Below are 128,383 nucleotides of genomic sequence, written 5' to 3' on the forward strand. Positions count from 1 at the left end.
TTTTTGATTAAAAAAGTCTTGAGGATTTTAAAAGACTTTGCAAGATTTTGATGACTTTGATGATTTTAAAAGACTATTAAAGATTTCAATGGATTTAATTCATAAGATTTTAAAGGATTTGAAATGATTTTATGGATTTCAAGAGATTTCAACAGATTTTATGAATTTTAAGAAATAATTGAAAAAAATATCATAACACACTCTCTTTCACAAAATCTCAATAAAGACTTTTTATTTATTTTTTTTTTTTTACGGGAGAGTTAGAGCTACAAAATCTCAATAAAGACTCTTTTATTTATTTTATTTTATTTTTTACGGGAGAGCTAGAGCTAGAGCTAGAGAGAGAGAGTGAATGAATCAGAGAGAGAGAGAGAGGGAGAGAGAGGTTTTTTACGGGAGAGCTAGAGAGAGAGAGAGAGAGAGAGAGAGGGGAGAGGAAAAGAGAGAAGGGAGGAGAGAGAGATAGTAAAATCTTAAAAGAAAAAAACAATCCTAAGAAATCTCATGTTTTCATGAAAGACTTTTTCATGCTAAAATTTCACTAGAAAATCCTACAAAATCCATCAAAATCTGATTTATTAAACAATCCTTCGAAATTTGAATGATTTTGAATACCACTAGACTTTTTTTAAGCGATTAAGAGTCTTGATTGAATACCACAAGACTTTTTTTAAATGACAAAGAATCTTGATTGAATAACACGAGACTTTTTTTAAATTGGAAAGAGTCTTGATTGAATACCACAAGACTCTTTCATGATAAAAAAAATATTTTAAAATCCCTTAGAATCATGATCCAATACACCCCCTTAATATTTTATTTTTTTTAAGGAAGGTTTAATATTATATCTATATCTATAGTATATATAAAGAAAATGGGTCATTTTGGGCTGTCTTCTCTCTTTCCAAAAGCAAATTTGATTATACTATTTTGTTGATGACTTGATGTCATTCAAAAAGATAATAATTTGTTTTATTTTTTAAAAGATATATTTTTGTTATATTTTTGGTATCATTGAAAAAGATAACTATAATTTTTTACAATATGAAAGTACAAAGTATTTACTCCCTCTGTTCCTTTTTAAGTCAGTATGAGATCAGAATGGGGTTCAAAGAGAGTAGATTCTAACCTTGGGGACTGCAATGAGTCCCCTTTATATGTAGGTGGATGTTTGCAGAAGCCGTTGTAAGACACACATGTGTTCGACGGGTACGAATTCGTAGGAAGTGTAACCATTTAGGAGAGATTCACGGGAGTCATGATCATGATTGTTATTGTTTATTTGAATTGGTCTATGTTGCTTCGAGCACCCCCTTGTAGGGAGCGGATGAGTTGCGAGTAATGCTGCCAAATGTGGAATTTAGGTTGTGTTTATATTGGGTCTAAATGTCTTTAGCCGGTCCAGAACAACATATTTTAATTAAAATAACTATAAAAAAAACATTTCATGTTTACCTCTTCCTCTCAACATACCACCGCGACCAACTTTGTCATGTTGTTGTGAGTTCGTCCGATCTTTTATGGCCATGAAACCACTACCAATATTTTCATCTATTCAGAATCTATTGTTGGAACAAGTGTAGAAATTGAGTTAAAAGACTAAATACAAATTCCTACATTGGGTAAAACTAGTGTAGTGTGAATCGAAAAAAGTGGAAATCCCACATTTGTAATGTTTATATAGTGGGGGTGTACCTCTAAGGGAAACATAATTATGTGATCGGAGTTACCACTATTGAAAATGTTAAGTTAAATAATTAATTTAATCGTTATTAAGTATCATAAAGTGTTTTCTTAGTTCTCAAGTTTTGCCAAAATATTTTGGAACGAAATCTGAAATATTTTGGTATGCAATCGAATATATTTAAGTATTTAATCTAAAATATATTTTGATCTCAGTAATATATTTTTGTACTCAATATAATATATCTTTTGTACTCAATTTGAGGTACTTTGGTATGCAACCGAATATATTTTGGTACTTGATCTAAAATATATTTTGATTCTCAATAATATATTTGTTTATTCAATAATATATCTTTTGTACTCAATTTGATATATTTTCTCTATAGATAGAGAACTCGTGCATTGCACATGCTAAAAAAAAATTATGAAACTTCGAATCATTTTTTCTCTCCCTCCACTTTGACTTGTGTTTTAGTGCTTGTTAGATAATATTATTAAAAAAAAAATGTTGACGAGTGCTACCGGGGCACTCTTTAAGAGTCTAGAATAGTAACTTTTTATGAAAATTTGTGTATTTAATACATTAAAAATTAAACTGGGCTTAAAAAAAGGGTCATATTAACAAGTGCCCCGCGGACACTAGGTGGCTAGTTATTACAAAAGAGGTTACAATTTAATTGGATCTTTAAAGTTGGTGGCTGATCAATGCATGAAAAGGTTACATATTCATTTGCACATTGATTTGTGAAGGATTATTATGGCTAGACGTTACAATTCCATAAACACCACCTTTAATTCTTCAGCTAACATACTTTAACCACGTCTTCTACTTACAGCTCATTTTGCACCATTAAATATTAAGAATTTGCTCTTGAATCAAACAGATGAAATGTAGAGAATTTTGTAAGCTTTCCAACGAGTTAAAGATCACCTCAAACGGACATCCAGAGCTCCAGATATAGCCAAAATAAGACAGACATATCATGACCTACGAAAATAAAATTTTGAACCCAAAATTAATTTGGTTCTTTTATTCCACAATGACTTTATTATTCTTGTCAAGAGAGAGAATTTTAGGATCACATCATACTCTCCCTCTTCAAGAGAATTCGACCTCGAATTTATAGCTTGAATACCTCCTGGGTCAAAAACAAATCTATGGAATCCATCACATGTAAGTTTAACTTTAGAGGGCTCTTCACTTTTATTGGAAGAATTTGTTTTCTCTTCATCCACTTTTGATTTATGGACATGATCATCGTTCTAAATTTCATAATTTCCTTCCACCTGTTGAGAAAAAGTTTCTTCGTTCTCTTTGTTTCCTTCATAACATAAAGAAATGTTAAGCAATTGAATAATATTAGAAGAAGAATCCCAAAATTTGAAAACACAAACCAATTTAGAAGAAGCTACTAATGTCATAGTAGGCCAAAACTTCTCAACATTTTTCTCTTCCTTTTCCATCTCATTCTCCTTTTTCCTCTACTTCTTTTTCGTCACTTTCTTTTGTCTCTTCTCTTTCCTTTTCACATTCTTCTTCGTGAGTTTCCTTTACAATGAGACTCTCTTTTTCTTCAACATTTATTTTAGGCTCTATATGATCATTTTGGATTTCAAGGAGATTTTCCTCTAATATTTTAGAGATATCAGCCATTCCTCTATCAATTATTGCCATCATTTTCTTCTTTCTTTTTTGTCTTTCTCTTTCTATTTGCAATATTTTTTCACCTTCTATCTTTTCCACCATCTTTCTTTGAATTTCTCTAAGATGATAAGAAGGTGCATAACGCCTCCTCATTATTGTTTTCATTTCTTCCCAAGTTTCAATCGGTGGATCTCCATACCTCCTTCTTTCCTTGATAGTTTGATCCCACCACAACAATGCATATTCTTTAAATTCAAGAGCTGCAACATGCACTTTTTGAACATTAGAGTAAGTTTTACATTGAAAAACATTGTTCAATCTTTGTTTCCCACTCTAAATATGCATCCAGGTCTCTTTGCCCTCGAAAAAACGGAACTTTGATTTTTTTGTCACTGTATCTTTCCATTTTTTTTTCTAGAATCATAGAGAGATTAAAATGAAGAAAAAAAAATGGTAACAATGAAAAGGAATTTCCAAATGAAAACAAGTTTTTTCCCAAACGAAACCGTGCTCTGAATACCACTTGATGAAGGACAGAAATCGTATTGGGATAAAAAGTAAAATAAAAAGATGGAAATAGGTAGAAATGATAACCAAACAAATTCCCAATCCAAGGAAGATGTTTAATTTGGTAGAGGATCGCCACAAGAAACGTGGTTTCTTAATAAGATCAATGCATGGTTCAATCCAGAACCAAAAAGAAGCAAAGCTTCACAACACACAAAGTGTATTTTTTTTATCAAAATTCTACTTGTCCCCTTCATTATTTTCGCCCCCTTTATATAGGAAATAGGCTTGGATGCTGAAAAAGTTTACAATCATAGCATAATTAGTGTTATAACTCCTAGGTGGCTAGTTATTACAAAAGAGGTTACAGTTTAATTGGATCTTTAAAGTTGGTGGCTGATCAATGCATGAAAAGGTTACATATTCATTTGCACATTGATTTGTGAAGGATTATTATGGCTAGACGTTACAATTCCATAAACACCACCTTTAATTCTTCAGCTAACATACTTTAACCACGTCTTCTACTTACAACTCATTTTGCACCATTAAATATTAAGAATTTGCTCTTGAATCAAACAGATGAAATGTAGAGAATTTCGCAAGCTTTCCAACGAGTTAGAGATCACCTCAAACGGACATCCAGAGCTCCAGATATAGCCAAAACAAGACCGACATATCATGACCTACGAAAAATAAAATTTTGAACCCAAAATTAATTTGGTTCTTTTATTCCACAATGACTTTATTATTCTTGTCAAGAGAGAGAATTTTAGGATCACATCATTATATGCAGAGATCGAGATTCGAATCCCGAACATCCCACTTATTCACCTTAAAAAATGTGAATTCTAACCACCAGACTACTTGACAACAAAAATATTGATTGAAATTAGTCTTATAAGTAAACTTCATGTCGAGTAAATTTCAAGGAGATGACCATAAATTATGTTAGAATAACGTTATGGACTCCAAGCTTGCAAGACAATCCTCCCACAAAATTATTATCATCATCCTAAAATGACAATAGTTGGCTTATCGACCTCCCACCTAAAAATCAAACATCTTTATTTGGTTAAGTCTAACATTTATTTGGTCCCCATATTCATTCTTTAATACGGAAAGAAGATATGATTGGTGTCTATATTTTCAAATTGGGGTATAACCTTTCCATGAAGATAGTTACCGATGCATGCAAATTTTATGTACCTGGAGTAGTGGGGCGCGCATTCAAGCTCCCACCTAAGGTCCAAAATGTGATTTGGATGATATGCAGGGATTCTTTGCCAATGCGTCAGCGGTTAAACGATCCTCGCGTCCCATATCCGAAAAATTGTTTGTTGTCCATGGATGCAGTTGAGGACGATGCCCATATCTCTCTTCATTGTAATATCAATATGCAGTGTTAGAAGGTTGCAAGTTTGAGGTTGATTGTCCAAACTTGTGTGCAATGTTTACTTCAATGGAGTTTGTGTTGCTTGACACATCCTCTAGATAGGGATATCACCATCATACGCCGCAAAATGGTGGTCTAAGGCATATGATTAACGTTATACAAATTTGGAACAAGGTTCAGGTGATGTGGGAAAATTGGTCTACAACTCAAGGGATGTCTGAACAATGCAATCTGTCATATAAGTTTTTGATGTTGCTCCTTCTTGCATCCAAAATTATTTACTTAATCAAACAAGTCGATTTTAATCTGATAAAAAAAAATAAAAAATTCTATCATTTAGAATAATTTTGTCGGTTTTTAAATTAAAATGTTTTTATTAAGAAAATCAAACATTGTATATATTCTAATAAAAAATTAAGCAAAATTATCCTAAGAATCCCTTAGCTTAATTTAAAATTTTCAAACGTGACATTTGTCTTTTTTTTTCCCCGTCTCAAATTACTCATTTATCTTTACAAATGTTTTACACCATCATAAAGCACTTTTCATTTATAGCCAACTTCCTTTACAAATATGCGTACACAATATTGTTAGAAAAAAAAAATATCGGACTAATTTTGATTGAGGATCGTACTCCTTGCATTTTTTTTGTTGGTTTAGTTTCTTAGGTTTTGTTTGGGAGTTTGGTGGGGAAGGGAAGGGAGGATTTTGGGGGTTGGAAATATATAGAATAATAGACAAAAAATTCACATTTTTTGAAAGAACAGTTTTTTAGATAATGATAAACTAATACTTATGATTAATATATTTTTAATTTTAAGAATATTATAACAACATAGATTGAATTTGAAAAATTCATATAAACCCTCCATAACCCCCTAAAACCCTCCCCCAATATAATTTTTGAGTTCCCCCAAATGAGGGGAATTTTTTATTATGAGTAAAAAATTAACCTCCAGAACCCTCTCCTTCCGATGTCTCTATTTCTTCCACTTGCTCCTTCATTTTTTCCAAAACCCTCCCCCTCTCCCCTCCAGACTCCAAACAAAGCATTACTAAATTTCATTATTTTGTAAACAAAAAATAACGATTTGACATGATTTAAATGTTGTCTTGATGAATTGAAGATATAATTTTTCAAATGATCAAGTAAGACTTTTGGTATAGTAGATGAGAAACTAAGTTTGATCCATTTGTTAACTTGACAAGAAATGCCCCTAAAAAAATGTTGACAAGAAATGTGATTGACTTTGCACATAAAAAATGAATTAATCTACATATTAATTTTTGTTTATAATAATAACCAAATGATGTATCATTCAAATAATTAATGTCATGCTAACTAATGCCGCTAACACTAATTAAGAAAGTTGTAAAAAACAGAAACTGTTTATTGAAAACAGCAAACATTTCTTTGACTTTTAAAAATAGGTTATGCTAATAAATTATCTTAGGGCAGTTGTAAAGAAGTTAAAAATAAAAATAAATGATACTCTCTCCGTCTTTAATTATAAGACCAATTTGCTAAAATTACAGGAATTAAGAAAGTGGATATTTGTATTAAAGTTGTTTGTAATCACTATTGTTTTTACAATTTTATCCTTAAGAGAGAGAGATAGTTTATGTTTTCCATATGCTACTTATTGCTGATTGAAGAAAAAGATGTATAATAAATAGGGGCATGTATGTAAAGAAATAATTAATGTAGTTGGAAATAACAAATGGATCTTATAAAAAGGGACAAAAAAAATTCTCAAAAGGGTCTTATAATTAAGGACGGAGGGAGTAAATTCTAAGGTGGAAAAAGTCAATTTATAGAGTTTAGAGGTATTAAATGCATCATTTTTAAGATAAAGTTTCTTTTTCAGACTTCTTATCAAACGGCCTTAGAACATCCACAATGGAGACTCTCATATTTGAAGTCTTAAATAGGTCCTACCTTGACACATCACTTTTTAATAATTTTTTAACAATAGTAATTAATAGGTACCCAACCACTCCAATGGAGACCCTCTAACAAAAGATCTAATTGAGTCCCACCAATATTATTTATTTAATACACTATCTATTTTAATACATTTTTCAATTATTATTTTAGTAAAAAGGTGATGTGGACCCATTTAAAAATGAGGTCTTAATTTAAACATTGTATTTTTAAGACCCTCAATTTCTTTTCCACAATAGAGTACCTATTAGAGACCAGATCTTAAATATTTAAAACTCTCCTATTATAAATGCTCTTAAAACACTTATTACCATTTCTCATTAAAAATTTATACATTAGTTTCTTTAACTAATACTATTGGATACTATTTAACATTTTTCATTTATTAATTTACCAGAACAAAAACCCGCTTTAAACAATCTTTTACGAAATCAAAACAATTAAATTAGCAACCATTTTTTTAGAGAAGTAAACTAGCAACCATTTTACACAAGACATTTGAAAGATGACAACTAACCTCTTTCAACTTGACTAGATACTGCCATTAATCATAGTTATGTATTTACAATTGTGTGTTGATGATATTAATTCACCCCAAACTAGCAACTATCATTTGTGAAGGTGTCTATTCTTTTAGATGCAGTTACAAAGAATAATCCTACAAATAAGATAGAGCTGCAATGAATAACAAAATTATAATCAATAAATTTATGAGAGCTGTATTTCCATAATTGGATTCAAAGAACAGAAATTAGCAACCATTTATTTTATTTTTTTGTTAACAATTAACAATTGTTTATACAAGCTATTTTTTTAGGGGATACAAGCCAATATATATTATTCTTAAAAGAAAAAAAAAACTAATTTATATTATAGGAAAAAATGTTAGTGATATAAAATAATTTCCATATAGTAAAGGCTTCTTCATTTCACCTCCAATTCCAAGCCTCCACAAAGCTAACCTTCACCTACACAACTCCAAACCCAATCAATAATCAATCTCAATTCATTTTCATACACACGCGTTCAAATCACGACCCAATTCAAGCGCGTGAACAAACCCACCACCATCCCGGTGATATCCACCCACCTTCTCAAACGCGATTATCCAAAAAAGCCAATCGGAAAATTTAATCATAATCTGCGATGAGCGACCAACTACGGTTACACAACGTGCGTTCCACTGCACAACTTCTCAAACAAGCAACCTCATCATTCACCTCAAATCTCTTCACATTCCTCTTCCTCTCTCTCTTAATCTTCTCTTTTCGCACCGTCGTTGAAAACGGTACCTCACGTTTCATCTCCTTTGTCGACGGCGATCCCTCCGTTAAATCTCTACTTTCCCGTCTTGACCTTGCCGGTAACGCCGTTAACGCTGCTAATTATCAACACCGTCAACGTTCTTCTCAGTTTCATCCTTCTCCAGCTGCTCTTCGCCGTCGTCGTCCTTTTCTTCATCTCACTCGTGTCGGAACCCTAGATGATGATTTCTTCTCCGGTGATGATGATGATGGAAGGACTCTTTTTGGATCGAATTCTAAAGCTCCGGTTAATGGTAGCGTTGTTGATTTTGGTCCATTTTCTCTGGATTCGGGTTTCTCCGATCTTGTTGCTGATAATGGAATTAGGGTTTTTCAAATTGTTCGTTCTGGTATCACGTTGAAGACGGAAGATTCTGAAATTGAGGTAGAAAAAAACGAGAATGATGATAAAGATATTGATGATGAGAAAGATAAAACGAAAGAGAAAGAAGTAGAAGATGAAGAGGGAAAGAAGAAGGAGAAGAGTGATATGGGGAATGGGAAAGAAGAGAAAGTAAAAAGTGTTGATTTTCAAATATTTGTGAATGGAATTGAGATAAGTCGTCGCGATACGACTTTGTTCTTTGTTCTTCTCGGTTCATTATCTGTGGCTTATGGATGGGTAATTATGGTTTTTCTTGTTACGTATTCGTGTGTATTAGGTGTTGTTGTTGTTTCAGTTGTTAATGATCTTGTAGGAAGGTTTAGTTCAACTACTGGTGTGGTTTGGGATGGTTTTCAATTAGGTTTGAAGAGGATTTCTGCGGTTGTTTTGATAAGGTGGGCTGTTAGGGATGCAGTGACACAGCTTGTGGGAATATGGTATTTTTCTGAAATTGAGGATCAATTTTCGTTCTTTAAGCTATTTGTTCGGTTGAAATTGATGCCATTTTCAGTTATGTCGCCTTGGGTTACTGGTTTTGAGAAGGAAATTTCTGGGTTTTTGGTTACATGGTTTCTCATGGATACATTTGTGACGTTTATATTCTCTGTGGATTTCTGGGTTGCTTTGGAGGATTTTAGGAGAGGTAGTAAGGAGATTGTGAAAGAAGGGTGTTATTTGTTGTCTTCCATGTTTTATCATGCTTTTCTGATCAAATGCTTGGAAGCTGTGCTTTGTGGATCGTTAATGAGGTGGTTTTTGGCTCGAATTTGCGGGAAAGTTTTTGCCAAGATGTTTCAGTCTACCATGGAGGTTTACTTCATGGTTGCTTGGCTTGTGTTTTATTTTGTGGCTAAGAGTAGGGATGCCAATCAACAGGGTAGGAGGTTTGGGCAAAGGGAAATTGAGGGCTTAATTGATGGGCACAGATGATAATTTGCTGTGGTTGGATTGACGGTTTTATTGTGCAGGTTTTTGATTGGGAATGCACAATCAGCTGCAATGTTTTACAGGTTTATGTCACCTACTTTTGCAGTCACTGTTGGTCATCGCCACCATTCTGTAGTTTTGTCATGCCATTAGATGTGTTGAATGTAGTTCGCCTCAAGGCCAAGATAGTTCTTGTGTATATTCTAAATGAGGATGCTTCATATGTAAATTATTCGTTGCATCATTTAAATAGCGCACACAATGTGTTGGTGAATGGTGATGATAGTCTGTAGTCCCAAATTACAAGGTTTGAGAAATGAAGAAGAACGTTGATGATTTTTCTCCATGCAATATGGAGTTATATGTTGTGATGATAAAAGTAACCCTATAGCAATTTTGTTTGTCGGTGCTGTATTATATTTTGTATGTACAACTAGTGGCATAAATGGACATCATCTACAAGAACAAGGAAATGCACTTGAATCTGCAAGAACTTGCAAAATTGTTGTGAGTTATGCATTTATATTTCTATTTTTAGAAAGTGTTCATTCAGGCTAAAATAGCATACGTCTGTTTTGTATGATTACTAAAATCTTTTGCCGAAAGGCCTCTTTGTTTGCTGTACGTATAGAATCATGCAGGAATTTCAGAAAATAAGTTTTGCATCATGTAGTTACTTTGACAGTTTGAATGATAGGTAAAAGTTCAAGTTGATAACAAAATTAGGGATATATATATATATTCTAAGTGAGTAGTGCATTCCAAGTGTTGAAGTTCATTGTTGAAAAATTTGTGTTAGTTTAGTGTTAAATGGCAGCCAAGGTGGAAATGCTGTGGTGGATTTTTTACAATCGCCACAGGAAAATGGTGGAGGGATGCCTGCCATGGTGGTGCCATAGGCCACAATGGCATGTTTATATGGCGTACTTCTGGCCTTCCATCATCCGCCATCGACAACACTGGTTTAGTTCTATTCTATAAGACCAATGTTTAATAATCAGAGTCAAAACTTGGATGCTCTCTGTTTGGTGGTGGACATGCTTATATTTTGTAATAACATCTATGGGTTTTTTGTTTTCAACATTTTTCCTTTAACTCATAGCTTTGGGGATTGTCGGTTTTTATGTATAGATGTTTGCTTACATGAAAAGGGTTCAACTGAAGAAGATCAGGGATATAAACAGTGTGCAGATGAATCTTGATTTCAGTTTAATGAATACAGTCTTCCTACTGGTTGTATGTGAAATGATTCTTCTGGAAGAGATAAATGAAGTATACTATTATTAAACAGTTATTGCTTTAAAATTAAAGAAATGGAAGATATAATATTTAGTTTAGATGATTTAAAACTGTCTTTTGAGGGGGTGGTTTCCCCAAGGCAGCATGTAGAGGGATATCCTGTAAAACTAAAATTCTTTGAAGGGTTCCCATTTTATCTTAATGCTCATAACAATGCCACTGATACCGATTTGGATTATATTTGATACGATTCTACACTAAAAATAAATGCAAACTGCATTTATTTGTGAACCAGGTAGCTTCAGGAATGAACGACAAAAAAACATTGTGAGGAAGAGCAATTGACCATATATTAATCCAAAATGGATATTAGGTGGCAAAAGAAACATACATAGTAGTCAAACAATTCTGGTTTCCTTCGAAATAGCACTACTGAATTGTATGAAGTTGACTGTTAACAACCTGAATAAAGATCAATGCCAAATGTATTCATTTATTTATGCTCGGTGGTAGTTTCCCAAAAGCACTTGTCCATGCTTGACCAATATTGTTCCTTTTTTGCCTCCGTCCCATAATACTTGACACAGTTGACCTTATTACGTATGTCAATGTATAATTTTGAGTTTAAATATCTTGAATAATATATTATAAAAAATTATGAAAATTTGATATTTTGATAATATTCATCGAGCAAATCTAACGACATCTTATATGATATTATTTATTGCTGTATATTAGTAGAAAAATATGGTCAAAGTAAGTTAGGTCAAAATTACATATTTTTAAATGAGTCATCTATTGTGAGATGGAGGGAGTATGAATCATACATTTTTTGATATGTGAGTAAACACTATTTTCAATCCTGAAAAGTGTAATGTGTTGTCACATTAGTCTTTGAAAGCCACACAATTAAAAAAAACTTCCTAATTATATCTTGGTTAATTCCTTTAATCTTTGTCATACCGATTTGGCACATTAAATGTATGTTTGGATTGAGGGTTTGAGAGGGGAAGGGAGGGGAGAATTTGTTTTTCTTTTTTAAATTACGGACTATATAACATGTTTTTTTTAAAATAAATTAAGTGTGATTGAAGTTATATGATTGTTTATCATGTTAATATGTTAACTTTTGAAGACAAAAAAATCATAGTATCCGTAATTTAAAAATGAAATGTAAACTCTTCCTTCCCCTCCTAAACCCTGCATCCAAACACACCCTAAATGTCATTGATTCACCTGTTGGTGCCATATCACTAACATAATCTCTTGGTCTTTTCTCCATTTGCCCCTCCTCCTTCCACTATCCTCCACCGTTTATATGCTCCACAAATTCTGCATAATCGGTTGCATATCATCATTAATTCATTGAGTGAGAAAGTTTCCTAATATCTGCTAAACGAGTAAACTTTATCAGACACCATAAATAGGCTGACACACCTCCTAATGGATGATAGCTTTAACATGTCCTGGAAGGTTGCTTATAAAAAAAATGCGCTGGAAGGTAGTGAACCAATTGAATAGGTTTCTAATTTTCTAGCAAGAACCGATCCATATCATTCATAGACCAAAATCCGAGTAAATCATTAAAGTGGTCACCGTAAGTCATTCTCAAACTAGTCTGTGATTCTATTAATATTTTAAAATAGTTTCCGTCTTTATCAAAAAAATTTCGATTAAGTCCCTTGTCAGGACAAAAATATAGAAAGAGGACCTAATTGAGAAACTTTTAACAAAGATAGAGACTATTTTAAAATATTAATAGAGTCAGAGATTAATTTGAAAATGACTTACAAAAACAGTGACCAAGTTGGTGGTTTACTCACCAAAATTCTTGGTGGAGAAGTACAACTATATAAATAAGATCTTAATATTCATGGGATTACTTGGAGAAAGGGATTACTCAAATTTCAAACAATATGCTTAATAAATAAAGAAAAAACTTTCATAAGACTAAAGGAAATGGTACAAAACATAGTTTAGGTGTCCAGCAAGTGTTTGAAGGGAGAAATAATTGCTGAATGAGTTTTTAATTTTGTTATGTTCTACTTGTGTTAGAAAGAGAGAGATAAATTAATTTGGTATATGTCAATAAAATCAACCTATGTTGGTATCTGAGTTTTGCACTTGGTAAATGTTATCATTGTAACAACATCTTCTGCTGCTGGAAACATGTTTGATGCATTTGTCTTCTGTTCTTCACAAGAGTAAATGCTCTTTTATAAGAAGGTGCAAAGACCAAAGCCAATGATTCAAAGGAACTCAAATAATCACTGTTTGTTAGGCCCTGGACTCCATTACGTTTCACTACACATATTTTTGGGATTGCTAATCAAGATTTCAAATGGTCTTTTATTATTCTCCTTTAAGCCAACTAGTTTGATTAAAATCAAACCATTTTCATATAGAAGTGATAATTGCTCATTTGATTACTTTGGCGACAAAAGTGAAAAAGCCATCTACAAAATTTAGTTGATTTTTTTGAAAAAATTTAGTTGACTTGAACGCATCAAAAGTACAGAAGTACAAAAACACAATCAACCAAAATAATAAATAAGGTACATTAGTTTGGTTCCATTTTTGAAGAGTCAAAATTGATTCTATATAATTACTCCTTCTGTCCTTATATCTAAGCATCCTTTTATTAGAGGTATTTACATATAGGAACGGAGGGAGTAATTTTTACATGTTTTGTTTTTTAGTATAATTGATTTTACCTCGAGAATTGAATCCACTTTAACATTAAAATTCCATTAGAAAAAATCGTGAAACAAGAAAGTGTAGTTTTTTATTTTAGAATTTATTTTTACTCGAACATTTATTTGTTCAAATTATTTTACATGAATGTATCCAAACATAAATTACTTTACCTTCAATTCAATTTTTGTTAGAGACAATTTTATAGAATCAGTTTGCTCAAAATCAAATTTTCACATTGCAGAACCAAGAATATATATCAGATTACACATTAATTTGATAAAAATTTAGCATATTAGGATTCAAATGTGTAATTAATTTTGCAGCACCAAGCATATACGTAAGATTACACATTAACTCATTAACCATTCAATCAAACACAATTAACCACATTTTTCAAGTGTCTCAATATACATATTTGAATCACATTAACCATTTAAATTGTGATTAATTGTGTTGAGGAATTACAAGAACATAATTAACCATATAATCGAGCGTGTTAACTATTTTTTTTTGAAGTAGTCTAGTAGTTAAAAATTCACCTTTATATGACGAATAAATATAGCGTTCGAAATTCGAACTCTGATCCTTACATATATAAAGCAATGTCCCTGTCAACTAAACTATAGTCACTTACATAGACAACGTGTTAACTATTTAAATTGTTGTCGAACTTTGACGTCATTTGTGTGTCAAAATCTCATTTTCCTACATTAAAATGCCAATAAAAAACAAAACTCTTTCCTTATTTAGAACAAAGAAAACAGAACAGGAGCCTCATGTTCCTGAATTAATTGATTCAAATTGGCACTCTACATACATGACACTTAATCAACACATGAATCAACTATATATATCAGCATAGCTGTTAGAACTTAAAAGCTAGTATAATATATGAACTAATGTCTCAAGTAAAATTAAAGGATGATAAATTTCTCATGTCAGACACAAACAAACACCTTTTCATTATGTGTGGAGCTAGCAAAACTAAGAACACTAAGGAAAAGATGTTCATTACATGGAATACAAAGTTTAGAATCTGCAATGAAATCATATTCTTCTCGAGCTTGTTCCAACAAGGCCTTGAAAAGTGGATGATGGAGTAATCCAATCTTGATGACAAATCTCTTATAGTTCTCACCTACATACACAACCAAGTGACCCTTTGGAACATCATTTGGAATAGAATCCATTTCAAACACACTAGACAACAATCCAAACCAATAATCACAAGGTCTTGTCATTTTCTTCAACTTGTTAACACACCCTCTTAGAAACTTGCACTTCATAGTTTTTTCTTGGCTTGGCTATGTTTTGTACTTTGAGAGAGAAGAAAGCAAGTACATGGAGTACTTTGAAAAATGTAAAAGGTTTATATAATTGAGGTACGGGTTTGTACCAATTTTGGAACATTCAATGTTGACATGGTTCTTTTGCTTTTGGGAATAAAAAATTAATATTGCAAGATATATCAATATCCAATGTATATTATTATTTTAAGTGTCTATTTACTCTTTTCAGAGCATTGAACCTTGATACATAACTCTACGAATAATGCATGTCTTTTTCTATGTTTACATAAAGTGAAAGTATTGTTGTCTTGCTATCATTGAGAATTTTAGTTTTAATATCATAATTTTAACATTTTATATCAAATTAAAAGAGTTTAATGGCACACATACAGTAATTTTATACATATAATGTCAACATTCTATTATTTTTAAGATGTAGTTATAACATATCTTAAAAATGGAATGTTGATATTAGATGTGTTAAATCACTTTTATATATGTCATTAAAATCTTTTTTAAAATGTAGTTATAAGCATATAGTGGTTTATTAAAAATAAAAAAAAAACATATAGTAGTGACAATTTTTTTATTTTTTTTACGTAAATACACACACACACAGATATATATATATATATATATATATATATATATATATATATATATATATAACTTATACCTTTTTTTTTTTTCCTTAACTCTCTAATTTGTAAGGGAAGATCTAAAAATTTAGATGAAAAAATTAAAACTAATTTAATTGAAAATTTATATCAATTGGATAAAAATTACTTTTTAATTTTTTTTTTTGAAGGGGGATAAAAATTACTTTTTAATGAACTCTTTACTTATAGAATATGCATCTTAATTATGCTATTTTATTAAAAAAAATATAATCAAATAGTATATAATATTAGAAATATGAAAAAGTTATTGGACAAAGAAGACAAAAACCATAATCATCTTATCCAATTACCATGCCTAATTATGAAAAAGATTTTATTGGACAGAGACGTCAAAATTATCCGCCGTAAAAGCGTATTTCTTCCATATATATATCCAAAGTAGATTATGACGGTTATTTACTAAAAATAATCACATAACTGTAGTTGATTGAATGTAGTAATTGTAAATTAACATCCTTCTGTGAGATGTAAAGGGTTTTGTCTTTGTGATTAATGAAGCACCACCACCCTTCAATAATCACAAAAATAAAGAATAGGACATATTTCATGGGTGAAGTACAACTTGAAGGTCAACCCAGTTTTTTATTTATATAGATTTTCATGTTAAATTTATATTCTAATTTTAATTTTTTTGTTCTTTCTACTAAAAATAAAGAATTGTTCTTTAAAATTAATTAATTTTTTTTTACTCTGGTAGCCTATCAATTAGAATTCACCTTTTTTTAAGGTGAATAAGTGGGATGTTCGGGGTTCGAGCTCCGGCCCCTACATATAACAATGCATGTCCCTACCAATTGAGCTATGCTCACAGAGACAATTTTATATTTAATTTGTCGACCAATTAAAATAGCACTCTTTAAGAATTTTTTTTAAAGTGTTTTTTCCTTGTTACGGAAGATAAAAATACAAAAGTAAGTTCTATGGATTTTAATGGTGAACAAGCACCAGTAAAAAAAATGCTGAACAAACAACATGTTTGCCTGTAAATATAAGTCTAATTTAAATAAAAAGAATTGTTCCTAAATATATATCAATCTTCTTCCTATACATTAAATCTTCTAAACTACTAGATGTATTAACTATATATTTTTTTGAAGGAGTATTAATTAATTATATTTTTAAAGTATTTATAAATAATTTACCATTATTTTATATGATTTTTGATAAATATAACTTAGATATAATGGTTTTAAAAAACTAACCATGATTTTGGAAAATCTATCTACTGATCTACTAACAAATACGACCTGTATTTTTATAAATTAAATGTTATACGTACGTGTAATCATGTCAATGATTCTTCTTTGTAGTTTATTTGACAATAAATACATTTATTCAAATAAAGAAAACCTACTGACTAAAAAGCATTACGTACGTTTTGAGAAAATGCACACTTTACACATAAAGAGAGCTACATTCATTCAAAATTAAATTAAAAAAAACAAAACAAAACTTCCAACTCAATTTTTTGCCTGATTGCTATTAATCTATCTATATTATACACAAATACTACGTATTATATATATATATATATATATATATATATATATACAAAAAAATCTTACACTAGATTGATATTATAAAAATTAAATTAAATCTTACGTACACTGCAGTGATATGATGCAAAATGATCATTCTGTGGTTCATTTGACGATAAAACATATAAAATATAGGGTTAAATATGTTTTTGGTTCATATAAATATATATACTAATTTTTCGTTTTAGTCCCTCTAAAATTTTTCATCAACTTTTAGTCCCTATAAAATTTGCAATCACTACTTTTGGTCCCTATTTTTAAGTAATTTTTTGTATTTTTTAATGAAATTGTGCAGAAATGCATGGAATATTGTAAAAATCACTTCCAAAAAAAATTAGAATTTTTTAACAAAACATGAATTAAATATAAATTTTTTACCACCAAAAATATAAAAATTCATATTTAATTCATGTTTTTGTAAAAAATTATATTTTTTTTGGGAGAGATCCTTATAACATTATACATTTTTCTGAAAAAATGTATTTAAAAATATGAATTTTACATATGAGTTTACTTTAAACGATGGACCAAATTAAAAGTGAAGATTGAAAATTTTATAGGGACTAAAAGTTGAAGGAAAATTTTAGAGGGACTAAAACGAAAAGTTAATATATTTATAAGGACCAAAAACATATTTAACCCTAAAATATATTTCATAAAAGTTCAGCTAGTTGATATCCTTTATCTCAAGCTAGTTGATATATCCATCAAATATAAACTGCATGGGAATTAAATTGAATATTATACACTATATGAGCTAGAGCTAATTTCAACATAAACAAATTTTAGGGAATAAAATAAAACAAAAATGACCAAAAACAAAAAAATTGGATTTTTTTTTTTTTTTTTTTTAGGATTGAAAACAAACAAGTTTTTTTCACATGGATTAAAACCAAAATGGTACATTTGCACGATAAAAAAAACATAATGAAGTGTTTTTCTACAATATTTCTCTCGGTTGATGATGAGGAAAACCATAAAAAAAAAAATAAAAAAAAATTGATTGAATTCTAATGGTGAGTGAAAAAACATAAAAAATCCAAATCCATTTCCTTTTTTTTTAAGGGATCCAAATCCATTTCTGATAAATGTAAAAGTTACAAATATACAATCTCCGTGAGCTTAACTCAATTGATAGGGATATTTAATATTATATACAGATATCGGAGTTCGAACCCGAACACCCCACTTCTAGGCTCTAGCCACTAGACTACTTGACAATTTTTTTTTTTTACAAATATACATTACAGTTAATTAAAAGTTACAAATACTACTCACTCTAGTTAATGGTGCATGCACTCAAAATAAGCCTAACATTTTGTATGGCAATATGGCATCCTATGCAATCCGTACACAAAATATTACTATTCTAGTTGCTAGCTGTGTATATCCTGTAAATGGTTTTTTGATCATGAATTTCTGTTTACAGTCTCTGGTTTGCTCTCATGCATGCATTCAGGAAATGGGCTATACTATACCTACGTTCTTTGCATAAGGTATGAAAGGAAAAAATATACATCTATGGTTGCACCGTCGCAGAAAGGAGAATGGAAGTCACAGTTCTTTTCCCTGAAACTTTGACCTTTTGTGTATGTGAAACCATTTTTTGACTGCAGCAAATCTAGCTAGGATATGTCTAGAATCAAGACACTCATATGTACTTGCGGTTTCCCATGATGTATTTTTTTTTGGGTCAAATAGTCCAATGGTATAATTCCACCATTTAAAGTTGAATAAACGGGGAATTTAGAGCATCTCAAATGGAGAGGTCTTAAACATTTAAGAATCAGTACCTATATTAGGTATCACATTTGAGAGAAATTTTTTTGGGGTCCTGTAAGACTCTGAGTCTCATTTAAGACCCACATTTTTAAGTAACATACATTGTTTTAATATTAAAAAAATTGATATATACAATGATATAAAGATATTGATAGTTGATTAATGAGTCTCATTTGAAAATTTTGTGTGAAATGCTGGATTTGATGGATTAAGTACTTATTAGATATTATTATTAAAAAATTATAAATGAGTGAGAAATACACGTGAGTAGGGATGGGAATAGGCCAGGTCGGTCTACTGGGGCTTACGGCCTAGCCTACCACAAGCCAGGTTAGGCCAGACTTTTTTCTTAAATAGAGAGGCCTAGGCTTTCTAAAAAGCCTATTTAGCTTAATAGACCAGACCACAAGCCATTCAAAATGCCTCTTAGGCCTATTAGGCCGACCTATTTATGTAAATATGAATAATATTATTTATTATTATATTATATTTTATACTTTGAATTAAAATAAAAATGTGTTAACTTTTTTAGTAATTTAAACTTATTAGTATACATTAATTTTTTTTTCATATTTAAATGTATTATTGTAAACTATAATTGAAATACGATACAATATATAGTCAAATTTTCCAAAAACTCATGTTGAATATCAAAAGAGTGATTAATTTAATTGATATATTAGTTCGTTAGTCTATTTAAACTTAGATCACATTGCTGACTAAAGATGTTCATATAAAATATGCTTTTAAACATGCTAGTAGGCCATATCAGACTTTCATAAGGCCAGACTCAGGCCTAAAAAGTAAGCCTATGACAGGCCGCAGGCCAGGCTTAGGCCTTCAAAAAAGTTGGCAGGTCAGGCTCAGGCCTTCCAAAGCTTAGCTCGGCTTAGCCTATTCTCATCCCTACACGTGAGAAGTATCCAGAAATGGGTGTCTCCGTTTTGGATGACCTTAGAGTTTGTTCAAATAGTTTAATGAGTAGAATTTCACTCTTTCAAGGCGAGTGAACGGGAAATTCAGAGTTCAAACCCCAATCCTTACATATATAATTCAATGTTTCTGTCAATTGAGTTATGCTTATGGAACGCAATATCCCATGGTTTATATAATATAAGTATTTCACTGCGCACAATTTCATAAATTAATCAATAACATAGAATTAAAATAGACCTAAGAGTTTTATGTTTGACTCAAACTTCTTTATGTCCAACTCAAACTTGAATCTAAGACCGTATAATTAATTTAAAAGAAGTTCATGTCATCTCATTTAAATATTATAGTATAAACCTAGAGTCCATTTATTCTTAACAAACCCTATAATCCATTTATGGATTCTCTATTGAAATTATTTGATTTGATTTGACTTGCTTTGTTTCCCATTCACGTGGTTTTCAGCGTTCACATGAGCTAGTGTTTGAGGCCCCATAATCATTTCCTGAGTGACCCACACACATCCCTCTATTAATTCTTCTCCATGCTTCCTTTCAGGTAGCAATGCCTTTGAATTCTTCTGAGGGAATTTGGATTGGTCAGAACTCAATAGTGTTTTTGAGATTCAAAATTTAGTTAACTGTCGGTTGTCTGTGGAAACCTTGGTTTTAGACAGCTTGCTGACTGAAACGAGATGCTTGGGATGAATAAATTCTACACTAATCCAAAACCATATACTGGTAATATCTTAGAAGATTGATTGATATGTGTACTTGACTCAAAATAAAGAAGATTAGGGGTAATTAAAGATAAAAGACCAACATACCAATCATCCTTAACTATTTTTTTTTCATGTAATATTGGATATAGTTTGTTCGTTCTCAAGCTCTTAATGTTTTTTGTTGAGTAGTGCACTGGTAATTAAGCAGTTTGACTCAGGATCTAAAAATACTAGTAATGTCTAAGAAGATTCATTAATATGTATACCTCATAACTTTACTAGTCTTTATATTCATTTGAGAAATGATATTGGTATTATCATTTTATGACAATTTTCTTTCATTTGTATTGTGTTTTTACTCTCTCTTTATCATTCTATTGTTTTTGTCTCAAAAAGAAAAAAAGTTATTTAAAAAATGATTATACAAATATAATTTTTCTATTTGATTAGAGCCGACGCAATAACTTTTCATATTAAGTGAAACAGATATAAAACAAATTTTAGCATACGAGGTCTTTTTTGCCTGTATGTGATATTTTTTTAATAATAAAGGATATTAATAATAATAATAATAATAATAATAAATCTTTTTGTTGGTGGATTTAAACCGAGTTTTAATAGCATTACCAATAGGTTGATCCTGAGTTTGGTTCATCACCATATGTTGTCTCAATCTCCCACTCTCTATCTCTCTGCTAAGTTATTTGTCTCTCTCTCTCTCTTAATTTTGTCTCTCTCTCTCTCTCTCTCCCTATGGAGAGGATCCATTTTCCACGTAAATCCCTCTCAAATAAAAAGATAGAGTGAAATGAGAGAGAAGATGTGGGAAAATGATAGGTGATTAGGAGAGGGAAAATGATAAAGAGAGATAGAAATGAAATGCTGCAGTGAGATGTAGAGAAATTTTGTGAGGATCCAAATTTATAATTGTGTCACACATATATTAAGAAAAGTTAAGAGTACAATCAAAATGTATAATTTTAATAAAATTATCACTAATACAAGTACATTCAATATTGACTTTTAATAAGAGATATATTTAAAAAAAAAAGTAATAAATATATCTTAAAATTTATAATTGAACCTATATTTAGAGTTAGGGACAGTGAGAAAATGATTAGGAAGTTGGATCGTCCACTTTAACTTTAGATTAAAGAAAACAAGAGTGAAAAGAGAGAGACAATGATAAAATAAAGAAAAAACCAAACAGTGGTCAAAATCTCAAAAGACAAATTTATTACAGAGGATCAAGGTCTAACCATTAAATGGAGAGGCAAACATGCATAAACAAAATTGCAGAGGTAAGCATGCATTACCAATTAGCAACTTAATTAGTCATAAAATTTTCCTTGGTGGTCATTTTCCATCCTTACTGTGGAGCACGGGTAGCACTTGGATGACATAGAGTTGGGTGACATTGGCCAATCACAATGTCCCAATGCTTGTGAAAGAGAGAGAAACATAAGCATTGTGGCATTGTGATTGGTCAATGTCACCAATGTCACCCAACTCTATGTCACCCAAGTATTTTCCGTGGAGCACATCCATATAAATTAGTATAATGGTTCCTCACCGTACAAGCACCTAAAATGTGAATGAATATGTGTTGTGCTTCCAATCTTTTACCGATCCTTCATAATATACATGCATTTTTTTAAATAAAAAGGTGATCGTAAGTTGCGTTTAATTATGTTTAATGTTATAGTTTTGTCCAATCTTTTCTTTATATAAAATGAAAGGGATGACTCAACTCTTCTGTTAGAAAAATTATAATACAAATCAAACGCCCACTACGGTTGTATTAGAAAAATAAAGTTTAGAGAAATGATATTTGAACAACTATTTTTGGACAACTTTTGTGACAACTTTCTATCTCATACTCACATTATATTTTTACTTTCTCTCTCTATTACTTTGGTTTTTGTGTTAATACCTCTTTTTCTTTGTAAATTTATGATTGTCATAAAAGTTGTCACCTAAATAGTTATTCAAATAACACAACTCTAAAGTTTAACTTATAAATTTTTTTGGTTACAGTTTAAATTATATATTTGATTCTTAACTTTATTTTATAATTTGTTTGATTTGTCTTTTAATTTTGTTTTGAAATGATTTTTGTTTTTGTAAAACCAATATGATAAAATTGTGATACAAATATGACCATTTTAATATAACTTTTACAAAACAAGGGTCTATTTAAAAAAAAAGAAAAAAAAAAGACCTTTTGATATATGACGATCTTTATAGAGTAAGAGACTATTTTAGAATAAAATAATTAAAGTAAAACTATAAATATCGGAATAATTTTGTAAAAGAGAGGACCATTTTAAAATAAAAAAGAATCAAATCAAGACCTAAAGTAAAATGAAGACAAGGATGTTAAATGAACTTTGTAGCTTATAAGACAATAGTACCTAAACACATCTATACATATAATGATATAATCGTCTACGAACATTGACAATGTGAGAATCCAATACAACTTCAATACTCACATTCATGTCTAACGTATGTCGAATTCAATTTCACATTAACTTCATCAACCGACTCTAATGCCTTGTTAAATGAGGCTTGATTTCACTAAAAAAAAAAAAAGAACTTAAAAGATGAAAGAACGCAAACTCATATATTCATTCAATAACCTGTAAACCTTGATAATACGTCACTCTAAAGTTTAAAATTCATCTTCACATCTAGTATGAATTTCGAGTCCAATTTTCACATCACCCAGGTGTCAAAAGATTTCCACGATCTAATTTAACTTAAGGAGGGAAAATTGAATTTATACGAAAAATCCCACTTGCTAAAGGTAGCAGTATTATACCATTATCTTATTCGATGCTTATCGTTAAACAAGATTTGTCTTTATTGTCATTGCGTGAATTTTGATAAATAAAATCATAGTGAAATTGTATGAAAATCCACCTTCCCTTGACAACCCCACAATCATTAAATTTAATTGACATCCATGCATTAGCTCAGATTATAATTTAGTAGAAAACAAAAGTATGCCAAAAAATAAAAATATAGTGTAAGTCGACCTTTCTAAATTAGAAAACGTAGAAGCTATAGTGGTGACCTCTTGTTTGGAGAAGTCAAGGGCTTAAGATTTTGTGGAATATATCTCTTTGGATTGACTTATTTTAATTCACATCTGTTGAAAGAGTTTGTAAAAATAGATTATGACAAGTTCATAAGTTCTTGTCATTGTAAGATGGTTTAACTTATTTCATCTTTTGTTACATAAATGATTTTTAAAAGATTAATTTGGGATCCAAATATGTTATTTTAGTTTGAAACTTAAAGAATTAACTTAGAAATTCTGTCAAACTAAAAGGATCTAATTAAAACTTTCAAAACTTAAAAACTAACTTGGAAATTATGTCAAACTAAAAGGATCAAAAATGGTATTTGACCCTCTAAATAATAGGTCTCTTTAGTCGTTTTAGCAAGTTACTAAGCTTAATAATATTTCTTATTCTTATCATAATTCCGACGACCTAGGTTATGTTTTGTATAATCAAATTGAAAAGATGTACGAATTGATGGCATAAAACATAGCTGTTCATTTCGATGGATTTTAAGGTTGTGAATTACTTATTGTGTATGAAGTACGATACAGACAAGGACACTTATAAACACTGACACGTCGACACAACTAATAATTTACAAAAATCACATAATTTAGTGTAATTATATGCGTCGGTGTTGAACACGACACATATCTAACACCGGGACACGTCTAATCCAAAGAATGTCCGTGTATTACAACTTAGTGTAGAGTGTCATCAATTGTAAGTAATAGTTTGCTTGGCACAAAGAAAGGAGATGCTTCCTAATTGAGTACCATCCATCTTTCAAATATTCGCATTGATCAAAATCAACTATTATTTTCTTAAAAACAGTTACCAGCTTGTTCCTAAATCCATATTTCCATGATAAATAGTGTATTCGTGAAAGAGATAATATGTGAGTGACAATCATGTATTCTTAGTGAGTTTAGACCAAAACCGTCCTTTGACCAAAAATGAAAGACCAAACCTATCCTCTACAGTTCCATTGCCACTGGAAACGTTAATATTTTCAAACTAACTGGTATGTTTAAAAAATTGAGATTATTTCTATGAAGGTGATGTACAGAACAGCTTACAATAGACTGGTATACAGAAACAGCTAACTGCAATCCATGTTCTGTTGAAGAAATAGTTGAGAAACTCTTGGTTAGACACAACACTAAATATTACATGTTAGGCACACACCCATGAAATTAAGAAAAATTAGAAAAAAAGGAATAAAATGATATTGATTGATGTGACTATTTTATTTATCTTTAAATTTTTTTGATTAATGTGTGTGTGCCTAAATATTTGTGTCTATATAAGACTATCTCATGACTTAGTTGGATAGAATATGATAACCGAACATCACTAGCAAAATATAATTGTAACAAATCCAAAGAACCCTAGGAGACCCAATAAAACCTTATATCAATCAAATAATTTGATTTGGAAAATGTTATCAAATGTGAATCTTATCAGTTATCATACTCGTAGTTGGATTTAATCTTGGATAAAATATTAGTTTGGTTAGCAATCAAATAATTACCTCCCTTTTAGACTTAAACCATTTTTTTTTTGGCAAAAACTCTTCGCAGTTATTTTTTTAATTCACAATTCTATTTTATAATAACAATGAAATGGCAACTTTATTAAGATCATTTTATCCCAAAAAAAAAACTTACTAGCATGTATTGAATTAAAAAAAAACCGCAAGCATTAATAAACTTCAATGTACTATATTTTACATCTAAAGAAAAGGAAATACAGAGTTCTAAGTTCTCACAAAGGCTTTGAAAAAGGATATTGACAGAATAGTATAAGATAGTGATAAGCATTTCCTTCCTTTCATCAACAATTAGAAATAACTGTAGATATATGGGCTTATACATAAGCTTATATCTGAGCCAACAAAAAGCCAAGTCTATCTAGTCTGACATACTCTAAGATTGCCCTTTGATTCCTTGATCTGCAACTGACTCACCATTGGGTGTCAAACCCCTAATCTTAACATCGTAGTAAACTTCTTCTACTTTTCTTAGGTCATACTTCATGCCTGCCAACAGTGAAAAGATGTTATCCAAATAGTGGAAAGATGCCAACCAAACAGATAGATAACAGTGCATACAACGAAGATTTACTAGATTACTAGGTAGACACGAGGAATGCTCAGTTGCTGCATATGTTTTTCTAGAAAGCAAGTATATGATGTTATTGTCACAGTTAATAGACCAATCTCTCTTAAGAAATGGTATATATCTTTCACAATGATAGTAACAGAGGGACAACAAGGAGAAAAAATGTTGGACAAGGTACTAGTAACATACCATCAAACTTCCTCCGCAGCAAATCATTTCGTAGATTGAGCATTCGGAATGCGGCATGAAGTTCTGTTAAAAACTTTAAGACATTCCTTGGACAATCATAGTCCCCAGCTGTTACTTGATTAACCACATACCTTGGCTGCAAATTACAAAATAGGTGTAACTCTTATGATGTCTTTTCCTTAAAGATAACATGGTTTTATAATTTGTTGTGTCCACGCATGCCTGTCTCTCTAGTCAATATTTCTCTTGCCAAAATAGTTATAAACATTGCGTTAAATATCTCCTACCTTTTTTTTTTACAGGTTGATGTTTAAAAGTTAAGAGAAAAAGAGTTCTTACCAATTCATTGGACATAAAACAAACACCTGCATAACAATCAATATCAGAATATGTTGCAAACCTGTAATTTGAATTGACTATGCAATCATCCTTGATTAAAAAAAGCTAGAGCTAGACGCTTAAATCAAATGGTGATGTCAATGATAAAAAGTTAAAAATCAAGAATTCTGAACATGACATACTCTCTAAATAAATATGTCAACCATATCATTTGATTATCTTGGTCCTTTACCCTGAAAGACATTCAGACTCTATCTGTTACACTCATTTCTAGATGATAATCATATTCAACTCAAACTCATAGCGGGAAATCTTAAGATGTCAATCAGTAAAAAGAGATTAACAATCAAGATTTCAGCTATTGTTCTAAATCAAATGGTGAAGATGTCAATCGTAATTTACTCTATCTTAATTGACTCAGTCAGACAAAAATTACAGCTATTGTTCTAAATCAAATGGTGAAGATGTCAATCAGTAAAAAGAGATTAACAATCAAGATTTCTGAACAACAAACACTCTAAATATGCCAGCCATATCATTTGATTGTCCTGCTCATTTACCCTGAAAGACCTGCGGGCTCTAACTGCTACACCCATTTTTTTGATGATAATCATATTTAAATTGGTCCTTATTCACTAATTCACTCAAAAAAGCTAGCCTAAAAAAATAAAGTGCAAAAAGAGGATTGTATTCATCTCAATTTCTCAAGTAATGTTTATTACTCAGCAGCAAATAACTAATGCATTCCATTCAAACAAAAAAACAACTAATGCAAATACACATTTAGAACACTCACCAACAAGGTAGTCTTCAACATCTAGATTGAACTCTGGACCATTCACTGCAAAATAGTTAACAATATACATAAAGAACTTACAAATCTCATAATGCTAGGAACAGGCATGAAGTAAAAGTTAACATTATCGTCAACAAAAAGAAAAGAAAAAAACAGAGTTCAAATTTAGATGCAACTTATTCATAATCAACGGACATGAATGGGTTTTGACTTTTGAGGATATAGAAGATAAACAAATAAACCAACATTAACTATTAACTTCAAAGTTTATTGTCCCCAATCCCCCTTCTTTTTAGAATGGATAGAAATGTCCAAAAAGGTTGGAAGATTTAATTGTCCAAGAGAAGTTCTAAAACACAGTTCTCCCAGTTAGATGTTTAAAAACCAATACTTCATGCTAATGAAGTTCTAAAACTTAGTTCTCCCTGTTAGATGTTTAAGCACCGGCATTTCATGCTAATACAATTTTAAATGTGGTCAAACTCTTAAATGTAAACAATGAATTCATAATTATATCAGTTGACATAATCTCAAATCAATTATTGCATTTGAATCTTCTCACATGCAATAAGCATTCTTCACAATAAATTATTTAGTTGATAACCACTAATGCAAAAAATTAATAGTTAATATTTTTAAGCTTACAAGAACCTAATTAATTGACATTAGAAGCTACTCCCTTGATCCTACTACTCCAGACTGAAATAAAGGGCAACCCGCACATCACATTGGGAAAATCTAAATCCCCAAATGTTAAACCAGTTGCAATTTGAAATTATTAGAAGATTCTGCAAGACATTCTTGATGCTTAAAGAAAAATGTTGATTAATGTACAAGTTATAAACTAAAACCCATCCATGCATACAGTGTTCTTCGTAACAACCATGTGATATCTGTACAGTACAGCTAATATTTTCTTCCTGCATGAGGTTCTTTTGTTTTCTATTTTCCCTTGTAGGAAGGTTTTATATTACAATTTGTACATTTTAGGTGCTTCAACACGTTGTCTAAACGATGAACCTTTGTCATAATGAAATGCATAAACTTATTTTAGCAGATTATAAGATTGAGTCCACAGTCCCCTACGGCTTAGAATCATAGGACTTCATAATGTATTCAATTAATATTAGTAATCAGTAACAACATTAACATATGCACGCATAAAAGGTACCCACCCAAATAATATAAATTTATAAAACAACATTCAACATGTGAATAACACAGGAGAGTATTGACTATTAAGAGTTATCAAGACGTACACCCAAGCATTTCCTCGGCTTCTTTGTGTTCAAGAAGTTTTCCCGTTTCAAGCCAGTGCACAAAAGTTAGCATAGAAACAACAGTTTGTGTCTCACTCTTCCAATCACCGTGATACCTACATTATGTAGAACCAGAGGTATGTTACAGACCACAGAAAGAAAAGACAGAATACACAGAAGTTCATCATAAACTTTAATCACCTATAGTATTGACCAGGATATCCTCCAAGAATATCAGCAAGTTGCTTGTACTTCTCTTTTAGCACATCAATCTGAGACTTGGCCTTCTCTAAAAGCTCTATCCAAATGTCAAAAATCACATTAACATCAAAAAACAAACATGAAAACATATACTTATGGCCCGTTTGTTATAGATTAAAAAAGATGTGATTTTCACTTTATATTTCTAAAAATGATTTTTACGAAAACTTGTTAAAAAACACTTGAAGCTATTTCAAACTACTTCTTTATAAATTAAAAGAGTAATTTTGATTCATTGTTGGAAATTTAACCTAACAAGATCACTTTTTTTTGCAAAAAGATATTTCTAGAAAATGACTTAGCTTCTCATTTTAAGCATTTTTCCCCTTGAATCAATAAGCAATGCATTGAACATGAACGAAATTGATTATCTACACTGAGCAGAAAAATGTAATTGCTTAAATTAGGGTTTAAGGAAGAAGAATGAGAGGGAGTTGGTTACCTGGAGTAGGACGAGAGTGATGAACAAGAAGAATGCTAGCATACATAAGCCTAGTGGTGGATTCAATTTCGGAAACAACGGTTCGAATTCGGTCGCGTAAGGTTCCAGATTGTTCGAGGTGAGTTCTGAATTCGCCGAATTGCTTCTCGAGAGAAGGATCAGGAGCTGAAGAGAACGCCATTGAGGAAGAGAAGCAGGAAATGGGTGATTGAGAGCGAAACGTTTGGAGTGTGTGAAATGGTGAAGTGAGGAAGAAGATGAAGGGGTTAGGGTTTAAGGTGTTTGATAAAGAGCTAGAAATTAATGTGTAGCGCCCGTTACGAAGTGCTGGTTTCATATATTGCATTTTTCTTTATTTTCTTCTCTTCTACCTCGGTGTAGCATAGCAGCATTTCATTAATGTGTTACTTACATGTACAAGTTTTTTTTGAAATAAGAGAAATGATATTTGAACATCTATTTAGTGATAATTTTTGCAATAATTTTCTCTTTCATAGTCACATTATTTTTTACTCCCTCCGTCCCTATATATAAGACCCTTTTGCCAAAATCACGGGAATTAAGATAGTGGATATTTGTATTAAAGTTGTTTGTAATCACTATTGTTTTTACAATTTTATCCTTTAAGAAAGAATGTTAGTTTATGTTTTCAACATGTTATTTATTGTTGATTGAAGAAAAAGATGTATAATAAATAGGGGCATGTATGTAAAGAAATAATTAATGTAGTTGAAAATAACAAATGGGTCTTATAAAAAGGGACAAAAAAAATTCTCAAAAGGGTCTTATAATTAGGGACGGAGGGAGTACTTTGTCTCTCTATTGCTATGGTTTCCGTACCAATACCACTTTTTTCTTTGTCAAATAAATTGTCACCAAATTAGTTGTTCAAATAACACTCCTCTTAAAAGAATGTACACGTTTTGTTATTAGATATAATGTGCCACTGTATCAAATATTTCTCTATAAATAATTAGAAAACTTTATGATTAGAATTGTTTTTTTTAATGAGATATATTAACGAAAACCTTTTCTTTCTAGCATGATACAGAAAATAAAGACTGAACTGAACAAAATGATCTAGCATAGTGAACATATCAACCGATGAAAAACCAATCCAATTTCGCACCAGATACCAAATGAGATTAAAGAAATTGCAAGTTCAAAATATGTGATTTGATGATTCTATTTCGCCACAACCTCCCACACGAAGTTGTGAGTCTTGATGAATAATGCCCCTTATAAAGAGGTTATCTTTCGTAGGAAGCCTATTGCAAAAATGATGTCAGGCTAGCAAAGAAACCTTTGTTGGAACCTCCTTTTGTCAAAGCAACTCTAAAGCATGATTAGTAACATGTTGATCTGACGAACACAAAGATTGATACGCACCACGAACATAATAACTTGTATCTTAGTCTAAATGTCACACTCACTTATCACCAACATTTATCTGCAAAGTAACATCGTGAAGTAAACCCTTAACATTCCTCTAACAACTTTTGCCGCCACTTCCAAGCCTCACCTCCCACTCCTCAACCCAAAGAGTGTTGAGGCAAAATCCCTGATTAATTTTAAAGATAACAAACCTTGATGATTAAGGAATTAATGGACTTTGATTAATTTGTTGGTATTTAACTTGTGCTCTTGAGTGGTTCACTGAGACAGGAAAAAGTTTCACTTCATACCAAGACACAAAGAATCAAAGGACATAAAGACTTAAGAACTCAATTAGAGTTCAGAAAGTTAAAAAGAGTTCAGAAGGTTGGACAAAGTTCAGAAGGTTGTTCATGATGAACATCAAGAACCAAGCCCAGAAATTCATGAACCAAATGAAGAGCATGCAAGGTTCACGTGATTTAAATAAAAGCCCAGTAAAGTACATTGACTAAGATCAATCAAGGAATAAAGACATTTATTTGATTAAAGTCAAAAGGGGCATCTTCAATGTTCATTCAAAACTATGAACATTTGAAGTACAAAACATTAGGAATATTCCATTAAGAATATCATCCTAGATGTTTTCCATGCTGCACTTCATAAATATTTCACTATTAGGATTTGATTACATCAAATAAGAGTCTTACAAATCATCCTAAGTGAAACAAATGGAACATTCTGAAGTCCTCTGAGTTCAGAAAGTTCAATCCTGCTCTATGTTTTTTCTGACATGAACAGTACAGTGGTTGGAAAGTAAAAAGCAAATCCAAAAGCAAGATCAAGTCTGATTCAACAAGATTTCGATACATAAGGGAGTTTGAAATGTACAAAGCAAACCAAATCCCCTAAAGCATGGAAGGGAAGTGACATCACCACTTTATGAGATCCTGCACGCGCTCCTAGACAGGTTTCAAAGAAGATCTAATCTAACAACATTCTAAAGTCGTTCAAAGCAAATCTTCAAGTACAACCCAGAAATTCATGTGACATTCATATGTAAAAGCCCAGATGCATATTTGACCGTTCATCCACATTAACCCAGATGAAGATCGTGATGAATACAACAACATTCTGAAGTATTCTCAAGAACACGACAACATTCTGAAGTATTCTTAAGAATACAACAACATTCTGAAGTATTTCAGTTTGCCCAGAATTTCAAGTGAAAGTTGGTGGGTCCAGGACACGTGGCATAAGACCAGTAGTCACTCTCAAACGGCTACAAAGGCTCAAGAACTCTATAAATAGAGATCAAGACCTCAGCATAACACACACCTTTGCAAAGCATACAAGAAAACAACATAAGAGTGTTTGAAGCTTTAGCAAAAACATTGATCATCACAAAGATTCCAAGAAGTCTTCAAAAGTGTAAATCAATATTTCTCTTATCTTTGCAAAGATGAATCTCTCATTCCATTATTCTCCTGTCTGATCTATATCATTCAAACTCCATACAAATTGTAAACAAAGTCTCATATAGCTATAGGGGGTACTAAAGTGTTAGTTTGAAAAGAAATGTGTAAAGTCTAAGTGGGTAACTTAGCAAGAAAGGTGTAAGCCTGCTGAGGCTAAGAGAATACTGTTGTTGTAATTGTTCAGGTGAACAAGGTTGTAAGGTGCAGGATTTGAGAAGTTATCTCAAGCATCATAGTGGAAAATCTCACAAGATTGTGAGGAGTGGACTAACCCACATTGGGTGAACCACTATAAATTTCTGTGTGTTCTTCTTCTCTTCTCTTTAATATTTACTTACATTAAACACAACACACACAAACACATTTAATTATTTAAATTGTTTTTATACTAACACTTCAGAACGTTCTGAAGTCTGTCTGTTAACTTGATCATTTCAAGTTTTCAACTTGAGAATAACTTTTAAGTGATATGTTTAATTTTTAAAGGGTCACAATTCAAACCCCTTCCTTGGGACTACTTTATCTACTTCAAAGAGAACATACCAACAACCGCCTCACACTGATTCTTCGATAACTCAAATAACTTTGAAAACCTAACACTCAAAGGAGTCTCCCCCAACCACGGGCCCGTCCAGAAAAAAGAATCTACCCCTTTTCCAACCGTTCACCTTAAATTACCATTGAACCAACTCCCCACACCTAAGTCCACCCTTTATGAATCCTAACCATCTTCCTCCACCAAGTTGACTCACCCATCCACCTTCCTTCACTTGACCACCCTCCATCCACACCATAACTCGCCTTCAACATCGGAAATCATAACTCCTCATTATCAACCAACATTCTCCAACTACTGTGAATGATTTGACCCACGATCAACTACCGTTTCAATGGAGATGGTGGTCATGGATTCTACCTAATGTTGTTTTACTTTGTATATATTTCACCATTATCTACAATATCTGAACAATGTTTATTTCTATTTTATTTGATTTGATTAATTTTAAAATGATTAATAATTATGATGTGTTTTGTTAAAGTTAAATTAAAAGTTATAAATTTATGACTTTATATTAAAGATGCTCTACAGGTCCCGTGAGCTTAGCTCAGTTGGTAAGGACAATGTATAATATATGCAAGGTCCGGGGTTCGAATCCCGACCACCATAAAAAAAAAAAAGATGCTGTACAAGGAAACGGAAATACAACATTGGTGCATGGTGCATGTTCTTCGCGAACAAAATATGTGTGTAGATTTTATGGCTAAGGAAGGGTCACATACAAGGTGCTCTGCTCATTGGAACTGTCCTCCACCTGACATGGAATCTCTCATCGTGAAAAATAAGCTTGAGACTTAATTTTTTTATTTTTTTTTTGGCTCGTTACATTGTAACACTTAAAAAAAAACTATAAATTTAGAATTTTTTCTTTATAAAGTTTAAAATTTTCCAAGGCAGTCCCTAAAATTTTCAAATTAACCTCTATAAATTGTTCAAATTTTTTCAAATCGTTACTAGAGAATGTTGAGAGCTCCGTTTCCGGTTCGTTGGTTCTCTAGCCGCCGCTTTCCTCCTCCGTTCTTGTAGAAATTCCCCAACAGATCGTTAAGTCATCAAAATCATTGATGAACGCTGCTGCTTTCTTCACCCACCTCCCTACTATACTCCGAAGAACAATTACAACTCCTCCTCACACCTTCAAATCACATCATTCTTCTTTTAGCTCTCAATTCTTGTTTACTCCACTAGGAAAAAAACTACGAAAAACGAAAGCTGAAACAAGGATGGATCAGCAAGAAAATGAAAGGGATGGTTTTTATGTTGTGAGGAAAGGGGATGTTGTTGGAATTTATAATACTCTCACTCATTCTCAGGCTCAAGCTGGATCTTCTGTATGTGATCCTCCTGTTAGTGTTTACAAGGGATATTCCATGTCCAGCGAAACCGAAGAGTACCTTCTTTCGCATGGACTAAAGAATGCTTTATACACAATTAGAGCCTCTGATCTTAAAGAGGATATGTTTGGCACACTTGTTCCTTGTCCTTTCCAGGTAAATACCACACCATTTTCCTTTCTTTTTCATGAATTATCTTATCAAAGGGAAAAGGTTATGAGAAATGATATTTGCACATCCATTACAACTTTTGTACAACCTTCTCTCTCACACTCACATTATCTTCTTATTCTCTCTCTTCCTTTTTCTCCCTCTATTGTTTTTGACAAATAAGAAGAAAGAAAAGGTAGGTTGTCACCAAAAGGTTGTTCAAATATCATTACTCAAAGGTTATCCGTGAGTGAGTTGAAGAGTGAAGCTGTTCAATTTTCTCAAAACTTAGGGTAGCACCTATAATGGAAAATAGACTTAGGTGGTTTGGACATGTAAAGAGAAGACCTAATTTACAATATCAATAGCTTGTTTCAGTTCCTTCTTAATTACAAATTTACAATTGTGTAACACCTATTTTGTGGTTACACCATACAAAAGGCAAGTAGTAGGATATTGTTGTGTTAAAAGAATAAAACTTTTAAAGATTGCATTTTATATTATAGCTGTCACATTTCTGTTCCATTCACGTATGGTTTCTCCCTAGACACCTTTAATGTGCTTTTAGGTTTGTTTATGAAGAAATCAGAAAATTTATTATGTGTCTCAGGATCCTTCTACCAAAGGGACCACATCAAATGCAGATACATCTAAAAAGAGAGCTCTACGAGTGCTTGAACAAGATGATGTGGTAAGTTTCATACCATTTGAATTTATAACATGCTTATCAGGAAAGCAGAGTCCATGATTATGCATCTGCAATTATCAATTTGTCATCATTTTCATATTGAGAAAAAGTATACACACACATTTTCAGCAAGAAACCTCCATTGAGTCTAATATTAGTCGAGACATGAGAAAATGTTGTTGATTTAAGTTATCAAGGACTTATTTGGTTTGAGAGAATCTTTCTTGATTTTACTAACAGTTACAAGTTATCACCTAATTATCACTTCACTGTTTCCAGAAACAGCAAAAGAGAAAGAAAAAAAATGGTTCACAGTGTTTCAAATACAAATACCAATATTTCAAAATAAAAAATAAAGTGAAAATTAGGCGCTACTTTTCTAATTATTATTGTAAACAGGAAATGAAACCATTTTCTCTAATCAAACATGCCGAAGGTCCTTGACACGATGGTTGGTGGTATTGCCTTGTGATTAGGCTCACAGTTGGGTCTTTTTTCTTAATGCGTTGATTCTTCATAACTGTGTGCACTATCCAGACTTTTTTTGTGAGAAAATGTTTTAGCATATACATTTTTTTAATTGCTTAGCTGAAAGCAACTGGTTTGACATCTATCTCTGAAGATCCCTTGAGAAAGCAAGTCAAGTTTGATCGTGCTGCTGTGGGCGAAGCATCTTCACTTGCAAATGTAAGCAGAAAACTATACTAATGCTCATATATGCAAAATGATGTTTACTCAGGGTTCCCCTATTTCTACGACAATAGTTGGTGCATCTTCTCCACATGCAGGTGCTATTATGTAACCATGGATATTTTAATCTGTAAACTATTGTGTCATAGTCAGGGCCAATTGCAGTATGTTTCTTTCCTTTTTGACTGAAAAGTCACATTTTATGAGATCTTCCAATATATTGGTTACTTGGGGTACTGTCTTAGTCTCGCTGTACCTTGAAAAGTATTGACTGAAATGCATTTAAGTGTCCAACTCCCTTCACTGGAATGTAACATTCTTTACTTAAAATTAGAATTTGTTCACTTAAACTCAACCAAGACAATTTGTGATGGAGCGTACAAAAATATTTTACTGTGTAGCAATGCTCTTTGAGAAAATTGAAAACCACCATGGGGTTGAAAACATAGCAACCGGTCTCCTGAACTTGTCAAGTTTTGGACCACAGGATTTTTTGTGCAACTAAGCTGTGGTTAAAGGTTGAAGGGTTCCCTGTATTTTATCCTAAGTACTCGATGCAATCAGGGCTAGTTACATTATTTCCTACCCGTTATTTATTGCAGACTCAATAATTATTGGGTGTTCACTGGAGGCTCTCTAGTTACTATTGTTGATTTGTATTCCATAGAGTTTTGAATGAAATCTTTTGATTAATTCTTTATGATTTATATACTTATTCATAGTCATATATCCTTGCACAGAAGACTTGTATTGTTGAGTTCGATGGTGCGTCAAAAGGAAATCCTGGAAAAGCTGGTGCTGGGGCTATTCTGCGATCCAAAGATGGGAATTTGGTACACATCTGATGTTCCCGTGAATATGCTTAATTTCCATACAATTATTGATCTGATCACTTTAACTATTATTACTTTAAAGATTTATAGGGTTCGTGAAGGTGTGGGTAATGCAACAAACAATGTTGCTGAATATCGTGCAATGATATTGGGAATGAGATATGCTCTTAAAAAAGGATTCACCAATATCTGTATACAAGGGGACTCTAAACTTGTGTGCATGCAGGTTGGCCATTTATGTTCTTCTCTATTTTAAATTTAAGCTAACATGACTAAATGTTTATACATTTTATTACAGTACATTTTCATTGTTTCTTTAGTTTTTTCATCTTATAGTGCTGTAATCTTTTCCTTATTTTTGGATTGAACATTTATCAGAAACTGTGTATAAAATATAATGTCATAAACAGTACTGTGATAAACTTGATTAATTTTGAGAGAATACTCAAAGTTTATGTTCATAGATGTTACCTCTTTGCCAATGGCCTTTTGGATCTGGCATCCTTTGGAAGCACTAAATATTAGGTTTCATTTCCATTGGTAGCATTTGGTAGATGAGTTAGATCAGACAAAATGTGTTATTAGTACATTTTATAATTTTAAATAAAATAGATTTAGAAATGCCGTTGAAAAAGAAGTAAACGTTGGATTTATTAAGAGTGGAATTGAGGAAAACATAATAGAATACTTTGCTCCATTAAATTCTGTGTACAAAACTCGCATTGAGTCTTCATACTCACTTTGAGGCACGAGCCAATCTTTCTTCATCCCCTCAGCTTGTTTTACAACTTCCTTTGTAACCAAAATGTGGAAAAACTTCGCTCCCCGAAGCAATTAACATAGCCTAGCCTTTACCGTCAACCCATCAGTCTTTCAGCCTTTAAAAATTAAGTATGTTGTAAACATGGTATACTCACTCACTGGTTTTGATAACCCCAAGTTAAAATCATAAGTGTATTAAGAAAAACAGTAGGTTGGTTGTGACACTCTTTACTTTAACGATGTAGTTATCTTGTGGAATCAACTGGACTAAGAATATCAAATTTGTCTTCTGCTGTATTAAGTTATCATAAAAACTTAAAACAGTCGCTTAACATGTATTGTTTTATCATCTTGGAATGAATAGACTAAATCAAAGCTTTCCAATTTGATGATTTACCTGAAATTACTATGTTCTAGTTGTATATAGATCGATACTACCATCCTATACTTGATACCGTTAACACACACTTACCTGAAGTTTTCTTTGTCCATCTGTTATGCACCAGCTAGCTGCATGTGAGTGGCATAGTGGCTCTGTCACATGAATACACTTTGGAACACATTCTTTTTCTCTCTAGTTTGTGCCATAGGGCCTAGGGGACACAATAATTGAACAAACCACAGATTCATAGTCAGATATTTTATACGTCATATCAGGGGAAAGTAATTTAGTGTAAATCAAGTTACCCTTGAAAAGGTCAACTAAGTACGGGAAAAACCTCTGATTTCATCTAGGTACTTTTTGGTCTCTAACCTTATTTCTGATGTAGAATAATTCAATTTTGTTTGTCGTTGTAGGATACTTCTCCCTGGAAAACCTGTAGTACTTATCTAGGGCATAGTCCTCTGATCCAAAAATCTACTATATATCATAAAATAACGAAAGAATCTCAAAGGTTTACATAACTACGTTGAAGGCTTATAAACAGATCTAATAAATCCAAACACCCTAATAAGTTGTTCCTACTTTAAGTTGGAAAAGGACAATCCAAAATAGAATAAAATCACTATAATCAGTTATAACAAATGATAGAACGGAGTCAAATTATTCCAATCCACTTCATCTCATTTCTAGTATATGGTCACTATTATTTACCATTTGTCTGACTTCAATTTTCCAATGCTGCTGCATGAAACAGATTGATGGTTCATGGAAGGTCAAGAATGAGAACTTGTTTACATTGTATAAGGTGGCCAAAGAACTCAAGGATAAATTTGCGTCATTCCAGATCAGTCATGTTCTAAGGGTAGGCACAGTTTTCTGTTTTTGTGTATATGGAATTTCATTTGGCTTTATATTAGCTATTTGTCGGGTACCTCAATCTTGCAAATTATCTAAAATAGGAGAGATTAGTGTTCTTAGTAAAGCTAAAAAAAATGTGGACACGTGATGCATTCTGAAACTACTTAACATTATAATTTTCACCTTTTCTTAAAAGATTTGTTTTCATGACAGACGAATTGTTGGTACCGGTTCAACTTAAGGGTATCATCTATTAAAATATTTTAACACTAAAAATCAACGAGATGAAGGTAGTATTTAGTGCACAAATAGAATATAACGATGAAGAATAGAATGGAGTATTATTTGATTCTTAATTCCAATCTTTTTAGTGGAACCAAAATATATTTCATTTTAAGCTCATGTCCTATTATAATCAAGTTCAAATCCACCAAACACAGAATGGAATCTTTAGGTTTTGTTCCGTCCTTAGATACACGCCTACTTGATGCTCTGCATTGCCTCCATAGTGCTACATATATGTTTTCATCGAATCCTATTAATACACCACACCATCCCCTTTGTGGTTGAGTTTGCTTTCTATGTGGCAATTTGTTGATATCATGATGGGAATAATTTCCTAGATGCTAATTCTACTTTTCAAATAGGCCGCCTACTAAAGTCAACTCCTTCATTGCGTATTAATTGTTTTCCTTTTAGGAATCATTTGTTTAATGAATCACTTCTTTTCTTTGAGATTTAATGTGTTGGGAAAAGAACTTCTCCTTACTTAAATCTTATATATGCACATTATCAAGATTTCAGATGCTTTTATTTGTGCTTTAAAAATAACTTTCTGTTTCCTTTGTCAAGAACTTTAACTCTGAGGCTGATGCTCAAGCAAATTTAGCCATCCATCTTGCTGGTGAGGCTTTCAAAATCTTAAATATTTGTTCATCTTTAATGTACATGTACCTCCTTATTTGTATGTACTAGTTAAACCTTGCTATGCTTTCTCTAATTCTACAGATGGCCAAGTTCAGGAAGAGTTTGTAGGTTGATTCATTTGTACACAGGTAATGGTTATGTTCTGGGTTTGTGGCAGAACACCTTCAATATACGAACTCCTGTCACTGTTCTTTCATTTATTGGTATCGATCATATAGCAATCAAAACCTCAAGAACAAACGATTTTGAACTAGTCCTCTATCACTGTTCATTACCATTTGATAATGTTTTCTAGTCCAATCTAGTTTTACTGATACAAGCTGGGTATTGGCCCTCAGCAGCAGCCAGCAGTGCCAATGATAGTAATCTTAAACATCATAACTTTTCAATTTCCGTCAAAGGCTGCGGAGTGAAAGATTCCCATTAGCCACCTGAAGTTGGATTTTATGATTTTCATTCTTGGGGCATATGGTAGAGATGAAACTCTTTATTGTCTATTGCAGACATGATTTTTATTAAATTATTAGACTAATTATGCTTCTTGGCTGAAAGTGATGTTTCATTTCTTGTAATAATATCAATACTGGCTCAATGCCACTCATCAAATAGTACATCTTTGTACTTTAGCAAGTTTGTTGCACAGCAAGATCAAGTGAGAAGTGCATTTTCCGTAAGCAACTGGTCCAACGCTAGGATAGAACGACAGAAGTGTTGAGATATTGATAACAAGTCTGCTCACTGAATACAGATTCTTGCATATCACATGGCATATATTTAGAAGCCATTGTCTTCAAAAACCAATCCACGATTTATCTTCCTTTGTGCATTTGAAGCCTTCTATAAATCAATTAAAAAAATGTAAAGAAAAGAAAGGGAGTGCATAGTCAGGTTAGCAAAACCTTGCTCGTGTGTATTAAATCTGAAAAACCTTTTAGCATACATACAGTACCACATTTCAATCGCGTATGAAGCAAGGTAAATAAAATCAGTTCCAAACTTCTTCAATTTAGTCATTGAGTTTAATCAGTTAACTCTAAGATTCTTTTTTGATTGTGTCAATTTAACGTTGTTTAGAGATTGCCTATTTGCCTTCCTCCACCATATTGGTTGAGCATTGATATACTTCTTTTAAAGGTCGATCACTGAAATCAACTGAGAAGAGTATGAAAATTTAAATTACTTAATTGCGTCAATTTGATTCCTCGTATTTGTGGGATGAATTGGCTGAATGACGTGGATAGTTGATAAGGTTTGGTCCCTTACAAAGTTGTTGCTAACTAAAAGGTTGTAGCTTGTGTCAACTTGATACGTTAGAACTCCTAATTATATCAAGTAATAGACATGAAGAGACTAACCTGATTGATTAACGTTTATAATTTTAGGTAACAAATTGAAATTATGATAATGTAGGGGACTAGGTTGATAATGTTAAACACTAAATTGAAGTATTTCTGTAAAAAAAAAAGTAAAATAAAAATTAAATTGAGTAATTAATTAAGAAAAATGGTAACGAATGTCACCACGACACTCTTTGAAGACCTTAAAGAATAATTTAAAAAAAAAAAACTTATTTATTCAATACATTTGAAATTGAAATATGTAATGTTTTTAAATAATATTTTTTTTAACTATAATCCTTAAAATATGTATCGGAGCACTCGTTAGCAAGCACATTTCACCCATGCTCAAGACATAAGTGTCCTTAGGATATATGCTATAATGGTATAGTTATTGTTTCCCCTTGATAAACATATATATATGGAATTTGTTAGAAGACACCTTTTATGAAGGTGTCTTTTAGTAAATTATTCTATGAGCATTTGGTAAAAGACACAAACTAAGTTTTATGAAGGTGTCTTTTAGCAAAGTTATAACTAAAAAGTGGAAATCACACCTTGAGATGTGGGTTGTTAAAAGACACCTTCATGGATGACTTCTAGCAAAACTATATATATATGGATTTGCTAGAACACATCCACTAGTTTTTATGTGGGAATGTTTTAGCAAGCTACACCTTAAGGTGCATTTAACTACTTTTTAGTTATAACTTGCTAAAACACACATTCTTAAATATAACTGGGTGTATTTTAGCAAATGCCTATAGGAGTTGCTAACTTACACTCACTTATTTTTTTAGAATGTGTGTTTTAGCAACATTCACCTTAAGGTGTATATAACAAATTTTTCGTTATATCTAAAACACTCCCACATAAAAACTAGCGGGTGTTTCCTAGCAAACCATATATATATATATATATATATATATATATATATATATATATATATATATATATAAGAATGATATACTTATTTCCCCGTCTCATACTCTCATGGTGTTAGATGCAAACTTTATTACTCATTCTGCCGTCTCATATTAAGGGCCCGTTTGAATTAAGCTTATGCAAATAAATAAGCTTTTATGTATTATTCAAAGCTTGTCAAGGTAATTTATGATAAAATAAAACAACTCATGAATTTCAAAAGGTTATTTATTTGTATAAGCTATTTTTCATAAGCTCAAAATTAAGTTAATCTAAATGGGCCCTAATTGATGTGGGAATTAACGTTGTTCGCGTAGCTATAATTTACAAAAAAATTGACCGAAGAAATAAAATAAAATAAATTATAATATATGCGAAGCATAGATCAATAGCTGGAATAGCTCAGTTGGTTAGAGCGTGTGGCTGTTAACCACAAGGTCGGAGGTTCAACCCCTCCTTCTAGCGATTTTGCATTAATTTTTTGTCTTTGGCATGTTTCTGAAATTAACAAACGCGCGCACAAAAGTTGTAACATTAAATATTGTGATTTCCCTTTACAACCTTGTTTATACAAAAAGTATGGTAATAATTGACACTACTATAGAGCACCAAAACCAGAGTTTTGCAAAACTAAAGAACAACAACAGAATCAGATCAACAAGATAGAGAGACAATAACAACAACTGAGATCGAATGAAGCAAAATTCGCATCACAATCTTCATAACACACAAATTAAATTTTTAAGCTATGAAGCAAAATCGCTTGTCCAACACCCTAATTGCAAATATTTATATTTTAGTAAAGAATAATGCTGGTTTCTACGAACATGTGTTAAATGCTTCAAGCTCTATATCCTCCGAACAAGCAAATAATTAACTCTTCTATAAGTACTTTTAGAGATCATAAATATTAAAACTTCTCATTTAGCTCAAACAAAAGATGCTTTATTGGTAGCTATCGCCACCTGTCCATTCATTCCAGTCCTTGTCAACATGAGCTTGAGCTCAATTGATAGCAGTACATGCAGCTTGCGGTCCTCCAGGCAATCCTCGTCCATTTACAATATCAGCAAAGTCAATGAAAGGATCAACCAAGAGTATAACAGGACCTCCATACTCGCTGAAAATCTGTTCAATTCAATCATGGTCACAGAATATATTCAAACAATGCAAATTATATATTCTGAATTAACCTTACAAATTACTAAAACATGAAAGTATTGATATCGTACACAGAAGGAAATGAGAAAGGTTGTTTGCATTTGGTAGTGGCATAGCGAAGTAAATGAGTAACGTTGTTTATATGTAAAAGTATTTTTACTATGACATGTTTCGTGTGTCATGACATCAACTTTGACAAGTCACAATGTCAAATGTGACACATCAACACCTCCAGTTACTTGATATATGAAACATTTTGACTTACGTTAGACAATTTGAGCAGTTTGATATTTCGTAAATTTGTATCACCAAATTGTTAGACACTTGCAATTTTAGGATCTAAAATAGTGATTTACTCGAGGTTTTTACTCACAATTTGACAAATCTTAGTTAACAGAATGATCATGCTAGTCCATGATCTAAAGATATTGTTAAATGAGTAATAAATATACAATTTTCTATGTAAAAGTTACCTTTTATGTTTGTGATTATTTTTGAAATGCCACTGCATAGTTAGATTATAATTTAAAAATATATTTTGTTGAGAAAGCACTTCATTTTATTGGATAAAACAACTATACTAATAGCAAGAAATACAAATCCAAGTTTAAAACTAAAGTTTTATTTATTTATTTATTTTGTGAATGTTTAAAACTCAAGCTGAAACCATGATAATTTGTCTTTGATTCCACTGGCAGTTTTTGTTCGTTTGTTTTGTTTTGGACTTTGCAAAAGTGTAGAACAAGGAAAGTTGTCCTAATAGGAAGAAAGTGTTTAATATGTTTAGAGAGCTCTGCACTGTATCTTTACTAAGTAAAATTTACTTACAAGTTACACCAAAGTAAGCAAAAGTTGAATTTACATGAAAACCTAAAATGGAAAGCACATCTATAGGCCTAATCCTACTTAGTTGACTGAATCTAGCATCACATTCACATTTTATAAACAATGGTTTATACACTATCGAACCTATATCGTCTCAGATGTCTCCGTCTTCTACTGCCAAAGATCAACCGATCTTTGGCTTTAGAGGCTAGAAACAATTAGAGGATCTGAACTGTGAGATATCATACATCCCAAATCACCTCTTTTGTGACAATACCAAACAAATGAAGGCTACAATTCGGGCAATTATTCCATTCAAAATGAGTACAAGTAGACAAATGAGCCATTCATTGAGATCATAACCACTGTTCATCAGTGAACTACAACGAGTTATCAACCATACTCCAGTGTACCTAAGAAAAAAGAACCAGATTAAAAAAATTATATGGAAAACATTAAAACTTCAAATCAATTTTCAAACATGAGAAATGCATACCGAATAGTGTAAATTATTTCTATAATAAAAGATAAAATAATGAAAAACAATTTCCATATAAGCTAAGCTATTTTCATTTACTATCATGGAGAGTTTATGGAAATAAACTCATAACAGCTCATGGATATGTCATAAGCTGTTTCCATAAGCTCTTCTAAAGAGCCTCACAAATACTTATATCAGTAGATAAACTCAAATAAATCAATTCAAACAGACCTATAGCACAAACAAATTATTAGATTTCAAAAATTGTAAAAGATAACAGGTGAGGAAATCAATGTAGATTTACATAAATTGATGTGTGCGTGTGAGCGCGTTCATGTATATGATTTCAGATTTACATGCATGAATACATTCTCTCAGTACTCCAGAAGAAGGAAAACTAAACATACCTTTCAGCATTTGCAATGATAAAGGCCTCCAAAGCCCATTTAGGATAGCACAATTGTACTAAGATCTTCATAAATATAGTATCTCTATTCTGTTTAGCAATGAGAGTCATAACAACAGGAAGAAGCACTGACCACTACAAGAGACAGAAAAAAAAACCAAATGCAGTTATTATAAGTAACAGCTTGTAAGAAAATGTGTACGTAGACGGAGTGAGTTTATTGATATGATAATTACCAGCTGAGCAGGACTAGGCTGAAAGAAGATGGCTAATGCATAAGCCATACCAGTGACACAGTACACCAAACAAACCAAAACTATATAATTGCTTCCAAAGGTTGACCTTGGATTACTTAAAAAATAGAACATGGAGAGATAAACTACAGGTTTGATGATTGTACTGAAAAGATCGATTGTATCTTTCGCTAGAAAATGGGCTAGACTGCTTATCCCAGCTGCACTTTCCCTCCAGTATTGTAACTTATCCGTAGTAAACGATCTAAGTGCTGCAATCTTGCAAAGTAGAGCTGCACATATGCAATGTATTTTAGAGGATAGGCTAATTAAAATCTTTTATTATCCAATGATGCATAAAATAAGTCTCAAATTTGAGTGTGATTTGTTAAATGATGTAACGTTTTTTCATCATGTGTCAGCTCAGAGGTAAGAGTTTGATCTTGTAATCTTAAAGGATGAGGTTTAAATAGACAAATTTTCCTTTTTTATTTGCGGGTAGACTTGTAACAAAAGTTTGGTATAATGATATCAGCACACTGATACTCAAATAGAATTTCAAACTTACAAACAGAAATAACTGTGTATGTATAGCCAAGGGACCCAAATGTTTCATCATTTACTTTGGTAAGAGTTCCTAAGATAGCACCGGCCACCAATAAAAGGAGATAGTCGATTGCTTGTAATTGTGCTTCTCGAAGCAGCTGCTTACTAACCCTGAAAAGAATTAACTAATCAATCTAACAGGCTTGTTAACTCTCTGTGTGTGTGTGTTCTAATAATGGATTTTGTACCGGCCAACGAAGTATCTGTATTGTTGGGCTACATTAGGAGTCTTTCGGTTAGATAAGTCCTTTGTTCTTGAGAATATTGCTTCTACATGATCTCCTTGGATCCTAATATTATTCTTCAAATCCTCCCAAAACTCTATAAAAAAGGATTGATCAGAAGTTTCCTCAGTACCCTTTGACGTAAGAGTTGCATTTGTGGTTGAGGGTGAAGGAGTGGCGATTTTATCAGCCAAATGAAGCATATCTGGTGGTACTGGGTATCCATTATGAAGCATCCATCTAACAGGAAGTGTTTCAATAGTTAGACCTGAAGTTGGTTTCTCTAAACCTTCCAGAATATCAATAAAATGGTCCGGAGGATTAACGCGATCCGGTACAGGGATTCCAATGCCAGAAAAGTATTCTTCTACTTTTTTCACTGGACCATGATATGCTGTAAGACCACCTTTTGCTAGAAATACTATATCATCAAACATTCTAAACAAGGTATAACTGCAATGCAACAGAACAAAATCAAAATATAATAAATGACAGTATATAATATATAGCTTAGAATGCTTTTTCAAAAAAATACAGCTTAGAATGTTTCATCAATACAATGAAGGTGGAGGAAAAAGCATATTACCTTGGTTGGTGAAGTACCATGCATATGTTTACACCTTCAAGAGCTTCACGACGAAGCGCTTTAAGAAGTAAACTAGAAGATGCGCTGTCCAAACCAGTTGTAGGCTCATCTAAGATTAATAATGAAGGTTCCATCACCATCTCTAGTCCTACATTTACACGTTTTCTTTGCCCTCCGGATATGCCTCTCTTCTCTATTGTCCCAACTAGAGAATCCCTTACTGGCTGTAGTCCTAAGGACTCAATCACCCTTTCAACAATCAGAACCTTATCTGGTTTCGACATGTCTGCAGGGAGCCTACAGTGTTAAGAAACAGAAGTTTAAATGTGGTAAATAATTAGATGAGGGTAGAAATTAAAAACAACATACATGATTGCTAATTATATATATGATTGCTAACATACTAAGCTGCAAATCGATATTTGCAATGAATTATATGTAGATCATGGTTATCAGTATCTTACGATACATGCGAGTCGTATCTTGATTCGATAGAAAATTGAACTCAATTGATACAAGTCACTAGGGTGTGAATCTATTATGCTGATGAATTTCATCTTGAATTCCAAATTCTTATGATGAATCCTGATTCACTGTGACAAATATCAATTCATTCTAATGAATCACTATATAAAATTAGTATAGACAGCTACATTTTTTGTTAACTTTGTTATAGATGTAATAACACATACATATAACATATTAAATAGAATTCAGATTCAAAGAGTAGCTTCTGCAAGGAAAACCAGATACCTGCATCTTGCGCTAAAACGGAGATTTTCCTCTACTGTCAAGTTTCCATGTACAATATCATCCTGTGGCACAAAACCAGTAATTTTCTTATAAGAGTGAATGGATTCATTTTTTCCATTAACTAGAATTGAGCCTGACATAGTGCATCCTCTTGCTTTTCCAGCCAAAGCTGAAAGAAATGTGGTTTTTCCAGCTCCTGAGGGTCCCATAACAGCAGAAACTCGACCAGGCATGATTTTACCACTCACACACCTCAGTATATGTTTGTTTTTACCCTTCAATGTCAGGGTTAGATTATTGAAAGCTACCTCAATAGGAGGTCTTGTGTTTACTTCCTCACCTTCACCAGCCATCGAAATTAATCCTGAGAATGTCAAGTTCTTGTTTTGTTCTTGCTGAGCTTTCTCCTTCTCAATTTGACCATAAGCATACCTTAAAATTTGGCTATGAGTGTTTAATTTTTTTCCCTTTGGCATTTGCTTTTTAATGTTCTTGTCACCAATCTGAAAATCAAATCCTTCATGTTCATCATCCTCAATGGAATTCATAATTTTAGTAAGATTGCTAGGCTCCTTATATTTGCTTGGTGGATCTGGAGGCGTTGATGGAAATAGGGGTCCTTGTTTCACAGATTTCTTGCGCGAAAAGGTTCGAGACAGCTGCTTTTGCAGTCCCTCTGAACCTTTTTTAGCCAAATCTCTTGCTTGTTTCCATTTTTCGCGAGCCTGTACCGTTTCTCTTACGTGTTTTGCTGCAGCTTCTCTTGATTTTGCCTTTCTTCTTTCTCTAGTAGCTAGCACTTGATCAGAACAGTTATAAATGAAGATCAGAAGAGTACTCATAGCAACCTACAGGAGAGAAATAATACCAAATTTGATGAAAGAATGGTACGAAACTTTTTTACTAATAAAAACCTTGATAGAGCATAAAACCTTTTGAATATTTTTCAATGTTGTTTGACAAATGAAGCAAAAATGAATGCTAGATTGGGATCTACTTACAATAATCAATGCGCCGTAAGCATGCATGTTTTGGGTTGCTGTGTTTGGATTACAGCTACTCAAACTGAAGCATGCTTCAAAAATGAAAAAAAAATACAAAGTAAGGTTTTGATGTGATATTGTTTTAATCAAATAACTAAGTAGAGCATGTAACTGCATGCGATAGTTGAACCATATTGCTAATTTCTAATAGATGATTTGATGAATCTTGCTAAATTCATCCTGCCAGTTATGCTCTCATGTCTACACTCATATTGACGAAATTAAAATACCATGTAAAAATTTATCATGACAGTGCATCAAAATTAATCTCAAATTTATTTAGAAAAAAAAAAAATTAAAACTTACGATTTTGATGAGTTGAACCCATCCTGCAGTAATATCTGAAATGGGAGAACATGATACTAGTTAGTATGATCACAATGGAGTTCTTTTAGGGACATTATCTTTTGCAAGTTAATAATACCCTTAATACCCTTTATCGCAAGAAACTTTGCTCGTTGGAGAAGGACAATATGATCCTGGAGAACAGAAGATATTACTATTGTTGACAACACCAGACCAAATATCAGCACTACCACAAGTATGATTTGTTTCTCCTGCAGGAATTTGGTAACTATAACTGCAAATTCAAATTTTTTATACATCAAATTAGTTATTGTTGCATGACTAAGCATTAACAAAACAACTCAGAAAAATACAAAGGAACATTAGAACTTACGGATCGCATACTCCAGTTATTGGATTCAATTTTGCAAGTGGACAATAAGAACCAAGTGGACATGCTTCATTAAGATAAGAAAATAACAAAAGTTAAAAACATTTTACTAAGATAAAACAATAAGATGCATAAGATACATACTTACTTATCATGCAAGTTAATCCTTGAGGACAGAAAAACCCTTCACAACAAGGTTGACAATCATCAATTCTTGAAGGAATATCTTTTATATCATTTTTGAGATCAATTCTCTCAGCAGCACTACAACTCCAACCAGGTTCACAACCAGAACCCCATGAAGTCAAGTTGCAATTTATGTTAGGTTTTACATAACTTGCAGATGTGCCTTGTTGTAGGAAAAAACTCTGAAAGTAGTACCTTATTTCAGCAGTGGTACACATTCTGTCTCTAAAATCACCTGTCAAATTAAATCAAAATGTATTTAGGAATTCATATCGTTATCTCAGGGTCGGGCTCAACATATATTTGGGCCTAAAGCAAACTTTGAGGCGAAGTCTTTCTGTTATGCAAGCTGGACTGTAGTATATAACCTCAAGTTGTATTTTTGTAAACCCTAAACTTGAATAATAGAAAGGTACTGCAGTCGGAGATGTAGGCGCAATCGGCCAAATCGTGATCAAATGCCGTGTGTTCTTTGTTTTTGTTTTTGTTTTTCACATGTTATATTTTGAATTGATATTGCTATTCTAACACATTCTGAAGTAAGGCCTCATGAAGAATAATAGTATATAAATGAAACGAAAACAAATGGCTCATGTATATACCTTTTTGCTTAACACAAGCATCTACAAAGTCCAACTTTCCTTTAAAATCAAAGGCTTCCTCCCAATCTTTATTCCTGAAAGATGGTCAATTAATTAATTAATAACTAAGAGTCTAAGACAAATGCGAAAAATTAATTAATTAAATTATGAATACATAACACATACACATCCTTTATGCAGAAACCTAAATCTTCCTTGATGTTTCTTGTTAAAGTGATAGTAAGACCTTCAAGCTCTTTGTAGATTTCTTCTGTGTAAAGCGAAGGTGCTAAAGGTTTATCTTTATCTGCACATTGAATCTGTGGTAGTAGTAGCAAACTTGTGAAGGTAAAAATGGACAAGAATAAAATGTGAGAGACCAATGAGGCCTTCATCATCATTCCATTCATTTCCATTGTAACATCTTGTGAAGGTATTGCTTGATCATGAAGCAAGGCATAATGTGCCATGAATTGTTAACATGGTGATCAGAAAGAAAAGAAACAAGGAATTACAGGATTAATGCAGGGAAAGATTTTGATTTTGTTGATTGGTGTTTTTTGGTCAAATTGAAAATGGTGTGAAGAAATGGAGGAGAGAAATGAGAGGCTTGATTGAAGGATGTGCATGAATTGGAGACTTATTGCTTCAGCTGATCTCAAAATCAATTTCATTTTATTATGAGGAAAAAATGTTCTGTAGTTTAGGCCACTATATGGAATATATATACTGCTATATATAATTAATTAATTAGAACAATTTTAATTTTTTATGTTATATTGATTCATAACTACATGAATAGGTTTTAAGTTTAAGACGTGTCAACTAAATGGTAAGAGCTTGAATTTATAACGTCAAAGTATATGGTTTAAATTCCACCTATGTTGTAAAATGTTCATTAATGGCATCGCTTTTAATAATAATTTCAAGATAAACATTTGATTTTAAAAAAAAAAATACTAACTGATTTATTTTATACCATTGTCACTCAGTTACATTTTAGAGTGAAGATGAATTTTAATCATTTAAAAAAACCGTAATAAAAAATTGGGACAACTCAAGAAAAGAATAATTATGTCTGTAACAATAATCAAAAAGAGATAATTTCATTTACAATAAAAAAAATGTTAATTAAAAAATTACAAATTATTCATGAATAAATCATCCATTTTTATTATTTTTCTTTTGTATTCAATCAAATAATTGCAAAGCAAGATTATTCATATAAATATCAATTATACATGTCATACGAGAATTATTTATTTTTTCTTCTTTTTTCTTCTATTCACGTTAGACACGCATTAAACACATCTATAAAACATATAGATGTGTATGTAAGGTTAAAGATATTAATAACTTTATTTACATCAGTTTTAACTTTTCGAAAGCAAATAGACGAATGCATTCTTTTCCTCAATTTAGATATTTTATTAATAAACATTTATATTTTAACAAGGGAATTTCTACGGTACACTTACAAAGTGAGGTGTACCGATACTATTGCTTTATAATTTTATAAATTAACGATAATTTTTTATGATATAAATAGTTATTTGTTAATATTTATATTTTATAGAACATCATTTCATAAGAAAAAAACATCATTTCAAATTGTTTATAAGAATCATAATAATTTTTTTTACATATTATCATAAAAAATAATCAATGTTTTCAATTATGAGTGATAAAAATTCAAAAAAAAATTATTTTATTTCATTGACACTTTTGATGAATAAGATTTAGTTATTATAATTATAAATGATAAAAAATAATATTTTTCTTCAAAAAAACAACTAATTTAACTATTAATTTAAAGAGTAAGTGTACCAATAAACTTAAATATATTATTTGTACCATAGAATTTGTCTTTTTAATAAATGAATAAATAAGTAAAGGGTTGTGTTAACCGGTACCCCTGGAACAGTGGTTAAGGTATCTAACAAAGGAAAAATTTAATAAAAAAAGAGATTTTTTTGACTTTTGTAACTTGGAACATCGGTTAACATTTTCCATAAGTAAAGAGGCCCTTCCTTCCATAAAAACAAGGGAAATGGAGGGAGAGGACCAATTTTTTCTTTCATTCCACGAATACACGGTTTTCTTTACTTTTCTTTACACGGTTTGGTGAAACACTTGAACTGAAACTACTAACGTGCAAGAAGCTGAGTACAACGTCAAGGGTGCTTCCCTATTTATTAGTTTGGTGTACTTTTGTTGTTTTCTTTACTTTTTCAGCCAACTACCAACAAGAAAAAAAACTATACTACGGTAAAAAAAATTAAGCTAATTCACACGTCACACCCTTTGACTTGGAAATTAGATAGATTGAGAGAATTGTTGTTGACACATTGCATAAGACTGCGGCACATAAATAAAATACATTTTTGCTTCTCGGTAGTTAACTGCAGAAGAATTTAATAATCGGGTGTAGTTAACTGCCGAGGAAAACTTCGGTAGTTAACTGCCGAGGATCTTCTGCTACAAATCTGGAGGAAGCTCTCTCATCCATTATTCATCTCATCTTCCAATTTTTTTTTTCTTCAAATCTTTCTAAAAAACCCAACCAAATCCAACCAAATTTATTCAACAAAATCACAAGTAAGTAATTATAATGCTATTAAATTACATTTTAGTTGTTATAAATGTTTTTATTTTTTAGTTTTTGAGTAGATTTATTTTATTTTTGTTTTTGAGTAGATTTACATAGTATAATTCATTTTTAGAGTAAATATTAGTTGCTTAATTTAGTTAAAATGTTTGTATGATGTTTATGTTATAGTTTAAAATTTTAGGGTTATATTTTAATTTGGTGTTTTATATTTATTTTTTTATTTTAGTTTTTAATTAGATTTACATATTATAAATCATTTTTAGATTAGATGTTAGTTGATTAATTTAGTTAAAATGTTTGCATGATGATTATGTTATAGTTTAAAATTTTAGGGTTATTTTTTAATTTGGTGTTTTATATTTATTTTTTTATTTTAGTAAGAGTATATGATTTATTTTAAGAGTAAATATAAGTTTAATAATTTTGTTATATTTTATGTTATAACAAAAAAAAATGTTAAACATAAGTTGAATGATTTATGTTATAGTATATGATTAATTTTTTTATTTTAGTAAGAGTATATGATTTATATAATTTTAGGGTTATTTTTATGAGTTTTAGAGTCTATGTATAATGTGCACATCAAGTGTTTGATGAAATGTTTGAATGAGTTTTTCGTTGATTTTTTTTAATTTCTTATTGTGTAGATTTGAAACAATGGCCGGGTGGATCGACGTTCATGCACAATTTAACGGTGGAGAACCTCAGAGGTTGAAGGTTCGGTGCCTTGGTGTAACATTAAGAGGTCTCAAGTGACTGAATTCAACCAAGGAGTCAACCCTAGAGACAGAAGGAGGATGGAACACGTTCGGTATAAACGTCCAACGCTCGACGAGGTGAGAGTATCATTCACTTGGGTGGAATTAACGAACGACGAAAACGCGACGAGCATGTTTTGGGAGCACAACATGTTCCAGTGGATCGATATGCGGGTGACGTTGCTGAGATCAACTGAAGATATCATCAAAAGTTTGATTCCGCCAGAAGATCGTCATTAGGTACGAAATGAATGCACCTTCCAGCTACAACAATTGTCTTCCTTTGAATGGGGTAATTCAAACTTGCAAAACGGCAAGTCTCTAATATTCGACCGACATTCCCATTGTTCCTGTCAAAAGATTAAATTCTTGTTAGGTCGGTTTAAATGAAGGTATTGAAGTGTCAAGGAATGGACCGCATTCTTTTGAAGTTTAAATGAAGGTTTAACTACCGAGGTTTTCCTCGGCAGTTAACTGCAGCCGATTATTGAATTCTTCGACAGTTAACTACCGAAGAACAAAAGCGTATTTTACTTATGTGCATCAGCCTTATGCAATGTGTCAACAACAATTCTCTAGGTAGAATACCCTTTTCACGTTCACAATAAGTTTATTTTATTTTATTTTCTTATCTAAAATAAAAAAATAAAACAATTACTACTCCGCAACATGTATTTATGATTTGTGTTGAAATGAACCTTAACACACGTCATGTCTTCCGTATATCACGGGTGCAATGCTTAAATCCAAAACCAAAACAAAACACCCTTTCCTCTTTGAGGTTTCACACAGCAAGCAACAATTCTTCCTTCAGTTTTTTCTTTTGGTCCTAAAATTCTAGAGGAATTTTCACTATACTACTTTTCTTTTTTTGTTGTAAATTAAGGTCACCAACCAGGTCTTGTTCAGCTTCTATTCATTCTCAAAAGAAGGAGGATCCTCACTACATCAATAGGTCAGTTTCAACTTCATCAATTTCTATCAAGCTGTGCAAATAATTAGTTGCATATGATATGATATGACCCAAAATATACACAAATTTTTCCTTCAGTACGGATGCCAAATTTGGAAAACTTTCTATTCTTACGCTTATTTGCATATTTCACCAATTTTGTAACTTTTTTCCTTTTTATATAAATTCCTTGGAGCTTTTATATATGTTTTTGGTTATGGTTGTCTGAATTTCGAACTGTTGACAGCTACTTTTGATTCTGAATCTGAAGCTGTTTGATGCAAGTAGGTGTGTTCAATTTAATTTCACAAGTTTTCATTCTTGATTTTCGATGTCTACTTCATGTCGTCTGTTTCTCAAGTTTCTTGTTTCCCTTATGAAAATGCAGTCTGGTCTGGTATTATGAAGTGTTTTCCATTCCACTCTAGTGATAAGAAAGATGAACCTAAAGGCTTGCAATCCGCATCTGGTCGTTCTGACAGTTCCACATATGTTGACGTTGAAGGTAGAAGATGTGGTTCTGAATTGAATTCTCAGGATATCTCGGATAGTGGCAGCGTTGAATCCCTGAGGAGGAATGCACCTCCTAATTTGTCCCAAAGACCTAGTAATCTTAGAGTGTTTACTGTCTCTGAATTGAAATCGGCCACGAAGAATTTCAGCCGATCGGTTATGCTTGGAGAGGGTGGTTTCGGGTGTGTTTATCAGGGAGTAATTAGAAGTGTAGATGATCCATCTAGAAGAATTGAGGTTGCGGTTAAACAACTTAGTAAAAGAGGAGTGCAGGTAAGGGTTTTCCTTATGTTATTCTGGTTTTGATTCATAGCTATTCTAATCAGTTGCTCTTTCAATATTAAGATAAGTGTTGCTATCTCATAGTGTATAGTAAGTTATTCTACTCTGCTGTGCGTATTATCTGTTTTATGATCATATAAATAATTGAATACACAATATGAATTGTCACACTCACATAGGTTGCTTCAGGTAGACATAGTCACGTGTTTCAATAATATTTCCTTTTAGAGTATGACTCATATTTGTTGATAAGTAGAAAGACACTCTCGCTACGCGTCTATCATTTGGGCTTGGCCCACTCTCGACTAGGGTCGAGGAGTACTGGGGGTGCGGGTGGCTAAGCCCTCCGTATTGCTTAGGGACTTGTAAAGTGAATTGTGGTATTTAAACAAAGTTTTGTACTCTGTATAATTCTAACTTTCATTGCATGATAGAAAAGTACGATGACCACTCTGGTCTCAGAGACGTGGGCATAATTGGCCGAACTTTGTGATCAACCATTGTGTTCAAGTGACTTTATCTGCTTACTTTAGAACTGGATTTCCCATTCTTCAAGATTTTATGGATTAATAATTAAAAGTTTCATGTTGTTTACACCTTGTTGTCCTTACTTGAGGCATGAACGTTTTTGTTGTCAAGTGAGCTATGCAAGATAGGAATCAGGTGTTAATCTTGTTGCTTAACTTTTGGTTTTCAGGGGCATAGGGAATGGGTGACAGAAGTGAATGTTCTGGGAATTGTTGAGCATCCCAATCTTGTGAAACTAGTGGGATACTGTGCCGATGATGATGAACGAGGAATCCAACGGCTTCTGATTTATGAATACATGCCAAACAGAAGTGTGGAACATCATTTATCTCACCGAGCAGAGACTCCTCTCCCATGGAATAGGAGATTAAAAATAGCACACGACGCAGCTCGTGGATTAACATACCTGCATGAGGAAATGGATTTTCAGGTATAGGTTTATAGCATAACTTTCCTAAATTCCTATTCAATTTAATTAAGTGTGTTTGGATAGCGAAAATTGTTTTTGATTGGATCCTTCCCAAGCAGCCAAACTTGAATACTTTGAACATATTTTATTTACTATTCAGATCGGTGAAGTTGATTAATGCCGTGCTAACTGTCTGCACATTATTGTTTAGATAATTTTCAGAGATTTCAAATCTTCAAATATCCTTTTGGATGATCAGTGGAATGCAAAGCTATCAGACTTTGGGTTAGCGAGACTGGGACCATCGGATGGACTAACTCATGTTTCAACAGCGGTATATATTTTTATTAATCTATAATTTTGTCGATAGAGATGTTGAGATATTGTTAACGTATGGGTAGAATGGGGAGATGTAATTGCTTTGTATATTTTCTAGTGACTATTTACATCTGAAATGGTCACTAAAGCATTTGGGTCCCACCTAAATTTGGTAGGTTTAAGCAAAAAAATGAAACTTGTTAAAAATACGTGTGTAAGAGAGAGTGTGTTACTAGCATTTTTATTGCTTACATACCACTTACCAACCATTATAAGTGGAATCCAGTGACTCGAATACACCACTTATGTTCAAATTGCTGTTTATGTTCATCAGGTTGTTGGAACAATGGGGTATGCAGCTCCTGAATATCTCCAAACCGGACGCCTTACATCAAAGAATGATGTATGGAGCTACGGTGTTTTCCTTTATGAACTCATTACTGGCAGGCGCCCTTTAGATCGAAATCGCCCCAAGGGTGAACAAAAGTTATTGGAATGGATAAAGCCATACCTATCAGATACAAAGAAATTTCAACTGATATTGGATCCAAGACTTGATAAGAAACAAGTTATCAGATCAGCACAGAGACTTGCTACGATAGCTAACCGATGTTTAGTTAAAAACCCGAAGAATCGGCCAAAGATGAGCGAGGTTTTGGAAATGGTGAATGGAATAGTAGAATCATCATCCGACACTAATTCACAACTACCCTTGAAGAATGTTTCGAGAATAGAAGTTTCTCATGAAACTGAAATGAGGAACACAAAGAAGCGGACCATGGATCAGAAGCCTAGAGAAAGTAATTGGTTCGTTAGGTTGTGGAGACCAAAGCTTATAAGAACATGAAATACACAGTGATTATTGAGCCTGAAGTGAAATGGTTGTCAGTTCAGATATAGTTTTAAATTGTTACAATTTACTTGTATCTTGTAATTTTACCGGTTACATTTAAAAGTCCTTAGAAGTTTTGCAGAGTTTAACATCAAACACACAAAATGCATGGATGGTTCTTGCATGGAAATTCAGTTTTAAATCCAGGGAAGAAAATCCTGTCCAGAATTTGCATAATCCTTGTGCTGTTGTATTTTATTTAATTTTGATCCCTTGTATGTAAATAAGCTATTTTTTTATCCATAATTTTGTCAATACAGATATTGAGATACATGCAGAGATGTAATTGCTTTTTATCTTTTCTAGTGACTATTTATAACATTTGGGTGATAGCAATTACCAACACACTATTCCTAACACACTATCTCTCATTAGTTGAAATTCAGATCATGATTTGCTACAGTTGACAAAACCACACAGTTTTGTTTCGGTGATTGTTTGATTAAGATCAAATGGTCTTGATTTCAACTCGATATTTTAAGAGTTAAACAATTAAAATTAAATCTATTTTTTTGAACCGTCTGATCAAGATCAGACGACTAACAATATCCTGACCGCATGAATGTAGAAAAAAGTCAACTACAGTGAATCGTATTTCTTGAAATTCAAATAGATTCCATGTAGTTGACTTTTACATCAGTCCGCGGATGGGAGTGTCAAGGAGCTCATAAGAATAAGGAGTTCGATTAGCGTTCTTTCTTTCCGGTTCTCATCCCAACTCGTTCGATTAATGGTGTTGCTGTCAGCCCTGTTCTTGGAGATCTGGGATGGAGGGACGCAAGATAGAGCAAGAGGTTTTCGCCCTTTTGATTTGATTAGGCAACTTTTACACACGGGAACTTACGAATAATGATTCCCTTTGACAGGAACTTGCTTATAAGAGACTCTCTTCGATGCAACTCAAAGGAAGTCGCTCCTAGAGTCCAGAGAGCAAGCAGCCAACGGTCGGAAGATGTTCAAGACTAGCGTGACCAGAACCTCTGAGGATAGAAAGCCCGCTGCTTACCAGATTATGCTAGCAACTTCACACCGACAGAGAGCAAAGATAAGGCGGAATGGAGACCATAGGTCTCCGCGCCGACTCAAAAAGAAAGGTTCTTACTTCGAGAAGACTTACAAAAAGATCATGTGAAAGCTCACAAATTTACAACTTGGTAACAAATATGGTTAATGAATAACACTCACCATAAAAATAAGGCTAAAATATGGTTTTGGTCCCTGCAAATATGCCTCATTTTGATTTTAGTCCCTGTAAAAAAAATTTGTTGTTTTTGGTCCCTGCAAAATATTTTGTTTTTGAAAATAGTCCCTGCAGGGACCTTTCTCAAAATCAAAAGATTTTGCAGGGACTATTTCTCTAATAAATGGGTTCAGTCATCATGTGCCACATGTGCAAATCATCACAAAAGTGGAGCCAGGGACCAAAACCAAAATGAGGCATATTTGCAGGGACCAAAAACAACAAAAAAAAATTACAGGGACTAAAACCAAAATGAGGCATATTTGCAGGGACCAAAACCATATTTTAGCCTAAAAATAAAAATAAAAATTGCCCTCAATCAGTTGCACAATCCGATTCAAGTTGTTCCATTATTTTAAATTTAATTTGTTAGATTAGCTTTCATAGGAATCCTAATTTCTGGGATATTATTCTCATAAAAGTGTTTGGTAAATTCTTGATGTTCCTAGGAAAGTGGGGGGTTTTGTTTGTTTTCAAAATAAAAAATTCTGATTCATTAAACAAATTCTGATTCATTAAACAGGAGAATAAAAAGTTTATAAGTTAAAAAGTTGTTTGTAAATTTCACAGGTATAATTTATTTATTTTTGTCAAAACAAAAACAGCGAAAGACTCGAGTCAAATTAAAAATCTCTGGAAAACAAAATAGGCAAAATTACATATTTTGTCCCTTAGCTTAATTTTAAGTAATAGTTTGGTCCTTTATCTTTTTTCATTACAATTTGATCATTTTGGTCCATTTTTATATTGATTTTCAAGCTTCAAATTTATGGTTTTATTTTCTTATGGCCTTTCAATCTTTAAATTTGTGGTTTTTTATCAATGTTTGCATAAGAATATTAGATTTAAAGCTCGAAAATTCATATAAAAATGGACCAAAAGGATAAAATTAAAATGAAAAAAAGATAAAGGACCAAACTAATTTTGCCAAAGAAATATTAGTCAAATTAAAAATCTCTGGAAAAATTTCTTCCTTTTTTCATGATTATGCATTTTAACGGTTTTAATTTTTGTTGTTTTTTTTCGATTGTTAGTGGATTATGTACCAAAGATTGTTATATTGCATTGTTGTAGAAAAATCTTCCTTTAATCTTAGGAGTTTTGTGTAACACCCCGTTTTCCAACTTAAAAATTTCACATATAAATCAGAGTATTTCAATCTAAACGGAATGTCACACTTCTTTTCATAAAATCATAAATAGAATAAATTAACTATTTATCCTTCAAATTCAACAACATAGTCTTTATTACTTCGCAGCGGAAATTATTTCAACATTTTAAAACAACCTTGGCACAAAGGCCTCAATGTAAAATCTTATAAAATTATTCCAACAACATGTTCATAAAACTTCATAAAATAATACGTAAGGAACAGAAAGCAACAACAAAATTCTCATCCCGTTACGTATCAGAGCAACTAAAACACACGTGAGAGAATCGACTCGCTTCACAGCTAAACTTGATTACCTGCAAGTTACTCATACGAAGAGCAACATTTTCAAGCAGAAGGGGGTGAGATTTCACATTCAATAATAATAAACATGCAATGGACTCAACTTTGTGTATATCAACATACAACTCATCAACATCAACGACAACGTAGACAACGACAACAACAACTGTGCATAAATAATTATGACTTACTCCACAACTTGGTCAACATCAACAACTTATATGATTCTAATACTTTGGAGCAACATCTTACAACTTTATAACTTAGACCAACACTTGCAACTTAATTAATATTCAACAACAACAGAGGCATCACATAAACAACTCACAACATAACAACGTTAATAAATAACAATAACAACTTCAACATCATACATATTCCACATAATGCATAAATATATATCTATAACAAATAACAAATATATCTCTATAACAAATATATTTCTATAACATATATATTTCTACACCAGATAACATATATATTTCTACATCAAATAACAGATATATTTCTACATCAGATAACATGTATATTTCTACACCAAATAACAAATATACTATACTAATAAATACCAACATATAACATAACAAAATATCACTCATCTAATTTCCAAAACAGCCCCCACAACTTAATCTTATTTTATTTTCAAATCTTATTCTATTAAATAATAAAATAAGCCACTTAATAAATCAACAACACATCACAATAATCATATAAATCACATAAGTCATATAAATAGACTCTAAACTCAATAAAATATTCAAATAATAAAATAGGGCGTTACATTTTGGGTTTGTTTTCAAGAAAGATGGGTTTTTTTAGTTGAGGTTGTCATGTTTGCTTGTTTGTTGCTGCGATCATGTTTTTACATTTGATGTATTTTTTTCATAGTCTAGATAAATGCATGCATGTGGATTATAGTAGATGTCATGATGATTGAATTTTAGGTGGTGTGGTAAAGTTGTGACACAATTGTTATTTTAGCATCTGACGATCATGTTTTTACATTTGATGCACTTTTTCATGGTCTAAATAAATGCATGCATGTGAATTATAGTAGAGGTCATGATGATTGAATTTTTAGCTCATGGTAAGGTTTTTACACAATTGTTATTTTAACTTCTGGTACTATAGTTGAAAAAAAAAAAAACTCATGCATGTGGGTTATGACATTGGTATATCATGATTGATGTCATTTTTTTGGTGATTCAATTTTGGGTGGTGCTAAAAATCTAATGAACTAATATTTTAACATGTGGCATTAAATTTTCAAGTTGATGATAAAAACCTTGATTAGTTGTTTGATTTTGTGAGTATTCCTAAAGTTGATTGGTGTAAACTTGTTTTGGTCATATTATTGAGGTCCAGAAAGTTGACGATGCAAAAATTTGTGCATTTAAGATCAGGTTGATTTGATGATATATACAAAAATTGATCACACAAAAATATGTTAGCTTCTGTCGATATCAGAATGAACAAAGGGAATAAAATTAAATTATGTATTGTTGTATTTCTATAGAGGGCTTTCAATGTCAAGGAATTGTGACTACATTAAGGATCTCAAAAATGATTTGGACATGGACATTTGGAAAATAAGATTTATAGTGCTTGATTCTTGAATTGTGACCGGTAGTAATGAGAATCAACGTATGGAGCTCATTATTTGTGATGCAAAGATTAGAGGAGTTAGTTAAGATTTGTTGTCATTTCCTTTATGATTTATCAATGTTACTTATTAGTGTACATTTTGATTTATTTTTTATTTTTTGGTTTCTTTCTCGGATTTAGGATGATCGAGTTCATGTAATAACTCGATATAGAGAATTGGAGCATTGGAAGACTTTGATCGAGGAAAACAAGACCTGTACTTTGTATAATTGTCATGTGTTTAATAATGCATTGCATTTAAGCCCGTTGACCATCCCTTTAAGGTTGTTTTTGGTTCTGGTGCAGAAAGATGACAAGTTAATTAACATTCCTACTCATGAATTTCGCTTTAAATCATTTAAGAAAATTCAAGATGGAAAATTCAAAACTGATGTTATTGTGGGAGAAGATGGAAGACATATTGTGGGAGAAGAGACATTATTTGTGCTTGGGAAGAATAGGAGCACATGTGTGAAAAGAAAGAGTGATGAAATTGAACAAATTGAAACACAACAATCATTGAACAAGAATTAATCTCAAGATAATCGATTCGATTATGCGAATCAGAAAAGGCTTGATTGAAGGTTGAAGATACACTTTTGAGGATGGAACAAATTGTTGTATTTGGGTGTCTGGCACCCTCCAATCTTCCATTGGATCAAGTGCAACACAGATGGCTCAGCAACCAACACGTCATCATCCTGTGGTGAAATCTTCAGGGACAAAGACGCTAAGTTCTTGCTTTGCTTTGCTGAAAACACTGGTATTGGTAGTGCATACCATGCTGAACTTTCAGGGGCTATGAGAGCAATAGAGATTGCAGTGCAGCATCAGTGGACCTCTCTCTGGTTGGAATTTGATTCAACCCTTGTTGTTAATGCTTTCAAAAATCACTCCCTCGTTCCTTGGAGACTCAGAAACCGCTGGACTAATTGTATGCTTAGCATCAGCTCCATGAACTTCTTGGTAACTCATATATATAGAGAAGGTAATAGTTGTGCTGATGCACTAGCTAATTTTGGTCTTTCACTTGATACTAACTATTTGGCTAGAGATCCCTATGTGCATTAGAAGTTTTTACTTTCAAAACAGGCTTGGTTTGCCTTGTTTTAGGTTTGTAAACTTCTAAAGAGGTTTGGTTTGGCCCCCCTCTTTTACATTGTTCTTTTCCTGTTTCTTTGTTTTTTGGTAATATATTTTGGATAGTCTTAACTGGCACCTCACTTAAATGATGTGGATTGCCACATATGCATTGACTTTAGTCAAAATTGATACAAAAGAAAAACCGATACTATTAATTTGTACAAATCAAGTTAACTCCCCATTACTTAGGATAATCCTAGTTTGTACGAAAGAAAAATCGATGAAAGCGAAGAACAACGCTATGTATTATCCGTGATTTCCGCTAACAGCCTTAATTATATCCATTTTTTTTTTTTAGCAATTATATCAATTTATTATTTAAATAAATATATGTAATTGTCAGTTTGTGCTCTCTCGTGTGTTTTCGTGGTGGAACATGTCGTTCCATTTAGCCACAAAGGTGATTGGAGTTGAAAAATAATAATAATATAATAATAATAACATAATTTTCCCATTCCACACAATTCAAGGGGGCGGTCGAAATTAAAATTAGTGAATTATTATTAGCAGGAGCACCGTGCATAACTTGTTTCGTCAAAATTCGTTTTGGAATCGTTCGCACATAGTAGAATTGCACCTTATATCATTACTTTTTTTTAAGTCCATTATTTAGTTTGTTTTCTATTTATTTATTTTAGTGGGTAAACGTGGGTTGTGGGCATATTTCATATTTTTTTTATTTCTCTTTTAATTTAATTAGTGGTAAAAAGAAAATATGTGATTTTATTTACTAATAATTGCACTTCATCAACGTCCTTGCTTTTACATTGAAACATAGTATGCTCTGTACACCAGTAAAACATAGTATGCTCGTTGCATGTAACTAAAATCATAGTAGTTTGTTAATTTGTTTAATTGTTCAAATACTTCACAATCTAAACCCTGTTTTCTTTTTATCTTTTTGCAATTGATATACATTAAAAGTACACTCCAAAAAAGTATAGTAACGTTTTTTTTTTTTTTTTCTTTTTTTCATTAAACCTGTACTAGACGTACAATGCACGAGTGAATTCTAAGGGAATTTCATTTTGAATATCTCTCATATTATTTGTTTAAACAATAAAATATATTTTGAGTTTTAAGAGATTACTAATGGTAACACTTATATTTTTATTGTCTCAAAATAACTGAGTCATTTGCAAAAGAAAATATTGTCTCGAAGTAATTGATCTATTTCATTTTTCAATATAATATTAATTACTTTTTTTCAATTATAAATTTAATTAATACTACTTTCACCACTTTTGATTTATTATAACTCTAAAGATTTGTAGTTTAGAAATTAAATGGGTTAGTCCAAGTGGTTTTTTTTATGTTAAAGGGAGTAACTTCATAATAACTTCATTGTTGTCTAAGAAACTAGTGCCAATACTTAAACACACAACTTCTATGAAACTTAAGGCTCCGTTTGGATTGATAGACGGAACGGAGTGAAAAGGAACGGAATGGAATGGAGAGGAACATAATGAAATGGAGTAGAGAATTCATTCTATTGTTTGAGTATTCTATGATGGAGCGGAATAAATTTACCTTCCCATTATTTGAAAAATTAATAGGATGAAATTAGTTATAACTTTTTATTTCAATTTTACTCTAATATTAAAATATATAATTATAATAAAAAAAGTTGAAATCTTCCATTTCTAAACTGAATTAAGAGTATAATATAATAGGATGAAATGCTTTTATTTGGGATAAGTAAGAGGGGGGTTTTAAACATGTGGCAAATTGACTTTAGTCAAAATTGGTATGGGTGAGTAAATACAATACAAAGGTGAAATGGTTGTTTACCTTAGGACGGTGTATTGAATTGGAATTTCATGAGATTTTAAAAGCGTTTTTAAAAATAAAAAAGTTTTGTGGTATTCAATCAAGATTTTTATTAAATATAAATAAATCTTGTGGTATTCAATCCAGATAATCATGACTTTTTGTTCAGGGCAACGAAATCTGGTGGTATTCAAATGAGATTTTGACTGACTTAAAAAAATGTCCGGTGGTATTCAAAAGTATATAGATTTTAATAGATTCTTTTATAGAGTGGATTTTGTAAGACTTTTTAACTAAAAATACACATAACATGTTCATTCAACAATCTCACAAATATTCTTGAGACTTTTAGAGACTCCCATAATTTTTGTTTTGTTCTTCATACCACACTTACACCTTTTTCTTGTTATTATTCATACGCCCTCACTGCTGTTATTCTACTGTTATTCCTTGTTCACCATGCTTATTTATAAACCTTTTTCTTGTAAACGTTACAAATTTTTTAAACTTATTACATTCACAGTAAATATTACAGATTTTTAGTTTTACGTTTTTGTTCCTCTCAAAAAAAAAAAGTTTTACGTTTTTGTAAGTCAATTTTTTTTCTTCTAATTTATCATTATTTGTTTTTTTTATCACACTGTTTTGTTATTGTTAGTATACCAAACATTACTTTGTAACAGTTTGTTTTTTTTTTTTTAAGCAAAGGAAACTTGCCAAAGAAGCAAGCCCGAAGATGTATTATAAAAAGTTAAAAAAGATACAAGAAAAGAGGGGGGACAAACAACCAAAACCCTCCAAAGATTAACAAAACCTAAAGTAAGGCAACCCTAATCTATTTCTGATATAGGCTTCTCCAATCTGATGAGGAACATGATTCCACAAAAAATGAGTATTCAAACTAAGACCTATATTAGCCAATTGATCAGCACAATTGCCTTCCTTAAAGATACGAGCGACAAAGAAAGACATTCTAGTTTGTTATTATTATTAGTAATATTAATATTTTTATTTTATGTTTATTTTGAGTAAAAAAAATTTGACAGTAGTAACTTGTTATTATTAGTCAATTTCATATTTTAAGTTCATAATTTTTTTCATTCCCTCTTGTCATTTTGAATTTTTCTTAAGAATTCATGTGATCCTCTCAAATCTTAAAATTTCATAAAGTCTATTGAAATCTTTATAAATCTGTGTTATAAATCCATTAAAATTTGGTGTTCAAAATTTTGATTGTAAGAAGTCTTTTAAAATCCGATAAAATCGTCTTTTAAAATCTGCAAGATTTTGTTTGCCAAAATAGTCTTTTGAAATCCCAATCCACCCCCTTACTTAAAAAAAAATAAAAAAAAATATACCAATTCAAATTCGCGAAGAACAAAAAAAATTGAGAAACCCTAATTTGAGAAGGAAAAAGCTGGGTCGATTGTTGTGATTTTCTGTAATTCGATTACGGTTATGGGTAAAGGAGCTAGTTCATCATATTCAGGTGGTGATTATAGCTTATTGAGTTTGATTGATGAAATGAATTCGAAATCGGCGAGGGCTGGTAGGGCTGCTGCTGAGGCTGAAGCTTTTGCAGCTGCAAAAGCAGCTTCTATAATTATTGAGAACCCTATCCGTGCTCCAATTTGCTCAATGTTGGGTCATATGGGGAGTGGAAAAACTACGCTGCTGGATTATATGCGTGGTAAAGTAGTTCCTAATCCACCTCCTTCTAATTCTACTATAACTAATTCTGCCACATACTTTGAAATGATACCCTATCATCAATCAATCAGACTTCCTGGTTTACTCTTTATTGACACCCCTGGCCAACCACTTCTCACTGTTTCAAGGTCTCTCTCTACAGCTCTATGTGATATTGCAATCCTTGTTGTTGACATTAATAAATACACCTTACAACCACAAACTGTTGAATCAATCGATCTTTTACATAGCCGCAACAAATACTTCATTGTTGCCTTGAATCATATTGATCAGATTTCTGGATGGAAATCATTTCCCAATGCTCCATTTCGTAAATCATATCACCAACAGTCTTCTGATGCTCAAAAACTTTTCTCATCTACCTTTAGAAAGATTATTGCTGAGTTCAAACAATATGGGATAAAAGCTGATATGTTTCTTAATAACAATGATATCCTACGACAAACTGTCAGCATTGTGCCTACTTCTGCAATAAGTGGCGAAGGACTCTCAGATATCAAATCAGAATTGATTAAGTGGACCCAGAAAACTATGCTTAATCAACTTACATACACGGATCAGTTGCAGGTTACCTATTATTTATTAGTAATTATCATTCCATGTTAAACCATTACCTTATTCTTATTTGTTTGTATTGTGCCTGCTAGTGTACTGTTTTGGATGTCAAGCTCCTTCAAGGCCATGGAACCGCTATCAATGTTGTTTTAGTTAATGGTGTTCTTCATGTAGGAGATCAAATTGCTCTATGCGGAACTCAGGCAAGCTTCTTTCATTCTATTATCTTTTTAATAATACTTACTTACCTTCTGCCTCTCCCTAATCAACTTTCTATTCTAGGGCCAAATTCTTACCTCAATTCTAGCTTTATGGACAGCTCTTCCACACAAGGAACTTGACGCTAAGGTACCTACCTACATTTATTTATATCTTTTGTGTGCTTAGCATGAAGGCTCTATCTGTGGGAACTCAAACCCATTGCTAAACCTCTTTTAAATGGTAGTAAACTTTCTGAGTTGAGGTTTTGACCAAGACCAAGAGGTCTGGAACTTAAACCCATTTGGAAGTTTAGGTTAAAAGTAATAATATCCTATCCTCATCCATGATTATAATCTAATATGCATTCTTTTAACTCTTGTTCACCAATTATGATATTCTGCCGTCTAACAAAACTGACCTTAAGATCTAGGCTTCAAGGCAATAACATCTTCACAGTAAACTTTGTTTGACTACTATGCCTGTACCATGCGTCTTGCTCTTCTGGTGCGTGACTGCATGCAGCCCCTCTTCAAGCTATGAAAAAGCATTTTAGTTTTCATGACGTGTTGAAATCCATATTTGGGATTCGCTCACTCATATTTCATGTTAGTTATTGAAATTCTTTAAGTGGTGATCGATCCCTCTTGAGATTATGTTCAGACTTGCCAAAAACCATAAATGTTATGTTCCAGCTAGCATAGTCGTTCATACTTCATATTATGGAGGGTTATCCAATCATATAAACTATGTCAATTGACAAATAGTTTCTTGCACATTACGAATCTTATATTACTGGGTTGAATGAATGAGAACTCCTCATTGATGTATGCTATTGGCAATTGCCAATTATATCTTTGCTGTAAATACAATGAACTCCAGCATCCAGATTTATCTTCTTCTATGTAATGGTGGTATAATTTCAGGCTCATTATATCCGGCACAAAGAAATCAAAGGTGTGAATGCTGTCAAGATCCTTGCCAAGGTACATCTTTGGGATACTGACTTCATTATGCCTTTTTTTTCTTCTTTCATATGTTTTTATATGTTTCGATAACCAAAGTTATGGTATGATTTTTTGTACGTAATATTTCAGGGGCTTGAAGATGCTATTGCTGGCACTGATTTACAGGTGCTGAAGCGTGGCGATGATTCAATAGATATTATCAGTCTTGAGCAGGAATCAAAAGATGATTCAGAAGATAATATCCTAAAGGAAATACTGGAGGCTATGAAAGCTGAACTCTGAAACGCATAGTGGCCATACTTAGCTAAAATCCTTTCACGTCACCGTGTGGCAAACATTTCAATGTTTTGAATCTGCTATGATCCCTTTACCTTAAAAGATTTATTTTATTATCTATCTATCTCTCAAACGTTATACAAATTATTTAGCTAAAGATGCTCATTGATCCGTTGAGTTTGATGTTAGGGACAAGTGTAAATGTTATATTTACCTATATTTGAGATATTGTCATTTTTGTAGTACTAGTACGTTGTTTCGGTGTTATGTTAGGGTTCGACTTGTTGCAAGAGTGATTCCAAGTTTCCAATACTCACATTAGAGAACAAGTTTTCTTTTTTAGTTTTTGATATGCACATATAACATATGTTTTACCGGACGCTTTGAGAAAAAACACAACAATTTTCACTTGAATATTTTGCACATATATTAGTGAATAATGTATGAAATAAAACACAAGTACTAGTTAAAACAAAACATGGACATCGTAAAAATGACTATATGTTCACATGTGAATCGGTGTTTAAATTTCAGGGTGAAATTTTAATGATGAGTGTCAAAATTCAACTCATATTAGTTTTATTTTATTTTAGTATAAATTTTAAGGTTCTTGTTGACCAGTGCTCTTAAGGTAATGGTTAAGGGATTTATAAATAGAAATTTTATCTTGAAAATATATATAAGATGTTACTTTTGATCAAGTAATGGTTAGACAACTTTTTTATTAAAACTTATTTATTTTGGATGCTTAACAAATGCCCTTGGGGCACTAGTTACATTCTCCAAATTTTAATTGAAAAAAAAGTGTATTAAAAAGTATGTTTTTAAGAGTATGTTGCTAATGGTATTTAAATATCGACTATGGAAATTGCCATTACTTATCTATTAAGTGTCTGTTTGGTTTGGCTTTTGTACATTTAGAAGCAATTCTACAACATTCTAATATGTTTGGTTTGCCTTTTCATAATTGCTTCTATCCTCCAAAAACAATTCTCCATAAAGCTACAATTCCTAGCTTCTGACTTTTCTAGAATCAATTCTACACCCTCAATTCCATCACTGCCCTCTTAATTGTCATCAATTACATCATTGCCCTCCTAATTATCATCAATTTCTCTAACCCTTTCTCCAACCACATCGATTTTTTTTTACGTGAAATCTTAATTAGTATTATACTTTAAATTATTATATCAATATTTTAGTACTATGATACACATTAAATTAGTTTTGTAATAATATTTTAATACTCTATTGCACTTTAAATTCTATTATCTATTTCTAATTTTTATTTTCATGCTTTTAGTATTCTAATAACTTATATTTTAGGACTATATTGTACTTAATTATCTTAATTTAGTAATTTCTATTTCTTTGTATTTATTTCCAGATTTGTTGTATTTTTTTCTTTTACGCTACATTTTATCATTTTTGCCAACCATCTCTATTATTATTTTCTTTAAAAAAACTATTATTATTTAACTTAAATATATTTTATCATAAAAGAACAAATATTTTGTCAAAAAAAAATTGGTTTAACGATCTATTTATTATTTTTTAAATTAATATATAGAAAAAATTATTTATTTACATTAAATAATATATTTACATTGATCTGCACATACATTCAACTGTTATGTCCAATTATTTTTATTTAGCTATGTCCATTTTAGTAATTATACATTCAAAAGCAATTTTGATCAAAACTATCCAAACAACATTCATTCTCTTTAATCAATTCTACGTTATCGTATTCAAACATAAATCAATTATCTTAAAATCAATTCTGATGGAATCAATTCTGTCATAATCAATTCTATCCAAAGCTGAACCAAACACACCCTAACTCATGATACAAAATTTTCAAATAGATATATAGATTTTTTGCTTTTATTGGAAAGCAGACCATTCAGCAAAAGGGGAACTGTTTATAAGATACACTAAAATGATTGTAGCAGTGTTTTAAAAGAACTAATTTATGAGAATACAACTCCAATATCACTACCATGAATCCTTGTGAGAATCTAGCAGCGATATTACTGGACAAGGACAAAATATCCAAACCGTCATTTTTCCATCCAAACTCAACCCCATTAACCCGTGGGCGCGGTTATGGTGCATAAGAAAATCTTTATGCATCCTGCATAAATTTAGAAATGGTTTCTGTGAGTTGTACTCCAAAACCATTAAATGTACTTAATGGTTTCCAGCATACTGCATAAGGATTTTTAGCACCCTGCATAAAATTATGCCAAAACCATTTTGCTGTGGAAATGGTTTCTGTGAGTTGTACTCGAAAACCATTTCTAAATTTATGCAGGGTACATAAGGATTTCCTTATGCACCATAACCGCACCCTTAACCCGTGCCCTAGATACGTTAGTTAAACAATTAAAAATAAAATAAAAAGACAAATTTGACATTGAAAATAGCTTTTTTTTTTTAAAATTAAAAAGTATAATATACCATTTTTAAGATAACATTTTTTTTTTGACAAAAGATAACATTTTCCTTTGTTTATTGTAAATAAAATTAATTTAAAATTTAAACTTATTTTAAAATAGTTGAATATAAAAAATGATATGACATTAAATAATTAGAGAATAAATACATTTCTATGAAAAGTTGAGTATATTCAAGATGTTCACCTAAAAGAGTAGATTTACAATCACCTTGATAACTCGTGGGGTTCATTCCCAAAACACAATTGCAAAATTGGGGCTCGACATTCATTGTGGGCTTTAGAACCCGATCTGTGCACTGAGTGACCCAGTTTCATTCTAATATAATCTAATTAGATTGAGAAATGGAAAGAATATCTTTCTTTTTCTTCTCTGAAGAAGTTGAGGTTGAGCGTTAAAGTGTGGAAAACAAAACCTTTTTTTTTTGTTATCCATCTGATACCTCCTTATTCTTCGGAAAGTACAAAGTAGAGAAAAACATACACATACACATACATAGTTGTATCTAACTACTAAGGAAGGAAGTGAAGAACAACACTATGTTTTCTCCGTCTACACCATTCCCTTCTAGAATTCTTCCTTCCCCTTCAGGTACTGTACTGTTGTTTATGCTTATGTTGTTATTCTAATTCTGTTTAATTCAAGATATTTTGTGCAGTTATGATGCCTCCTCATGACCAAGCTGCTCCTGCACTTTCTTCTTGGCCTACTACTTTTCCTACCTCCGTTCTTTTACAAGAGCATCGCGATGAGTATAAGCCGCTACTTCATACGTGTAATGAAGACAACAAACCACCCCAGGTTCACATTTTTACTTGTAAAGAAGACAGTGTAATGTTCAATGTTCTTTTTATCTTTTCTTTCTACATTATCAATTTATCTACTATTTAGGCAACCTTAAACACAAGGGTAACAGATATGACCTCTATTTGTGAGAAAATCATTACCGGCGATGGCGATGGCGATGGCCATGTTGATGTGTCCGTGCATAACTGTATGCATCAGTTGCATCTTCGGTGTCATTTACAGAACTTGTAAGATATATTTGATTAGCACTCATGCTTGCACAACCAAAGTTGTCTCTTTAATAGATTTTGTATATTGATTACTACAGATTGGCTTCTTCACCTGAAGAGGATTTTGTTTCTTCTTCTTCTTCTTCTTCTTCTTCTTCAACTATGCTGCCTGCTGATGGTTTCCAATGGGATGCACTTACTCTTGCTAAGCAAGCTCTATCAGCCTCAAAACAAGCCGCTGCAGTTGCTCAAGAGTTGAAATTGGTTAAAATTGACGATGATGATTCACTACCTCTTGGGTTAGTTCTAGCTTTGGCATCCTTGATTTGGCTTTTTATCTGTTTATATGTTATTTTGTTGAGAATCATGCCTAAAATTTGCGATTCAGACTGGCCGACTCTTCACTTGGAAAGAACAAAATCGTGAGGTCAATACGGCTTAAAGAAAGACGATCTAAACAGAGAAAAGTGTCTAACTCAAAAGTTCTCGATGACGAAATGTACCTTACTAAAAAGTCCAATGTACAAAGAAGGTTACGTTTAGAGAAAAAGTTGAAAGAAGGACTTGACGGAAACCATGCTCTGCGCTTGTTCTTATGGAGTCCTGAAACAAAGCAACTTTTGAGCATTGAAGAAGAATCTCAATTGATTGCTCAAATACAGGTGTCACTCAGAATTCCATATTTCATTAAAATGTTTTGTTGGTTCAATTAAGGATCTTCTTTGCCATAATTTGTTATATGCAACAGGATTTATTTAAATTGAAAGAAACAAAGATCAAACTTCAGTCTCATTTTGGAAGGGAACCAACTTTGGCTGAATGGGCAGATGGTGTGGGCCTTAGCTGTCGTGACCTTCAGAAACGACTTCATTGTGGTAACAGAAGCAAAGATAAACTGATTCATGCCAACTTACGCCTGGTAGTTCACATTGCTAAATATTACCAGGGGCGTGGTCTCAGCCTTCAGGACTTATTGCAGGTATCGTCACTACCAATGGCTGTTTAAATTATTTCTAAACAAAGAAAAACCTCAAGATAAATGTTTGGCTAAAGTTGGAGCTGCAGTTGTAGGAGAAAATCTTCTGTGAAATGATCTCTATTATTTATTTTTTTAGAACTGTTGCAGTAATTATCTTAATGGCGTGATTAACAACTACATCTTTAACATTCATTTTCTGATGGTAATATCATAGGAGGGAAGTATGGGCCTTATGAGGAGTGTCGAAAAGTTCAAACCCCAAGCTGGTTGCCGGTTCAGTACTTATGCTTACTGGTGGATAAGGCAAACAATAAGGAGGGCCTTATTTCTGCATTCCAAAACAATTCGTCTGCCGGTAAAACCAATCTGTTCATTTCCTTAACTAGTTTTCTAAAATCTTGGGTTTGTTTACTTTCTAAAAGTGTTGTTCAGTTTTCATTTTTTAAAATTTGTCTTCGTTTTAAATTGCTAGGAAAGAGGGTGAAATTCTCATGTAATGAACAACTGTGATAGAGAAAAGATGGAAGGCAAGATAAGAATAATGTATTTTTAGAACAATGAGTACAGTGTTTTAAATAATTGTAGAAGAAAATATTAAATCTATGTTTGTTAGTTGAAGGGGAAATGAAAACAAGAAACATGAGAAGTAAATGGGTCCCAAGCTTTTCTCATTTTGAAGTGTGGATTGTCGGTAGACATGAAATTGTTGTATATGGACATCCAATAAAATAACTACCATTGCATTAATTTCTTTTTAATATGTTATTTGTAATAAAGCAAACATCGATTCTATTTCTGTAACATGGTATCAGCATATTATTTTCAGGAGAATTTCTACGCCCTTTTGGGCAAGATTGCGGAAGCAAAGAAATCATACATTAAAGAAGGAAATCTTCACCCCACCAAAGAAGAAATAGCAAAGCGAGTAGGAATTACAGTAGATAGGTTGGAAATGTTGCTATTTTCTACAAGAACTCCACTTTCGATGGAGCGAGCTGTATGGGCAGACTCGGACACAACTTTCCAGGTAGGGCCTTTTAAGTAAATATCAATTTTTCCCTGCAATGATGTCACTTACTAGATCTAAAAATTGAAAACAGTGAAAAGGAAACATATGTATTGATATAGATTGTTTAGAGCAGCTGAATGTTGTTCAACTCCCCATTTTGTACTGGTGAGTGGCGAGTGTCTATACCGAGTTTTTTGCTTGCGCTGATAACTGTTTAAACATATTCGAGGATATCTAATTTCAAAAAAGCCAAAATGTAATTGACTACAAGAACCATCTCAAATTTGCACAAGTATTAAGTTCTGTTGTGGGTGATGGAAAGCAACAATCAGCAGCAGCCAAAAGTTTCTTTTTTAATGGTATGAGGGAGATGCTAGATCATATTCCAACAATTTATATTAGATAAACCTGGGAAGCATAACATACTACCATAAACACAAGGGTATCAAGCAAACTGAGTAAACTAGTTAAACAAAGCCAGGTGGTTTGGTTTTGATTTGGTTTCATTCATCATTCTTTTGGTTTAGTATTTTGGGAGTAGCTGAACCAAATCATATATTTAAGTATGTTTCTCTCTTAACCATATATATACATTGTATAGGTATTAAGTCTTGTGAAATGCGATGTTGGTCTTGTTTAAGGTTGATCCTCAGGTTAAACTAGATTAAATCATCAACAAAACCTACTAAATATGCATGTGGCAGTGATTGGACTCAAGTCGCACAACTCTATTTTGTTCCTTACAGAAGTTGGATCATTTAAGTATTGACCTGTTAATATGCACCTCTTTATGGTATGCCTGTTTTTGCAAGTGACGGAGTGTTGGGAGATAAAATGGCAGCACGAAAGTAAACTCAATATAACAGATGAGAATATTGCACTGTATGTGTTGAAATACTGAAAAGAGATAGGATTACGGATGGCAACATTAGAGAGAGTCGGGGTCGCACTTATCGTAGAAAAGATGCTTGAATCTCGACTTAGGTGGTTTGGGCTATGTGAACTAGACCTGTAAATTTATGTAATAGAGAGAGTAGATCAAATATAGGGTAACCCATTCGTTAGACATAGCAAGACCTAGAAAAACTAACTGTTGGAGAAACTATCTAAGAAAGTGATAGATCTTTGATAGATGAATAGGAATAGATAGAATTATGGAGATGGTACTTGAATTATTATTGAACTTCTCTGGATAACTTTCCAACAGAGTGGTTACACAACAGGGGAATTACAACATGATGTAAACATAATTAATAAATTAACTGCTGCAATTTAACAATTCCTCTAGAAATTAGAGAGCCTAGTCTCTCCCAGGGTAATCCAACATAAAGAATCGAATCGTAGTAAACGTTCATCCTTATTCTATTTAATACATGTAAGTGAACTATATTAGGCCTTGTTTATTGGGCCTGCTAGAGATATGATCCATGGTAGAGCAAGTGTATGATGAGTCCATGACACAGTTTGATCTTTGTAACCGACCTCACATACGGGTATAATGCTTGCTTGTCGTTATTGCTTAGATACTACTAACAGGCTAAGATTCTTTTGTATTATGAATGTTCCAAATTGACCAAAACCTTATTATAATTTCAGGAGATTACTGCAGACTCATCAATTGAGATCCCAAATGTATGTGTTGCAAAACAACTAATGAGGAGCCATGTACGCAACCTCCTAGGTATTTTGCCTCCAAAAGAAAGGAAGGTACTCAGGCTAAGATTTGGTATTGAAGATGGTTATGAGAAATCTTTGACAGAAATTGGCAAGGTGTTGGGTGTGTGTAAGGAGAGGGTCAGACAATTGGAGAGCCAAGCGTTGAACAAGCTCAAGCAGTGCCTTGTTAGTCAACAACTTGATGCATATGTAGACTTAATAGTATAGTTGATCAATAGCATACACCAAGGTTGAGCAATTATATTGATTATCGTATATATATATATCATATTTTAGATTATGAATATGTGATAATAATTTTGATATTCATAAGTATATATTTGATAGAAAATGTGATACATTACTCGAAAAATATACATTACTCGAAAAATAAGGTGATAAAATGAAATATCAATTAATTTTTGAGTTATATAAATTTGACTAACCTAGAAGAAATACGAGTATGTTTGAATTGGCTTATTTGAGTGTATCTTTTGACAAGCTCTAATGGAACTATTTGGGAGACCTTAAGAAAATAATTTATGGCATGTTTATATGCAGTTAGTATTTTAATAAACTGTGAAGCTCTCCATAATAGTCTTTAAAAACGATTTATAGTTCATATGAAAAAAGGTTGATTTTACTTGATTTTTGTTACAAAAATAGCTTATACATAAGCATTTATATGAAAACGATTTATAGTTTATGCTATAAGCCTTTAATAAAGCTATTTACACAAGCACGGCAGTAATCAAATAACCTATACACAAGCATGAAAATACATTGTTACAGTATTTGCTTATTTGCTTATCTCTTCAATTCTTATTTACCATACTCTTACAAATATATATGTGATAGAATTTTTTTGAACAAATATACGTGATAGAGTTTAAGTTATACTAGACTTGTCTAAATTTCTATAAGGTAATCAAATGACATATACACAATTAATATCATGTCTTCTAGATTTATGAATGTTATGTTTACGAAGATTGATTTTGTCATCCAAAAAGATCTAATGAAGTAGTTTGTTATATGCCTACCTTCTATTTATATGTATGTAATTCTTGATATATATATATATATATATAATCTCTATCCATGTAGAAAAAAAAGTCAAAAGAAAGGTAAAAGTGGTTTACAAATATCATTGTTTTGTTTATTCTCTTGTATCTTTAACCATAAAATTGACAACCGTTAAAATATCATGACCATACAATTTTGATCGGACAGCTTAGATGCTTTACAGCACCCTGTTGTTAGAGCAGGAAATCTGCTTCCCTAACCTTATCATCCTTAAAAGGAAATTTATACATCTTTTCAAACCAAGGCACTAAAAAGCTCATAGTATTAATTGGATTATTCTACATGTAGGGCCCTCGTAAAAGTGGTATTTTCAAACCTAAAAAAGGCTATTCAACTTCAAGACAAGCTTCTTGTCAATAAAAAAACTTCAAGAGAGGCTAAGCACTAAACACACATGATAGGTCCTATGAAGAAGACATCAAATTTTGCATGTGACTTTCTTGTAAGTCCACCTTCCTATTATCTTTGGCAAAAACATTATGGTTCATGCCAACATTAATGTCACTTATTAATGATTCAAAACTACAAATGATTGATAAATTTTATGTTGAAAAAATTACTTTTTGTTGTTTCAATGTGTTGAATGCACAATTTCTAAAGTAAAGTTTTCATTTTAAATTTTTTATCAAGTGTCCTTGCTAACATTTCCCAAACATTATTAGATTCCATAATTTGGGATATGGCTATCAACTTGTGTCCACATCACCAAGCTCTTCAAATTTTGCTTTATTATCATCACACTGACCCCAAATGAACCTATAATTGAGTTCATCAAACATAAAGTTTCTCTCAATTTTAATTCATATTCTCAAATAAGTAGAAGAGGAATCTTAAAATGCCAAAAGATGAAATAGTTGAGCACGCGGGAGACATTATGTGACTAATGACCCGGACATTACATATGTATCCTAATTCATCAAGGAAATTTCATGTCATTGTTTCCATAGAAACAATAATGCAACTAACTAGAAGAAAAAGTTAAACCCCATTATGCTTATATCTACTAGATTTTAACAACAAAAAACAATTCTTAAGGGATCAAGTAGGAACCATAAATATGCAGTTTCCACCAGCCTTGTCCATCTTATTGCACATATGAGGCATTTACATTTGATGGGCCAGTATTTGTATCCTTCTAAGTAGGCAAATGAGTAAGTACTGAATGAAACATTAGCTTTTAATCCCAAAATTCTTTCTCACTCTTAAAATAAGAGATAAGTTATTGTCCAATTTTTTTTATCATTATTTCCTTGTCTTTTTTTTTTCTTTCTATGGACATTATATCCTTATCTTGTGCATCTAATATTTAGAAGAATTTAATTTTTTTTTAGTGTAAAACTAGCATGGAAGACATCATTACGATAACTAACACATCAATCAACTATGTTGGTACCCCGCCTACCATCTATCATCAACAACACACTAATAATATATTATATAAATAAAGAAAAAAGAACAAAAAGGCGAGGGGAGACGAAACCAAAACTCTAGCCTTTGAAACCAAAACTTTGGAAGAATTAATCCCTTCCAATGAAAGTCATCCTAATAACAAATGGACCAATGTCCCACCAATAATAGTCTAGAAAAGAAATTTCATAAGAAGTGATTTTATTGACACCGCCAACCTAAAGAATTTTATAATAACAACTCTTAACTTTAATCATAAGTACTTTTAAATTCACAAATGTGATATGTTATTTTTTTTTTTTGACGGTGTACAACTTTTTTACACTATCAATATTAAATTCCATTTAGAAAGAAGATTTCAACACAAATTGAATAGTACAATGATAATTTCTCTTTCTAACTTCCACCAAAAAAAATATACCTTAGCATTGGATGAAATTGAATTAGTACTACCTAGGAGTGGTAAAATTTGATATTTGGCAAACCTAGGCCCATTCTATTTTCATACGTTTCTGACAACTGGTGATTTTTCAATAGTAACAGTCCATACTTGATCTAGAAGTGTACTACCATAGATAAAATTTTCTTCTTTGCTTCTATATATATATAAATACCTATAGTGGAACCTGAAGCTACCATGCTTCTTCCACTTTCTACCACTAGATTCACTGCTATATGCCAGAAGAATATCATTCATGGCAGTAAAGGAAATTAGCAGCACAAGGAACCAAAATAGTACTCATCAGCATCAAGAACAAGAAGGGTGTGATCCGTGCAAGTCTTTTGGCCAAAAGTGTAGTCACTTGGTCAAGAAACAGCGTGCAAAATTCTACATTCTTCGCCGTTGCATCGCCATGCTTTTGTGTCATCATGAGCGTTCTGAGCATTGAGAAGCAAACCAAGGTAGATGCAAGAAGTTAAGATTAAGACTAATTAATTTAAGAGCTAGGAGATTAATGTTGCATTATTATCTTTTTATTTATTTTATTTTGTATTATTATTATTATAAGGTTGTAACATAATGAGGGTATTATGTCATACTGGAAATTGTTGGTTTATAATTTTTGTTATAGGATTTGCATTTATGTGTAAATTACATGCAGCTGCTAACATGTGAAAGAGATTAGATCTGTTTCAATTTTCACAACTATTGAGTAGATCTTCTTTTTCAGATGCTATAAGTATGTCTTTGAAACTCACACTAATGTCATTTTCTTTTATTATCTTATGCTTTTCTTCTTATTTTCTTATTATTTTTCTTTCGGTTCATCACATGGTAAGTTGAAATTATCCATGAGATTCTTTATACTCCATTTTCAGATTTATGTGCATAAATTAATTAGTTTTATACATAATCATTGTTTCTTTTTATTCCCACAAAGACCTCTTCCTCTGAAGAGGTTTGCAATTAATTTGTGTTCTATTTTATTTCTTGCTTCTCGGTTATTCTGATTTGGTTTTTTTTCTTAGACATAGTTCTCATGGAAAATAAATATGTAATTTATTATTCTAAGTTAATCATTTTAATAATGTTAATATTTCTCAACTCTATTTTCTTGGTGACACTATTGCAAGTATATGCATAAATACCAACTAATTTAACACCCAAGAAGGATGAAACCATGTGGCTACTGAAATTTTCATTCAACTGCCAAGCTTTTGAACAATGTGAAAAATTAATTAAAACTAACTTTATTAAATAAATAAATAAATAGTTTCTACTTGCTGATACAGGGTAAGAAGGAGGCATAAGATAGCACATATAGTATTTATTGATAAACAATCAAACATCCCACACATCTTCAAAATCTAATATGATTAATCATTTTTCATAACAATGGTCCTAGTGCTAAGGAAACATGAGACAAGATCAAGCCTCATTTTAAATTTATTTTTTTGGGTCCATAGTCACATATATCCCATTATATATCTTTAAAAAAATCTTATAATATTTTGTGTCTTTAAATTCCACAGACTCTTTGTTAAATGTTTCGATCCAACCAACAAACAAAATTCAACATCATATCAAGCTCAGATTAATAAAATAATTTGTTGTGTAGTAATAATGTACTACTACATCACACACTCCCTAGTCCCCACCTATTAATAAAATTTTAATTATTATCAACAAAAAACACTAGACATGCATTAATTGATGAGCAAATAAAGACAAGCTTCTTTAGTAACAGCAATATTAAAATATAGACTTTTATATGTGTTTAGTCCTTTAAATATGGGTCATTTAAAAAATTGTCTCTGTATATTCCTTAATCCACGCATTTGGTCCTCCCAAAATTAAATCATTTAAAATTTGGTCCCTCCCACTTAATCACTGCCACGTTACTATATTAGCTGATGTGGCACTCAGCAAAGTTTGGTGTGAAGTGACAAAAATACCCTTAAGTAATTCCGCTTCCCTCTGATGGAAGGAGAGATATTTTTGTCACTTCACGCCAAACTTTGCAATTAAGTGGGGAGAGGGACCAAAAAAATTTTTAAGAAAAGAGAGGAACCAAATTTTAAATGATTATATTTTGGGAGGGAAAAATGCTAAGATCAAGAAATGTAAGGACCATTTTTTAAATGACCCCTATTTGCATAGGCTAAACACATATAGAAGCTTTAAATATATAGGTGTATTGGTTTTATTCGATTTTACGTATGTGAAATTATGTTAATCCAAAGCATATGGTTGGTCAAATATGGGGAGAGATGGGAAAGAATGAGTCAGCATGAAAAATGAATGCTTTTATATGTGTGGTTGCTTTCTCAAATCATTAGCTTTTTTTTATTGTTTTGTACAAGAGAACTTCTGTTCATCTTCACGTCTTGAAAGCGATACTGTTTCTTCATCCACCGTGAAACTTCCAAGAAATTAACTAATTAACCTTGATCAATATTCAAAGATGATGGAACATTTGTTGTGTAGTAATTGTCAGTTAAAAATCTAACATATATAGTTCCTAAAAATGATAGTCCAAGGTGATAGTCCAAAGTGATAATCTCTTAGATTCCTCTCCCATGCATGACCCAACAAAATTAACATTTTTACAAGAGAGTGGATTTTAGGAAATGCTAGGACAGAATATGGGAGATATATCTTTAGCCTTATATTATGCACTTATAGCAACTCCAACATGAGGTGCTCAATGATTTGATGAAATTTAAAATATTTTGGTGAAGGTATATATTCTCAACTCCAGTTAAACTTCTGGCTCTTCTAGAAATTATCTTCATTGTTAAACATTGGAGTTCTTAAGGGTTTAAGCTAATGTACACTAAGCAAGAGTTAATTAATTATTTTCTCCATATACGTGAATAGAATAAAACTAGAAAGTTACCTTTCACATGGGAGAAATTGTTAAAAAAATGGGTCCAATTGTAGTTAATAGTTCGGCTATAGTTTTTTTTTTTTTTTTCTCAAAAAAACTATCGTTGGACACTTTTTAAAGCGGTCTAATCATTTTTTACGTTGATTTTAACCGACTAAAAGAGTGATTGAGCCATCGAACTGTAGTTGGACCCGTTTTTTAGCGATTTCTCCGGTGGAAAAGGTAACTTTCATAAAACTATGAGGTAACAATGTGTACTCACGTGTTGATAAGTGGAAGGGGAAGTGCTTAAATTGGCATCAATGTGATGACAGTGGTTGACGTGCACGAATGATTAACGATGATTTTGTTACTATAATAAGTAAAATCCAATGGTAAAAACAAAGAAACCCATCACATGTGAAGATGCTCTTAGTATACATAGCTAGAGACTATAGTGTGAGGTACGGAATAGAAGAGAAGAGGAGGGGTGTGTAGTAGTAATACTGTGGTGGTGGGTCTAAGAAGAGGAGACAGCAGGAATCGTAATGAGAAGAAGAGGTGAGTTGTGGGTCAGCCTTCTGTTCTGCTGACCTGACCCTCGTGCGGCCCTCTCTTTCACTTCGTGGTCCCAAACTCTCCTTAATTACTCCTTTCTTAACCTTTTCGTTCCACTCACCCCCCTCTTCTACACTATTTTATTTTTTAAAAGACCAAGAGAAAGATATGTTAAAACAACATAATAACAACATAACAAATGTTAGGATGAAAAGATACAATAGTCAAAGATTGCATAAAAGATATCAACGAGTAGTGATATTTGAACCACCATTTGAGACAAATTTGGTAACAATTTTTTTCTCTCTTTTCATTGGTCAAAAACAATAGAGAGAGGAAGGAAGAGAGACAATAAAAACATAATGTGAGTATGAAAGAGAGTTCTTAAAAAGTTGTCACAAAGTAGTTGTAAAAATATCATTTCTCATGTAGCAATGTCAATGAATGGAAATCAAAATGGTAATCAACTAAGATGTAAAACCATCATAAGAATCTGAGTGGTTGAAAGCTACATAGATAGTAATCGTTAGAAAAAATTAAACCATTAACTTTAGACTTGATCAATAGTTTAACCATGTCAAACTTTCTAATTGACCGCATGGATGCTAATCAAATCGAACGAAGACATTCAATTACTTTTTTTTCATTAGATTTTAAACTTATAAATTGCACCAAATAACAAAAGCCCTGTTTGTCAATGCACAACTGACTTACACAAATTTCTGTTTTCAAAATGCTTATAGAAATGATTAAAAATCTCTCATTTAACTTCATCCACTCTTTCCCATTAACCATAATGCTTAAGATAACTTTGTTCCTTTTTCTACTTTTATCCAAGCCATGAAATTTTTTCATGTTTTCATCACATTATTTCAATCATAAAATGCTCGACCTCTATCTTTAAATCATAAAACTCTCGACCTCTACCATTAAAGACTACGGTTTACTTGTGACAAAGAAAGTATTTTATGCACCAAATCTTTTCTTTGATATTGTTCCTCTAAAGATAAACTTTCCTCCTCCCTGTATCATCTAAAAGTTGTAAAGACAATTTAAACTCTAAGATCCTCTCTTCAATATATTGGCTATACTTCTTGTGCCAATCACAAATACTATTCGTCATCTTTTTAGATTTTTCCTTCAACACAAAATCACCCTAACCAGATTCTCGAATATCATTCCAACTTTCTTTTACAAAATCATGGTAACCATCAAAATCTTCCTAACACTTAAGCATCCTAAAAGGGTGAGGGCCCCAACTAAGTTGAATATCGCACAACACAATTGACACATGATTAGACAGCAAAAACTATCAAGTCTACTTAAGACCTTACCATCTAACCTTGATTAAGTGAACTTTCTCCCATTTAAAGGTAAACCAATCAAAGTTGAATTATCAATAAACTCATTAAAAGATTATGTATCATTCTCTCTTAAATAATCAACATTCCCCTTTCGATCCAATTATGGCCAAATTGAATTAAAATCTCCACAAACACAACATATCACCCACTCATCACCTATAACTTTCTTATATAATTTGACATATTGTTGATAGTTTGACAAAATTCGATCTTTCTATAAATAGTTATTCTAGTATTTTTTTTAGGCTTATTAGATCCGCTGGTCCCTCAATTAATTTCCATTTTTCATTTTGGTCCCACAATTGATAAAAAGTATCTTTTGATCCTTTAGATTTTCCTCCATTTGCCGAATAAATCCCGACGGTTAACTTTAACCCAAATGATGTATATGGTGGACCAATCTTAAAAATGGTCCACCATAATCTTTTTTATTAAAAGATGATTGTTAGATCATGCATGTCTATTGTATCTTCCGGTGAGTCAACAACACTTAACCCTTTTTCCCATTTCTTCATCTTCATCCCTCTCATCTTCATCATCTTCTTCGCACAACCTCATCAATCTTCAAACTCAACCTAGAAAATCCAGTAATTTTAAAATTAATAGTACATAATCTTTGCCCCCGTGAATGATCGTCCATTTTCTTCATCTCTATTCCCTCAATCAACCTCTTATTTTTTATTGTTGACTTTCGAAATCATTAACTAGAGATGAAATGAAATAAGTGAAATGAAAACTACAATCTAAACAGTGAATCGGAACCAAATCCGATTCAAAATCTCCACCACCGGTGATGAATAGTAACGCAGATTCAAGGTCCTGGAGAGAGAAACGCAGAAATTCCACCATGGCTTTGAAATGATTCGGATGGGTTGGGTGATAAGGATTGGATTTGAAACGCAAAAACGCAGAGAAAGGGGAAAATCAAGGGTTTGTTGGATTTGAAATGATTCATATGGGTTTGGAGATAAAGATATGATGTTGCTTTTAATTGAATGTTGTTAATTCCATCATGGCAGAAGTGAAAAAGAAACAACAAGAAGCAAAAATGGGTTTGACAGAAGTGAAAAAGAGATGGGTTTGCAGGTATGAAGAATAAGATCAAAATGAAAGTTTAGTTTTGGATATGAAGAAGAAAGGGGTAAATCGGTAATTACCCATGTGTTTGGTCTTATTAAGGGTAAAAGAGTCCATTCACATGTGAAAATCTAACGATTCCTTTTATGATAAATAGATTGAATGGTTAAAATCAACAAAATTAATAAGGTCTACGATGGACCACTTTTAATGTTGTTCCACCATAGATATTTGGAGTTAAAGTTAACGGTAGGGATTTATTTAGCAAACGGAGGAAAAGATAAGGGACCAAAACGTACGTTTTATTATTGTGGGACCAAAATAAAAAATGGAAATTAATTGAGGGACCAATGGATATAATAAACCTATTTTTTATTATATTCTTGATGTCATATTAAATTATGTTGTTTCTTTTTTTTTTTTGGTCAAGAAATTATGTTGTTTATGATACTTCATGGTTATTTAGTTTCCCGCGTGCTTTAAGTTTTTTCTCGGGCCTTTTGCCCATGTGTATCACCCATAAAAGTCAATTTATTATTGAGAAATGATATTTGTACAATCATTTTGTGACAACTTTTAAGAAGAAAAAAATGCTTTCAGAAATTCAAAAAGACATTTAAAAAAAGTTTTTGAAAATTAGATTTATCTAGCATAACATTCATAGTTTTGTCAAATGAGTAAATAGTCAATTTCCCCCCTGAAATTGTAAGTTTCATCAATTACTCCCCTGAAATTAACAAAACTTCAATTACCCCCCTGAAATTTCACAACATTAGTCAATTTACCCCCTCCGTCAAATTTTTCTGTTAGTGAACATGACGTTTTGCAAATACCCCCCTAAAGTTTTGCATTATGTGCAAAATGCCCCCCAAACTTAAAAATTTATATTATTTTTTTCTTAAAAACAAACAATTAATAGTTAAATATTAAAACTAACTATTAATTTTGGAATTTGGGAAAACTACATGCATATATACATCAAAATAGGCTCCAAAATGGGGAAAAATATGTATTTTTTAAAGTGACAATAATGGGATGATTTGTGGATTAATATTGGGGGTTGTGTAGTTTAAATGGTTTGAGCAAATTGTTGAAGGAGTTGGAGGAGTTAAAAGACTGAGATGGTGAAGGAAAAAATATAAATTTAAATCTGATTATTAATTTGTTTGTAAACCTCTAAAAATAATAATTTGTTTATTAGAAATAACCATTATTGTCACTTTAAAAATATACATTTTTCCCTATTTTGATGTATATATGTATGTAGTTTTTCCAAACTCCAAAATTAATAGTTAGCTTTAATATTTAACTATTAATTGTTTGTTTTTAAGAAAAAAATAATTTAAATTTTTAAGTTTGGGGGGCATTTTGCACATAAGTGCAAAACTTCAGGGGGTATTTGCAAAATGTCATGTTCACTAACAGAAAAATTTGACGGAGGGATAAATTGACTAACGTTGTAAAATTTCAGGGGGTAATTGAAGTTTTGTTAATTTCAGGGGGTAATTGATGAAACTAACAATTTCAGGGGGGAAATTGACTATTTACTCTTTATCAAATGTACTAATTATAAATAAATAAAATTCAATCTACGGGTTTGAGTCGAGTGGAAGAAGTAAACTCTTGCACTATGACAAATTAAGGGTTTTCTGTAAAGTACTGATTTTTAACAAATTAAATGTATATTAAAGTTAAAAAATTTAATTGAGAGAGTTGCTATATTAATGTTCAACTAAGATTGCATTAATTGATGCAAAAGAGAAAGGGAAAAAAACTCAATTTACACGTCCTTTCAATAATACGATGCAACATGGTGTTTGATGATTTCTTCTTCTCCCAAGTCCCACCGACCATTATCAAATCCATCTTGCAATTTACTTAATTCGTGCAAATTTCTGATAAAACGTACTACCTTTTTCTAAAAAATAGATTCCATATTCAAACTTGAAGGGCTTGTTTGAATTTGTTGGAGATAATTCAGAGCCAATATAATTGCAAACAGTTGAAAGAAAGAGATTCAATTGAAAGTAGTGTTATCAATTAGATCGTACTGAAATTGAAATTCCAATAACAGATCTGTGTCTACTTGTCCATTGTCTACTCTCGTGTGCACGTGCTCCTGGTACGGTGTAAAATTTTCTCCTTACTTCAAAGTGGATTTGGATTTGGTGAAGGAATTGTGTTACGTACCTTGAATGTCCCCGTTTAAATTGATGGATAAGATGGCTTGTTACCTTAGTAGCGGAACCAGAAATTTTGAATAATGGGAACATTATTAAATAAAATTTTTTGGAAGGGAGAATATGTGTGGTTGATTTTCGATTCCATGAAATAAGGAGGAAAGGTTTTCATTTTTCTCATTTAGAAAGAGAGATAGAGATGATTGTAGATGGGTTTAAAAATAAAATCTCACAAAAACAGCATTTGAGATGAATTTCTCATTGAGAAAGAGATAATTATAATGGATTTAGAAATAAAATCTCACAAAAACGACATGTGAGATGAATATTGTCCCCATTTATATATGTCATCCCTCGACTGATGTGAGACTCTTTAAACGATAGTGAGACAAGGTGTGATAAAAATTGCTTATTTTAATTTTTAAAAATTAAATATATGAGAGAGTGTAAATTCTATACGGGTAGACAAGTATGGTAGGGGGGTGTCAAATATGTTTGTGCAGGCAGGAGCCCACTCAACCTTGTGTGTGGCTCCACCATCGGTTTGTAACTGATTAAATTAATTTGTAACTTTAATCGTATGATTTCAAATCAATGACCCATGGAGGAGAATTGATGAGGATTTTTTCTGCTATTATAAATGCATATACAATATCCTAATGCATATCGCGTCTTGTAAGAAATTAAGTCGGTACAATTGATGAGGGTTTTTTTGTGATGTATTTGCAAATATCTACGAGATATATATTTTATGTTAGAAATGCAATTTTGAACTTCTTATTTTCACTAGTTCATAGAATTGGTCCCTGTTTGAAATTTTTCACTTTTGTCCTCTCTCCCTCACTCATATTTACATCAAGACTAAAAAAGTGATGATATGATATGTTTTAAATTATGTGACATGAGATACTATACTATGGACCAGAAACAAGGAAGTTTCGCATACGTGTGGATCAAAACATGAAACTTTAGCGCACGCACATGGACATGGAAAGTTGCGCGTACAAGGAACACCCGCGCATGTGACTCAATTAAGAAATAGAATTCTTATTTATCCATTAAACACTCCCTCCATGTTCTTAAGGGCAATCCTACACTTTTAAGATCAACACATCCTTCACAAATTCTCAGAGATAAATTTTGGGGCATCATGAATGCTGGCTAAGAATATTTTACTTGTCATCAAACTCTTTTGTTGCAATTGATAAGGTTAGCATGGTGTTTTTGCATCTCATCCCTATTCCCCTACAGTTTGTAGCTTTGTTCTATTGTGAAATTCAAAGGTATCCAATGTTACATGACTTTTATCCTCACTTTGAGGCAAGATAATATGTGTGCATATTGGCCTGTCGAAAATGGAACTTCTCAAAATTCTTCTTAGTTTATCTTTGTGTCCCCTACCCCCTAATCATCTTATTCTATCAAACATTATATGATGCTTAAGAGTTAGTATTTTCCTATGATCAGTTATTTGTCTGTTTCTTATCATCGTATAAAAAGATAAGTAGAGAAACATGTCAAGTCAAGAAAGTTGAGTTATATACATTTGGAGATTGTTTGATGATGGTGCAACTACCTGTCTTTGGGTATGATAAAAACAGATTTTAAATAAATTAGTTATGTAATACAATTGTAGTGAAAAGCTCCAAATTCTAATTTAAATTCAATTCTAAACAAAAACTTAATTTTACTTTGTGCTTGTTTAGTATGACCCTGGACTAGAGTCCTCAAATTGACATTGGTAGCTCAATGTAATTCAAACATGTTTAATTTAATTATGGATCTTTTTTAGTGTCAATTTTTTCTTTTTGGTTAACATTTAGTGTCAATTTTTTTGTTAAATAAACCGGTAGCATGAAAATCATATTTTTAAGGTGAATAAGTGAGATGTTCGGTATTCGAAATCCAACATTTAAATATATTATGTAATGTCTCAATTAAACTCACAATACTTTTTAGTGTCAATTTTAATTCACCAAAAATAAACAAAAACACATACACATATTATTATACTCCCTGTGGTTTTAAATATAAACAAAAATCAAAATATCACGAGTGATATCCCTTATACATACTTATATTATATGTAATAAAACCGTTGGAGGTAGCTTTGATGTAACATTTTTTTTTTCAACACTTCCTTTAAATTTCATTTTTTTTTTATCTAATAAAATTAATGTTGATTCCATACTTTTGAAATAAATATAATATAGTGGTGCAATGCACATTATTTTCATCAATAAAATATTAGAGATTGTAAAGTGGTGGAATCGCCGTGAGCTTAGCTCAGTTGGTAGGGATATTGCATATTATATGCAGGGGTCGGGGTTCGAACCCCAAATACCTACTTCTCTACAATTAAATTGTATAAGTTATCGCCACTAGGCTACTTGACCCAAAAAAAATAGAGATTGTGTTCAAAATAGAGGATAGTATTTAGGTGACATTGATCAATCATAATATCACAATCCTTGTGAAAGAGAGAAAGAAACCACTTATGATATTGTAGTTGGTCAATATCAGAAATGTTTCTAAAATAAAATAGAATGTTAGCACAGCACCTCTACTCTCATGGAGGATACTATGAATACAGTAGGGCTGGGGAGGGGGACCCGGTGGAGAGCACGTGCAATCCTGACAAGGTTGAAATGTGAGTGTGTTGTGTCACCCAAAAGCAAATGAAAGTGCCACATTTCAACTTGTGTTTCTTTGTACGAACCCACTCACAACTTCACACGTGGAGACACACGTGTGACAGTTTCATAAAATTACTGCACACAACAATGATTAATTTACTTGTTTTCTTATTTATACCTAACCTATTACCTATATCTATTTTTAGGTTATCTTTCTCCAACTGCTTGTCAGTGCTGCCATAATTCCCGATCTCTTATTTTTTAACAAGCTTTTTGTGATAGCCTTGGATTATATATTCTCTTGATTATCATTCTTTCGGTCTAAGTTGAGTTAATAAAAATTAAGGTTATGTTATCCGGGTCTTAAGCGTATTAGTTGAGGAAATAAAAAATGATAAGTTTGTATTGAGTTCAATAATTTTTTAACTTTTAAAAAGTTAAATCTATCAATTTTCATTATTTCTCAATACAATTTTTTTAAATTTGTCCTTTTAATCAATGCCCTAAAAGCACTCTTTGACATTTCCTTAAGGCTTTGTTTGGATGCACAAAGAAAATGAAAGGAAAGAATGAGATAAGAAAGATTGTCTAGGGAAAGAAAAAGAGTAGAAAGTAAGAGGATTATTTTGGTTGTTTGGTATAAGAGAAAGTGGAATAGAAAGTTGGAGGAAAGAAAGACTTAAATTTAGTAATCGACATAAAAACCCTTAAACAAAAATAATATGTTAGTTTTTTTTTGTTACAAATAATATGTTAGTTAGTATATATAAACAAATTGTCTATAGTAAATAAAAAAAGAAAAGAATAAATAAATAAAAAGAAATTAGCGTGAATTATTTAAAAAAGAAGTTAGAGGTGAATTGAAAAAATAAATAAAAAAAGACAACAATTGAATAGTTAAACAAATAAAGAATAAATAATGAAAGTTGGGGCATATTGGTAATTTCAAACAAAACACTTGAAACTTTCGGTCCATGTGTGGGTGGAAAGGTTTCTTATAGGCCCCACATAAATCTTTTCTTTCCTTCACTATTTTAGAGAGTTCCAAACAATGGAAAGTCTTTCTTTCCACCACCTTTCTCTCCTCGTCACTTTCTTTCCTTTGAAACAAACATACCTTAAAATTAATGTATTTAGACAAAATTTTAAATCAGATATATTAACTTTTGTTTTGATCTAATATTTTCTTATAAAAATGACGGGATGAATTTTTTACATGATTACATATCTTCAAATACTTATGTTTTCAATTTTTTTACAAAACTCCATTCATTTTATATTTTCCTTAGCAAGGATTAAATTGGAGTTTTCGGTCGCTAGTAGTATGTGGCTTCATTTGTACGAGTCAACTCAAATAGCATGATCATCCAACACCATCTGAATAATCAATTAGGTCAAATTCAAACTTGTTTGTTGAGAGCCTGAGATTGATCTGCAAAATATTATAGAACTCAAATGAACCATAAACTCGAAAAAAAGAATAAAAAAAAACGGGCCTTAATTAGACTTGTATGTATGTATACTCACGATAAATGGGAAAATAAAAAAGGGGATAAGGATGGTTGATAAATTTGATGGACAGCAGTACAGTACATATACAAGGCATACCCCTCCTCTTTCTTCAGCAGCATAATTGTTAGTATGTGGTATGATATGATGTTGCTCTCTCCATTATTATTTTACGGATCATATGATATGATTTGATGTTTTTTCTAGCCAATTATTGTGTCACTAATACATTAGATCATTGCCAACCAACAATGTCACATTCAATTACAAAAATGAAGCTGGCTTCGATCTGTTCACATTTATATTTGCAAGCGTAGCATCTGATTATCTCTACTTATGTGGAGTTTCGTTATCCAAATAACTACATAATTGTGGTAAACCTCTAATATCAGTTTGAAGTCACACATTAGATAGAAAAATGAGGGTTGAAAAATACATCAATGATTGAACTCATAAACTAAGATGTTGTAGATAGAGTGTTCAAATTTAAATTGATCCAGAATAAAACCACAACTCGATTCAAAAAAATTAGATACCACAAAAGATTGAATATTATTGAATGTTTTTTAATGTTGTTTTGTAAAAAGACATTAGAATTGGATTTCAAATCACTTTTTCAAAAATGAACCAAACCAAACAGAACCATAAATATAAATTTTAATATGTAATTATTATTTTTTGAAGGGTATTTTATCAGTATTATATCTAGTTACTAATTCGTTTCAAAGTTTCAAAAGTATTAACTTACTATTTTAAACTCTTAAAAAGTATCCTAAGAACATTCATTAGCATTTCCCTTATTAAAATATATCCTGTCATTTTATTTTATTTTAAGGATATATTGTCATTACGTTGTTTAATTATATAGACTTATCATTTTATTAAGTTTTTTTTTATCCTGCTAAGTCCTTTAAATCTCATTATATGTACAATGGTACCCATTTTTATACATTATGTTACAAAAATACACATGTGTCTAATATTCGTCTAAAGTTTGGATGATAATCCTTATTGTAAATGGGTTCACCCATTATGCACTAATCAATAAAATTTTACTTATAAAAAACGTACTGGGGTAGAAGAATCCAAAGTTTTTTCTTTTATGAGAAAGGGGTAGAATATTTGATACTGGGATGGAATCCAAATTTTACTTATCAAAAGTTAGGTTTGGAAAATTTAATATTTGATATTGAAATTATAATAATAATTAAATGATATGAAACAAAAAATAACTAACTTAAATTAGTTCCCTCAAAAAAAAAAACTAACTTAAATTAGTTGTGATTATTTCATTGTTTATATATGGTTACTTAATCAAATTAAAATAATCATATGTTTGTTTTTAACATCTTCCTCTTAAATCAGATAATACTTGTAATCAATTTAAATTTTCACACATTTATCTCTATTTTTACTTTTTCTCTCTTCACGATTTCTCTCCACAACCAAATACTCCAAAAATAATTGCTTTGGGGATTCATTACACTAAATTTCCATGTGAGATTGCCTCTCAAATAGTTTACTTAGTCCAATCAGTGATATGCTCCAACTATCTTTGCCTCAATTCCTGTCTTCAGCATAGACGTAGTCATAGTCATTGATGGAAACTCTATCTCTCCCTCCCTCTAAACTCAACATTCTTTATATTAATTATTATTATTATATCTATCATACCAACCTTAGGACTACAAACTCGTGGCTTGTTTTCCTTTGAGGAACATGAGCCCTATTTCTCCTGCAAACATTGACTTGAGCCTTTGTGCAAGTCCCCCCTAATGTCCCATCAGTGAGCATGCGTGCTTGTTAATTTGACTCACAAATATTTCGGCCATTAACCTACTAGGATGTCATACGTTACGTACCATATTTTTGCACGTCTTTATTTTTCTAAGCTTTTTGGCTTATTCATAAGAGCAAAGGTACATTAGATTAGTTGGGAGACAGCAGGAACAAAATAATTAATAGCTTAAATTTATTTACTGACTGTGTGTAAGTTTTGTTTGCACATGTAAAATAAATATTTGTAAAGGTATTCTAAGAAGTAATCTATAAAAAAAATGGCCGCGTGGAGTTATTTGATTGAATATTTATATGAAAAAAAAAATACAATTTTAGTGTATACAAATTAAATGCAATAGTTATTAATCAAAGCAAAAGGAACGTGGTAAACAATTTTTACACGATTTTGCTCTAGAAAAATTACAGGATTTAACAATTTTTATTTAATAGCAAATGCTAACGACTATACTGGTCAATTTTTCACCCTATTGTTTGCGGCATTTTTAAAGAAACGGATGCATTTTTAAAATATATTTCAATTCAAAAGGGAATTATTTTGTTATGTGAAAAATATTGCATAATTAAACATTTCAATATAATTATTGTCCTTAGAAAATTTGCCTCCACCGATAGAAAATATGAATAGAAATCAAAGCCTAGATTGATCGAAGTTGAAAACAGATGTATTACAGATTCGGATTTGGGTGATTAAGCCCTGTGAAGAGGAGATTTGAGCCTGGCTGCGTACGTCTCAAGATTATATTAGGTACAAACACAAATCCATTTTTAAGCAAAAAATAATAAAATTGTTCATCGATAGTTGCAACCTAATAATGAACGTTTTAGAGGAGTCTATTGAACAATCTTTTTAGATTTAAAGGTAAATGCTAACAAGTTACTCCCTCCATTTCAAAATACATGTCCAAATTTTACAATATGCACTGTTCATCTGACTTACTTTGACCATATTTTTTAACTAATGTATAAATGCAAATATTAACATGTAAGATGTTGCATGATTTGTCTCGACAAATATTTTTAAAATATTAAATTTTTATAATTTTTTACTTTAGATAATTAAATATATTAACGGTCAAAATTGTGCATTGGTATTTTAAAACGGATAGAGTACTAATTAACAAATCAAATTTAAATTGTATTACTCCCTCCGGTCCTTATTACAAGAAACAATTGACTTTTTAGATTCATTGAATAATTAATGTATTTCGTTATAAATATAGACTAGATACATTACTTACACGATTAACCTAAAAAGTCAATTGTTTCTTATAATAAGGACCGGAGGTAATATTTCGAAAGCGATGCACTCAATTTTGTAAACTGATACTTATATCTCGAGGTTTTATTTAGGTAATTATTCGCCTCTCGAATTGTTCAAAATTTTGCAAAAAACAATCATCGGGGGTACTAGCACAATGAAATCCATTTTTAAGAAAAAAAAGTACTAACTAAAATTGTCAACGGAGAGTGATAATGAACAATGTAAAAGGGTCTATTGAACAATCTTCTTATATTTAAAGATAAATGCTAACAAGTTTAGATCACTAATTAAGAAATCAAATTAAATTATATTATTCGGAACATGATGCACTCAATTTTGTAAAAGTTTAAAAATTGTCATTTTCAACTCTAAAGTTTTATTATTGTCTTTTGACAAATAATATCAAAATATTTTATTTTTTTTATCGGCAAATATTATTAAATGCCATCTCTGCAAGACAAGGTATGGACGAAACAAGATACAATGGTGCCGCATATAGACGGTACACCATAACCACCTAAAAACACCCATGAAGATAAATCCACCAAAACACATCATCACCTAAAACAGACTCCAAAAAAAAAAAAAACAAGTCATGTAAACACAGTATCTACCACCGCCCATTGTCACTATTACCCGCAAAGAACACCCTCAAAATAAAACTCCCAGACCCTAACACCCATCTTGAGCTACACTTCGAAGAGCACCTCAACGAAGAATCATGCAGCTTCCACAACCTCGCGACCTCCGATCCACCGAAAGATCACAAAACAAAAGCTCAAAAACCAACTTGAGTCAAAGAGCTGACTCCCAATCTCGAATCAAAAGTGATCGGTCCACCAGACTTTAGTACCAAATTAGCAGAGCACCCCTCGCCCCCGATACACCAGAGAAAAACCAAATCAAGTCAAACAAAGATTGTAGCTAGACCCCAACTCTCGATCTCATTCAACAAAATATCAGGTTATACTAACCAAGACTCAAATCAAATAAATTTGCTTCTACTAAAATAAAAAATATAAAAGTTCGCTGACCATATGAAAAGTTCATTAGTACCATCGTTCTATAATAAATACACTCTTATGAATTATAAGGAAAAACATTTAAGAATAATTTTGTACTATAAATTTGCTTCAAAAAGATCTTTTATGTACATGTTTTTTTTTTTTGTACAAATGTAACTAATTACTTTTATTTTTTGGTACAAATGTAAATATTACTTTTAGTAAAGATGTTAAAAAATACATGCCAATAAAAGAAACAGCTTCAAAGAGATCATTTATAGTCCCCGTAAATTTAGCTCAGTTGATAAAAACAAATGCATATTATATGTATGGATCGGAGTTCAAACCCCGGACACCCCACTTTTCCTCATTAAAAATGTGAGTTCAATGAAAAACCGATGTTACAAAAAAAAAATATGATTACCAAAAGTAATATTGTATTGATAGGTGCTATATTTTAAACGAGACTTTTTAATTCAACGAAAATAAACGACACCTAGAAAGTTTAGAAGACCATTTTGCTGTTCTCTTCAAGACCATCTGCTAACAGCTCAGAAAACACAGAAACAACAAATTTCGAGCATAACAAGTTGTATAGCAGAAATTTTTCGCGCATAACATTTGCTATAAGAAAAACTTCAACTCCAAATAGTAAAAAACTAAAGACACGAGTGAAATCTGTAAAATTTTGTTCATGTGAAATGTCGCGCTTCAGAATTGAGCAGCAAAGCTTCAAAAGCTGTCAGATTATACAAGAAACTGGATAACTTTTTTTTCTAACTTAGGAAGTGGCTCGCACCTAATGCTTGCCATATAAACAAATGCTTTTAAGAAGCAATGACAATAATAATCCAAAGAAAGCCTTTGACAAGTACATAAATAAGACAGCACTGGAATTCTTAAAACGAACTACACACATACAAGTTTGACCTAATTGTAAAGATCATCATCATCAGCTCCAGCAGCAGATGAAAATGGATCAGATGCACCTGCAGCAGCAGCACCACTGGTGCCAGAATCTGCAAACCGAAACTCGGTTCCAAACCCTCTGGACTGCTGCAATGTTTGGGCGAATGCCTGGTACTTGCGAATGTCAGCGTCGCTTACACTCCTCCGAGCGTATTTCATCGATTCCTCAAAATGAGCTGCCTTGATTTCAGCTACTTCATCTTCAATGTCCTCTTCCATGGCCTCGGGGTTCTCGCTTCTCTTTCTCTCTTTTTCAATGTCCTGTCAAGACAAATTAATTTAAGAATAATGTTACAAAGATCCAATGTCTAAAAATTCAATAGTCAAAGGATTTAAAATATGGAATACAAAAAGGGAGCCCAAAACTGTACCTTCTCAATGTTCTCTCTTATGGCATACTTGCAAGCACGCTGGCAAATCTCAGTAATATCAGCACCACTAAAGCCTTGGGTGTACTTTGCAAGAGCTCTAATGTCAACATCTTTAGAGATGGGAGATTTTCTCAAGCAAGCTTTAAATATCTGATGACGGGAATCTTCATCTGGGAGGGGGATATAAATCAACTGGTCTAGACGGCCTGGACGCAGAAGAGCTGGATCTATAATGTCCGGTCGATTAGTTGCGCCAATGATGAACACAGTTTTCTTTGCTGACATCCCATCCATTTCTGTTAGCAACTGGTTCAAAACCCTGTCGGCAGCACCCCCAGCATCTCCTACACTACTACCTCTCTGCAAGATAAAGCAAAGCAAATGTTAGATAACCACGGCTAATGTTCTCTATTCCAAATAGTTAGAATGAATGAAGAGTCTTAAAATTTGACGATAAATTTAGTGCCAACGTCTAATTCATAGTTTAGTACCAACCTGAGTTGCAATGGAGTCAAGTTCATCAAAGAATAGGACACATGGAGCAGAACCACGGGCCTTGTCAAAAATTTCCCTCACGTTTGCCTCACTTTCTCCAAACCACATTGTGAGTAGCTCGGGACCTTTGATACTGATAAAGTTTGCCTGGCATTCATTGGCAATAGCTTTTGCCAATAGTGTTTTACCACATCCAGGAGGACCATAGAAAAGAACTCCCTTCGAAGGCGACATTCCAAACTTCTCAAACTTTTCAGGGTGTTCCACTGGATATTGGACAGTCTGCAAAAGAGAACAATATTAAAGTTCAGAGGCAGATGAAAGGAAACTAGTGTATCAATGGTGATTATGTAAGAGCTTCACTGACCTCTTGGAGTTCCCTCTTAACATTTTCAAGACCGCCGATATCATCCCAGCTGCAATTAGGCACTTCAACAACCTGGTTCAATAGAGAAGTTGGAATTATAGATACATCAAAACTTTGCATGGTACATACAAGCTTTATACTAAAAAACAAATTTCTAGATAAATACTTACTGTTTCACGGAGAGCAGAAGGATTGCTTGATCCGAGCGCAGTCGCGAAATGCTCATTTGTCACTGCCATGGAGTTCAATATTTCAGCATCAATTGTCTCATCTTCCAAGTCAATCACGTCCATTTTTTCCCTGATGCATTGAAGTGCTGCTTCGGTACACAAAGCAGCTAAATCAGCACCAACATAGCCATGTGTCTCCTTAGAAATCTTTTCTAAATCAACCTGCAAATGACAGAAAAGACAAATATCTTTTAGAACTAAAAATTTTCAAATTAAGCCATAACTTAGAGGAAAGGAATTTCAATATTACATCTTCGGCGAGTTTCATATTCTTTGTATGAATTCGAAGAACCTCAAGACGCCCAACCTCGTCTGGAACACCAATATCAATCTCCCTATCAAACCTTCCAAACCTCCTAAGTGCAGGGTCAATGCTATTGGGCCTATTTGTGGCTCCCATAACAATTACATGTGCACGTGATTTAAGACCATCCATAAGGGTCAAGAGTTGGGAGACAATCCTCCTCTCTACTTCACCGTGAGTTTTCTCTCGCTTAGGAGCTATGGAATCTATCTCATCAATAAAGATGATGGAAGGTGCATTCTTCTCAGCTTCCTCAAATGCCTTCCTTAGATTGCTTTCACTCTCACCAGCAAGTTTCGACATTATCTCAGGGCCATTAATGCAGAAAAAGAAGGCACCTGTTTCATTTGCAACTGCCCGAGCAATTAAAGTCTTTCCAGAACCAGGGGGTCCATACAAGAGAATCCCCTTTGGTGGCTTGACACCAATAGACTTGAATAATTGTGGGTGCCTCAGTGGCAATTCAACCAGTTCCCTAATCTGTGCCATCTGCTTTCTCACACCACCAACGTCATCATAACCAACCTCATCTAAGCGATTCTCATCTTCCCTTTTAATGGGCTCTCCTTCACAGAAAATCTCCGTGTCAGGGGCAACAACACAGTACTCATGTGGGTCGGTTTCAATAACCTTGAATTCTACACTTCTCATCCCACCTCTCACAAGGAAGAAGTCACCTTTCCTCACTGGTCGATATGCCTCCAAGAAATAAGCTGCAAACATAAAACTAGGATTAGAGAAATCAAAATTGTAACAAAATTGTAATTATCTAGAAAAAAGCTCTCAAAAGATGCAATTCAGTCATTATTCTCAAATACACATTAAATAAAAACGGACATGCAATTCAGTCATTATTCTCAAAGACAAACATCACATAAAACCAGACATTATCACCAAAAGAAGAAGAAAAAAAAATCACTAGATATTGTAAGGTAAACCACCACCCTTCACATTACCAGCCTTCCAAAAACGAAGAGAAAAGATCCAATGATTATGGCAATTAATATAGAATAAAAAATAGAATGAAACAGTAACTCACGTTTTAAGTATGCATCAAAGAGATTCCCAGTAACTCCTTCAATAGTATCATCGACGGGAAGAATGTGAACTCTCTTTCCATATTTGACATCAGCACATTGATGCACCGAAACAACATCTCCAAGCCTAACCCTAAGATTGTTCCTCACAACCTTGTTCATTCTTATTTTTGGCTCTTCACATGTTTCATCAGCGAGTGCAATACATATAGTATCTTTCCTTTTCTTACCCTAAAACCCAAAAACACCAAAGAGAAAGATAAAAATCACATTTGAAACAAATCACCCTAATCAAACATGATAAAACACAAACAAAATACTGAAAAAATCTCACAAAAATTAACGGCTACACAACAAATCTTAACACATTATGGGCACGTTCGGATCAGCTTATTTTTTAGCTTATGCAAATAAATAAACTTCTATGTATTATTCATAAGCTTGCCAATGTAGTTATGTAAATAAATAAGCTTTTATGCAAATAAATAAGCCTTTATGTATTACTCATAAGCTTGTCAAGGTGGTTTATGAAAAAAACTTATGAAGATACAATTTTCGTTAGTAAGAATATGAATTAACATACAGCCTTATTTATTTGCATAACCTAACATGTACTATGTTCATAGTTATAACAAGCTACGGTTCAGGTTTCAAATTTAACATGAAACCCTAATGTTACACACTTTGATAACAAATTTAGCAGTTTTATTAACAAATTGACTTAGTTTAAGCTAACCCTAACTAATAAAAAAAATAAAAAAAACGAATCTTCTCTGCAAAATTAAACAATACCTTGATCAAGATAGTGTCACCGCGGAATAGTTGAAGCTTTTCCATAGTCTCGGGATGAAGAGCGACGACGGAGTTGTCATCGTTAACAGCTTCATCAACAACCAAACGATTTGGGGCTTTTTTGCGTTCGAGAATTGCAGTGCTGAAATCTCTTTTTGTAGTTCCCTTACTGTAAAAAAACAAAAACAAAATCAAATTAATGGAAATTGAAATAGAAGGGAAGAATGAAAAGGATCGGTGAAAAACGGAGGAGGAAACATACGCATCGGAGGATTCGGGTTGATTCGCCATAGCGGAAGAAGAAGAAGAAAGTGGTGGTTGAGTTTTGTGAATGTTGAGAGAAGAGAAAGAAGAATGTTAATAGAATAGATCTGAGAGAGAGTATGTGGGGTTTGGGCGTTGTGAAGATATTTATAGGTGGGGTTAGCTTCCTTTCTTGTTACCAAAGAAATTTATAATATCTTTTTCTTATACTATTATTTTGTCGAATCAAATTTCTTCTTATTGGTATGAGTCATACAGTATCTTTACAAAATTTTATATCTTCGAGAACCTTCTTTATTTTTATTTGATTTAAAATAAGGATATATATTTGTAAAAAATTGATTTAAATCATCTTGGAATTTGTTAAATATATATATATATTTATTCCCTCCATTTTAAATTATAAGCAAATTTTGACTTTTAAATTCATTCAATTAATGATGTATATGATCACTCATTTAGGGTTTGAAGAAGAAGCGTCGTATAAGGACTTCGAGATCAAATATAATATGTTTCTTTCCATTCCTCGTGAGCCACTTATTTCTCCGAAACAAGAGAGAAAAGTTATTTTACTCCTATTTCCCAATAAGTCGACGGCGTTACACCATTGGGATACTTCGAATAAACTAGAGTACATATAGGATACACCGGTGCTAAAACCTTTTCTAAAGATATCTTCCAAACTGTTGGGGTCGTTGCTCCGGATTTTGTTCCCCCGGTTTGAAACCAGTTGGTTCCGTAGTTTGAGAATTCTGCTGATCCCCAGTACTCCATCTCCATCATTGCATATGGGAATATAGAAAGTAAAGAGGAAAAGGCATGACCAGAAGAATTGTGTGAAATAAGTGAATTTATCCAGTTGAGGCATGATTGATTGATAAACAATGATTCCCTCCGGACTCTCTTTCTGTCTGAAGTCTTAAAGAATGAATTCTATTGAGTTGTGGTTGTTGACCAACAAATTATGCATGGGAGAAAGATTCACAAACGAAAACTAACCTTGATCCAGAAAGAAAGAAGGCCCCTCCAGAGACCTAAAACCTCCATATCAAGAGAAGGAATTGTCCACTGAACACTTTATTTTTTAATGCAGACCAGACAGACAGTGATTTCTGACAGACAGAATCCCCCTCAAGAAAAATAATCCAAATCGAAGGCCCTCTCACCCGAAGCTAAGAGCCCTAGCTAAGTGAGCGCAACAGTTTAGACTCCACCATAATATGTAATTTGGGGATGCTGCGGGAGTGCACGGTGCCCGGAGACGAACCGGCGGGACGTTGCCATTGGCCCTTCCTGTACAGGATTGCCTTTTCGGACAGGAAATCGTACAGGCCCAGAAGCTCATAGTCGCACACCAACCAAAGACTAAACTAAGGCAGCTATTGAGGAAGAAGGAGAGGCTAACGAGATAGGGGCGACAAAGCGAGGGGATTGAGCCTTTCTCCTAGCGCAAGAGTTTTCGTCGCTGGATTAAGACGACTTAGCTACTTGTCTGAAAGCGGAAAAGGAAGCTGACTAGCCGGAATAAGCAAAAATAAAAATAAAAAAGGAAGTCATTGGATTATTCGCTTTGATAGGATTGTCTCCTTATGTGGTACTCGACCGGCTATACTTCGATTACTTTTTTTTGGAGTTTCTAATCGTGTTAAGCATTTCCTATAGCTGGCGAGAAGGGATCGCTTATTAACGAACCAACCTGGCGAAATTCTAAAGAGGGATCACAAATTGCCCTATTTGAGGGACAGATGGGGAGGACGTTTTGCCATGCTTTGAAAGATTGTAGTTGGGCAAGATTTGTTTGGTCTGTTAGGCCAGAGATCTGGTCGCACTTCATTTCAGCCCCCTTACTCAATATATTTATTAAAATATCCATGGTGCTGGTATGCATACAGTGTCGGAGCTTGAATGGCCTCTTTCAACATTTCATTTTTGAAGTAGCAATTCACCAACTCTGGGCATGGCGCAACATAATGATTCTTTTCATTTTCCTCATAATCCTAGTGATCTCATCATTGCTAAAGCCAAGGAAATTTCAAAAGGGAGTTTCTCAAATGGGAAGCTCTTGATCAAAATTTCATGTTTGACTCTCGAGTGACAATTTCAATGTACTATTTTGACTTCTTAAAAAATACTATTACACTTTTTTCTATTAAACCAGGAGAACGGACAAACATCAAGGGAAGCAAAGACATCCCACTTAGGTGGAAAAAAAAAAAAACCATTACGCACAAGACAGGATAATATTTATTCAAATTTTAAAATAACTAATATAAGATGTCCTAAAATTATAAATAATTGTCATACAAGGACAATATGTCGTCAATACGTTTTTGAAAATAACTATTATATGGATTAGGACGCGTGTAAATAATAATCAATATTTTTTTTATCACCGACAATTAGATAATACAATTTATTTTTTGTGTTGAATTTTTTATTATTTTAGTTATATCCTAAAATAAATTTGATCTATATTAGTTTGTATACAATTTCCAGAGTTCGGGTATGCTCCATACAACGAGTTTGAATCAAATCAACGCTAAAAATCAAACCTTTTCACGATTTAAGAACGACCTAGATGAAGAAAAAAAAATTGATTTTTAGAAGATTAAAGAAAAGGGTTTTGAAGAGGATAAATAAATAGGTGAAATTTAGGAGTTTGTTTTGTTATTTTACGAGGTAGTGTGAAATAAGGTTTGTGTCGTCAATCATCAATGAAATTATAATGATTTTAATTGATTGATAATGAGGTAGAGAGAAGAGAAAGAGGAAGCGCATGTTTGATCTTTATTTTTATTTTTAATTAAAAAAATTGATGTTTTGTTTATTTTAATCTAAACCATTTAATCATTTTTTTGTCACATGTCATTCATCCAAGATCTTAAATGGGGTAAATGGAGCATACCCACACTCCAATTCTCGCCGTTCAAAATTTAGCACACAAGATCCGAGTCACCATGGCAGGGGGTAAAAGCCTATTAACCCAAAAATAAATTATAATGTTTTGGGTATAGAAAAATTCATAATATTATAAGAATCTATCCAAAAAAAAATGGAATTTTTTAACAAAACATGAATTTAATATGAATTTTTATATTTTTGACGATTAAAAATTCATACTTAATTTATGTTTTGTTAAAAAATTATAATTTTTAAAGGAATTTTTTTTACAATATTTTACAAATTTCTGCAGAATTTCATTAAAAAATACAAAAATTAACTTAAAAATAGGGACCAAAAGTAGTGATTGAAAATTTTATAGGGACTAAAAGTTGAAGGAAAATTTTAGAGGGACTAAAACGAAAAGTTGGTATATTTATAGAGACCAAGACATATTTAACCCTAATGTTTTTATAATGATTTAATATTTGATTTTAGGGTTAATTAAGTTTTTAGTCCATATAAATATCTGCAGTTTTGTTTTTAGTCCATATAAAAACAAATCACACTTTTTAGTCCCTACAAAATTTTTCGTTAGTGTTTTTAGTCCCTGTTAAATTAAATATTGTTTAATTATGCTTAAAATTTTAAATTTTTTACTGATTTTTTACATACTTGTTTAAAACATTATAAAACGTTCCTCCGCAATAAGTTAGCTCAAAATTTTATTTTTAAGTCCAAAATTTCGTTAGGTTTATTTTGAATTTTTGGCGTTTAAAAAAATTATATTTAATTCATTACATGTTAAAAAATTCTAATTTTTTATGAAAGAGATTATTATAATGTTCTTAACATGTCTGTTGAAAATCATTTAAAAATATAAAATTTTAAGTACAATTAAACAAATTTTAATTTAAGAGGGACAAACACATACTTTTAATCCTTGTAAAATTAAAATTTGCTTAATTGTGCTTAAACTTTTAAATTTCAAAATATTTTTTACATACTTATTTAGAACATTATACAAAGTTCTTCCGCAAAAAAGTAGTTCAAAATTTTATTATTAGATCCAAATTTTCATTAATATAATCTTGAAAATTTGGCTTTTAGAAAAATTCATATTTAATTCATTACATGTTAAAAAATTAAAAGATTTTATAAAAGAGTGTATTACGATGTTATGAACATGTCAGTAAAAAATCTTTCAAAAATTTAGAAGTTTAAATTTTAATTTAACAAGACTAAAAACAGTAACGAAAATTTGTATGGACTAAAAAATGTGATTTATTTTTATAGTGACTTAAGATTTTGTGGATAAAATTGGAAATTTGGTGTTAGTGTGAGGCTGAATTTGGAAGAAAAAGAATCGACTTATATATTCTTCAATGATTTACTCAGTTTACTTGAGTCACCATCTTCAAACCCTGAGATCTCTCTCGTAAAATAATGGCTGTTGCTGCTTTAACTGTTGGCGTTTTTGGGGCTCTTATACTATTTCACGCCGCTTATTCAACCATCCAATGTATTCTTCACTTTTTTTTTTTTGTTGCTTTTTATGCTACTTCGTTTCATCTTTCTACGCTTTCTTAATCTGTTTTAATCTTATTTATTTTGTTGCAGATAAGAGCTTGTTGAAGATTACTGAAGATGAGTTTACAGCACCCCCTTTTAATGTAACCTAATTCATTCATTAATTTCTCTGTTTTATTTTATTTATTGTTTTTGTGTTTGCTGTTTTTGAATTTAAGGTTGATTATGTAGGTTGTGATTGAGCTGTTTATTGGTCTGTTGCTTTGTTTTTGGGCTGCTCTTACTGTTCCTGGCAAGTTTTTGTCCATACACCCTCACTCTGATGAGAACAGGTTTCTTCTTACTACCATTCTAATAATTTTTTTTTAGGGTTTTTGCTCTTGTTCTGTGTGTTTGTTTGGATGGATATAAGTAGTTGGTATTTGGTTTGAAAGATTTACTTTTATGTTAGAGAGTGACCCCTGTAGCACCGACACTTCTAATTGAAGGCGTGTCGATACGTGTCAGTTTTTGACTCTGGCATGACATTGACACATGTATTTGTTTATATTGAATTATATCATTTTCTCAAATTATTATTGATTTCAATGTTGTATCCGGCGTCCATGTCTGTGCTTCATAGGCGGTGACAACTTTGAGATAGTTTTTAAAGTATACTACTACCCAATTTGAGTTGCTCATATTAGGTAGTGAAGAGTTGTCCTTTTTAACTTGGTCAACCTTGATATGATTCTGTTGTTTTATTTGAAGTTAGTTCTGTCTTTTGAGAATACTTGATGGGGTGGAATGGAGTTATACTGTAGTAAATTAGTGCTACTCCATTCTTTTCTAATTGACTAATATTTAGAAAAATTAATTATGGTTTGAATTTACTGTCATTTGTGGTTTTCTAGACACACTTATACTGTGTAAACTACTTTTAACTCACTATACTCCAATATGCACTTATCATAACGACTAAACCACAATGGTTAATAAAAACGATTTATTTGTTTTTAATTTTCACTTACTCATTCATTAGCTTATTGTTTTTCTTATGTGGGGAAAAACCTTAATGGTCTGTTTATGAGGTGGATTTTGGAGGGGTTAGGTCTATATTTTAATATATATTTGAGATTTTTAAAAATTCATAGAATACCATGATATATGATCATAGAACAATTCAATCACACTTCATTCATTTTTAGAAACATTTTATAGCTTGCTTAATTTAGAAAAGAAAAACAAGCCCTCGTCCCCTCCCCTCTGAAATCCTCCTCCCAAACAGACACTAAATAACGGTCATTTAGGAGCGGAAGGAGTAATACACTAGAAGAAAAAAAAGTTTTGTTTAAGTTTTGACTCACGAGGGAATGGAAAAGTTTCACTTTATGCAATATCAGTGAGAAGTTAAAAGCAAGACACTCTGAATCTACTTCAACCAAGCTTACTTTTTACGAGTTTGAACTTTGAAAACAGATGGGCATAATATTTCTAGAAAAACAATATGAATGAACAAGCAAATATTCATTTAGTTGGAGAAAAATGAATTCACCCAATCTTGTTTTCCATAATTAAGATTACAATATCAAGTTGTTTGGGTTTCTATGTTTTTATTTATATGCTTGGTTTTGTTTGCTTCTCTTTATCTCAAACTAGAGGCATATATTTTTATAATTCTGATCGACTAAGTCAGTTATTCCCTGGTTTTTTTTTTTGTCTTTTATCTGCGCCAACCAAATCCTTGATTTCCTATCATGCTATATATGAAGTTGATATGTCTTCCTTGATGGTTTATAATGGAGATTCTAGTGTGGTGGTCTGCATATATGAACACTATGATCATTGATATGTTTTCATTGTATTGGCAAGGTCCATAAATTTTCTACGAGCCATTTAAGCAGTCTGTTTGGTTTAATTCAGTTGGTGCGAATTTTTATCCTCTCTAAAGGAAGTACAAAGTTCCTTTCATTCATACATCATAGCCTGTTGTTTGAAATCCAAACACACACTAAATTTTTTCTGTCAAGTTTTTCGTTCACAAATCACAGTCTGTTATCTGACTAATTTGCTCAGTATTGACATTATTTGTCAAAAAGAAAAGGGACAAAGGAAAAATTAAATATGCTTCAGCGCTTGATCATCACTTAATTGTGTTTCTGTATTGATATATAAACATCACCAAACGATCGTTGATGTTATTCATGGTTTGGCATATTGATATATAAACATCACCAAACGATCGTTGATGTTATTCATGGTTTGGCATGCTCAATTGATTTGCAACGGGGCACTTAAGTTGTATCTGTCAGGTTTTTCATTTATAAGTCATTACCTGCTGGTAGATCATTGGCAGTTGGGTTTGATTTAACTAATATGTTCAGTATTGACATAGTTAATCTTAAAAAAAGGGTCAAAGAAAATTTATATTGTTCCTCTGCAACATTTGTGCTTAAGCTGATCAAGCATGGAGAGAGAGAAGTGTGCAAAAAATGTTGGCCATGTATCATAATCTATTATATAGTCCCTGTACATTTTAACAATTTTCAGATTCTTTGATAGGCAATCCCATGGTTAGTTAGTTAGCTAGTCAGTTAGTAAGTAGGAGTTGGGATGGGGAGGTGCAAATCTTTGAAGTTCTACAATCTATGTTGTAATCCAGGAAATTCTTTCATAAATCAACTAATTAAAAAAATACCAGTTCTAATCATAGGTCTCAGTCAATTTTTTTGCAATGTAGTCCCTGAATGCAGCCTCCAAGTTTCATCTATAATTCTGATTTAAAGGATTTTCTTTGAAAATTCCCAAAACCTACAGGGACCTGTTCACATGATATAAAGTGATTTATCTGAAATTTTCTGTTTGAAAAGCTTTGCAATTTCTGTGTTCATTGTTGAGAGAAGTATCACTTGTCATGGAAATATTTGGATCCTAATACCAGAATTGTCTCCAATTCAATGCAGGATTGTTTCTTTACCTGCCAACCTAGATTTCATGATCTTCAACCACCGAGGCAAAGTTTTTCCCCTGGAAACGGATTTGAAGCTGAAACACTGAGGACTTCTAAGAACTATCAAGTGTCCTTATCCCTCAAATGTGCAAGACAAATACTCTCTTAATATGAAAGAATTTGTATGTGTTTGATATAACTGTTGGTTAATGTAAGAAATTCTGCTGTAACTTATCTTATTAGTCAGTACTGGCCACTTGCCCCAGTAATTTTTACAGGATGTTAGTACTTGTATTATTTATGATGAGCAGCTTTCACTATTGCCATACTTTCATAAGTGAATTGTAAAATACTCTTTGAATTCAATTTTACACGAGTATATAATTGGACTGTCCCAATAAAGATAAATAAGTATTATCATGAGTATATACTAAGATCATTTTGAAATAGGTGGAAGACTCCTTGAGATCGATGGAGTCAGAATCCTCTCTAGTGACCAGAAAATTTCATCAGGAGAGAAAGATTCATGGAATAATAGAGCATTAATTGAAAATAGTACTAGTAGTATTATTTTATCCCATGAGTCTCTCTCTTTCCAATTACTCCTAGTCCTGTGCGGTTACTTGCATATAATATGTCTCCACCATACAAGTAGGGAGAGAAAGCAAGGAGGAGCAACTTGTAGAAATAATGGATCCTGACCTTTGTGGATTCCAATGAATGACAGAATGAGGTGCATTTAAGATTGTTGTTGGTGTTGTGTATACCATGTTTTGTAACTCGCCAAAATTACGGCCAGTGATATAACCAAAAAAGTACGTGTAGTTTTTGCTCATATTAAAGGCAGGAGGGAGTAGGTTTCACATAAACTTCTTTCTGACCAGATAACACAACGTGACCAAAAGCAGGTTTCCCAATTTCACTGAAGCAGCCTATTTTTCAGCATTTTGAGGATTGATTATCCTCCTCCCTCCATTTTTAAATATAAGTAAAATTGACTTTTTAGGTTCATTCATCTAATGTTTATGTGCCACTTGCCCACAGAACTAAGGCTCTGCTTAGATAGTTTAAAATGAACAGAGTGGTATGAGACGGAATGCATTCTACCATATTCTATTTCACTTAGGCATAGCAATGGGGCAGGGCGGGGACAGGTTTTACCTTCTCCGTCCCCATACCCGATTCTCATATGCTTACCCGTTACCCTACCTATACCCAACGGGGATGAGAAATTGAATCTCATTCCCGTCCCCGATGGGTTTGGGTATCCCCACCCCATTCCCCGTCCCCGCATTGAATAATTTTTATTTTTTTTTAATAAAAATCAGAAGTTTTTTTGCATCCCCCAACAGCAACGTTATAGTACATTATTCAATAATACGTCCACTTTAACATTTGTTAGACGGAATGATTTAGTTGATCCTTTAAATATCATCAATGGTAATTTGTATTAACATGACAATTATCAAACAAAATAACAAGAGATATCAACATAAAATAATTTTTTACATTTAGGACGGGTTTATGTATGGGTTCGGGGTGGGTACTTATATACCCGTTAACCGTCCCATACCCGTGTTTTGAAATCGGGGAAAACCCATACCCACACCCAGTCAAAACGGGAAAAATCCGTCAAATCGGATTTGGTTCGCGCGGGTAACCACAGGTATGAGTTTTGTTGCCATTTCTAATTTCACTCCATTCAATTTTTTAAAATCTAAACAATGAAAATCCCTATCTATACCATTCTATTTCATTCCATTTCATTCAATTCTACCAATCCCAGCAAAGTTTATAATTTCTCTTGCTAGTTGGGACTTTGATTGGCAAGGAGGTGGATGAATGTTATTTGGAATTGATGGTGATGTTAATGTGAATAAAAAAAAAAAGTCTTACTAACGAGTGCTCTAAGAACATTTGTTAAAGAATAAATGAAAACTTTATTTTAAAAATATAAGTTTTTATTTTGTCTTAACAATAATTACACTATTTTTTAATACAATTTACTTATTTAAATATTTTAACCAATACTCTAAAAACATGGTTAACTAACATTCTCCTACTGAAAAAGGAATTGTTTGTGATGTCATCGTGATTGGCACATTGACCAAGCAAGCATTATAATAATATGGATTAGATGCACTAACTGGGTCTGTGTTTTGGCCATTTGATCTGAAATTGACCGCGTAATCTGAATGATCTTATCCTAAATCAACAAAAGTTGAGTGTTGCGGTAACTGAAACAGATCCCAGTCCCTTAAATAATGCAGGATGGGGAATATTACCACATGCAATGCAACTGGCATGGCATACCCATAATTCTTCTCACCGCCATTCATATAAACTATTAACTATCCAGTAAAATAAAACCACAGGTTCATACTTCCTCATATATTAGTTATATTATTGTCTCTTCTTTTCACCGGTTTTAAACAAACAATCAGCTGCTTGGTACCCTGCAAAATTAGTATATGCCCTCTACATCATAAAATGGAGATCGTGGAATAGAACAACTTTATGTTATGAAAGAATACAATGTTTGTTAGTTTATATTTTGTTACGATTCGGGAATCCTTCCCTTGCAATTGAATAGACTAATCATTTGAACCAAATAGTATTAAAACTTGATGAATAATGAACACATACATATATATAGTAAAACATCTCAATATATCCATTCATTCCAACAAAACAAAAAAAAAAAAGCTTAATATATCCATCCATCTCAAAAACGCGATGATGATATAGGGATATCAAATTAATATTGTATTCCTTAATATTAATTCTATCATATTTGTGGAAGAATTTAAGTCGTTACAAAAGTCACAAACAATACATTATACATGTTTGAGACGAAAGTATACAAATTCAAAATATATAGGTAGAACTATCTTGTTTGAAATGTCTACCTATGTAAAAATCAAATTGATGTTTATATACTAAAAAGAATATTGATAGTTTTTGCACTATCTGTATACATAAATGTGTCTAAATATAGATTGTTGAATCCAGAAGAAGTGTTATAAAGCATCACTATGTCGATTCTCTATAATCTTTTGAAGTTCTTGAGGCTTACATGGCAATGCAATAGCACCCTTTTGTTGATAACCATACTCATCCTTAGCTTGCTCCAATAGTTTCATGAAATGAGGATTTCTTAAGTAATCCAACTCAAGAACAAATCTCTTTGTTTCTTCACCTTGCATTGCAATAACCGCAAAAAACCCTTCAGGAACAGTTGTTTCTGTTTCACTCTCTTCATCATCAATGTCTCTGATTCTCAAATAATCAGCTCTTTTTGTATATGCTTTACTGATTTCCAAGAAATGAAGACCCTTTAGTACCTTTGATATCAAATGCTTTAGCTTCAACTTCTTTGTAACCTCCATATCAATAAATTTATCTAAGACAATGACAAGAGTGTGTGAGTTGAAGTAAATAAATACGTACAATCTATGATTTGGAAGTTTCAGTTAATTTACAAAGTGTTGAATATTGTAGAGTGAGTGGGATTTTATAAAGTAGCTTTATTTTTGGTGAAAGGAAAAACACACGAAGTTTCTAATTTCATTTTCTAATAACCTAAGACTATCTATAGTACATGTCATATTCATACCGTGTTTTTTTATGCGACAAATCATTTAATGCAATTTAGACGCGTCGGTTTCATCCTTAATCTTCTTCTACGCGGTACTGTGTTCGTAGAGCTAGATAAGTACTACGAGTACGTTCTTTATTTTAGGCCTAATTTGCTGTCTGCATGGCTGTCACATAATATATGGCATGACATTCTTTTAATGGATAGATTTATATTTAGTTTATTAGTGGTTGACGCAAGTAATCATACCATTAACTTGCACCAACATTGACTAATTTCAACTTAAATTTTCACAATCCCATAAACTTGCATGTTCATCGACCTTGCATGTATCTGATACACTCTCTAGTTACTATAATAAACAAAAATCTATATTTTAAATTCATTTAATTAATAATGTATATAATATTTGTTATATACCATATAAATTATTTAATGAACATGTTGATTTTTGTTTATAATAGCAACGAGAGAATATATAATTATATATAAGGATAATTCTTATATGGTCACAATTACAAATTCAACTTATATTTAGACACAAACAATTACACATCAATTAATGTTTTCGATAAAAACAAGAAGTTGATTTTTTCTATTTTCAACATTTTCTTTCAAAGAAAAAACATTTTCTCATCTGTGAGTGTATCTAAATTATTTAAATTTGCAGTTGTAACACATAATCATTGCTCTGTGAACCCAATAAATCATAGGAGTATTTGATATTTCTACAAATACTTATATTGATATTTTATATACAAGATGTGATTCAATGATTGCATAATCTTTTTATTTTTAAATATAGTTCGTATTCGTATATAGTAGTATGAGAATTCTCTAAATTTTTGCCCCGAACTTACTGTATACATGTGCAATTGTACTGTTTACTAATTGAGAAATGTTTTGCTGGTAGAGGACTAAATGCTTTTGTGCCAAATTTCATGTCTCTATGAATTAACGTATACTTTAAATACATGCACCATGTCCATATACACGCTTCTGAATTATAGTGCTGGTTATTAGCAAAAAGAAAGAAAAAAAAAAAGAGTTTATAGTGCTAGTATACATATGCTGCATATATATAACTGATTAAAACAAACATGTAGGAAAATCCTTAATCGTCCTTTTTTTTAGAGTATCCTTTTTGGTCCTTGTTTGGTCAAAAGCAAACTAAAGTAATGTAATGCAAAAGTCATCCATATTTAATTTGCGACATCCGTACGTGCCTTGTCATTGTTGATACAACAGATCAAAGGTTTCCGTGACGGTGTTCGTACATCTTGAATATGTCGGCAAAGCAACAGATTTTTTCAACATGTTCATATAGATCAATTAAACTTTCAGTCAAAAAATATAATTAATGAGACTGCTATCATCAAGCTGTGTTGAGAGCTGAATATTTTCGATAATAAATGAGTTTATCTTCTTAAGTCAAGGAATAGGGTTATGAGCAAGAATGGTCAAATGCATCTAAATGTTCTTTAAATTTTTCGTTTTTTCCAAAGTCCTTTAACTTTTAAAGTGGTTCTTTAAATTTCAAAAGTCTCAAATAAGTCTTTATAGTTTTTAAATCGTTTCAAACAAGTCCTTTTAGAGGATGATGATTGATGGGATAAAACCGCAAGTGCACGGTCTTACCGAAGTAGTAAAATATGAGTATCGTTCCGACAAGGAGTTATGAATTCAATTAACTTTAGATAATGATTAGACTGAAGATTTTATAAGGTAGAAAGGTTTGTATTTTTAATTGAAAGTAAATAATAAAATAAAAGATAAAAGCCTTGGGGTCATTGGTTCATCCTAACGACAAGTCCTTCTCAAACCAAACTATTAAACTTATAACTTTATGTTAGACCTAATTTCTCAAGACAATTTCTCTTTTGTTCCTCTAGCAACCAAGCCTATTTCGCTGACTTGATTACTATTAGATTTTGGTTCCTCTAACAACCAAGCCTATTTCGCTGACTTGATTGTTATTAGTTCCCTTGAAGATCGAAACTATATGTCTCAAAGATTGCAAAGCCTATTTCGCTGACTTTGCAATCCTTGTCTGAATTCACTTGTTCGAATATCAAAGCTCCACTTTCGTTTTATGAATTGATATTTGAGATGATGGATAAACAATTATCAAACCCTCCACTTTCGTTTCCACAGTTTGATAATGGTTGATCCATGTTAAAGCGGTGAATTTAGATAAGGAATTAGGGTTACATAAGATTAAGGTTTAAAGCTTGGTTTGATTAGGATTATGTCATTAGACTTATCCAACAATCCCAAGACAAGAGAAGTCTACTCACTGACGTTCATCGTAGACAAGGAGAAGAAGAGAGGAAGCATAAAAGTAAATAACAATAAAGTAAATGAACTTTTATTAGAAAACAATTGTCACATATTGCATTCCAAGAAAAGATGAATATTTGTGATGGCTAGCTACTCTATTTATAGTTTACATTCGACTTAAAATCTAAGCAACCATAAAAGGGCATTCCGGTAAACTAAAACAGAGTAGCTTAAAATCTAAGCAAAAGCAGCAAACGTAGTTCTGGAGTGTGGCACGGCCGTGCCAAGCCTGGCACGGGCCGTGCCAAGCTTCTGACTTTGGGGGAGATATATTTTGTCTCCAAATCTTCGTATTTTCGTACCGAATCAACTCCAAATCCCTTTCTTTTGCTCCAAGACTCAATCCATCAAATATTCGTTCCTAAAATATAACAATATGCAATTGTAGTAAAATAGTTCAAGAAAGGAAATAATATTAATATAAAATAAACTTAAATCTAAATAAAACTAAACTAAATAGCATATTAAAATAGATAATAATTGACTCATCAAACTCCCCCACACTTGAATCTTTGCTTGTCCTCAAGCAAAAGGCATAAACATGGTAGCACAAACAATTTTATCAAATGACAATTCGATTAAAGCACATGTCTCCTCAAGGGCTTAAATCCCAAATGTACACTAATCACAAACTCAAGCATTTCTTGTAATTTTTATTCAACCCAACGATCAAGTTTCAAGTGAGTGTGTGTGTGAAGTCCAACCCTTTTCTTGCTCCTGTATAAGATAGGCATTATGAGGAAACATGGTCTAATCCTAGCACTAAACAAACCAAGAAAGATTCCTTCTATAATTCATATAAGAGAGATGGGAGTATTTGAGAATCTTTGTTCTTTGCCATTTGCACATTTAAGTTCTTTATTTAAGGAACAACATCTTCACGTAGGAAGTCGGAGGGCCTACCCCCTTCCCCAATCTAGATTCAATGGTATCCCTTAAAACATCATCTTCACGTAGGAAGTCGGAGGGCCTACCCCCTTCCCCAATCTAGATTCAATGATGCTTTTTAAAGTTTTTCTCAAGATAACGATCATCTTCACGTAGGAAGTCGGAGGGCATACCTCCTTCCCCAATCTAGATTCAATGATGAGATCTTGGAATTTATTTGGCTTTTTGGCTTTTTATCAACTCCCTTATACTAACTTATACTACTGGCACTTTGAGAATCTTTAAAGGTTAATGCACCACTAAGATTAAAACGCGTTTCCTTAAAATACCTATTCATACATTTACTCAAGGGAAGCAACTTTGTGTTTTTCTCATTGGAGAATTTTATTCACTTTAAAACAAGATGTGGGTATATCAAGAAGACTTAAAACACAAGAGTTTGCTTTCATGTACAAGAATCAACCAAATAAGAGGAGACAATGAAAATTTTGTGTCATGATATTTTCAATAAAAATTAGCTACTTAACCATGTCTTTTACAATAGAACTATACAAAAGAATAAAGTTCAAGGGAGTTTGGAAACAGTACGACTACTGACACTTTATTAGGCTCCCCCCACACTTAGGAGAAGCATTGTCCTCAATGATTGAAAAGAAGAAGAAGAAAAAGAAGAAGATGATGAAGAAAGAAGAGAAGTAGAGTAAGAGTAGAGGAAGAGGAAAGCTCACAATTTTATTGAAGTCCAGAAGGTGGACCTTGGAGGTGAAGGTGTTGCATCATGTATCGGAACATTGGATTGTGTTATTCATTTATTTGATTGTCCCTTAGGACATCGTTTCTTAGCCCGATCATTTCAACACCTTGTCGTTGTTGCTCGGTGAATATTCTTTGAACTTTGGTTTGCATCCATGCCCACCGTTCATCATTATAGTTTCCACCGGCTTTTTGTTCATGGTGCAAGTTTGCACCTACCTCCTCTTCATCACCACCATCATCACCATCATTGTGTACCTGTGGGTTAGTGCCAACATAAACAAAGTTTTCTACCACCTCCGGATTAGTAATGTCCGAATTAGGTAGAATAATCAAGCAATTAGCATTATTGACTCTCCACTCATATAGGTAATTGTGAGAAGGGCCATGGATTCTAAAAAAAAAAAAAACATGGTAGTGAGGGTTTCTAAGTCTAGATAGTTATTTCCCTCAATCCTATTTATCCCTTTGTTCACATTTACCGCCAATTTTTTTAACAATGAAAGTGATGATTACACTTACCACTATGTCATCTTTATATCCAGTTTATTTTTAGCAATTGAAAAAGGATAATAAATCAAATAATAGCAAATGTTAACATGGTGGTTATAAAGCATAGCCCACAACAAAAATAGCTCAACATTCCTCATCATTCCTACCTCTTTTCTACCCCATATGGTGCAAGCAATAACCGTGTGAAGGTACCTAAGCACAGGGTTGTGAATTTATTCAACAACCTAATCACATGCTCAGCTATTTCTAGTCTATCCAAAGCATTAACATCTGGGTACCTGCAAGGAGAGATAGTTCTAGAGATTAGAGAATTATACCTATTTCTTTGCTCGGAATCCTTGAATTGGATCCCATGATTGCGGGCTGTTGATTGCTTCTTGCTTGCACCTCTTCCGGAGGCTTCAATATCCTCACCTTTCGTTTTTGATGCCATTGACCTTAGCTTGGTTTGGGTGTGGGTGGATGATTGTTGGTGAAGTTTGGAGAGAATTATAGATGTTATTTGATATGGATACGGGAAGAAAAAATAAAAAATAAAAAAATAAAATAAAAAAATAAATTTTTTTTTTTTTTTTTTTTGCTGATGGGTTGGCACGGCCGTGCCACCATTGGCACGGGCCGTGCCAACTTTTTGGAAAAAGAGGTAAGATTTTTTTTGTTTTTGGTCAATGGCTTCAAATTTCTTTCTCTTTTTCACATCATAGTTGGACAAATACCTACAAAACAAATCAAAGTAACAAAAAAACAAACAAAATAAAAGCAATTAAAACTCGTGGGTTGCCTCCCACGAAGCGCTTGTTTAAAGTCATTAGCTTGACAATCGAGAGGTTTCTCTACCCTATACCCAATCTTTCCCAAAGAGATAAAGGCATCAAACTGACATTCTCTCCCAAATCACACATAGCTTTTTCAATGGTTTCACTCTCAATCACACAAGGGGTGGAAAAACTCTCAATCACTATGAAGTTAGGCTTAGCAAGCCTTTGTGGGACATGGATTTTGAGTTTATAAGGTGGTGAAACTATTGGCTTATCACTCTCTCCTATGACTTTCTCACCTTGTTGCTTTTCACTCTCTATCTCACCCTCAATTGTCTTAGTTTTCATAATGGTGTCCTCTAACTGCTTACCGTCCCTAAGTTGAATAGCATTTATAAGGCCTTTGGGGTTGGCTTCAGTTTGACTTGGAAAAACTTCGGGGGTTTGAGAGGAAGTAGCTACTTTTTGGGCTACTTGAGAGATTTGAGTTTCTAGCATTCTAGTGTGAGTAGCAATGGAGTCCACTTTAGATGTAAGCTTGACAAAAGAGTCATTCAAAGATCCAGTTTGATTTTTAAGTTCTTGAAATTGCTTGGATTGCTCCATAGCATGTTTTTCTAGTAAAATTTCCAAGCTGGATTTCTGAGGAACTCTTTCGTTGTTTGCATAAACGGGTGGTGTTGTTTGTTGTCCAAAGGTATAAAAATTTTGCTCGGGACTTTTAGCAACACTACCTAGTTGGCATTCAACATCAGTATGGTCAAGTATTCCACAAAATTCACAAGGTGGTGAAACAAGAGCAGGTGTGACGACACTTACAGATAATTTATCAAATTTTTGAAGAAGTGTGTCCACCTTAGCAGATAGATGATCAAGGGTAGAAACCTGACACATACCTTCCTCTTTTTTAGAGGGTGGAGGAGTACCTTCAGTGATAACTCTCTCACTTGTCCACTGATAGTGGTTGTATGCCATGTTCTCGATCAAATCATAGGCTCCTGTGTAAGTTTTATTCATCAAAGCTCCACCTGCAGCTGCATCAACATTCATTTTTGTGGAAAACAAAAGACCATTATAAAAAGTGTGGATAATAAGCCAATTCTCAAAACCATGATGGGGGCAAAGCCTAAGCATTTCTTTGAAACGCTCCCACGCATTGTAAAGAGATTCACCATCTTTTTGAGTGAATTGTGTGATTTGACTCCTTAATTGAGCAGTTTTACTATGGGGAAAGAATTGGGAAAGGAATGCCTTCCTCATTTGGTCCCATGAAATTATAGAACCAATTTTCAATGAATTAAACCAAGCACTAGCTCTATCCCTCAAAGAGAAAGGAAAGAGGTGCAGCCTTACGGCCTCTTGGTTTGCCTTCAAAGTTCCACTGAGTCTTAAAAAAATTGAAACATGAAAATTCGGATCCTCAGTGGGTGATCCGAAAAATTGATTTTGCTGCACCAGGTAAATAAGTGCAGGCTTTATTTCAAATTTAATATCCTCAACCGTTGGGTACACAATAGCATCGTACGGCTCATCTGAAGATGTGATTGTATACTCTTTGAGAGCACGTTTCTCAGCCATATCGTTATTACTGTGTGTTTCTTTGAGCCATCCCTGAAATCAAAGCGGTTAAAGATAGAAAATAAAAAATAATAAAAAATAAAAATAAAATAAAATAAAATAAAATAAGGAGAAATGGAGGGAGAGAGATTTTATATATAAATATATATATTTTTATTTTTTATATTTTTTATTTTTTATAGAGAGAGAGAGAGAGATAAATATATAAAATATTTTATAAATATATAAAAATAAAATAAAAAAAATAAAAAGATAAGAAAAGGAAATAAAATATATTTTAAATATATATATATAAAAAAATAAAAAGGTAAGAAAAGGAAATATATATATATATTTTAGACTAACCACTATTAAAAAGTTAATCAAATTACAATAGCTCCCCGGCAGCGGCGCCAAAAACTTGATGGGATAAAACCGCAAGTGCACGGTCTTACCGAAGTAGTAAAATATGAGTATCGTTCCGACAGGGAGTTATGAATTCAATTAACTTTAGATAATGATTAGACTGAAGATTTTATAAGGTAGAAAGGTTTGTATTTTTAATTGAAAGTAAATAATAAAATAAAAGATAAAAGCCTTGGGGTCATTGGTTCATCCTAACGACAAGTCCTTCTCAAACCAAACTATTAAACTTATAACTTTATGTTAGACCTAATTTCTCAAGACAGTTTCTCTTTTGTTCCTCTAGCAACCAAGCCTATTTCGCTGACTTGATTACTATTAGATTTTGGTTCCTCTAACAACCAAGCCTATTTCGCTGACTTGATTGTTATTAGTTCCCTTGAAGATCGAAACTATATGTCTCAAAGATTGCAAAGCCTATTTCGCTGACTTTGCAATCCTTGTCTGAATTCACTTGTTCGAATATCAAAGCTCCACTTTCGTTTTATGAATTGATATTTGAGATGATGGATAAACAATTATCAAACCCTCCACTTTCGTTTCCACAGTTTGATAATGGTTGATCCATGTTAAAGCGGTGAATTTAGATAAGGAATTAGGGTTACATAAGATTAAGGTTTAAAGCTTGGTTTGATTAGGATTATGTCATTAGACTTATCCAACAATCCCAAGACAAGAGAAGTCTACTCACTGACGTTCATCGTAGACAAGGAGAAGAAGAGAGAAAGCATAAAAGTAAATAACAATAAAGTAAATGAACTTTTATTAGAAAACAATTGTCACATATTGCATTCCAAGAAAAGATGAATATTTGTGATGGCTAGCTACTCTATTTATAGTTTACATTCGACTTAAAATCTAAGCAACCATAAAAGGGCATTCCGGTAAACTAAAACAGAGTAGCTTAAAATCTAAGCAAAAGCAGCAAACGTAGTTCTGGAGTGTGGCACGGCCGTGCCAAGCCTGGCACGGGCCGTGCCAAGCTTCTGACTTTGGGGGAGATATATTTTGTCTCCAAATCTTCGTATTTTCGTACCGAATCAACTCCAAATCCCTTTCTTTTGCTCCAAGACTCAATCCATCAAATATTCGTTCCTAAAATATAACAATATGCAATTGTAGTAAAATAGTTCAAGAAAGGAAATAATATTAATATAAAATAAACTTAAATCTAAATAAAACTAAACTAAATAGCATATTAAAATAGATAATAATTGACTCATCAATGATGATGATTCAGATGATAGCAACAAAGAGCATTATTCATCATTTGCCATGTCTAAAAAGATGACTAATTTTAAGTGGGTGTTAGGAGCCAGATTTGGTACCAAATATGAGTTCAAGGAAGCAATTACCAACTATGCTATCTACAATAGGACTTGTTTGAAATGATTCAAAAACTAAAATGACTTGTTTGAGACTTTTGAAACTTAAAGGACCACTTTGGAGAAAATGAAAAAACTTAAATAACCTTTAGATACATTTGACCTTTATTATATAAATCTTTCTATCATACCATCTTAACAAATTCGTAGGTTCGGTTTTAATCTTTTGAGGTCATGTAGCAAGTAGAAAACTTCCTCCACAACCGGTTACTTTAGCTTTCACGATTCATGGTCGTGTTTCTTGGTGGTTAAGAAATAAATGTCACAATTGTGTTGAGTTAACTAAGAATATTTTATTCATCGTTTTGCTTATGTATTTTAAGGATCAAACTTTTGTTTGCTTGATACTCATTTTTCCTTCATTAAGGATTTCTTCCATTGAACTTTCCTAGTTAGATTTTTAATGCCGTCTTCTTTGAGTTTTGGCCTATTCCTCTATATTGGTAATTTATGTTCTTTTTAATTGAATAAATTTTAAAAGATATCATTGCCTTCGTTTTAAAAAAAACAGATTAAGCTATTGTATCTCTCTCTTTAGACATATAATAATTGAATTGAGATGATAATATATACACTAAATTGGCATGCAATTAGAGTCGTGTAAAGCGGCTCCGGAGATGTCGGGATAATATATATATATATATATATATATATATATATATATATAGTGAGAGGAGTTGTTAAAATGAGAGATGAGAGGAATAAACCTCAACTATTAGATCAAAATTAATGGCTCACATTAAAACTCTTACTTTAGGGACTCATAGACTTTAATTTTTCTCAGTTTCCCATTGTCTTTTCATTTCCCAGTTTTCTTCATCTCTTTCTTCGCCGTTTTCACTCTTCATTATGCAGCTGCAATTGACTCATCACTAGTTTCTCTTTGATTGTTAGCATAATCACATTAATCATTATTATGAAAAATTCAATTTATGTAACTCATGCGGTGACAAAACAAACCCAGTAATGCTACTCTTTACCATGACTCCTCCATCACAAGCCTATTGCAATTCCAATTGGCCGGAAGATGAATAGATTTGACGACATCCTCAATTTCGTCGTCGGTGTTCATGTTCGCCGGAGTTCATCGTCCGTGTTCCTAATCGCCGGACTTCGTCGACGGTGTTCCTGTTCCTTTTTGGATCTAAGTTTTGATGTTCTTTAATATTACTTGCTAAATTGGATCTTTCATGATAATTGGTTGTTAAATTAATGAAAGAACAACTAGAAATATATAAAAAGAAAGAAAAAAAATGTATTTTAGTGATGAACCAGGTGGAGAGGAATACGGTAAAGAAGAAAGGTGAAGAAAACTGAAAATTGGAAAGAGAAATGATAAATATACACATTTTTTGACACAAATAAGACACCATGGGTATTCTTGTAATTCTCATTAAACTGCAAGGGCATGATTGGTTTTTCGAACTGAAACTTCTCTCTCTATTATCGTCTTCTTCTCTCTTCTGTCTCTAACCACAGAACCCACAACCACCATCCCCGCCGTTCTCTGCTTCTCCACATCGTCGCCGTTATATGTCAACACGACCATCGTCACTGTTCTCTTCAGGCAGCAACACGCCGTTCTACACCACCACCGAATCGCAACCCCATCTCACCACCACCGGAGAAAGAGATCAGCCCATAGAGAACTCCGGCGCGGAGGTTCAACACACCACAACCACGAGGTTGTTGGTGGCCGGAGAGTTTCTGAGGGGAGAGAAAGAGAGGAACAATGGTGGTGCTAGAGAGTAGAGAAACGAAGAAGTGGGTGTAAGAGGGAAACAAAAAAAAATAAAAAAATACCGTATAAAATACTATGGTGTCTGTATTGTGTTTAATTTTTTGTGTTCAATTATCATAACTGAATTGGAAATGAGTAAACCAAGGGATGATGGAGAAATTGAGCAATATTAAAGCACATAAGTCACTACAATAAGAGTTTTAATGTGAGCCATTGATTTTGATCTAATGGTTGAGGTTTATTCCTCTCATCTCTCATTTTAACAACTCCTCTCACTTGATATGCCCTATATATATATTGTCCTGTCATCATTATAAGTAAAACTGTACTTTGTAGATACATTGAACAATTAATGTATCTAATCTTTATTATAGAGTAGATACATTAATTATGTAATGTATATAAAAAATTAAGTTTTACTTATAATAGTTACCAGAGAGAGTATATAAATTGTGTTATTGAACTTCTATCGATTCTTAACTTCTAATCAACTCTTTTCAAAAAATACAAATAATTTGTGGGGTCAATTAAAAAAGATAATTGCTTTTCTTTCATCTATTTTTGTTCATTCCTGTAAAATAGTTGATCGTGAGTTAATTTACACCGATGTGTTTTTAACGTAAATTAACTCACGTAGAATGGAAGTGAGCAAAAACTGATGGAAGAAAAGCGATATATTAAAAAAAATCATCAAAGAGTACCGGACAAAGTTGAACCAGAGGAGCCCATTCCTCACATTAGGTTCAACATATAAAATAAGGCCCCAAGCACTTTATAAAACTATCAAATCAAAATTGATAGAAGAATTAATTCACAAAAATGAATAAACTGCCACAGATACCTGCCATAGTACCGTAGATACCTTGAATGGTCCATTTTCATATCCTGCCATATGCATGTTGTTAAAAACACACCGTCATATATAAACTTGAATATAAAATCTCAAATTGAAGATTATTTCCTCCTCTCTAGTTACTATTTTTGAATACTAATTTATAAACATCATATCTAAACTTGAAATTAAAGAAACGATGTTGGTTACTTCGGTGGGAGGAAAATAACACATTAGCTATTTTCTTTTGACAAAATCAATTAGTCAGTTCCATTATATCATATAATTGTATGTGTTATGATGTATGATATGTTATATGAATTATGGTGATATATGATTGTGGGATTGAAGAAGACGCACGTGGAAGATGAGTGAGGTTAATTGGGAGATATTGTAAAAAGGATATTTGATACTATGTTATATGCATAGGATGGACAAATCAAAGTATCCAGGGCACTTAAGTGCCGTTGGAAAAATAAATAATTTTTTTCAAAGGCGACGGTTAACTTATTGGGGGTACCGACAATTTTCTACCGTTTGTATCGAGACAGTTAACTTCAACCGGAGGTTAATTGGGAATTTTGGAGCAGAAATGAGTAATTTTAAAAAGAAAACGAGCAATTTTTTTTGTTAAGAAACTAAACTATCCCACCTTAATTTACACTAGAGATAATCAACTATAAAACTTTGAAAATGAACATACTTTAAGGTCTTAAATCAACCATATGGATATAGTTTTTTTTTGGTCAAGCACTCTTTACAATATATATATTCGAAGGAAAAAAAACTCTTTACCATATAGTTCTTTTTTGAAGGAATTACCATATAGTTATATTATAAAACTCGTTGGATTGATATTTTATATAATACAAATTATATCCCATAAAAAAATACAAATTATATTTATAATCGAGATACATCAAAATAAACAACTTTTAAAATTACATAATATATTCCCTAAAAAAAAAATCACATAATCATAATGAAAAAAAAGTCATTACATGTAGAAATAATAGTGTTCATAAAATACAATAAATAAATTGCAATCGTTAGAGGATTGAACTCAAATACTTTAAATTTAGTATTCCTTTACATACAACTCATATGGTAAAAGACTGCAAAGACATTGCTACATTGAGAAATGAGTTCGAAGGACATTTGATACGTTGAAATAAGATTTAACCCGTAATTCTTCACTTTCCAACAATTAATGTATGAGCGTCAAAAAAATGAGAAACAACTAGTGTATTTGTGTTTTTACGTCAGACTCTTTGTAATCAAAAGTATTAAAATTACTAGTTTTTGGTTAAATTATTTTTTAGAATTATTAGAGCAAAAAATCATTTATTGAATTAAATTCATTAAATTAATACAATCAATTTCATTTTTTCCCGTTTAATATCTTTTTTTAATTGATTATAAAGACAATCAATTTAACCTTTGATTCTTAGTTGAGAATATGAATTTTAAATGAATTTATTAATTTTAATTTAAAAATAATAGAATATATGAAGTCTTATTAAGTAAAAAAAATTATATTTTTTAAGACCTAAAGCAATTATTTTAGTGGATCTACCCTTGGAGTCTCCAAGTTGGAGATATCTCATGCAACTCTGTTTAGCAACGTAACATCTAGCATAAAAACACAAATTTTGCCAAAAATATACACTTTCAGTCTTTTAATATGAATTTAAGAATCAAGACTGTCTATTTTTTTTTCTTTCTAAATTAATATATAAACCATTATCAACACTTTCGGTTTCCTAACACCAGATGTTGTTAACCTTCTACATAGAGTTTAAAAGATCATGCATAGCAATGTCATGTTTCCTAGGTCCATGAATGTTGTGTTCACGATGATTGATTTTGCTATCCAAAAAAGTCCAGCGGCGCAGGCTTGTTGCCGACTGGTGCTAATCACACCCAAAAAAAAAATAAGTTACACCCCAGAATGACTAATATACCCTTTAACTAAAATAAAAATTTCAAATTAACTAAATTTACATTAACGTAAATTGAACATAAGTAAACTTAATTTACATTAACCTAAATTGAACATAAGTAAACTGAATTTACATTAACCTAGATTGAACGTAAGTAAACTGAATTTACATTAACCTAGATTAAACGTAAGTAAACTGAATTTACATTAACCTAGATTGAACGTAAGTAAACTGAATTTACACTAACCTCTTATATACATACGTAAACTAAATTTACATTAACCTAAATTGAACATAAGTAAACTTAATTTACATTAACCTAGATTAAACGTAAGTAAACTGAATTTACATTAACCTAGATTGAACATATTAAACTTAATTTACATTAACCTAGATTGAACGTAAGTAAACTTAATTTACACTAACCTCTTATATACATACGTAAACTAAATTTACATTAACCTAAATTGAACATAAGTAAACTTAATTTACATTAACCTAGATTGAACGTAAGTAAACTGAATTTACACTAACCTAAATTGAACATACGTAAACTTGAATTTACATTAACCTACATACGTAAACTACACTAACCCCTTTTATATACATACACGTAAACTTAATTTACACTAACCTCTCACTTAAAATCAAATTGACAGGCATATCTCATACCAAAACAAACAATAAACAAATAGAAACTCATCGAAAATGAATTTCATGAAATTCACCAACCTTTATGAATATAGTACACATCAATAACAAAGATGTTGATTCAGATATTGGTTGCACATCTATGGTGATTTGTGGATGAAAGGGGGTAAGGGTTCAGAATTATCATAAAAGATGGATTTTTAAAAATTTACATGAAGAAGGCAATTTTGGTATTATTGTTAAATTTTAAATAAATTTAGGTGTAACTTGTTTTTTTGGGGTGTGACTAGCACCGGTCCTTGTTGCCGGTTGCCCGCTTTCCTTATATTCAAATGTAAATAATAGTTTATATATATAAATAAATAATAAATTATTATTATTTTCCCTTACATAAGCTTTTTAATCATTTCAAATCCTCGTACCATGATTGATAAGATGACGTGATAGAGCTTGCATTATTTATTAATATGTGAAATAAGACAAAAACCGATGACAACTATGAACCTTCCTCTCCACTTCTTCATGAGCACATGTGCTGGTCCATTCAGACCACCGGTGTAGTAGTGTACATATATGCAGATTGAAGACAGCTAACAATGAAAGGGTAGATAATTCCCAAAATAGAATGAAAGGGTAGAGATTTACTAGTTTCGCAATTTGGAAATTTGTTAAATAAGTATCTTCGTAATTTTCGATCAATTGTTTTTTTGTTTATAAAATTTGTTAGTTGTAATTTTCGACCGACTATTTTTCAATGAAGTGGACAATTTTGATGTGTTTATTGAGCAATCATCCTTGATTCATGGTATTATATACAAGTATCCAACTTACGAATCATGCAAATTTCACTGGTAATTAATTTCTGACGTATAACGTCAACTACTCATGTAAGGTCTTATCTTATCAATTGGCCTACAAGGTCATTTTCATCTAAAGTAGGTTTTAATTACACCTAATGAAAGCCATTTGAAATTACTCTTTCATCGTGTTCATTAGCTATCTATAGTTTTCTGATTAAATTCTTCGTAACGTACTTCATTGAGATAATTTTGTTATACTAGACTTTTTTTATTCTATATTATAGTTAAGCTTTTACCAATATTATCTTAGGTTTTGAATCGAACCTAACATCCACAAATAATGATTTTGATGTGGTGAATGATAGTGAGTAACTAATTAACTAATTTACGATAAGTTTTAATATTATATTAAATTTTAGATCTAATTCAACCCATTAAAACAAATATGTTACTGAAACAAAAAAAAAAAAAACAAAAAAAGTAAATAGGTGAAGTGATTATAATTTATCTATAACTTGCGTGAGTCTTTACTCTTGAGTAGGGGTGGACAAAAACCCGCAGCCCGAGGTAACCCGCACAACCCGGTCCAAAAAAAGAAAAACGGGCGGTTTAAAACGGGTCTTCGGGTCCTACAACACACATTTGCGGTTTAGCTAGGGTCCACACGGGCAGGTCCGGGTGGAACAATTGGACCCCTCGGTACCCGAACCCGCCCGCATAAATCTTCATCAGTACTGGCGAGACAGCTAAGCGTGTGTTACAGCTTTTATTTTGGTAGAGTGTGAGAGATTCTTTTTTGACTGTGTGACAGTGACTTTACAGTGGAATAAACAATGCATTTATTAGTATAATTTAATTAATACATATATAGGAAATAGGATAGGCATCATTAGTTTTGGTTTTACGATGGAAAGTTCTGGTGCTATATTAATTCATAATAATAATTAATAAAAGCTACTCCCATTTAAAAGACTATTCTTTTGTGATACTTTACCTGCAACTCCCATATAAGAAAATAAAAGAGAGAGAATGTTTTTGTCTTCATTGTATCTCCTTCTTTTCATTTAGATGGAACAACCATACAAAATCACAATGAAATTGGACAGAGAAGAATAATGGCTCTTCCACTTCCTCCTCAACCTCTCCCTTTCTTTCCTCTCAAATCTCATCTTCTTTCTGTTTTTTATTTTTTATTGGTTGATGATTGATGATATAGATCTAGATATCAGATTGTTGATCCTGGTTTTTTTTCCTGAGCTTGCAAACAATCTTTGTTAATAGTTATGTTGTACCCGCATACACCGACCCGCGTAACCCGTAACCCGTGTTACCCGAACCCGTCTAAACCGAAACAGAAAAATGGGCAGCGAGGGGTCTGCATATGTCAACCGCGGGTTGGGCTGGGTGGGTGCTTTGGACCCGAACCCGCCCGATGTCCACCCCTACTCTTGAGTCTTATCTAATATATCAATCATTTCAACATTATTTTTGTAGCCTCTAATTTTAGTGTCTGCTGTCTAGTGATGTTAGGTTTAATATATATACTACAGATACAATAGCCTCGTGAGATGTTAGTGTGTTGTGGTCTAAACTTGTTTTTACTTATACTCTCTACTCTTATATAAAGTATTTGGTCCAATTGATCTACTTTTCTACTTATATTCAAAGCCAGAGTGAGTACTACTTCGTATTGCACTTCCTTTTTTTAAAAATCGCCAATGTAATTTTTGAAATTGTAAGCAGTTAGAAAAATTAATTTAAATTTTCATTTGAAGAGATACATTTGAAGAATTTGATGATTTAAAGCAAAAACTCTAACTAGTTAGTCAAAGTAAGGAAATTTAAAGCCTAAGTAATAACTAGTTGAAGCAAAAGATCCAAATGTAAGTGTGTATCACCTCTTTGATATAATTTTGGGATTTGGATTAAACACATTAACTGTATAACTCGGTTACTCGTCTGAGTTGTTTGATCTGAAGTCAATGATCACGGTTGTTCACAAGTGATTTTTACGGTAAGCAATCTAGGTCCATATCTTTCTAAGCGAAATGAAAATGAAATTTCACAATGTAGATGTAAAAAAACAAACCATGACATGGAACGAATTATTGTACCTCACCTTCCCATCTGTCTCCCTTAGCAAAGGGACCCTAACTAATAGCAAAAGAGGATGTGGGTTATCCCATGCTTCAATTGGAATATGTCCAAATCACCTGTAACTTCTCTCATGCTCTACCATGCCATTACCCTGCCATGGGGATAGTGACTAGAATCTGTACTTGAGACATATATATAAGAATTGAATTGAAAGGATACATGCATGGTATGGTTACCTATTATTATTTGATAAGTCCTATTCACTTGAGGTGATAGTGTTGGATGAATAAAACAAAAAGGAGTATGAAATGATTGATTATTGTCGAGGGTCATTATCTTTAGACCAAATGACCAATTATAAAAACATGTTTAGTAAGTTGATAACCTTAGATTGGAATAGACAATACATGTGATGTGACTCATTTCTTACAAGGGACCGTCCAATTTTGATCATCTAATTCATTTGTGGTATTTACACTGCAAATATTTAATACACATTCCCTTCAAGAGGAGACTACACAATCAGCACATAGTCATTTCATTAAGATAGATTGGTTTCAATTTTGAGTTTATTTGAAAGTTGATCTATTGAGCTCAAAGTTGGAGAAGTTGGATCTCGATCCAATGATAAATGTGTGGAATCTCTAACGATAAATAATCTAAATTCACATATACTCTTAACTAATTTGTCTTAATCTTTCTTACCGCTGCATTATACATACACAATTTATAGAGTTCAAATGATCGATGATCAACAATTATTGATAAGATTTTATTGCGTGGCAAATTTTGTCCAAAAGGTTAGCAAGGGAGAGTAATATGATCCAATTTAATTTTCTTAATCTCGAGTTCAAATCTCGGCTGCGATGTCTCTGTCAAATGACCTAAGCTTACTGGGACAATTTTCTTAATCTTATTACCCATTTAAGGTTAAGGTAGCGGGATAAAAAATTCACCGTCAAAATCAAATGATCGAGAAAGCGACAAAAAATGGAACAACAAAGGAAACTAACTCACCTACATGTTTTTTTTAACCTTATTTATTTTTCCTTTAGTATATTAAAAAAAGTTGAAACAGCCACTTCTCTAAAGTTAGGTACTACTCAATATTCAATTATTTGATAACATGTTATTAAACTATTTATACTTACCTTTCAAAAAAATTATATATAAAATATGTTTATCTTTTATAGGGTTAATAGTGTTTTACCCCATGTAATATAAGTTATTTTCAGATTTACCCCTGTAAATTTTTTTTTTTGGATTTCATCTTTGTAAAATTATTTTTTTCTGGAATGCCCCCTTAATAGGCCATTTTCAAAAAAAAAAAATCCAAAAATTTTAGTTTTTGAATGTCCTATTAAAGAATATTCTGAAGAAAAGAAAAAAAAAGGCGAAAACGAAAACAAATTTTTTACAAGGAGCAAATCCAAAAATAACTTATATTATTACATGAGGTAAAACACGAAATAACCGTTTTTTATATTTAGCCTATGTTTTGGAAACATTTCAATTAGGTAACACCTTAAAATGAAAGAGAACCCACAATTACAAATAGTGGATGTATCAACATAGTAAAAAGTGAAGGACAGTGTTCTGAACCATATTTAACGAGAGTATGTTAAAAAAGTCTTTCCAGCATTATTTGGTTAAAAATTTACAAAAACTTATTTCATTTCTCTTTCATTTGCATAAATTTAAGTTTAATTTCCATATCAACTAAGCTACATTCACATTGGTATGGAAATAAAATATGCAAGGTCAACCCCGACCACCGCAAAAAAAAAAAAAAAATTAAGTTTAATTTCTTCCTCATACGTATTTTTATCTATATTTTAACATTTTCTATCTTTTCTCCTTCGTTTTTGTCTCTCTTGTCCTCTATCTTTTCATCAAATCTCTCTTTTATCTTTATACACTTCTTATGCTCCTCCATTGGGAGTGTCCAATAACCTTTAATATAACTAAGAGAGATAGTTATGCATTTTTCATGTAAATTCTTGGTATATTTTGTGCTCGTTGTTTCTCTTTAATAAGGGGCAAAAGTCTCCTTCTATCATTGAGGTTATATGTCACTCTATCTCCTTGAATGAGTTGGTTTAAAGCTAACACAGATGGTGCAACCTGTGGTTCTCCATATATGCAGAGTTCTTTGCTACAATGTATGATATTGATATAACCTATTTGTAT

General features: G+C 32.2%; 13 protein-coding genes and 3 non-coding genes across 20 annotated transcripts; 10 read left to right on the plus strand and 6 right to left on the minus strand.

Annotated features, from left to right (window-relative positions):
• The first annotated feature begins 8,099 nt into the window (after positions 1 to 8,099).
• On the plus strand, positions 8,100 to 10,517 carry LOC11435258 (uncharacterized). Its single transcript, XM_024770554.2, has one exon. The coding sequence runs from the start codon at positions 8,326 to 8,328 to the stop codon at positions 9,796 to 9,798; it is 1,473 nt and encodes a 490-aa protein (XP_024626322.1). The 5' UTR covers positions 8,100 to 8,325; the 3' UTR covers positions 9,799 to 10,517.
• Positions 10,518 to 14,489: 3,972 nt separating this feature from the next.
• On the minus strand, positions 14,490 to 15,172 carry LOC11420964 (indole-3-acetic acid-induced protein ARG7). The gene has a single exon (XM_003625617.4). The coding sequence runs from the start codon at positions 15,015 to 15,017 to the stop codon at positions 14,670 to 14,672; it is 348 nt and encodes a 115-aa protein (XP_003625665.1). The 5' UTR covers positions 15,018 to 15,172; the 3' UTR covers positions 14,490 to 14,669.
• A 10,252-nt stretch (positions 15,173 to 25,424) lies between these two features.
• On the minus strand, positions 25,425 to 29,542 carry LOC11432950 (translin). The gene is made up of 7 exons (XM_003625619.3): positions 29,155 to 29,542; positions 28,653 to 28,749; positions 28,452 to 28,567; positions 27,193 to 27,237; positions 26,397 to 26,422; positions 26,058 to 26,193; positions 25,425 to 25,786 (listed from the first exon to the last, which is right to left on the minus strand). Exons 1-7 carry the CDS (start codon positions 29,498 to 29,500, stop codon positions 25,674 to 25,676), a joined length of 879 nt encoding a protein of 292 aa, XP_003625667.2. The 5' UTR covers positions 29,501 to 29,542; the 3' UTR covers positions 25,425 to 25,673.
• Positions 29,543 to 33,474: 3,932 nt separating this feature from the next.
• Positions 33,475 to 39,866, plus strand: LOC112416313 (uncharacterized). Of its 2 annotated transcripts, none has more exons than XM_024769708.1 (8): positions 33,475 to 34,055; positions 34,660 to 34,740; positions 35,326 to 35,424; positions 36,168 to 36,260; positions 36,343 to 36,486; positions 38,162 to 38,269; positions 39,118 to 39,169; positions 39,274 to 39,866. In XM_024769708.1, the coding sequence occupies exons 1-8, from the start codon at positions 33,630 to 33,632 to the stop codon at positions 39,303 to 39,305; spliced, it is 1,035 nt and encodes a 344-aa protein (XP_024625476.1). In that variant the 5' UTR covers positions 33,475 to 33,629; the 3' UTR covers positions 39,306 to 39,866. The 2 variants fall into 2 exon arrangements, with proteins under 2 accessions (XP_024625476.1, XP_024625479.1); XM_024769711.1 differs by having other exon boundaries at positions 36,171 to 36,260.
• Positions 39,867 to 41,844: 1,978 nt separating this feature from the next.
• TRNAN-GUU (transfer RNA asparagine (anticodon GUU)) lies at positions 41,845 to 41,918 on the plus strand. Its single transcript has one exon. It is a non-coding gene; the product is annotated as a tRNA-Asn (tRNA).
• A 1,594-nt stretch (positions 41,919 to 43,512) lies between these two features.
• LOC11432973 (putative white-brown complex homolog protein 30) lies at positions 43,513 to 49,693 on the minus strand. Its single transcript, XM_024769421.2, has 14 exons — positions 49,401 to 49,693; positions 49,236 to 49,309; positions 48,596 to 48,868; positions 48,451 to 48,514; positions 48,205 to 48,351; positions 48,078 to 48,112; positions 47,730 to 47,803; positions 46,729 to 47,576; positions 45,976 to 46,272; positions 45,354 to 45,842; positions 45,128 to 45,276; positions 44,563 to 44,852; positions 44,328 to 44,461; positions 43,513 to 43,852 (listed from the first exon to the last, which is right to left on the minus strand). The coding sequence occupies exons 1-14, from the start codon at positions 49,682 to 49,684 to the stop codon at positions 43,696 to 43,698; spliced, it is 3,315 nt and encodes a 1,104-aa protein (XP_024625189.2). The 5' UTR covers positions 49,685 to 49,693; the 3' UTR covers positions 43,513 to 43,695.
• A 3,593-nt stretch (positions 49,694 to 53,286) lies between these two features.
• Positions 53,287 to 56,773, plus strand: LOC11430665 (serine/threonine-protein kinase PCRK1). 4 transcript variants are annotated; one of them, XM_003625622.4, is made up of 6 exons: positions 53,287 to 53,538; positions 53,783 to 53,823; positions 53,924 to 54,321; positions 55,028 to 55,288; positions 55,479 to 55,601; positions 55,920 to 56,773. In XM_003625622.4, the coding sequence occupies exons 2-6, from the start codon at positions 53,814 to 53,816 to the stop codon at positions 56,430 to 56,432; spliced, it is 1,305 nt and encodes a 434-aa protein (XP_003625670.1). In that variant the 5' UTR covers positions 53,287 to 53,538; positions 53,783 to 53,813; the 3' UTR covers positions 56,433 to 56,773. The 4 variants fall into 4 exon arrangements, with proteins under 4 accessions (XP_003625670.1, XP_013449996.1, XP_024627151.1 ...); XM_013594542.3 differs by having other exon boundaries at positions 53,783 to 53,819; XM_024771383.2 differs by lacking the exon at positions 53,783 to 53,823.
• Positions 56,774 to 61,370: 4,597 nt separating this feature from the next.
• LOC120577086 (uncharacterized) lies at positions 61,371 to 61,885 on the plus strand. The gene is made up of 2 exons (XM_039828018.1): positions 61,371 to 61,398; positions 61,488 to 61,885. Exons 1-2 carry the CDS (start codon positions 61,371 to 61,373, stop codon positions 61,883 to 61,885), a joined length of 426 nt encoding a protein of 141 aa, XP_039683952.1.
• A 4,393-nt stretch (positions 61,886 to 66,278) lies between these two features.
• LOC11431886 (uncharacterized) lies at positions 66,279 to 67,703 on the plus strand. Its single transcript, XR_005643191.1, has 3 exons — positions 66,279 to 66,340; positions 67,117 to 67,176; positions 67,288 to 67,703. It is a non-coding gene; the product is annotated as an uncharacterized protein (transcript).
• A 2,518-nt stretch (positions 67,704 to 70,221) lies between these two features.
• LOC11432370 (RNA polymerase sigma factor sigF, chloroplastic) lies at positions 70,222 to 74,905 on the plus strand. The gene is made up of 9 exons (XM_003625625.4): positions 70,222 to 70,484; positions 70,552 to 70,694; positions 70,785 to 70,927; positions 71,008 to 71,208; positions 71,298 to 71,571; positions 71,658 to 71,888; positions 72,103 to 72,243; positions 72,715 to 72,915; positions 74,494 to 74,905. The coding sequence occupies exons 1-9, from the start codon at positions 70,433 to 70,435 to the stop codon at positions 74,779 to 74,781; spliced, it is 1,674 nt and encodes a 557-aa protein (XP_003625673.1). The 5' UTR covers positions 70,222 to 70,432; the 3' UTR covers positions 74,782 to 74,905.
• A 2,619-nt stretch (positions 74,906 to 77,524) lies between these two features.
• On the plus strand, positions 77,525 to 78,269 carry LOC11420965 (uncharacterized). The gene has a single exon (XM_003625626.4). The coding sequence runs from the start codon at positions 77,742 to 77,744 to the stop codon at positions 77,934 to 77,936; it is 195 nt and encodes a 64-aa protein (XP_003625674.1). The 5' UTR covers positions 77,525 to 77,741; the 3' UTR covers positions 77,937 to 78,269.
• A 16,149-nt stretch (positions 78,270 to 94,418) lies between these two features.
• LOC11432951 (cell division control protein 48 homolog D) lies at positions 94,419 to 98,738 on the minus strand. The gene is made up of 9 exons (XM_003625628.4): positions 98,574 to 98,738; positions 98,312 to 98,480; positions 97,522 to 97,750; positions 96,429 to 97,195; positions 96,119 to 96,340; positions 95,949 to 96,020; positions 95,582 to 95,863; positions 95,087 to 95,446; positions 94,419 to 94,976 (listed from the first exon to the last, which is right to left on the minus strand). The coding sequence occupies exons 1-9, from the start codon at positions 98,600 to 98,602 to the stop codon at positions 94,677 to 94,679; spliced, it is 2,430 nt and encodes an 809-aa protein (XP_003625676.2). The 5' UTR covers positions 98,603 to 98,738; the 3' UTR covers positions 94,419 to 94,676.
• A 290-nt stretch (positions 98,739 to 99,028) lies between these two features.
• LOC112416725 (putative ATP synthase protein YMF19) lies at positions 99,029 to 100,077 on the minus strand. The gene has a single exon (XM_039827391.1). It carries the CDS (start codon positions 99,441 to 99,443, stop codon positions 99,030 to 99,032), a length of 414 nt encoding a protein of 137 aa, XP_039683325.1. The 5' UTR covers positions 99,444 to 100,077; the 3' UTR covers position 99,029.
• Positions 100,078 to 102,813: 2,736 nt separating this feature from the next.
• Positions 102,814 to 106,298, plus strand: LOC25499319 (membrane magnesium transporter). Its single transcript, XM_013594544.3, has 4 exons — positions 102,814 to 102,977; positions 103,076 to 103,128; positions 103,217 to 103,317; positions 105,928 to 106,298. Exons 1-4 carry the CDS (start codon positions 102,902 to 102,904, stop codon positions 106,019 to 106,021), a joined length of 324 nt encoding a protein of 107 aa, XP_013449998.1. The 5' UTR covers positions 102,814 to 102,901; the 3' UTR covers positions 106,022 to 106,298.
• Positions 106,299 to 108,659: 2,361 nt separating this feature from the next.
• Positions 108,660 to 109,473, minus strand: LOC25499320 (auxin-responsive protein SAUR32). The gene has a single exon (XM_013594545.3). It carries the CDS (start codon positions 109,301 to 109,303, stop codon positions 108,935 to 108,937), a length of 369 nt encoding a protein of 122 aa, XP_013449999.1. The 5' UTR covers positions 109,304 to 109,473; the 3' UTR covers positions 108,660 to 108,934.
• Positions 109,474 to 115,869: 6,396 nt separating this feature from the next.
• LOC120577240 (small nucleolar RNA R71) lies at positions 115,870 to 115,976 on the plus strand. The gene has a single exon (XR_005643315.1). It is a non-coding gene; the product is annotated as a small nucleolar RNA R71 (small nucleolar RNA).
• The last annotated feature ends 12,407 nt before the right edge of the window (positions 115,977 to 128,383 follow it).

Source organism: Medicago truncatula, chromosome 7, assembly GCF_003473485.1.
Source record: "Medicago truncatula cultivar Jemalong A17 chromosome 7, MtrunA17r5.0-ANR, whole genome shotgun sequence".
Classification (NCBI taxonomy): Eukaryota; Viridiplantae; Streptophyta; class Magnoliopsida; order Fabales; family Fabaceae; genus Medicago; species Medicago truncatula.

Coding starts and splice junctions, on each gene's coding strand:
- LOC11432370 (XM_003625625.4), top strand. CDS start 70,433: ATGTTTTCTCCGTCTACACCATTCCCTTCTAGAATTCTTCCTTCCCCT. Junction 70,928..71,007: donor CGGTGTCATTTACAGAACTT/GTAAGATATATT, acceptor TGATTACTACAG/ATTGGCTTCTTCACCTGAAG. Junction 71,209..71,297: donor GATGATTCACTACCTCTTGG/GTTAGTTCTAGC, acceptor TTTGCGATTCAG/ACTGGCCGACTCTTCACTTG.
- LOC11420965 (XM_003625626.4), top strand. CDS start 77,742: ATGGCAGTAAAGGAAATTAGCAGCACAAGGAACCAAAATAGTACTCAT.
- LOC11430665 (XM_024771382.2), top strand. CDS start 53,878: ATGTCGTCTGTTTCTCAAGTTTCTTGTTTCCCTTATGAAAATGCAGTC. Junction 54,322..55,027: donor TTAGTAAAAGAGGAGTGCAG/GTAAGGGTTTTC, acceptor TTTGGTTTTCAG/GGGCATAGGGAATGGGTGAC. Junction 55,602..55,919: donor TAACTCATGTTTCAACAGCG/GTATATATTTTT, acceptor TATGTTCATCAG/GTTGTTGGAACAATGGGGTA.
- LOC25499319 (XM_013594544.3), top strand. CDS start 102,902: ATGGCTGTTGCTGCTTTAACTGTTGGCGTTTTTGGGGCTCTTATACTA. Junction 102,978..103,075: donor CGCTTATTCAACCATCCAAT/GTATTCTTCACT, acceptor ATTTTGTTGCAG/ATAAGAGCTTGTTGAAGATT. Junction 103,318..105,927: donor CCTCACTCTGATGAGAACAG/GTTTCTTCTTAC, acceptor AATTCAATGCAG/GATTGTTTCTTTACCTGCCA.
- LOC11420964 (XM_003625617.4), bottom strand. CDS start 15,017: ATGAAGTGCAAGTTTCTAAGAGGGTGTGTTAACAAGTTGAAGAAAATG.
- LOC11432950 (XM_003625619.3), bottom strand. CDS start 29,500: ATGCAATATATGAAACCAGCACTTCGTAACGGGCGCTACACATTAATT. Junction 28,750..29,154: donor TCACTCTCGTCCTACTCCAG/GTAACCAACTCC, acceptor ACATTTGGATAG/AGCTTTTAGAGAAGGCCAAG. Junction 27,238..28,451: donor AGCCGAGGAAATGCTTGGGT/GTACGTCTTGAT, acceptor ACTATTTTGCAG/TGAATGGTCCAGAGTTCAAT.
- LOC112416725 (XM_039827391.1), bottom strand. CDS start 99,443: ATGCCTCAACTGGATAAATTCACTTATTTCACACAATTCTTCTGGTCA.
- LOC11435258 (XM_024770554.2), top strand. CDS start 8,326: ATGAGCGACCAACTACGGTTACACAACGTGCGTTCCACTGCACAACTT.
- LOC11432973 (XM_024769421.2), bottom strand. CDS start 49,684: ATGGCACATTATGCCTTGCTTCATGATCAAGCAATACCTTCACAAGAT. Junction 45,843..45,975: donor ATGGTACTTCACCAACCAAG/GTAATATGCTTT, acceptor GTTGCATTGCAG/TTATACCTTGTTTAGAATGT. Junction 43,853..44,327: donor ATCATTGCAAATGCTGAAAG/GTATGTTTAGTT, acceptor CTTTTTTCTTAG/GTACACTGGAGTATGGTTGA.
- LOC112416313 (XM_024769708.1), top strand. CDS start 33,630: ATGAACGCTGCTGCTTTCTTCACCCACCTCCCTACTATACTCCGAAGA. Junction 35,425..36,167: donor AAGCATCTTCACTTGCAAAT/GTAAGCAGAAAA, acceptor ATCCTTGCACAG/AAGACTTGTATTGTTGAGTT. Junction 36,487..38,161: donor CTAAACTTGTGTGCATGCAG/GTTGGCCATTTA, acceptor TGCATGAAACAG/ATTGATGGTTCATGGAAGGT.
- LOC11432951 (XM_003625628.4), bottom strand. CDS start 98,602: ATGGCGAATCAACCCGAATCCTCCGATGC. Junction 97,751..98,311: donor GTGACACTATCTTGATCAAG/GTATTGTTTAAT, acceptor TTTGGGTTTTAG/GGTAAGAAAAGGAAAGATAC. Junction 95,864..95,948: donor TTAAGAGGGAACTCCAAGAG/GTCAGTGAAGCT, acceptor TCTCTTTTGCAG/ACTGTCCAATATCCAGTGGA.
- LOC25499320 (XM_013594545.3), bottom strand. CDS start 109,303: ATGGAGGTTACAAAGAAGTTGAAGCTAAAGCATTTGATATCAAAGGTA.
- LOC120577086 (XM_039828018.1), top strand. CDS start 61,371: ATGCGAATCAGAAAAGGCTTGATTGAAG. Junction 61,399..61,487: donor CAGAAAAGGCTTGATTGAAG/GTTGAAGATACA, acceptor AGTGCAACACAG/ATGGCTCAGCAACCAACACG.